We start from the raw sequence: 144179 nt of genomic DNA, 5'->3' as shown, positions 1-144179 counted from the left end.
GGTAGTTAATTTTATAAACCGAATAAAAGTTTTGACAAAATACTATTTAGACAAGATCAAGAAAAAAGCTTCGCAACACAAGAGTGCTGACGAACGTATTTGATAAACTTGATAAGTGATGACATGACAAGATACAGTTTAACCAATTAATGTTTGCGTTTTATCTCTTTTAACCATTACAATATTTTTTATTTTCTAATTGGACGTTATAACTGATACCAGGTGAAAATTAATTTTATTTCCATTTTAATAGGTGAATTGTGCATTGTGTTTGGGGTTTAGCTGTGTTGTTTTTTTTCTTTTCTTTTTTTTTACTCTTGAAGATGACAAAAAGACTAAATATCAAGGGTGCAAAACTCTGTTTTCATCTTACTTTTATCGCCAAAGTTAATGGAAAATTTACAAGTTTCATAAGAACGTGAAATTATAAAGGAATGGTGATTTGTCATAACACAATCATTGAATATAAGCTCGTTGACTTTAAAACTGATATCAATTGATTATTTTCGACTTTAACCACTTGAGTCTTTTTTTTTGGGGGGGGGGGAGGGGGTTCTCGGTTCTTTTGAGACGTGGAAATGTAAACACGGAAGAAGAGTGTCCACAAGTTATGGATAAAGTTGCTCTGGCCTTCAAAGCTAAGCAAATATTTAAACTTCTTCCTGTCGACTTCCTTGAAGAGACAATCAGAATGGCATCAATTCTCGTCTAACCTTTGTTTCTCTTGTTGTAACGCATTGTCATTTTGGTGAAGGGATTGTGACACCTACAGGTAATGAGAGAGCACGCTGGACCAGTAACGGACATCCGAAGGTCAACCCCCTCAAATCTGACCCTCAGAATCACATCGTCAATCCGTCCATCATCAAAAGACTAAGGTTGTCAGGACCAGGAAATGATGAGCAGAGCCGCCACTGCTGTGAGCCCTCCCTCCCTCAGGATCAAATACGCGCAAACTTTCTACGACTGACCCAGGGACCTGTAAAGGTGCTACCTACACTCTCTTTCCCCCCACCTCCCCCCGTCCTCCGTCAGTCCGTCTGTCTGTTTTCTATTCGTCTGACCATGTCTGTCTCTCCTTCTCACTCTCATCCACTCGATCTTTCTTCTTTTTTCTCTCTCTCTCTCTCTCTGCACAGTTTCCTGACATGACCAGCTGGAAAAAAAATGAACACCCTTTCCCCTTTTCTTGTTCTCCCCTTCATCGGACTTACTGAGGGATGGCGAGGGAATATATGGCAGACAGGTCCTCTCTGCACCTCGTTCCAGTTGAATTTGCTTAATTTCGTATTTGATGCATGCTTTGTATGCAAACGTGTGCTGTGCATGTTGCGTTGGTCATTTTGTTGTGCGCGCGCGGCCGTGCGGCTCGATGCGTGGGCGTAGCTCCATGTGTATTCGCGTAGACCAGCGCGCAAGTACTCGGTACTTATGCAATTCCACAGGCGCCACTCTATTACCAATCTCCGTTGTCATGGCTCATTAAGTATTATCCTTTCATATGGATTCAGGCCAAATTGATCGCGGAATACAAAACGACTATTTTCTCATACATGTTAGACCTACTGTTGCACGCAGACGAGAAGACTTCTAGTGATTTTCTTTTCAAAATATAACAGACAGAAACTGATTTGTTTAACCATTATTTATTTTGAATCATTTTAGCTTGCCTAGGAAGTCCTTTGATATGATGCGCAACCATCTCCCATGAGAAAAGAATCCGTATTAGCCTAACACACGACAAATACACGTAAAATACAAACTCACACGGACACACTAACTCACACACACTAACACGCACTCACACAAGTGATTGTTGTCAACTTTAAGTCGTTTCTAGTTTTGCGCATCGCCGGCACTGTATTTTGTCTTTAACAACAGCTTATGCAGACAAATGTCAGAATACTTCAGTGAGCTACAGTGACGTCTATTGTAAATCTATAAGACTGGCGAAACAACAACAACAATGATACCAGTCGTCTTATTATAAAACGTGACAAATCTATCCATTTGTATTTACCCTAGTATTTTGTGCCTTTTACGTTTTCCACAGCTTTTTGAATACCGTATTGTCGATTAAAGAGCTAATGCATTATCTTATATGTTATTGGGGGATTTAATGTTAGAGATCAATTGCATTCATAAATATAACTCCTGGTTTACGTTGCGATGTTGTCACGTTCAGCCTGTTATGACAGCAGAGAACTTTCAAAGATCACAAAGATCATTAAAGGAATACAGTCTTTGATCTTTGATTTTGTTGTTGTTCAGACTAAAAACGACATTGGTTTCTTTCCAGGAAGAAACAAACAAACAAATATAAACCAACAACAAGCACAACACAGAAAACATCACTGGTAAGATCAAATAATCAATCTAGGCCAAGGAAATCTAGTCAGACTGCTTTGTATGAGCATATCTTTTTTTGGTAGTATAAAAAGTTTTTATTACTCCTTCTTCTTCTTTTAGCAGAAGAAGTGAAAATGCCAGCGCCTTTACTATCGCAATGTAATCAGCACTTATGTGGAAACAATTTCTGTTTTACTGTGACCCTTTTGCACAGTGATTACCCGAGGAAAGAATGTGTGTTGACTATGAAGAGATGCCGTAGAACCATTAACCAGTAATGCACAATTTTAGCATTATACGTGAAGAGCTCGAATCGAATGTTCAACGTCAGAGATATTTTTGAGTGAAAAGCACAAAAACTTTCATCGTCAAGTTTCGATTAACTCACATTTAATGGCATTCCGTTCTTTACTAGATATCTCATATCACTTATTTGATATAATTACGTAATAGTTTGTTACGTAACCACTTAATGGGCATTAATTGAACGTGATTATGCATATGGTATGGCAAAGTACTAACACGTAGTTTCTCCAAACATAACGATCGTGTTGAAAAATTAGCTTTTTCAATTTTGAAAGTATGAACTGATGATTTTGTGCAATGCGTTATTTCGCTTCTTGTTCCTTCATGGTAGCTTATTGATATATCAGAAGCTTAATATTACGTAATAAGTCGCGGGGCTGATATGCCCGTAGAGTCATGTTTTCCCCTTTTTAATGTGGATCGTATTTAACTCTCCTTGATAAAAGACGCCGTTTGATATTCAAAGCCAGACACTGCTGCCGCAAAATGTCGATTCTTGCCACAAAGATTGAATGCAAACCGGTATCTTTCGTCACCCTCACTACAAGATAGGAAATTACGTAATACAACAAAATGTATAGAGCAATTATGCTAATTAGATTAACAAAGGATGGTAATATACCCATGTCGTTTACAAGCAAAAGGGATCACATATTGGCGATGAGGTTGACAGGATCTTACAAAGATTACTAGGATATTTTGTCAAAATTTTCGTAAAGTCTCTGATTTTACCGGATTTCGTCACCCTCAATGTTTTGGGAACACTATTATGATATTACGTAATGTTACATAATAAAGTGGTGAATTATGTGAAAGAAATTCTCTTTCACAGCTTACCTATTACTGTCTTGTGCAAATCGAGTTCAAAAGAGATTATTTTCCGCTATGATACTGAATGCTAAACATTTATTTCATCGTCACTAAAATCTCGTCAACCACATTTTCAGCAATTTGTGGAACTTTCGTCACCCACTTGTTAATTAGGCTTGTAATTGGCCTGTGACGTCACAGTACCCTTACACATTATTCACTTTACTTCCTGCTGGTGTTCGTTAGTGCAGACAACGCCACCTACGATAGCAGCGCCTAATGCCGACAATTTTCCCCGCGATTTAATCCAAAATCTGCGAAAAAGATCGGAAATGTTCTTTCGATTTTCGAAATTCTGGAAAAGTCGTCATCCATATAATTGATGAACTACCCATCCACTTTAGTGAGCTGTCCTGTCAACTCTATTACTATGATAGCAATTGAAAAACCATTTCACGAATGTGCCTGCAGTTTTGTGAGGTCGCACTGTTGTGCAGATACAGCTAAACATTTTCAAGATTTCTTTCTTCTTCTTTTTTACTTCGCCTTTTCCAACTTTGACTTCGTCATCACGAACACGGAGCGTGTGTCTCCAGAAGTATGTACTCATCCATTGTTCTCTCTATGATTACGTAACATTAGCTAACTCGTGGCGACCCTATGCAGTTCTTCGTTGCAATTGCAGTTGCCAATCATCAACGTGCTTTTGGGTTGATGATGTATTTTTACCTAAAGAATTCGAAAATTAGTAAGAAAAAAGAATCGTTTTGAAGCCTCCTGTAGTATTCGCGTATTGTATTTGGCACTGTCGTCAACAATAGATCAAAGGAGTGACTTTCATATAGATTACACCTTCAACCATTGTGACGTCATCACCTTAGACTTTGATAAGGCCAAAGTTAATAGTAATTTTGTGATTATTCTGTAAAATAATATTACTCGAACTCAATGCAAAATGAAAAATTGAACAAAAATTAAGCAAAGAGGCAGCATCGTGATTAAGCATATAACAACCCATTTCTTCCAATACAGATACCGTTGATCAGAGGAATGTATTGAATTGGATGACGTAATGCATCATTTGCATATGAATAGACTATAACAAACGACCCACAACTTGTCCCATAGATGGAATTATCTCATAATTTTCAGAAAATTTTGTTTGAATTAGACATTAATTTAATTAAAACCATTTTGTCTATACTCAACTGGCAGGGTGACGAAATTTGATAAAACTCGTCACCCTCGCAGATAGTCTGCCGAATTCACAAAAAACAGTCAATATTTTGACCTGTGACCTCATAAAGACTAAAAAAGGACTTACAACATAGCTGTTATTTAAATCTTGACTTTGCATAAACTTTGCCTCTCCAAGCAATCTCTGTATTTCAAGATTAGATCAGAGAAGAAAATTTTAGTTGATGAAATTTGCACATTCTTGTTGACTTCGTCACCCCTTCATTCAATTGAATACGATTACGTCACACCCATGGTTACGTCATAATACATGATTACGTCATATCAATTTCGCGCGTATGGCGTAGCTATGATTATGAAGCATGTGGAAATATGTGATTTTTCCAAAATAAAGTGTAGGAAAATTGCAAGAAAAAATAAAACGTGATAGACAAATATCCTATTTAACTCTGTTTTGTACGATTTGCGCTATAATGTCTTCGGGGAAGTGATAATTAATTAGAAAGGGAAAGAGAGGGGCCCGGTGGGAGAGCGGCACATGTTCGTGGGGTAGGGGTAGGGAGGCTGTCAAGAGTTTCGGTGATTTCAAGAGCGGAGCAGCATGGCGGTTAGCGACTCGTGCGACGCTGAAAACACTTCAATAAGTCACATTACCAGAGAATCATGCCGGGCTTTCAGCCGGGTACCGCCCCGCGCCCCGTTGGCATACAAACAAGACGAGGCAACCTGCGTCCAAAATTAAGACTACCCCTATCCTCAGCAAGTATGAAAGGGAAGCATGCAACGAAGAGGCGATAAGAAGCCGGTTAAAATTACAAAGCTATTTTCAATGGCTCTGTCTGACAAAGCGAGGCGAGAACGCCGTCTCGCCGGCTTCTTGGCGTCGAGCGTCCTAAGCAGACACGTGGGTCCTGACCGGGCGTTTCAACACCACGTGGCCCTTGTTAGCTGCAGCTACCTGTTAAAAAATAGTCAGACTCTAATCAATGCAAATCACTCACATGAACACAGACTTGGGTCAATATTAGAAGACTCTTACTCTGTAATTTTAAGAATTTTTCCAATGAAATGATGGTAGGTTGCCGAAAGACGACGATAAAAACAAAATGCCGAAAAATTCTCACGGATGAATGTTCGGTATACTTCGACAACAGTCGTTGCGACATCCCCCCTATGCGCCTAGAATTTAGCCATCTGCTGTGCAAGGGAAGGCAACTTATTCATCGCTCTTTGTCATTTCGCTTTTAGTCTGCTTTTGCCGAAGAAACAAAGGATCTTGCGCTGATTTGAAATTTATTTGCAGCATCGTGCCAAAACCGATCTACATAAAATATGAGAGCAAGCGGCCAGATTGTGGCGAACGGCGCCCGCGCGATTGTGCTCGCACTACGCCAAATTAATTGTAGATCGGCTTCTTCGTCTCTTATACATTTGTCCTCAGACCTCGGGGCTATGCTTCAAGTCACACGAAATGTAGTAAAAAGTAATTATATTGCAAAAAGGTGTGGAAATAAGATTAATAATCTGATGGAGCGAAAGGCAAGTGGGTGAGGACGATATAATGGGCCCGATGCTCACGACTAGACGTTCACAAAAGCAAGGAGCATGCGGCTCTCTCGTCAAGAAGCAGAGAAGGGAAATCTGGGGGTAAGAGTTTGCACGGCTAGATTTCACTTTAATCAATGCTACAGAGCAAGATGTCAGCTTGAAATAGCTGTAAGAGAGAGGAAAGAAGACGAAGACAAAGAAAAAGTGGTTCGGCCGGATCACATCGAGACACTGCCGACACGCGCCCAGCCCCGTGCCGATTGCGAGGCTCAGACCCACCCTAGGCTAAGCGCGTTACCACCGTTCGTGCTCTTATCGCAAGCTTCGCGAGCTTGATGTTGTTTTGGGAAAGAAGCAGCGTCAATAGGTAGACGTTGCCAGGCCTTGAGGGCCCGGGGAGCGAGCGGGCGGGCGATGGGTGCCGCTTGGACGGCCTGCCCAAGCCTGCCCAGCCGAAAACAGATGAGCTGTGCCCTTATCACGCTCTACCGCGGCCAGTAATTTATGACTGCAGCTGCATCCAACTCGCGAGAGCCATTGTATTTTGGGGTAAACACATAGAGTAACAGAGGCTGAATTAGGTTTATATGTACAATTGAATGTTATTGAGTTAGAGCGCACCTGCAACCGACGCGACTCGGCCGCCTACTTGGACCAATTATTGGCGAATTAGTTTCATGTGTGGCCGATCATTAGAGCCAGTTTGATCAAGTGCCGATTGGCTGCAGCATGGACGGGTGGGCGGCCACTTCGTTTACTTTTCAATCGTGCTAGGTGCGTGTGACAGAGCGGGCACTATGAGCAAGAGAAGTGCGTTGGAAAGCAAAGCTTTTGTCAGGTGCGGCCTGGCAGCAGCGAAGCTTGAGAGAGTTCGTGCCCAGACCAGACATTTTGACGACAAAAGCCTGGCATATGGACATCCAACCCACATATGTTTCACTTGACAGTTATACCTAATATACGATCTTCATTCTCCTCCCACCCATCCCTCACCCGCTCCGCCATCTCCCTTCTTCCTCAGCCGTTCTGCTCCCTGTGAGCATTGGGACTCCGGTCAAGTCTCCACAAATCCGCCGCTGCCGGCTCTCCTCTTTGAATAAATAATGCCTGACTGATATCGCCGAATAGCCTTTCGATGTGCTTCATGAGCTTTTAAACCTGACACAATGGGCCAATTTGACAAGTAAACTGAGGCCCGGTCTCTCCCCAATGTTCTGATTTTATCATCATAATCAGACTGGACAGATGCCTGGCAGCTTCAAACGCTGTAAAATGTTTCAATTTTCTGCCTTTTGAGAACTGATTATTCAACGTGAAAAAACTCTCGCCTAATTGAGACCATTATCGACATGTTTCGCGTTTGACTTTTCAAAAGGCATGATAAGAGGGAGTGGGAGGCAGCTACGAGCGCCTTGTTTGTGCTTCGACGGGGTATCAGTCTGTTCCGCAGCCTTAAAGTGTCATTGCGAATAAGGTTTTGCCGTTACGACAGATGGCTGAAAAGATACGTGAAATCGTTTTGAATCAGGACTTAAAGACAAACGCTCAAGTTTATTAATTGTAAAATATTGAGTCACAAACGTTACCATGGCCACCGTCATTTATCACCGAGGGGTGCCATGCGTTCAAAGAGTTTTAATTGACGTTAATGTGAAAAGGCAAAACTTCCTTCAAACGTCAATTCAAACTTATGTACACTAAACTTTGTTTTTTTATCAATAGTTAGAATTAAACACTTGACACCAAAAGATGCTTAACACGATCATATTGCCTTCATAGCTCAAAATAATATATTAAAAAATCAAAACGCGCAAAACTGATCCACAATACCTAAATAAATGAAAGGATTTCATAAAACAAAAATATATTGTTTGTTTTAGTGAAGTTCTGCTAATATTAATCTATGAACCCCCCTCCCCCTTCCTTTCTCTCTCTCTCTGGCCAAACACACACATACACATAGACACATATATGCACACATCATGTCTGGTGTACGTGCATAATTATTAATTGACTTGTTTGGAGCACATCTTATACACTGTCTCCCCTCGTCCATTTTCAAGAAAGTTTTGTTTTGAATGAATCTCGTTGCTTTCTGATGGCAGAGGGGTCAAGATCTAAATCAAGTATTTCTGTAATGCATTACGGCGCAACTATATATTTTATTAGGACAGTGATTCATTGAAATTATTGATCTTCACCTGCGCATAAAACGTAAGCAAACGAAAATGGTTGTTTCGAAACAAAGAAGCGGTGGTCTTCTTCGGTAGGTGAGCAGAATATCACATGATAATAAGTTTAGAAATGGAGCCACCGCTTCCTTTTCTGTCGCATTCTTTTAGGTCATGCGATACGTGCATGTGCACTATCTATGTCAATTGTAAGACACAAATACGCCGAACTTTGGCAAAGCGCGAGAGGTTAAAACGTCGGAAGACGAAACAATGGGAAGGAGGAATGAAGAGGCCAATCTACAAAGAACGAGCTTGAAGAAAGTGCGTTATCATTGTCCGACGATAGTCAGTGATCGCATAACGGATCGCTCTTGTTTTGTTGTCATTATCCCTCTAATATTTCATTTTCCGTCGATTTTCTCGCCATCTGTGTGCGATTTTTCGCATCATTACGCCCATCAGTCGAGCCCCGCGCGGTTTATGTGCACACATCCTCCTCTCGCATTTCAGCCCCCTCATCACGTTCAGCCGTGTCTTTCGAGGCGTCTGCAGCTCTCGTGGTGTGGAATTCGGAGACCCTTCGAGTCATAAACCGTATTGTAGCCATCGGGACCACCAGGCCTCCTGACAGCATACAGATAAATCCCACTCGAATTTGAGCACGATAAGTTTGGCAGAACAATGGCGATCATCTGGTCATATTTAGGTAATTTGCACGTACTCTTCCAGTATTATTTTTCTGTCAAATTTCGCCTCAGAAATTTGAGCTTAAATGATGAAAGAGAGTGATCAAGGTGCACATATATACACTCTCTATATCATGCACACAGATGTAGATGTAGCCCAAATAAACATGACATCGAGAAATTTCAATGTAAAAAAAAAAAACATATATATCATAAAACATGTTCACATAGTTGATATAATCATCAGACATGTTTGAGATAATGAAATGATCAGACGATATACTAACTTTCATAAAACATTGCATTAGTTGAATTTACAACATGGAAGTAGAGGATTATGCCCAAAAAATCCTTTTCTGTTCAGTCAAATAAGGACGACATCAAATTTGCTCGCCGGAAAGGTGAAGACGAGAAAACTCTTAAAAGCCGTGTTTTTAGGACAGTGTGTTCCAATAACAATGAGGAAAATAAAAACAAATCGAACAAACAAACTGTTATTCGCACTTCACTGTCCTGGATGCCTATATCAATGTTAAGGATTTGTTTTTCTTCTTTATTTCGGAGCATAGTCTCGGGTACGTCTAATAAACTATTTAGTCTTACTCGTCCTTATATTCAATGAGAATTTGTGATAACCACAGGTCAAAATCTGCAACATATTTCTTGATACGCTGTCAGACTATAGACACTATGATATTCTTTCCATGTTCATTTTTTAGCACTTGACAGAGGGGTAAGCTCTACCTATTAGTATCTGTACTCGCTCACTCTGTTCATAAATTATATTTATTTAACATACATATTTATTTATAAATGTGTGTACCTGTTTCCCCATATACTGATTTACACAGATTGATCGATGAATTGTAGGCCTATGCGATGACAACTCATTCTGCTTCAAGTGATTCTGTGGGAGCCTATCAAGTTCATGCCCTCTTGCAAGTCCAGTCAAAGGAAATAAATGAATATCGGGGCATTATGCCTAAAGTTATAGGGACTACATATTTTAACGATAAGATTTTTTGGTGTCCTGTATTTCTGCAGCTGCAATTTCTAATGTTTTTCGGCACCTGCAGGTACAGACTGCTGCTTTGATAGTTGTTGAACTTTTAGTTAAAACAACAAATCAAAATCGTGAGATGATGTGAGATGATTATTATTTTGAAAAGATTATCACCGTTCTTTGGTCTCAGTGCACTTTTTTTTTTATAACTGACAAGCAATTAACCCGATATAGGAATGGAAGACATATGTTTGTATGTATGTGTCAGAAAGAGGATAGTCACAGAGTGAAGAGGTCTTGTGTTCCAGCGGTGACTTCGTCCGTACGTGCAGTTCCTGAAACAGGTGCTATTTACAACGTGACCCCTGCCCCCGCTGCGTGACCCTTGTAAACTGCAGGTTGTACTTCCGTTTCCGCTCTCATTGGCAATGCCACGCACAATGCGCGGCGCAGCGTGGGGCTACAGCACGGCGCGTTGTCCGGAGCGACGCTGTCCATTCACCAACTCATGAGCCAGTTTGATTTCATTGACGTTCTCAAAATTCATCACGCCTCGCGCGATGACTGACAGCCTTCAAACCGTGATTTAATCTCTCTAATTCATCGAAGTCACTGAAACTGAAACGGAAAGTGAGAGGGAGAGTATTAGAGCCGGATGTACAAAGAAAGAGGGGGGAGAGAGAGAGAGAGTTTGAGTAGGAGACCTCAAAATCAACATCGACATGAGCAACAGTTTCATACGTCGTATTTTACCCTTGCCAGTTAGTGTATGATTGAAACGTCATCTGTGCATGCATGTAAATCATGCTTGAAAGAGTTACCAACAATCTTTCGTCGTGACGTCATCACCAAGTTATAGGAGAACTTACAGGGAAAGTCATCTATGATTCAAAACGGTCTGCCTTCAACAAACGATATTATATGAACATGAATCAATCATACATCCTATTAACTGTATATCATACATATTACCAGTTTGTGTATAGAATTAAACGTCAAAGTTTCAGCAGCGGATGTGTCTGCCTTTATGTGGACATTATTTTAACGGTTTAGACATGATATCAAAATCTTGATATAATATTCAGTAGTTTGAATCACAACTATATTAATTTGATTTATAATTGTATTCATTCGCATTTCTTCACTTTCTAATAACTTCTTTGTCCGTTCCCAGTAATTGTTCATTACTGTCAATTTAAAAGAATAATACGCAGGCAAAATAAAACAATCTTACATGTACAGTTTGGAAAAAAAAGTAATATTCATGGAACTAATTGTTGAAACCGTTGACTAGGTCATAAAATCACACAAATGTGTTCGCCATTAGGAGACAAGTAGTATGTGACGTATGAATATCATAAACCAACTGTATATTTCAAAAGGAGTGGAATAAGCGTGGTGCCATTAACAGATATCACACAAAATGAAATGGGATGAACAGGTGAATATATAACTAAGATCAAGGGGATTTTTTTTTTTCGGTCACTGACATTTCAATGACAAGCTTTGAAGATAAAGAAGTCACACCAATGAACAGACAATGGGCCATGAGATAGCGACATAACAAAAGAAGATGAAGGATAGATGGACTTGATCAAGAAACATAGATAAGATTCTAGGTAAAAAGACGGAGGGAAAGGAGAAGCCATGCGTCTGGCAGCACGGCTGCCATCGCACTAAATGAAGGCTCCCGATTGTGAAGTCGGGGATCACGAGTTCTAATTTTGTTTAGGCAAGGATCCAATGTCTAATGCACGCTGTCCTTCATGACCACGGTACCTACACCAAAACTTGGTGACTACAGCAAGGCCCTGGATGTTGAGGAGAAATGCTAACAATGCAGGGCCTCGTTTTATCAAAAGATAAAATCGATTTTAAATTTCCTTACTACACAGGCTGCCAAAGACTTACAGTTGAAATCAACTATATAATCAATTTTAACTCTTCATAAAAAACAGGGCCAGAAGAAACAATGAATAAACAGCATAATTATATCACAATCGTTATTCTTGATCTTATTCTAATAGTTGTCTGTCTGTTGTCTTGGTGTCATGACAGCCTTTTCTCATATTGTCCTGTAGTTTTGTTATCGTGCCGGCCTTGCTTCATATTATTGTTATTTTTCTTCTTGTTGTTTCTGTTGTCATATACTCCGTGTCTCTTTAATGGGCTTCCGAAACTATATTTCTGTGCTGATTTTCATCTTCAGAGGGGCCCCGCATACGACAAGCATTGTCTTTTTAGAGGGTCCATCCGTTTTTCATACATTAGATATTGTTCGCTTTGATGATTGATGATGCGATCATATCATAATGTATCGTCTTCATTATTCCTTTGTCACAAAAGGAGTGAAGTGTATGTTGTTATGTTTTGTCGAAATATGAAAATAATTTTTTGAATTGAATTGAATTGAATAGTTCCTACAGTTTTTATCAACAAAGAATTTCACACCCAAATGCACACACATGCACAGATACATATTATATACTATACATAATATACGTAGATAGACAGATGAATAGACAGACAGACAGACAGACAGACAGATAGATAGAATCCGATAGAAACATTATGATTATCATGCGAGCGCGGACAAGGCAAAAACAGCGATAAAGTCTAGCAAATGTGTATTGTACGTCCCTTGTCTTACCAGGACCCCTGTGTCCCCATTGCTTCGTGAAACCCTGCCACCAATGTCAGCGAGTGTATTGTATGCCCTTTTTTCTAGGGTTCCGCCCCCTCCCTCCGATCTCTCCCCGATTTGTGAAATTGAGCGTAGCAGAGCGGCAAATCACCAGTCATGTTAATCTTAAGGTGATTGATACCTCATCACTGCCATTTGGCACTGCCCGTTTATCCGGAGATCAGTTGCCATTCACAGTTGTTCATTTCGGCGAATCTATATATATACTACATTTGGAGCACAGTTTTTTTTTTTTTTTTTTTTTTAGGTTAAGTGCAGTGTGCACTTTTGCGAGGCCATCTAGGTCTTGAAACAACCAGCCTTTCATGTCTCACTAACATGATCCTAACTAATATGCAAGACTTACACCTCGGCCTGAATCTCATGGTTCGCAACACGGTATCACTCTTTTAAGGGATGAAATACGTTATGTACAATAAGGATAAAAATTTACCCTCAATATATCATTGGTCACGAATTATCATTTCGACGACAATATTTTTGCTCGTCGAAGGTACGCAATTGGGAAAAAAATCCTGAAACTTGTGGACAGACAAGCGATATTTTTTCCAATCGTACGAAATCTTCAACGCCAAAATTTAAAGACATTCAAACAAGCGTAGTAAAGTTGGTCTCATTGTACAATGTGTTATTGCGGTATCGCATCTTATCACTGGTTTTTGTTTTAGGTGCTGTTTTTTTTTGTGTGTGTGTGTGTGTATGTGTGTGTGTGTGTGCGAGCAACGTCGATCTCGATCGCATTTCAAACGTGACACATCAGCTTTACACTGTAGCTGTTCAGTCGCTGAGGGCGTCAGTACAACCAATGGGGGAAAAAAAAAACCCAACTCAAAACCGTAGAGGTATTCTATATCAAGTTCTGGATCGTGGCCTAACTCTTCATTTCAAAGCTTCGGGATTTGAGTCAATTTTAACGAAAAACAACGTGAAATGGATTTATCGATGATATTTGTCAATAAAAAAAAATCTAAGAAGCAAAATGAGCAATGGCGTCAGTGTAGTAAAACATAAATTGTCATGCAAGGTCTTATTCGATGACGTAATTTTCGCATTGTTGCTATGTAATGCCACATTCCCACTATCACGATTCGAATCGTGGTGGTCTTATCAGATCTTCAGATCAGTCTTGGCAATCACGTTGATCGTAGAAAATAAAAATTGACGGTTCAAAAAGTGTTTACGACCAAGATGAAATTTATTGAAATTTATTCATATTCCACATAGTAGACATTATAATTATGTATACAAAGTATTATAAAAAAAAATCGTGATATTTTATAATTATATATATATATACATATTTCACAAACGTGGAGGGGACTACTAAGAAGCACTGCTTGTAAAATGTAGGCCCCTACGGAATACATACAAATGTAAAATTAAAGAAAAGGCAAAGTGTTATAACGAAAACATTTGTACAGGTCTTGATTGATTATGAACTCTGGTATGGAAATACATTTAAAGTGCATTACCGAGTGTCATTAGAATAAGAATGAAACAGAAAATATCCGTCCGAGTATACGAAATTTAAATACTTCTAGAAAACATTATACCATGAAATCAATTATTAATCCTTACCAAGATTTTTTTTTTTTGTGAGCTTACACTTAAAGCTATTAAAGCTTTTAGCTTATTTCAGTGAATAATCAAAGGAATTCCAAAGCTTAGGACCCGTGAACATGAAATTTCTGTTGCCAAAACTAGTTCTATTTTTAGGAAGATGATAATCATTCGATTGCCTTGTTGAGTAATCATGATTAATTGATTAATTAATCTTTGTTGTTAAATAAACAAGATTTATCATTAATCGTGATGATCGGAGCAAAACACGACAGATCGTATCTAATCGTGCTTCTTAATCGTGGTGTTCGGAATCGACCTTTTCATGTGTTTTGCATAGTTTTCATATTAGTCGAAGAGCGGTCATATTGTATTTCCCACCATCAAAATCAAGCAACTACTTCTGATGACTGTCTTTCCACAATTCCACAAAACTTCATATAGTTTTGATAAAAGTACCATACATCCCTTCATTTTGCTACTGAAATGTTAATCGTGATATTCCCCTTGCTTTCTGAAAAAAAAAATGCTAAACATGTGAAAAGGTGTTGAATTTTCTCCACATTTACTTTATATTGTTATCCATACTTGACGTCACAAAGTTTTGTAGTCTTCTCATCTATCTAGCGATAGTCGCGCCACAAATTTAAAAATCATAACTATTTAACGGATTGCTCAGTTTTCCCCAAACTTCGCTGATATTCTGCTAACATTGCTGCACCCCCTCAATTCACATAGGCCCTACTGTTTTATATTTGGGTTTCATTCTCCTTTAGTCTCTTCTGGAAACCTGTGGTGATCCGTCTGACTGGGGACTCATGGGGATTGTCACTATCCGTGTCAAATCAGCCATATGGAAGGGTATGATCTTTCTTTTTTTTTGGGGGGGGGTGGTCCCCTTCCTATTATCTTCCTGGTGGCATCTTCGCAAATGACACGAAATATCACGTGACGGGGTGAGAGCTGACAGGGACGAGCCGGTCTAGGAAACTCTTCTTCAGGCACGATTTGGTATCTCTTCCACCTCCCTGGTCTCGTCAAGGGGCCAAGCACTTGAGTATTCTAATTCATTTCAATCCTCTTCTAGGGAGAGTAGAAGTGGAATGGTACGCCTCTACTGAAAAAAAAACAAACAAAACAACAAAAACATTGACACCATAACATGCCACCTTCCACTTGAATAGCATGCAATGGCATGGCATAGCATGGCATAACAGTTTTCCACTCATCGATTCGTGCTTTATGAAGCATGGTGACCCTTTTCCATACTCAACAGTAAAATTGAGGTCAATACACAGTACGATTGCGATATAATTCACTAACACTGAACTATTTCCAAATGATGAGCTTGGAACTAAATGAAAGAACGTTGAAAGTTGGAAGTGAATGATGATAACAATGATGCTACTAATGCTGATCACAGCCATAACAATTGTAAGAATGAATACGATAACAAAAACAAAATAACGACAGCAATAATAGAAGTCGGTTCTTCTTACTTTATGTCTCTAGAATATTCATAATTTCACAGTTTCTGTCGCTGGCATTTTAATTGGGATAATTTTCATGTTATAATACAACAAGCCACTAGCATTGGTTCAACGTATTTGTAGCCTATTACTTGATTAGCAGTCATATTGGGGGAGAAATAGCCAAACAGGTAGTCACAGTTATATTACAAGAACCAGAATATCTTATGGACACTTCTACACTGCTACAGATACTGCAATTAATTCTCCGGAGGATTTATACGCGACGTACAATAATTGTACACGGTTTGCGTAAGTATAAGGTTAATTCAATTAGAAAAGACAACAGCAATAACAAAATGCTCAGACAAGTACCTTATTCATCGACCCTGTTATGAGCTTGCGTCCCATATTGCTTGAGGAGGGGAAGGGGAGGCGGTTGACTCAATTGCTGGTTGTAGATGAGACTGATGAAGACTAGTGGACTGAGGAAATGGAGGGGGGGGGGTGGTCGAAAGAGCATAGAATGGATGATATGATCGGAGGCGGGTTGACAAGTCTTAGCGCAAGTCTCCACCCCATGTTTGTGTTAAGAGGTCGGCTCTCCCCTCAACACTTTGGCGGTAAATTGATCACTCGGCGAGGCCCCTTGTTTTCGTACCATGAATCAATGTCATTGGCGAGCTATGTCTTATTACATCAATGCGTCCGCCCATCCGTCTGTCTCGCGCAATATACCACTCTGGTAATACGCGCGTATATAAACACACGCGACTTACAAACTGCAATTCGATGTATTAAAGGGGTCGATATTGTTGTTGATTTTTTTTTCCCTAATCTCTGCTTTTTTTTTTGGTCTTTTTTTACCGACCAGATCGTCTGGTTATGGAACTTTGATTGGTGGGGTAAATGGAACCGGCTAAATCGTTCGGTTTGCGGAGCTCCAAGCTCGCACAACATGTTGCCTGGCGTGATTATCTGGATTCTGACCTATTCCTTAACAGTAAGGAGTCAATATTGTAGGTTGGCACAGCGCTTCGGTAATTTCGAAATCTATATCATTTCGCTCTAGCCACAAAACTTCGTACTTCAAGAAAGAAAAATAAAACACACATTTTGATGTAAGATTGTCATATTGTGGAAAAAGAACGAATGCATACGATACACCTGATTGCTTGCAGGTAGAATATTCATTGCACATAATGTGTCTAATTTCATGCATATAGCATGGGTGTTAGAACCCATGGATGAAGTAGCTGAAATTGATTGTATAGCTACACGTCAAAAAAAAAAAAGAAGATAAAATGCATTTGAGTTAATGGAAATGCAAAACCCACAAAAACACACACGCACGCAAATAAACGAGAAACAGGCCTTCAAAGAAATTAATGTACATTTGTCAGTGCTTTAATGCGCATGATTCCTTCATTCATTCATTTTGACCATCTAACTGAAATACATTGTATACAAATAAGAAGTTTTACAGAAAAGTAGTATGTGAAGATGAAGTGGAAGAAAGTACTGAGTATGTGAAAATGCTGGAAATGGGGATGAATGCTGAAGAAGCAATGCTTGTAGGGTGCGTTCGCCAAACATAATAACACAAATTAAATGATTAATATGCTCTTACATAATGAAGAGCTTGCTTCCAAAAGGCGCTAAATCTATTGAAAAATAATGGATATAGCGCCTTTTGGAAGCAAGCTCTTCCAATTATACAATATTTACTGTGACGGCCCCTGCAACATGTTATGGAAGAGAAAATGCAGCGATTTCAATTTCAAATGCAAAACTCACTTACACAAACTACATAAGAATAGACAACTAACTAGCCCTTAAAAACACCCCTGACAAATCCCAACATGAAGTCGCTTTCATTCAGAAAAAGAACGAAATGAGAGAGAGAGAAAAAAATGATATCGTGATGTGAAAGTAAAAAGAAAATGCCTACGACAAAAAGTGACTGATGGTCGGTTCTATTGAGCAAACGTTTGATGTTAAAAGAAGATAAAAGTTTGATGTTCCGGTCCATTTGCAACTGTTAGCAAATCAGGAAGGTTTTACAATTTCATAGTCTAATCATACAAAGCGTTAGCTTTGATAATGAGACTTAGATGAATTCTTGTAGATAAAGTTAAAGGATTCTTTTCATGTTTCATTTATTTCATTTCCAACAAAAAAGCAATTGCAATATAATTAGCAATATGATACACATACACAAATTCAAGGAACATACTATGAATTGATATAAAATAAATGTTATGTCTTTTATGGCAAACGCCAATTCAAAATTGATTGGAAATGGAGGGAATGCTAAAAAGCAGAGTTTGCAGTTTGCAATCTCCTCAAAAATAATAATGATTAATTGCTGAACAAAATCTGACAAACTGCTTTGAAGACGTAAAAGAAAGACAAAAAAAGAAACACACACACACGCAAACAAGCAAAGACAGGGCAACTCCCTTGCAAAAAAAAAAAAGAGGGAAAATTTTAAATTCAATTCAATTCTATTTTATTGTCCAATTTTAAGGAAATTTGTTTTGTTTGCATGCATAAACATAGATACGTGTACATAGATATGATAGACATACTAAAATATGCAGCAATATAACATCAATATCAATATCAATATCAAAAGACACATATACATATACATAACATTAAAAGAAATTAATCTATCCCTATATGTATGAATCAACTTCTTGTTGAGTGTAATATACAAATATACAAATATACAAATATATAAACATAATTACGGCAAATTAATAACTATATGAACATTTTTAACAACATTCAAATAATATATTTATCACAAATGTATTGAATGCTCACTTTCTTTAAACTGAGTTTCATTTAGATAGATAACTAAATTATTTAATAGAACAACTATGGGGAAACTTGTGACATTTGAACATTTTCTCTTAACATTCGAAGAAATTGCATAAGAGATGATAAATGATTTAAAAAAAGAAGAAACTTGAAAATAGGGCTTACAAGAATATAACTCATTCTGCTATATACACTGTCCAGGAATTTCTGAAAACAATTATCTAACTTAAGAATGAAAGTATTAAAACACAAAGCTTCTTTTATACCGTTTATGTTGGGGTCAGAAAGAGAGAATATACATTTGGCAAACAAATAGTTCTAGTCAAAGGCAAGTGAAATTCATTGGATTCAAATTCTCCGAATTTGTTATGTGTTTGTAAATATCTGTAAATAAACTGTATTATAATGTAAACAGCACAGTCTGCAAGAATCTTCAGCCTATTGAAGGAAGCAGACTTAATCAGAAGAAGAAGAAGAAGAAAAAGGATTGCCGGGTAGGAAATATGAATAGACAGTTTTGTTTTTAACGAGTGTGGAATCGAATACAGCAAGAGGGATAGAATGGTTGGAAAATCTGTACATAGATTGGTAAAACAATAGAAATCATTGATCCTTGAAGTGTTACTTTTCAGGAAATAGATCATCAGTATGGCATCTCCATGATTCGATACAAATAATACGAAGGGTTTTTTTCGGTAGTAATGATATGGTTTCTGTATATGAGGAATAAGTGTTTCCCTAGAAGAGTGTGCCATGATATAAGTAAGGTAACAACAAAGTAAAGTATGACATTAAAAGAGCGTTTGTAGGAAAATAAAAATTTGACTTAATTTACAACACTCATATTTTTTGAGATGATGCGACATATAAATGTGTAGATTCCAAGAGTGAGTTTATTATCAAGAATCAATACATATTTCAGGATCGGAGTAGAATCATCAGCGAGAAAAAGAACGAATAAAAAAGACAAAAAGAAGGAATACTTGATAACTTTAATACTCATATTGTTGATATAAAGAACAGATAAAAGGGGTCCAAGCAAGCTTCCTTGAGGTACACTACAATTGACATTTTGCATAATAGATGTAATGACCAGTAATAAAAAACAAATTATTTGCGATTAGTAAGGCAACTCCTGAATCACTCCAAGGCCCTTCCTCGAATACTATAGTGGGATGATTTATGAAGAAGTACAGTTTGGTCGATGGTATCAAAAGCCTTGGAGAGGTCCAGGAAGACATCATACTATGACAGAATTTATCAACCGCTTTTGAGACTTTATCAAGTGAGGTAAAGATTGCATGCCATGTATTATGTTTAGCCGAAAAACAAATTGATAATCAGAAGTGATTTGATGAATATCTAAAAAAAAAAAAACTTCAGTGGTCTTGAGTTTATAAACAACTTCTTCTAACAGTTGCGGATCCGGGGGGAGCGCACCGGGTGCCCCCCCCCCTTTATTCTTTGCTAAAACAAAAGAAATAAAAAGAACAAAATTCTGAATTACATCTATTTGTTCGTTTTTGCGTAAGGTAACAAAAAAAAAACAACAACCCAAAGAGCTGGGATTGGGCATTTGTAGGAGATCAGAAAACATCTTACGGTTCTTGGGAATATTTTCAGAAAGATGGTTCCCTGTTTGTAAAAAAAAATAATAATAATAATAATAATAATGGTTGAAAATATTTGCTATTGATGTGAGGTTATCAATGATAGAATTATTACGTTTAAAGATAATATAATAATGGTAATAATAATGATGAAAATAATAACAACGATAATAATAATTGTAATGAAGGACATTAATTGCGCAACTACTATAATGATATACTCTATATACTGCGCGTTACAAAGTAGTAATCATAACATGCATAATTCAAACATAAGTAGCCTTATTCAAAAGATGGGTTTTTAAAGTTTAACATGCAGGGTGTCTCCTAGTTTCCTGTAATGGCTGTATTATAGTTTTCCTCATATAAGTTTTAAAGAATTTCTTTAGATTAGATTCAAAAGAATTTATACTTGAGACCGCTTTCGCTTTTAAACTATTACTGAGATTAATCTAGAACTTGGATCCAGGAGTCCAAGAATACGTAATGGTGTGAGATGATATTAAAATGATGGGGCACACTAGCGAGAACCTCACCCTCTCCGCTCGCTAAGCTCGGACCAAAAATGAAGTTTTCTCCCTTTAACGGTGGCAACCATTCCGCGAGGTCTTTGTCGACGAAGTTGAACGTTGATGATGCGGAGCATCGGCAAAAAGTAAAAGAAAAAGGAAGAAAAAAAGAAGAAGATAAAACAATAGGTGGCAACGACGTCGGCGGTGATGAGCGGAGCGAGCCGATTAAAGCGGTATCGCGGTTTCCATGGAAACGTCGATGCGGACCCAACGTGTCTCGACTGAAATGCTGCTCTGGATGGACTTTTCAGCCGTTGGTCCGCTGAAGCACAAGCGAACGCGCCGTCGCAGGTGTGACAGGAACCCAGAAACGCATTGGATCCGGGGTGCGCGCTCTTCCCGAGTACTGATTATGGCTCCAGAGTGTGTCTGAATAAGTTCCATGACATAAGTGTATGCTCCGCCGACAATTGCTCCGAATATTGCAACAAATGCTCCGCGACATTAATGCTCCGCCGACATTTGCTCCGCGACATTTGCTCCGGCGACAATTGCTCCACCGACAGTTGCTCCGCCGACAATTGCTCCTCCGACAATAATCCGCCGACATTTCCTTCGAGGATACGGCATTTGCTCCCCTGGCAAGTACTGTATTTATGCTCTAACGAAGATCAAATTCTCAAGTGAATTTCAAGCGATATTGATTTAAGGATCTTCGCTTTTTATGAATGTTGTGTGAAACTATGTTAGTCTTGCGACATCTAAATGTTAATTATTTAGTTATCATTTTGCACAAATATTGTTTCTTTTTAAAAGGATGGTGTAGTTTCGGTTGAGATGGGACTTCGGGTTACCAGTGTTTGTTTGTTTGTTTGTTTTTTTATAATGATAAACCTCTTATCAAATATGAAAGAGCATAAAATTCTAAAAGGAATTCAACGTGATACTGGATAAAAATTGGCTGGGATAGCCACAACAAAGCGATCCTGATAAAAGGTGGGACCCACCTTTTATTAGGATTGCTTTATTTTTCTTTCTTTTGGGACATCTCAGCCATTTTAAGACCGATTTTCATCAAAAATAAGCTTTTAATTCCTCAAAGAATTGTATTCTTTTTAAAATTTCATAGAGTGATTTTTTTAAGTATCTCGCAAAGAGTTGAGAGCTGAATCTTCATCTCCAAACAATACTTTACCCTCCCTTTAATCAATACTTCGAAAGAGATGAAATTGGAGTACATCTGAATTAGTAACCATCACTTCATTCATATGTTTCATTGGTTGTAGAATTAGAAAATGTTGTGATAAATAAAAGTTAGTGGTTCCAGTAATTATCAGGTCAAGGGCACGACACAGTTATTTAGATCGATCCTGAGTTTAAAAAAAAAAAGGCCAAAAAAGGGGTTCTTTTTTGTCCCCAAATAATTTTGATGATATAAAGTGATCATTGATATCATTGTTATTATTTTCTTTCGTTTATAATAATAATAATACTAATAATAGTATGAAAAAAATTATCATTATTATTTCCATTATCATTATTATCATCAGTATTATTATCATCATTTCTTTATTGCTTGTCAGTTGAGCCGGGAGATCGAGTTACGTCTGATCGGGCAACATGTTATTTGAACGAAACAAATCAAAACAAATGTCGTCCCCTAGAAGAACCTCAGTATTGTTTTGCTGGCTCGGAATGATACCCATGATGTTCCCCTGCGTGCATACTCCTTTTTATCATCTTTTGGTACAACTTCTCTCATTTGAAATTACTTCATCCTTTCCCTTTCATTTTGAAGTAAAGTCATCCTTTTTAAGTGATGCGTTGTGTTTATTTTTGTACAATTTCATGTATCAGCATTGTACAATTTCATGTATCAGCAATTTGTGTTGTAGTGTTGTAGTATCTACGAAGAAGTTTTGCTGTTTCGCTTTGAGCTATTACTTCTATACGTGTGCATCTCATATCCATTGGAGTGTGTGATTTTGGTACTGAGTTATGATATATACTGAGTTAATGATGACAGTGTTTGTGAATGCTTAGCAAAGGACGCAATGATTATTTTGATTAGCGATAGCATTCATAATTGTTGTAATGCTGTCAAAGATGGTTTGCTTAACATGCGTTTCCTTCTTTTCTTTTCTACTCTTGACTGTCATTCATTTTTTTCCTGCTCGTGTATGATGGAAAATAGCAACAACAACAAAAACCCTATATGCCACCAACCAAGACTTAGTGCTATATAGCAACCAATATAATGTACGTCTCTTGAGGCAAAATGCTTACGACTACGAAAGAAAAAATACTGATAGTGAACACCTGGTAATAATTTTCAAGAAACACAAAGAGTTAGACTTAGGACGGGAGAGAGGGAGTTAATTAAAAGAATGCACCTCACGCAGATGCTCGTTCTTCTATTTTAAATTCAAGATTGGTAGGGAGTATTACAGACGTAACGAAAAACTTATAAAAAAAAAAAAATCAGAATCGATTTTAACACCCGTGTCGTGCCCATGGCTTGATAATTAATCGAACTAGTAACTATGATAATCATAGCATTTTCGGATACTGTGACCAATGAAAGATTCGAATGAATCGATGGTTATTGACTCGACCACAACCATTCGACTCTCTCAAAGCATCAACTAATGAAAGAAACTACAAGTGTGTAAAATAATTTTGAATGATATCTAAATATCGCCAGACTATCATAGTTTCGCACTGAATTCATGACAAGCAAACATATCATTAAATGTACTTGAGAATTCAATCGTCAGCAGAGTCGGTGGAGCACTTTGCGGCAGAGGATACACGTCGTATCTTCGAAGAAAATGTCGGCGGAGCAACCGTTGGCGGAGCAAATGTCGGCGGAGCAATTGTCGGCGGAACAATTGTCGGCGGAGCAAATGTCGGAGGAACGATTGTCGGCTGAGCACTATGTCGGCGGAGCGCCTGAGACCGATTACATGGGGACTAATTATAGGGAAGAGTTAAAAGAAAGAGATAAGTGAATAGAAAAGGCCAACGTTTGGATGAAAAGACTGTTAGATAAGAGGAATGCAATGGTGAATTGTTGTACGTGTTCAAAGTGAAAATGAAGTACATGAAAAGGATGTGGAATATTATCATGGTACCGAAAACTTGATTTAGGTCATATTGCTGCAACCTATTTGACGATGAGTTGTTTGCTAAAAGGCCGCTTTGCTAATGCATTAAGTTTCATGTGTGCTATGTTCTGTAGTCAGTACCACTATTCTGCACTAGCACAATTCCATGTATTGTCTATTCGAATGTCACGGCCAGACTGGGATGTGTTTCTGACCGAAATGATTGTCTACTGCTGACAGTTGCGGCTGAGATTCAAGGAATATCGAAGAGTTCTGAGCTCCAAACTGTACCAAACTGTGTTTGCACCTTGTGCTCATGCCGACCGTATCCCGCTTGCATGTATTTGTGTGTGTCCGTCAGATTGAATGACATTGGGGGCATTTCAAAGAAAAGTAATGGTAGGCCTATATTATGGCGGTTACTTGCCTGTGTTTGAAGAGAAGAATCTGTCAAACAATGCAGTATCGACTGCGGCCTGTGGGAGGTGTGAAATCATGTCATGTTAACTGTTCTTCCTATTTGCTTTAAAGAAAGAAAGATTGACCTAGACAAGCAAATGCATGCGAATTATGTTATGTCTATATATATATGTATATATATATATATATATATATATACATATATATATATATATATATCTTTAGACTGCCTTTTAAAAAAAAAAGCAAAAATGAACCAGCGCGTATAGATTATAATTAGTTATTTTGAAAAAAAATAACAAGCGAGAATTTTGTATAAAATAATATTGATGCCATAGCTTACAAAGAGGGAAAAATAAACAAGCAATCAATGTGAGCAAGGTATGAGGTGCGTCCAAACGAGTTAGTCAAATCCCGAAGGGAATTTTACGTTTTAGGAAAGGATACGTAGCTTGCGGGAACAATAGTATGTTGCTAAAGGTATTATTTTTGAAGAAACCGTTCATGCCGTATAATCTCCGCTCGATTTTGCTTTGCGGGCGACCTGTAAAGCCAAAACACTCAACGGTGTATAATAACCTCCGCCATAATCATTGGCAACCTGCTTGCTAAGCTTGTCATTGTCATATTTTGAATGCGGCTTTAGGAGGGTTAATATGGCGAGCAGCAGTTGGCGGGCGGACTGTTTAAGCCCGCCAGAAAATGATACATGCGTGTATAACTGTCTCTTCGGCCGGGGCCTTCCATCAGAGAGGCGGGAAGCATCTGGCTTGTCCTCCTCGTCTCATGGCAGGTTTTTTTCACACACAGAAGGTGGCAGAGGAACATATGACTGATGAATTGGGGGGAATGGGAAGAAGAAAGAGAAGGAGAAGGAAAAGGAGAAGGAAAGGAAGAAGGAGAAAAAACTTTTACGCGGGTGATAAGGTTATCCGAATCAGCCTCCTGATCGCCCCGCAAATGTTGCAATAAAACATGAGTGATTATTATATGGAAGCTCATTTAGCTTGCGAGCTATCGCTATCTCCACATCAGATCTGACGTTTTAAACTGGGTCGGGTGGGGGCGTAGATGATGGAGGGGGATGGGGGGTTCGGTTGGAAGAAGGATAATACATTCATAGGTGACGTTTTAACCCTTGTCGTGATCTAGCGATCATCTGTGAGTGGCCATCACAGAAGGTGACTGTGTGGGACTACGGTAAGTTTGATAGCGCTTGAGGATATTGTTTGGCTTGCGCGTCATAATCTTGTTGCGATACGTCTATAACTCCCGGCAAAGCTTCTTGCAAAGAAAGAAGAGGGTAAAAGTGTGTTTGGGTGTGTCTGCGTTTATGTGTTTGTGCGTGTATATTTGTGTATGTGCGTGTGTCATAGAGAGGGAAATAGAGAGAGAGAGAGAGAGAGGGGGGGGGGGGAGAGAAGAAAGGAAGACTGAATAGGGAAGGAGGGAGGAAGAATTGTGGTTCTTATTACTGGATGACGATATGAACCGGTATCGTACTGGACCGAGCCACGTCATTTGGCGGCTGCCTGGCAATCACTCATGCTACTCTTATCTACGGACGATCGAAACTGTCCCCGTTACACGATGCCGCTCTGGTCCGCCAGAGCTGGGCCATCGGGAGGCGCTAAACCGGAGCTGCATACTTCGCATATGGGCTTTTACATGGCTACAATATCGGTATCACTATAAAAGTGAATATTATTGTGAGGCCAGAATGGCTCTGGGATATGAAATGAACTTGAGAAGAGGACGGATAAAGCGCCTTAAAAAGGACAGCCGTGAAGTTCGATAAATCTTTATGGTAGATGATACCGGCCCGTAGTTATGACACGGAAGTTGGAAAACAATTTGTAAAACCGAGACGACGACACGAAACGGACGGAGTTGAATTTCATGGGTAATTGAGACCCGGGTGTTACAGATAACCGAAGAAAGGTATTTTTATCATTCGATCCGTGTGATGCACGGGCGTCTGCCCTTTCTTCAGTCTCGTCACTTTCGGCTGCTGCGTGGGTCCTCGTGGGTCCTCGCAGCTCATTTGGCCTTCTTGTTTTCTTTTTCTCTAAAGTCCCGTCTTTTGTTTTGTCTTATTTCTGTCTCTCTGATTCCAAAAGCGTAAATCGAATTTTCATCAAAACGTACCCTTTTCCAAGACATGTCGGATGTGTTGAGGATGTGCTGTAGAAAAGAGGGCGATAAAGTTAAGTTTAATTTATCGGAAGAAAAGTATTATTTGGTGACGTTGGTGGCAGTAAATTACATGACTGTAGCAAAGACGTCGAATGAAGCCCATTTGACCATGGAAGGCAGGTAGATCACAAGGTTTAAAGTGGGTAGAACTGAATGCTAATCATTTCGACGAGGTTGTCATGTCCTGCGGTACACTGTTCAGGAGTCGCGCGTAAGATGGCTGTTCGCCCTGCGACCCACAGTGATCACAAGCATTCAGAACGCACGTCGTCTCAGATATTGAAACAAAGCAAGACAATGAAAACAAAAAAAAAAAACACCCACTCACAACATACCCTCTTTATCAAAATTATTTCTACTATCCAACGAAAATGGAAGGTTAGACTGCGGTAATTATATAAGATAAGTTTTGAACTAAATATGATTTTTTTTTCCCCAAGTATTTATCATAGTACTGTTACCATGTCTTCAATGTCAGCAAACAAAACGTCACTTTCTAAATCGTCCTTAAGGTATTCTGATGTGATGACCCAACTTACAAATCAGTCGAAGGCAGACTTTAGACAAAGATGCAAACTCGTATGGCGATAGGGTGCATCCCCGCTTCACACGTACATTGCAAATAATTGCACAATCTTTGCTAACTCTGTCGCTCCGCACTAACGCTCCCAAAGGCAACGACAAACCTTATACTGTTTTGCGACACCGCTGAAGTGACAATTTATATATATATATATATATATATATATATATATATATATATATATATGTATAATATATTGTATAATATATATATGTATATATCTATATATAATATATATATATAATATATATATATATAATATATATATAATATATAATATATATATATATATATATATATATATATATATATATATATATATATATATATATATATCTCATGTGTGTGTGTGTGTGTGTCCTGACACATAAAGACACAAGAAATAAGAATGCAGACTGAATCTTCTTTCAAAGTCAGTGTGATATATTATTTCAAAGTTCGTGATATCAGTCAACTTTGATACAAATTTTAGCCATCAGTTACGAGAAATTGGAATGTAAAGTGGTGCAGAGCAATGTACGCGTCATTTCAAAAAAACATTCAAAATATTCAAAGCGCACCAAGAGAACGGTGACATCAGATTCTGTCGTCCATATAATGATAAACTGTAAGTATATAGGATTGCATGTTGTCGTTAAGGAATAGAGTTTTTTTAGTTATCGTCTGGGTACAGGAAACGGTACAAAATCAATTGTAATGCAACCCCTCAAAATGAGCAGAAGGATCAAGAATTGATGAAGCGTATGTCTCTACAATATTCTCTTTACTATGAATTGTAATGATCATATTTGTTATCAAAATTCATAGTATTATTTCACTGTGATCCTCTGCATTTGTACAACTACTTCATTGAAAACGGTACATGTATTTTTTTCACATTTTTATTCGTTTCATTGTAAATTAATCGAAGGAATATGCAGTGCAAGTAATAAACTTTCCTTTTAAAGTGTGTTTCTTTGTCACAAAACTGCTAATGAGTTTGTTGACGCAAATAAAACCAATAGTTAATTCACTGCTGTGAACGAATGAAATGAAATCAACTATGGATAGAAGTTTGGGGGAAATCTGTCTTTGATGTACTCCGAGAAGGGGAAAATTGAGACAAGAATTTTGCTCGGGAAACAAAATGAATTAATAGGTATTTTGTGGATAAAGCAAATAAGGCATGATTTCAAAAGTAGATCACGGTCAGATTTACATTGATATGACTCTAGAGTTACCCAGATAACGTTAGTGGCACCCTTACAGAATTTTTCTCAATGGTTATGATTTACCTAGCTCTTTTCCAACCTCTTCCAAATCACCATCGATCCGTTTATTCTTTTTTGTCTTTCTCCGTTTCATTCAAAGTGGATAACTACTTCTTCAAGGTTGGTCAGTTCAAGAACACTGCATGTAAGTGGAAGAGAAATTGTGACAAGCACAATACTGCTTAATCTGACAACATTAACATAACAACAAACATTAAACACATTTCGAATAAGTTTATCGTATTAAGTAGGCCAATTATGGTAATAGTAGGCAGCGCTTTTTGTTTCAGTACCATTACATTTCAAGACACCGCTGAGATATCTCATCATCAGATGTGATTATAACGATCGTTGATTTTCAGTTTATTATGAGTGATAAAATACAAATGAACATGAATGATGTATAGTTTCTTCATCGACAACCACAGTGTACTATCCAATATCAAAATATAAAGCTTTATTCCAGTTTCAAACATAGGCAATGAGATGGCAATCATGGAATGAATTAAACACAAACTGAAGTATTGCTGGATGAAGAGTGTTCGTCCTTCCTTGTCCTTTTTCCCCCGGCATGCATTATCTAGCACACTGAACACAGAGTATTAAATGAGGCAGTACCTGCTGGTGTTGGAATATAACTTGACAATCTGCGACGGAGCCGCGATTTGACTCACAAAATATCATCATTTTTCCCTCCTTATCATGCATGTTGTCATCATCAGCATCGTCGACTAGAAATGTTCAAGTCACCGAAAGCGATTGCCCAATATATCTGTGAATGTTTTTGTCTGTTTGTTCTTGTCTTTGAGTCTGTGTGTTGCCTTTGCAAAGTAAAAAAAAAAAAGTAACTCACAGGACAGTCAATGTAGTGTAACTAAACATTTCGCGTGACTCGCCGCATGATTTCACTGAACGGGTTGAGGTCGTGCCGCAGGTTTTAAACATTGTCAAAAGAACGAGGCGACCGGGCGAATTTCGATCAATTGTCTGTCGTTTCCTCGGACGACAGCTTCCCTTCCTCGTCGCTCTGCGACATCGTCGTTGAAGTCTCAACGATGGACGTCGACGAGGAGTGATGTCGCCCATGGCCGTTGCTACGCGAAGACGTCACCTGATGATGGCACTGGCAGTCGTGAGATTGGGGTGACCCCGGGTGACCTTTGCCCTCTTTCTTGTACTTGACCCGCCGATTCTGGAACCAAATCTTTACCTGCTTCTCCGACAGGTTGAGGTAGGTGGCGATCTCGATGCGGCGCAATCGCGAGAGGTACATATTGGAAGCGAACTCGCGCTCGAGCTCGAGGAGCTGCGTACTGGTGAACGCTGTCCGGATCCTCTTGCTGCTCTCGCGGATCTGATCATCGGGTGTCCTGTCCGAGCCTGGAGGAAATTTCAAACAGTTATCAACGTTACGAAATGGATGGGACGAATATATTATTCACTGAACTAGTTCACTCATGATTTCACTATACGATAGGGAAAACCGTGAGACAACAAGATCGAAAAGAACTACGTAAGGGTCACCAGCTTTTCCATACTACATGCAGCGTAAGGGTAATAATATTGTGATATTTGTATCTCATGATACAGTAAAGTAGCTTAGATGGATTTTTTTGCACGCAAGTCATTTTTTTCTTCTTCACAAAGCTTGTTAACAGTTGCGACTGACATGGTAATGATTGTGAGTGTCATTGCAACAGCAAGTAAAGAGAAATATCATAGGTTGTCTCATTTGTGGGTTGACAAGAACACTGAAATCTTTTTTTTCCAAGCTGCTGTATAAAAGAAAAATAAAAGAAAACAAACCTATTTTTTTTTTTTTCATTCGTGACCAACTTCTTTAACTAATCTCTCCAAAAGAAGAAAAAGAAAATCTTAAGATTCAATTCTTTTCTGGTGTTAGTTGCCAGAGCGAAAAACAAAAGGAAAAAAGGAGGGAAGGGCCACGAGCAACAAGACGTGTCTCTATAGTGGAGAAACACTTGTACAATGTACTCGCAAACTCATGCCACCTAGGATAGCAAAAATGATGGTTGATACTGATGCGCGGAGAATGTAATTCCGAGCAAGGGGTGAATAGTAGTGTAAAGTTTTTCCATCTCCCTGCTTTCTATTGACTTGATAAGAAACTGAAGCAAGCTTAGGGACAATATTATAAAAGGTTGCTCTTCCTAACGGTGCTAAAGTTGGTTTGCGTGTTTTTTTTTTACGTCATGATCAACTACCGGCGATTGGAAAGGCCACAGTATTTATTGTCAATTCACAGTATTTTTCTTTGTTGCAACGTTGTACTGATTTTTGTTATTATTATTATTATTATTATTATTATTATTATCATTATTACCATTATTATTATTACTCATTATTTATTTATTTATTTATTTATTTATTTATTTATCTATTTATCTATCTATTTATCTATCTATCTATCTATTCATTCATTTATTTCGCAATTAAACATAATACAAACAGAAAATTACATCACATGATAAAAGATTGTGGTGATTCTAGGTACATGTTCTACTACGTGTATGTAAATGTTTTGTATTGTTGGACATGAAATAAAATGAGATGAAATGAAATTAAGGCGTTGAGGCAAAAGTAATTTGTATCTATTCTGCATCTCAAGTCAAAACAACGTAAATTCATATCGTAAAGAATTGAATATTGAGTAATTAGATTACAAAGAAGCAAAAGAAAATCATAAGCTCACGTAACAGTACAGCCTAGTTATTTTAAAATCTATAATATGGTTGTACAAATCATAAAAGGCGGTATATTTGATTCAACAAGGAAGCAGGAGACAGTCAGCATTAGCATGGCTTGACTGGGCTGGCGGCCTCATGGTACAGCTTGAAGTATAATACTAACAAACTCAATGGTGCTTTCATGAGCAATATTTTGATTTTGCATTACATTTAGAAAGTACCGAAATCCGTTGTTAGAAAACTTAAGATATTTACATTTTGCAACATTTAAAAAGGTAGTATACTTTTATGTGTGTGAAATAATATTTTAATTTCGTGATTGTCATAATTCACTGCGCAGTCAGGAAGGTCAACCCTGGTGTGTTTGGACAGAACGAGAACAGTTTTCACAAAGCATTTGTTATTATCATTCCATAAATAATACAAAAAATTGACATTCATTAATACCTCTCATGATCATTAAAAAAAAATCCTTAAAAAAAAAAATCTTTCAACATAGTATGTGAAAACGTAGAGAATGGTCAAAGTGCTTGCCATTATACATGACAGTCTTCTTTTAGTGTGACGTGTGTACAAAAGTTTTTGGAAATGGGGAACCAGTAGTGGCAATGAGACTAAAGAAAAACGGAGTGTCTCAAGGAGAATGTTTAAACCAGTTTATTCTTGTCCGAATAAGGCCCCTGATTATAAGTATCTAGTTTGCCCACAAGTCCATGGCCTTTCTGCGCTAAAAATGCACCCACTCCTCTCATCAAAATGCCTGCTCCTGTCCGTCGCGATCGTTTACATTTGGTAGAGGAAAAAGAAAATAAACAACTATCAGTTTTGTGCGGCTTGATTTGGATTTGGATCATGCGATTCCCAACAAAGAGCGCGACTTTGACATCTTTCAGAAATGTCGCTCAAGCTTCTCCGAGCGGGCGTGAAACCATTCAAGGCGGATCGTCCTAAACTTCACCCGCCCTTGAGTAAGTTCGCTGAAAATTATCGACTTATATGAATACATCAAAGTTGCCCAGCCGGAAAATTTGATAGCGCTAAGGTGGTGAAGCGAGGAGGAACTCGCATAGAATCTGGCTGGGTATTGTGCTTCTTCCCCACTCGTGCGACGATTGTACCTCTCTCCTCTTCTTTTTGGGCTCTCTCAAACCTGAGATTAATATTATGATAATGACAAAAATCACTTCGACAAATTCTTCCTTGTCGGATTTGCAACTAATTCAGACACAACCTGCCAGGAAAGAGGAACAACGAAAACGGATAAAAGACGACGTGCGGAGCGCTGTTTCGGTGTCCACTCAGAAAAAAAAAAACCCACTCAAGAGTGTCCTGCACATCCTCGCCCTATGAATTATGTAAATACTTTCTGATTCTCGACGCTCATTGGCTCTGGAGTCTTTTGACGGAGAAAGTTGGGAGTGGTCCATTTTCGGACGTTGGTGGCAGACTTTCACCCACAACAGGGGAAAGTGGAGTAGCTTTATCTCGGGGATCTGGTTTTCCTGGTTTATCTATCACCATCGTTATCTTCCCTCCCTTCGCATCCCTGCCCCATGCGTGATAGTCAGAAATTATTATTTTTCTTTTTTTATTTTGCTTTCTCTCTTTCCCTTTGACCAATTCTCTAGAATTGGTGATTATCACTTTTCTTCACCCTTTCCCCAACATTAGGAAAACCTTAAATTATCGGTCATGTTTTTGTTTTCTTTTGTTTGACGACATGAATAGGTAAAGGTCTTACCGTGGTCATTTCCTGTCTTTCTGTTTCCGACCAAGTTCACAGGGTTGAGAGATAGACAAATAACTTCGCGTAATCAAAATCTAAGGTATCCGTCCATTCTCTTTGATTTTTTTTACGCTTTTCTTCCCCAAACTCCCAAAATACATGTTTATCAACCTCGACGTGGAAGGACATAAAGAACTAAGCATTTATATGATACACATACCCTGTTAAAGCTTATAATCAGCAATAACGTTGAAAGCTGCAAAGCTTACACGGGAAGCTTATCTCTGATCCGCTTCAAAAATAATTTTGTTTGTAAAGGAATCAAGTGATAAACACACGCACTTGAGCAAACAAAATGTCATCGTCACTAACAAACCAAACCACTAATGTGGCAAACTTTCACAATAATTCATGGTTATATGTATGCTATGTGGCTATCTTGTTTGTATATTTTTCCGTCTTTTTTTTTCTTTTCTTTTTGTTCTTAATTAACTTATTATCTTGCCTTCTCTAATCTTTTTTTCATTTTCATTTTAGCTCAGAAATGTCTTCCTCGCCCCCACCCGCCTGCTCCATCGGGCGCATAGAGTGAGCTCACTTCTTTCCTATCGTGTCTCAGTACGGAATGATACGAATATCTCATACGACTGGTTACCCATGACCGCCTCTGCTTGCATTGACAGCCCAGGGGACCAGCTCACGCCCAAGGCAAAGCTGTGCTCTCGAATTTGCCACCAACCTTGAAGCGGAAACCGCCAAACTTGAACACTACATATAATTCTCATCACTTTCCTATATAATTATGGTAGATTGAAAACGGACATTTAGACCTGAAAAGGCAAAGCCGTTCTTGTTCTGAGAATATAAAAGAGGAGTGTTTTAATTCTACAACAAAATGCGCGAAGCTGATGCTTTTTAGGTCACTCCGTTTGATTCCAGCTTGTAATTTTTGCATCCCTCTTATTTTTGATAACTTTGTTGACATTTAAACTCCGCGTTGGAAGCTCTTTGTCGACATTATTCTCTGTTTTTGGTTCTATAAACGTTTTGAGATTACCAATTACAGACAGCTCGCCAATTGACGACGAACTATCGAACTCACTTGTGATCATTTAGATAGTCAAATTATGGAGATTGATTTTCTTTGTTTCAGTTTACCAGTAGAAGGAATCAGGAATAGTGCGCGTCAACTCGCATTGACTCTTCCAGTGCTAGAGCCATTTTGATTACATTGATTAAATGAGATAATTCATGAAATATAGACTCTTAATAGATATAAAAACCTCATAAATGCGTTAATATTTCTGATGCCCACTGCTCAGTCACGAGGAACCATGCAAAAGTGTTTTCCTTAGCTTTCTTCACCGCATCGCTTTCTATACTGTTGGTTGGCCATTGTTTGCATTCTTCTCATTATTTCCGAGATAACAGTCATGTTTGCTACTTAATGCTTGCGAGAGGATGATTTCGTAACCCGGGTCAACCTTAAACCCACTCTTGACCGAATTCGGAGGCATGGTATCTCATCAGTTTCTTCTTCAGTGTTAGATGACCCTAATCAATCATATCAAGTTTTTTTTTTCATCATTTTGAAAAAAACAACAACAACAAAGCTCCTCAAATTTTTCTCAGGATACTGGAAAGAACTAAACCACAAACACTGGTTATTCTTCAAACTTGTTGCCATGCAGAGGAATTACTTACGTTAACCTCAATATCTTTACAATCCCAATAATGTACATCTTTATCGAATTAGAAGATCGAGAAATCTTCCAGAACTCACCAACAGGTAAAAAATGGATTCTTCTCGGGTCAGATGCAGGTCTGAAGGGTTCATGGTGTGATGACACAGGTGTGTGGTGAGGGGAGAGGCGTGCCGGTGAGAGGGGAAGAGATCCCTGCCTCAGATGAGCCTCCTGGTACGCCTCCAAGAACGAACGGGTGGCGCTGGAGTGGTGGTGATGGTGGTGGTGGTGGTGGTGGGGGTGCCCCGAGGTAGGGTGTGGTCCCGGAAGGGGAAGCGGCGACTTAAACAGTGTCGGTAGAGAGTTGGCGGAGAGGGGAGGTAGCCGGGTGTGGCAGGGGTGTGCGGCGGCGACATGGTCGCGCACACAGAGCGGACAGGAGGATAAAGAGTCAGTGTGAGGTCTGAAGCAAGAGAGGCTGCTGGACTTGGTGTCGGGGGACTGCCGGGCCGGGTGGTGGATAGCAACCGGTGGTCGGGGATGCTCGCTGCCGTTCGTTTGAGACAGAGGCGGGGTGCGGTTGAGGATCAGAGAGTCAACATAGAACGAACGTGACATGGTGACAAATCAGGCTAGTCCGAGGAGATGAGAAAGAATAATCCCCCTGATCAGATTGGGAACAAAAATAACTTTGCGGTAAAATCGACCAGTATTGCACGTAATCCCAGTGTCCTTTCTTCCTTACAGGCGTTTTCACAACATATCTACAGTTCGCTTTCTGGCCACAAGAAATGAAGCAAAACAAAATAAACACTCGGAAAATGAACTGAAAATTCGCATTGAAGTCTTTAGCCCTATTTTTGGCAAAACTTCAGTAAGACCAAATGAAAACAACCTCTAAATGTATCTTTTTGGAAACCTAAACGGAGACTTAAGCACGTGACATGAACAATTTATTGCACTTGGTTCCTCTTCCAGACGACAAATTAATGTCCGAGGGGTAAAGCTACATCTGGCTCGGTCGAAATTTCGCTGCAATGACCGCGATCGGTAGTGATACCCAGTTTGATGACTATCGTTGAGCACTTGCTAAGCATTGGCTGCAAGTCTGTGTATCGGTGTGAGCGCGCGAATCAACACCCGCGTTATGCCCGCTCAACGTGGTTTCCTGCCAGTTATACCCACCAATAACCTACCCCCTTCTAATACCTGTACTTCTCGCCTCTTCTGCCGGTGATTCGGCGCTTTTCACCCCTCTACCCACATTCTTTTTTGTTTTCCTCTTGTCCTTTGAGTTTGGATACCGTGTGACATTGTACTCAGTTTTGTTTGGTCTACACTAACCGTGCTGTGATGTCACCAGGGCTATCAGTGGTGATTGGCTCAGCGAAAAGCAAGCGCGTGGCTGACACGCGAGCCAGCCCTGCCAGCCCGGCTATCTCACTTGGCCAATCTCGCTCGCGTGGAGTCAAGGCAGAGGGGTTACGTGGTTGAAGGAGGTGTGTACTTGAAGCCACCTCTCCCCTCTCTCCTCCTCCTCCCCTACCGCCTTATTTCTCTGTTATTTTACTCTCTTTCATCTCTCGCCTTTTCTCCTACCTTCTCCTCTCTTCCCCCCCCCCCTCTCTCTCTTCTCTTCAAAATGGTCTCTCTACCTTTCCTTCGACCTTTGGATTTTTTTTTTTTTTTGGCCACGCCCACTTTTGTTCGGCTTCCCTCCGATTGGCCCCAGGGTCAATGAACACCTTGAATTAGCCGAAACAGACAGTCACACAGTTTGATGTCAGATTTTGTGGTGTGATATGTTTGTCTAGTTCTTCTCCCTCCCTTCCTCACGTTTAGACTACGGGAGAAAAAGAGGAAACTGAAGGTAAAGAAAAGCAACAAGTGGCACGTCCCTTTGAAAAAAAAAAGGAACAAAAAAGGACGGGTGATATAAAGACAATGGCACTGCAGTGGGGAAGAGAAAATATGTCAGATACTTGCAAAATTGATTTTGGTTTTAAAAAACAATATACATCACTAATTTTCGACTCTAATCGATTGGTTTATTTCTTTTAAGCTTTTTTTTAATCCATTTCATTCATTCTTATATTTCATTACAAACACAAGCAAAATGATATATGCAAGCAACCCAAATTGCCACTTTTACACTTGGTAGTAGCTGTTCGTTCGTAGCATGAACCAATACAAACAAAATGTAATAAAAGAAGAAAATGATAAGCAAATCATTGTTAAACAATTTCATATTCATGACCGTTATAAAGCGTCTGGATGAAACAAAGATAACGCGTTTGAAGCAAAATTCGAAATGCTGAATCATCAAATTGTCAATATAACCACTTTTATTTTCACTACCTATCAAAATTTTACAGCTCTATATTAGTTGTCTAAATTTGGCCCTATTATCATTACGTTTTCAGGTCAATTCAGTTTTTATTTTAACTTGTATCCTTGACAAGTCTAACAAAGCGACAATAATGATGATTTCTGTACAGTAACTTCACTATCATTTTATAGACTCATGTATATAGAATATTGCAAATGTCACCAAAATAACTGTCACATTCACCCTTAGCCAGAACATTACTATCTTGTCATTTTCGTTATCATTGTTTTTACGGTTATCATCACATTTTATCATTATCATTACTATTACATTTGATATCAATATTATTGAACTTGTTATCATGAATCATCATCGAAATCAGATTCATCATTAATGTTATTGATGTCAATTTCATCATGATCACGAATGATCTGCATACTGCAGCGATGCGCTCATATATTATATACATGTATATATATATATATATATATATATATATACATATATGCCTATACAATATGCATATGCCTATTCATATACATTATATATGTATACATAATATATGTAATCTTTGTATTTTATATATTTATATAAGTATATATAATCTTTGAATATAGCACCGTCAAACTCTTCGATTTCAAATGGGGATGTGCAACTCGTACTTTTTAAGGGAAATGTCAGTTATGCCCTTTCCATACTCGAACTTCCGTTTCAGAATCATTGGCTCATCCACTTGTCTCCCTAACCACTTCCACAGGTCACTTTATTGATTTCTGTAATGAAATAAAAATACGGAGTCGATTGGGCACGAATTTTACGCCCAGTCGCTCAGTGAAATATGCAATTGAAGACCAATTCGGTTAGGAAATAGCTGGTACATTCAGCAGTTAATCGGGAAAAAGAGGAAAATGGGGAAAAGACGGAACCAGAACGAACGTGCACGCGTTTGGCCTGCTATCCCCCCTACGACGCGCTCAGCCCCTGCTTCTTGTAAGCTTTTCCACGCCCGAGAGGAGCGCCGAAGCGTTGCGGACACACGGCCTGGGGTCCGTGGGACGTCATGGAAAGTGCGCTCGAATAGAAGGGACGAAAAACCGCAGACGACGGGAGCAACGACGTAGGACGAGCCGAGAGCGAATTGAGACAATTCGACCCGACCTGAAAGAGATTCGCTGGTGATTATGCAAATAGTCCTGTTTAACCATGACCCGAAAACGTCAAATCAAAGATCTCACCTGCACTTCACGCCGAACTGCTCTCGTTCATCAGTCCGCTGACGGTAGCCCAGAGGATACCGCGCACGCAGCCTTTAAGCGACAGACACTTGTCGACAGATACAAACGGGTGGGGTAGCGGTGACGGTCAAAGGATTTACGGCTAATTGATCATGTACTTCACGTCCTACCCTTCACCGGTACCATAAATTTTATCATCAATCAATCTGCAGTTAATTGTTAATTATATGATTCCGTGTATTAGTACTCGGGCTATTTTTTTTTTTCTTCTCGCTCTCCTATTCCCTCTCTTCTCCCTCTCTTGTCTCTCTCTCTCTTCTTCTTTTTTTTTTAACCATATCGTGCACAAGGTCGATACAGGTCTATTTGGTTATGCCCCGTTGCGTTGAAATGAACCGTATCTTGACGAAGAATAGGACAATAAAGATAGCTATTCATATCTAGTTAGAGAGCATTCTGTGTGAGGGAGAAATTTAAATTTCAGTAGGGAAGAGCATCAGCAAATCTGATAAATCAAGATAAAAAATTAAGGGAATTATGATATAAATTCAACTCTTCTTTGTTGGCTTGAACACAGATCAACAGTGTCAAATACATTTCCCACCCCACCCCTTTAAATAGTAATAAAATGGAAAAATATTCAATAAAACAAATTAAAGAAATCTTACACTTTGGTGTTTTTGTGGTATACGCTCCAACATTAAGGGAAGCTCCCCGTCATCGCGAGTTTTTTTTCTTTGATAGATATGATTAATTGATCAATTAATTGACTAATACAATAGAACAGTGAAACTTTCGTTACAATCAGATTGTACAGTCATGAAACATTCAAGTCGCACTTGCTTACACAAAGGAATAATGTGGACTTGATAAATCAGGGCACAAATTTGAATATAATATTGTCATTTTCACCGTTTGTGTCATGTACAACTATAAAATTTCATGAAATTGTTTCATTTCGTCTCACAATATTGCAATGGAACTTTCGGTGATTATTTGGCTTTGTTTTCTATAGCACAATTTTTTTTTAATATTTAAATCATCATAAGCTGAAGAGGGGCTTCTTTTAAGGAATTCTTCTCGATCGATGTATACTGGTAATACCGTGAATATGATTTATTTTGCAATCACCACAGGAGACCGAAGCCGCTGACTCTTCTTTTCAATTTTCCAGAGGTGTCGCAGAGGAGCGTACAGTCGGATTTTGCGAAGTTAAGTGATTGTTATGTTGTAGCTGTCTTGCTAGAAGGGAAAGACGCTGTGAGAACTTATACTTTTCGATCGGCATACATTTACACATGCTTGCCACACTTATACTTGGATTGTAACATACTGATAGAAACGAAAAATTGTATTAATTCTGCCCTTTCCTTGTGGCGAACTTGTGATTCTTTGAAAATGAGGGTTTAGAGCTTCTTAAAGCATTATCCCCACATGAAAGTTAATAGAAGTATTAAAGTTTTGAAAAAAGAGTTACAATTCATTATGGTTGGGGAGGAAGAGAGAAGAGAGCAAAGAAAATATATATAAATGCATACGTTCAAGCACACACACACACACACAAACATAATCATATATTACATACAAAAATAGATTATTCTTACTATACTGAGCTATTCAAATTCATGAAATTCATGAATTTGAATAATTACGCAGTACCCACTGCATGCTACACTTGCTGTCGGGCGAAAGCTCGGTGGTCTAGTGGAGAAGACGCCTGTCCGGTGATCAGGAGGTCGTAGGTTCGAATCCTGCTCGAGTATACGCCCATGATTTTTTTTTATCATGACTACTACTAAAACACTGATCAATTCAGTGCTTATTTACGTCGATGTAGGGCAATTTGTCAATCAGTTGCAATATATTGAGCTATCTTTGCAAAGCCATAAGCGATGTTTAGTCGAAATTTGATAGATTGTGAGAACATCTCATTCATTCCTCAGTTTTGCTCTTTTTAAAGTTTCATTTCATTGCTTTAATTCGGATTCATTTTTCTGTTCGTCGCTGAACTCATATTATCAGAGTTGAAAGAGGTGTTCTGCTTTTCAGACATCCCTGGTTTTGAAGCCCAGAGAAACCGGCTGCTCAGCCAATGTTGTGTACCATGGCCTACCCTCCACAACAGCTTTCTATACATCCCAAGAACAGAGCTTGGGTGAGGGAGTCACAGTTTGTGAAGAGGGGGAAAAAAACTTTCTTCACTTCTCCTCATAGAAAGGAGGGTTCAAACCATAAAGCACTTGTCGCAGCGACAAATGGTCATTTCAACGACAAATCAGAGTTTCAGCGACAAATCTCAAGTTGTCACAAGTGTTATGAAACGGAAATTTGTCACGAGTGACAACTTGTCACTGATAACAACGAAACTCTGTCACAGGCACGATTTGTCACGATTACAAATAATTTCTTTATGAAACACCCCCAAGTGTAATGGTCCATCTCACTATACACGCACACACACTGGAAATACGGGCGAACGATACACTTATCTCCTTCTGCCCTACAGTCATTAGCAACACTCGGTGAGAGACATTAATTGGGCCGGCAGAGCTAAGCATGACAAGAATATATCCGAGATCTGAAAGATTATATCCTGAGGAAAATCGTCGCTGCACTCGTAAGTCATCGCTGCACATTGAATAAGAATGATGTAGGCCCTACACGCAATTTTCCACGGCCCAAGAGCAAATTATGGGCGGAGAATAATAATAAAAAAAGAGATAAACGATAAAAATCACAATGTTGCTGCCAGGGACTAGAGATTTGATTGACAACTTCAGAGAAATCAACCCCTGACTGACTGAGTATAAAAAAGACAAGAAGACTGTAATTCAAATAGAAGAATGATTGCGAAAAAAAAATACATTTTTTTTTTCTCCATTGGTAACACACCATTAAAACAGTACGGCACGTTAATGCAACCTGTGGGCCAGACGCTCATTTCCAACTAGATAAAGCCTTCGACGTATTCTATTTCTTGACAGGATTTGAAAAGACTGACCTGCAGTTAGGTTAGATTCCTGAAGGTGAATGATAGGAAAGTACGTATATAATAGTTACACCACATCTCAGACCTGTCGTTTCGAAATAGGGGTTGTGTGTGGATGAAGAGACAGAGAAAAAAAAATATAATGAAGGTATGTTTTATTGTCAGATGTCATGGTCATATGGCACAGAATTGAAGGTAGTTTAGCTTAAAATGACACCAAAAAATGACAAAAGGAATCGTCAAGAAAAGCAAGGAAGAGATAGAAAGGACAAACTACAAACAGCGTGCCCTAGCTTTGACAGCTCGTAGTTGATTTGGAGTTCGTTTTGTTCATTACTATTTTTCAGCTTTCAAAGCTACATAGCAGATAGATTACATTCTTTTTGTCTGTGTGTGTGTGTTTTTAGATCAAGAAGAGTCATCAATATTTTTCAAAACTGAAATATCTAATTTCTGAAAATTATCTTTTATACCATCAGTTGAAAGATCTGCATCCAGAGCCAGTGGAACATACAACCCTTTAAGAGAGAGAGAAAGAGACGGGGGAGGAGACATCAAGAAAAAACATCTCCTGTTCATCATTACAAGAAATGTTGGATAAATCCTTGAAAAATAATTGAAACAACACTGTCGAATCAAAACAAAAATGAAAAATAGATAATGCCAAGTAGCCCTATATACATGATATAGGGGCTTACTGGTCACGATTTGCTCAAATTATTTAAATCATGAAGGGTTTGGTGAAAAGCAACAATTTGGGGGATATTTTAGAGGGCGAAATTTGGTGGTCTATTAAATGGACTCGGGTGATATGCCTACTCGTGCCCACTCCCGCCGCCCCACTGGTCGGCCGGGACATTAGCTCGGACACCGTGCTGCCTTTTCCAACATCAAGCCTGCACGCTCCGCACTATCCTCTACTATTTGAATACAATGGTCGACGTTTCTCCCCCAGTATTATTATTTTTTTCTTTCTGCGGCTGGCCTATTCGTGTAATTGTATACAATGACAGTTGGAAAGAAAAAGAGAGGAGGACAGAGAAACTGAAGAGAATTTTGACTAGCATCTATAGCATGGATGCGATAGTGCCTGTATTTGTTTACTGGCAGCCGTATTTGTGTATGATAAAATCATTTCTGCAGGAAAGAAAGAAAGAGGAGGAAAAAAAGAGCAATGTCATCTCCTTGACTTCTCCGCCTATGCTGCTTTCATAACATGCTCCCTGCTCAGCAAAGTGCGCTCACCCGTCGCATCAACCCATGCACTTCTGGAGGGAAAGAAGGAGGGGAAAAAGAAAAAAACAAGGACAACAGGAGAGGAAAAAAGCGAAAAGAAAATAGAAGTAAACCTGCTTTTGTTCAATTGTGGAAATTCGTTTGATGCCGGCTGGTTGAGGCGTGCATTTATTCAGTGTGCATCGGACAAACGTGCGCGAGAGGTTGAGCTCGCGGCCTTTAGTGAATGGTGAGACTTTGAAGGCGACTTCTGCCCACCCTCAAGACTAAATAAACCCCTCTAACCATGGACAGAAAAAAGTGTTCAAAATTTGCACCAAATGTGCGGACAATTCATTCTCAATTGTCATAATATGTATTATCCTTTCTCTCCCCACAGGGTTTATGTGAGGGCTAGAGAGTTCTCTTTCCCAAAATGAGATCTATTTTTTTTTCTTCTTCTTCATCATGCTTTTGTTACCGTTTGCCCGGGGCTGAATATCAGGACAAATACTAGTACAAACACAAATCGGAACAGCGAGTAAGAATTAGGCCGTCCTTACGTGAGCGGCCCGATAGCCTAGTAGTGCTCCTCTCCGCACGCCAGGCCAGGCTGACCCCATCCCCACCCCTCCACCTTCACCTCACATCTGAACACCTTTTACTCAGTGGCTCTGCCTTTCTCTCCACGTATTGCCCCACCCTTCTCCTTATCTGGCCCAGTCTACATCTCGAAGGAGCCGAGTTGCACATAGAAAGCATAATGAAAAAAGAGAAAAGGAAGGAGGGGAGCGGGGAGAGGAGGAGGGGGAGGGGAGAGGTGGAAAGGAGAGAGCAGGAGGAATGAAAGAGATGACCTTTTGTCAAGTTCATGGGGGTCTATTTCTGGTTCTCCATTCTTTACCACGATTTAATGCGTTTTAAATTGTTCGTAAATTGGGCTGGCGTGTGGCGGAGAGGCTTAGTCCGAGATCGAATTCAGATCGAAGAATCAAGATGAACGAGACGGTCTCGTGATGTTAACAAACCGGTCAACCACAGCACCTGTCTCAGCGTAAATCATACTTTTTTGTGAGTGTGTCCCTTTCTCAATCCTTTCCTTTTCTCTTTTCATGTTAAAATATATTATTCCCTGCCTCCCTGCCTCCCTTCTTATCTCTACCCCCATTCCCCCCTTTTCCCTCTCCCTTTTCCCCTCTGTCAATTTTTAGATGTGCTCGATCAAGGTCCGATTTTCTGTGGTTCTTGAGATCATGATAACGAGGAAATAATTGTAACAGATTTTGGTAGAGAGAGAAAGTGGGGGAGGGAGAATTTATTAGAGAAAGACAGCAATAGAGATGGAAAGCAGCCTTAGAGGAAAGACGATAAGTAAAGAGCATTCAGTAACCATCTCGAGCGGACATTTCGACAAAGTTTCTAGTCAAAGGATTTGCAAGGACCTGGTAACTTGCGCTTGTGTTTTAATCACCACTCTGACGTCATCATCTGGACCAAAGAATTCTTCGTCGGAATGCAAAGCTAAGGTTACAGCAAACTTCGCTAAAATGAACCAGATAATTTCAGTCAAGAACGCTCAATGATGACTGCTACCATCGAAAATCAAACTTTGACCCATCAGTTCCGGGAAACCACATTCCTGTAGTTTGGTGCTATACACATTTTTTTAAACCATTGATGTTAGTGATTCATAAGCTTAGGAAGAAAAAAATCTCTGAATTGCGCTTTTTGTTATTCATAATTAGATCATTGTTCGTTTCGGCTGCAGATTTTTTTAACAGCCTTCTAGTTGCTAAAAGAAATACAACTAAATCTTGAATTTACGACGTATCAAATAATATAAAAGTCCTGTTTCTCATATTGGCAATTTAAAATATCTGTTTGAATTTGAGCAGATCTAGTAACTTATCGCAGCAATTTCATCTAGTCTTTCTCAAATAAAGGATTCGTAGTGGAATTCAGAGGTGTTCATTCAGGGATGTAAAGATGATAGTTTGTCCCGTAAAATTCCCCGAGACTGGCTAACGGATTAAGGAATGACTCTGAAATTTTATGTTCTTCAACAGACCAAAATTTAATAAAGACCTTCAAAGATTCTGGCAGAAGAAGATGTCATGATACACACTCTGGCATGCATGTGATTTCAAGTTTGATTTGATTTGGTTTGTTTTCATCATGGCCCTTCACGGCGTGACTATATTAATGGCAGTACTGTAGAAGCGATATGAATCAAATCAGAGATTTTCACTCCACATAGAGTTGCTTAGCTTGGAGGAGTTGTAACTGATGCAGATTTCAGCACTCTCGCTATATTTTACAAACGTAACCCTCTAGTGGAGAGAACAGTGTCCCACAGTGTGTTCACAGTGTCTTCACATAGTCGACTATGTGAAAACACTCGAATTTAACCGTGTGAAGATGATTTCACACTGTGGTGTGGTTTTGACAGAGCGTTCACATAGTAATGCTTTGTCTCACACTGTGAATTTATGACTCAGATTGTGTTCACACTGTTAAACGCTCGAATTTAACAGTGTGAAGAGATTTCACACTGTGTTTCTCACACTGTGGGACACTGTGTTCTTTCCAGCAGGGAACATCCTCTCAGAACACTGACAAGCATTTCACTTTCCGCAAAAATAAGATTGTGTCCTTGAGAAAAAGTCTTTAATTGAAAGTCTTAAAACTTGACAAATTTTTCCATGAATGCCATTCCTAAGTTGTTAGATTGCTCCAATTGGGTAGGATTGGGAAAGGATCGGGAACGGATCGGGAACGGATCGGGAACATAATCATCCTGGATCACTGAGCAGAGCATGAGATGCCAGGAAGCGAGAACAAAGGATGTACTTAAGAAATTATGCGACAAGGAGAGAGAAGGAAAGAAATAGAGAGAAAGAAGGGAGGGAGAGAAAAAAAGGTCATTCATTCTATTCAAAACGGATTACAGATAAAAGGGGCAGATGTGGAAAAACACAGGAATTGCTGAAGGAAACCATGAGAAGAAAACAGGAATGAACAAGACAATGTCGAAACGGAGAATCGAAGCAAGTAGCCCTCTGGCGTGTTTCGGGCATTACGGGCCAAACTGCATCCCTCCTCAAAATTGCCTGTCCAAACCTTCCACCAAATCACTTATCAGGTGACTTAAGTTGTTTTGACACGACCATAACACGACGGGCTGACAGACCCGCCGCTATTACGTGGACGTTAACTCGTTCGAGAATCGTTTAATGCTCACAAGTCTCGCCGGATTTTTCTAGACGTCATTATTATTCCAGGCTAAATCTTGCGTCGTGAGAAATCCCGTCTCCCGGCCGGCGCGCCGAGGCGAGCCTGCCGCTCGAGCAATGCTTGGAATCCAGCCACTGTCCGTAGATCTGTTGGAGTCAACGACTTTCTGGCTTTTACGTGCCCCGCTTTTTACACGTTCAAACTGTCTGGATCGAAGACGTATAAGAGACGGACAAACAGTAAAAGAACACCCACTATCCTCTTTCAGCTGTTGAAATATTTGGAAAGCTGACCACAGTTCCCCTTCTTGTTCTAGAATATCCATTTATCATCACTTCTCCATCTTCCTTTACCCTACTCAAACGTGTCGGTTTGATCACCCATCATATCTGCCCTTTGTTATTAGATTGGAGATTGAAAAATACCACAGCCATGATGTGTAAAAAGTTATATCGCACCGTATAGACGTGTAGGCCTATTATGCTCTCGGTATCATACCCTGAAAAGACAGAATAAAATTGGTATGCTAATTTCAATGTTTTACCTCGGATTTATATGAGTAATTTTGCCTTTGTACTAGTATAGATTTAACCGTATGTCCTTCATATCCGTAAATTTGAGACAAATTCTGTGTGTCGTGAGAATTTCACGTTCAAAGTCCTAAATTTCTACCTCAGATTTAGAAATTATTTACCACTAGTTACTGTAACCGTTGCCGTCTACCTTGTTGTTCCTTTTCGTTTTTCACTTTTTTGTGTTATGGTCTAGTTTTATTTGATTTCTCCCATTCTCGAAGGAGCTACAGGTAAATGTATACAACACAAAGCTTTTACTTGGTTCACACCACTTCACACACACACACACAACATTGGAATGGATTCAATCAAAGAATAGAGAAACTAAATTATAGCTTCCACCCCCGCTAACTTCATGATATCTGTTAAGGACTAACTGATAAAGTGAAGAAAAGTTGAAACCAAAAACAATAAAATCGCATTAAGTGACACAAAATGAAATGAGACGAAACAAAATGACATAGAATTGTAACGAAATTATACAATGTAGTTAAATGAAGTATAAGAATGAAATAAAACGAAACGAAACAAATTCAAGTGAAACAATGCGAAATGTCCCGAAGACAGGAATGAGCACATTGATTTAAACCGACGTTGACTGCATTGGTGATTTACATTCTCCAGTGGAATTTACACGAGGAAGAAGAAGATTTTTGAAAAAGAGATGCATTTTCATGAGCAAGCATTACTGGAATATGTTTCCATTTGCTGGTTTGTTTGTGCGCATGAGCGTGTGTATCTGCGTGTGTGTGTTATGTGTGTGTGTGTGTGTGTGTGTGTGTGTGCGTGTGCGTGTGATACCACCCATTTTGAAAAACCCAAATTGTGTAAGATGACAGAATGGTAACATCAAGTAGAGAAAATAGATTAGTTGGATTGTTATAGAAACTGTTGTTTGCGGGTGAAATGATGCTTTTGTCACAATTAGCCAATAACAAGTAAGATATGTTACCTGGTAACATATAAGGCTTTTCTAATTTCATCCAATGTCTATTCCTCATGGGTATCCACACGAGTAATGGAATCTGTTGATAAAAAAGTTTAAATGAAAACTCAACTTTACTCTGTTGACTGATGAAATATCATAAAATGCTAACAAAATGTAAGAAACGGAGGTTATGATTTTACTACAAAATGTATCAAGGAAATATCAAGATAAGTCGTCCCTCGTGACTCACCCTCTGGGGAATCTAAAACTTTTTACCTCATGCTCGTCTTTCTAGGATTAAAGTCATAATTTACCATTTGCAGATGAAACAAAAACCCAGCATTAGTGCCTTAGAATAGTTCTAAAATGTGAGTTAGGGATAGAAACAACCAATGTAAAAATTTGATTCAGTATAATTGATGTTAAGTAATGTTAAATATACAAAATGTGAACAACAGTTATAATAAAATATTTCCAGACTAAACCGTCTACAGTTATGGTTTATTGAGAAAAACAGTGGTATCTCCTTATATTTTAGGCTTTATTGCGAAATCTTTATATGGTAAGATGTTTTGTGATACAACTGACCACACATATGCATCAAATGTGATATCTTAAACATTGTTTAAATCACTGCTCCAAAAGGTAAACAGGACCGTTAAGACAAAGGTCGCATGTTTTGTTTATTTTTTTTCTATTGTAATTTCAATTTATTGAGAGGCCCACATCTCTACAAGCTTGTCTTTTACGTGGACCTCTCTTTTCCAATACTCTTTTCCAATAATACAATTGTTTCGAACAAATAGTTTCATACACTGCATGTATGTTTATATTGTATACATTGTTCGTTTGTTTTCCTTGAAATGGCATCGAAAACACAAATGTGATATTGGAAATAAAAAAAATGAATTGAATTGAAAATGATTTGGGGGAAATAAAATCATTCTTTTAGACGAGATGAGTTTGGAACGTATTTTATAAACGCCCGCTGTGAAGGTTTTGCCCCTTCACAGAGGGAATGCGCACGCTTTAGCTATTCAATTCAATTCAGTTCAAGCGTTTATTTCCACATAAAGTAATAAAAAGCAATATACATGACACTTACACGAGTACATAATATTTTAAGGAACTTTGAATCACATAAGTTTCAACAAAACATGGATACATGTTTTGCTTTTAGATAAATAAACAAGTAAGCAATACAATTTTATTTTGTAACTCTAAATGGAAAAGAGGAATTCACAAGAGAAATATAGCTTGTAAATTTTGTGAATTACTTTAGGAGATGAGGGAATCTCAAGATCCGTCAAAAAGGACTCCATGTATGAAATTTTTTTAAATCATGACGTCAGGCGAAACAAACAGAAAGAAAGGACTTTGGCAAGGACAAGAGCGAAAGTAGGAACGGAACAGGCAGGAAAACAACTAAAGATAGGATAACAAAGAAAGGAAGAGAAACAAAAACGAGTGGTCTACGATTCAGTTTTCAGGAAAGGTCGCCTAGGCATGGGTAGAAACTTGAAATTCAATAAAAAAATTGCCAAATAATGAAACACAACTTTTTATATAAAAAAAAAATACTCATCATTTCTTTATTTGAGCTTTAGCTATTAAGCTATTATTTTGATTATTTAGCTTTAGCTATTAAAAGCTACCAGGAGCTGAGGTTGAGTAGAGTGCTTATGAGTCAAAAATCCTGATTGGAAGCTGTAACAATAGAAAAGAAGAAGCAAACAAACAAATATACCAGCATCAAACGGACAGACAAACTACCAAGCAAGCAAGCAAACAAAAGCTGTTGAGGGACAGAAATGGGTCATGTTCTTTGTAATCCGTGTAGTTAGAGGCCAAGCTATGGAGAGCCACGCGAACGGTAAAGTGCGGGACCTGATGTATCAATCCAGGCAGTTGAGTCCATCTCGCTTTTGTGCAGGCCAAATAGCTTATCTTCAGCGCTGCTTCTCATCATGATTCTTTGCGAAGATTTATCTCTCGCGTGCGCCGTGGAAGGGGACCTTGACTCCGTTGAGAGATGGCGTCTCATCGGGGCAGAGAACGAGAACAGTGCAAAGCCAAAGTGATGCCATCGGACATGATGCTACCTCGTGCTGTCAACTATTTATAATTGGACTTTTTGTCTTTTCCGTTTTCCTCATTTACTATCATTTGTTGTTGTTGTTGTTGTTATTGTTGTTGATGAAAGGGAGGAGTTTTCTATCAGGACGATTTGCTACTCTTTTTTTTTTTCAGTGGTTCGGAAGCTTCGCCAGGCAGATAGCTATTATTTTGTTACTCTTGCATGGTCAGTCGGTCAACATGCGTATTAGCATGTAGGCGCCAAACAGCTCCCTAACAAGACACCAAGGAGGTACTGCGTAGTACCTCTTTGAAAATATCATCTTCGACTTTTTGCTTGAAACATATCTCACTGATTGACTGATTAACTCCTTTCTTTTCATTTTTTTCATTACTTTATATATTGACAGCAGAAACCCGTGCAGAGATCTTCGAGATCCAACATTTGAGAGTGTCGGACTTACTAGTGATTCTATCGTGCAGAGATGGACATGTACTTTTTTGTTTTCTTGTTGGATGTACATTTGATCTCGATTCTGGTTGATAAAATTCGACTTGAGTAAGCATGGGAAAGTGGAAATAATCATTACGATGAAGACGCTCCTACCTCTCTTTGTTGAAATACTTTTAGCGTTATCAAAAAGTCTTCACAAACCTTTGAGGGTAGCAAGTGGTATGTATGATTTCTACAACACGTTGGCCCATCAGGATAGTTTACCACAACTAGATTTGAATGAATAAATCTGTACCAAATGGAATGCCGGTTCGAGCTTTTCTCTGGTGTAATATAGTTTTTCTCCCTTGTATTGCAGTCATCACCACCAATAAATCTCTACCGCTTCATCGTTTCGCCAAGAGGCTTTCTAATGCGACAAGGGTCACCGAATCGAGGTCGAGGGTCACCGAGTGGGGGTCGAGTCTTTGCAGTTGTGTCGTATGGTTGGTCACACTCTGGCGGAGACGTCGGGCGGCGTCTTGATTTGCGAGCTCGGCCACCCCGACGGAAGCGGTTTGTAGTCGCTCGCGAGTTTGATCGCGTGGGGTATTCGGCCACCGCTCGTCGTAACTCATCCTCTATGAGCTCGGGAGAACTCGTGCCAGGTGAGGGCACTGGTGAACAAGGCGCATTCGGAACTCGGTTTTTTTTTATTTTTTTTTTTTTAGTCAATACTAATCTGTTAATTGCTTTACATTTTGGAAAATGCTTCAATGAACTACTGGCTGAAAGTCTCATATCTGAGTTCAAAGTCTGGCTCAAAGTCTCATATCTCATGAGTTGAAGTTGAACTCATATAAATGTTTCCTGATGCAGATATTTCGATGTAAATCGCCTCTCCTCTTCTTCCCCCCCCCCCACCATTTATCCCCTTTTTTATTCTCCTTCCTCTTCATTCATCAGCCATGCAGCGGCCGTCCTCTTTTAGTCGATGATTTGGCCTATTTTCCTTTCCCTGTCCTATTTCCAGATTGACGCTCACGTTTTATTTTTCACACTTCAAGTTCGCGATCCGTTACCCTGAAATTCTACAACAGGACATTTCGTTATCATCATAGGAGATCCATATCCTTTTTTTGTGTGTGTCTTCATAATCACCATCATTATTGTCAAGAGTATCACGGTAGTCATTATCAGTGTAGTTGTCAATTATTATCATCAACATCGCCAGATTTATAGCCATCATCTTCATCATAATTAGCAGCAGCATCAACAGCAGCAGCAGCAGCAGCATAAGCATTTACACCAACATTATATTACCATCACCAGCCAAGAACTTTATCTCATCTGCCTATCTTATATGTTTGTTCTTAATCTTTCACTTCCTCTTCTTTCTTTCTTTTTCGTTTGTGTTTGCCTTTATATTGCTTGTTGCTGTATAACATTTCTATTTCTACCTTTCTAATCCATCATCCCCGCCCAAAATGATGTACAGCTCGGGTTAGTCGTTGTACAAAGATTCATTAATCCGAAAATGGAAAAAACCTTCAGAATTATACGAACCTTATTTCGTTTTCGGATTGATGAACCTTTGGCATAAGGAACCCTTTTTTCTCTCTCTCTATTTTCGGATTAAAGAACCTTCGGAAAACAAACCCTACCTCATTTTCGGAATAACGATCTCAGTTCATATTCGAAATTACGAACCTTCGAAATAATGAACTGCAACCGTAGAGCGCTCCCATCTCTCTGGTCAGTAACATGATGAGTTCACACGTCATCATCGTAGTCAGCATCAGAGTCAGAGTCATCGTAGTCAGAGTCAGTATCATCATTGTCATAAATCATCACACATCATTAAAAACAACAAGAACAACAAGAACAACAACAACAACAATAATAGTAATAATAACAATAATAGTAATAATGATAATGATAATAATAATAATAATGGCTATTTATTTAGCGCACAGGTCCACCTTTCCTCTCACTCACTCCCTCTAATACTCCATTCTCTTCCCCTCTTGCTTTCATCTTTTCCTGCTATTTCTATGTTATTCTTTGCTTTTGTAACTTTCTTTACATGCAACACTGTTCATGTCCCGCGATCTCAGCTAAAGTACTGCCTTGATGATCAACATCGTCCATATCTCTCTGTTTTCTTTATCATTTGCTTCTTCTTTGTTTATTTTGCTCGGCTCTGATTTCTCTCCCCTCAAAGATTCGTCACCACAATCATTATGGATATAATTCTCAGTAGAATCGTCTTTGAGAGATTTTCAAATACATGCGTGTGTGGTTCTCAGGACCTCTGGTCAATGATTACAATGTGGAATGAGGATTAAATGCCAAATATTGGGGAGCACGAGATAATGATGGCTTAAGAGGTAATTAAAGAAAGCAGGTCGGAGCGGCTGGATCTTGAGTGAAATGAGACACTAAGCCTATTATCGCAATCTGCTCACTTCTTATTGAAATTAAGATCAGAAACTGTCTGTTCGCATCACGGCCTGCACACGTCTGTAGATACAGCTCACATCGGCGCTCACCAATGGTTCCATCAAGAAACTGTCTCCAAATAAAGGGATATTCTCATTATCTTGTTAAGCCATTTAATGGGCAGAATCTGGGACTCCCTAATAGGATTCTATTTCTTATGATCAGAGATAACAATGTAAACGATGATGAGGAAATCTTCATTCCCAGTTTCAAGAGGGAAACAAACGACGTTATTCAAATTTGAATAGTTCGATCTTTGTTGGGTCGCGGTGGGTCGTCTTTCAGTGATGTCTTGATACAGCAATGACACAGTCATCTGAACTAACCAGCCGTCAAAAACTACTTAAATTTTGTTACGATTATACGTGTTTAGATTAGTGCATGACGCTTTATTGATGGAGAGGTGATGTTTGTTTTGCCGTGTTTTAGAGTTCTGTAACCCAAATTCGATCTAAATAATTGAATTAGCTTATCTTTTCACCGAGTAATTAACAGATACCCAATCCTTTTTCTCTCTCTTAAAACGTTGTTAACAGGGATTAATCCTCTATCTGACGAATCCCACTGACTTTGCTGGGAATGGGGTATAGATGTGTTTGGCGACTTATAACTGTTACTGCTTTAATTTTGTACAGGACTAGAAACAGTTTCATGTTCAAGCATCTTTTCTTTTCTTTTCTTTTTTTTTTCTCTTCTTTTGTTTTTGATGATGGAAATAAATAAACTATTAAATTGAATTAAATTGAATTGAAATAAAAGTGCGCGTAAAAAGAGGACCGCTCTGGGAATGGTGCCCCTATCAGGTGCAATTCTCAGATTTATAGTACATGTGCTAGATACTAGATGAGGTTACACATGGTGCACTTTTGATCTTTAATAACTCAAAATGTATTAATCAGATAATACTGAAATTGGTGTGGGTTACAATCAATTGATAATTTGACTGTTTTGAGGGGAATTGATTTTACAAGCTCTGCTTTGTAGCTTCCCTCCATTTTCAACATTGTCAACATTATTCAGTAAATGGCATGCATCTAGGCTTCACAATTTGTGTTTATTTCATATTTCGATATACGTATATAGAGAATGTATATTACTTGTTTTTGCATATGTTTTGTACACGGTATAGTCTTTGTTGAAATGGAACAAAAATCAATAAAAAATAAACGAATACCTGCAGCTGAATAGTGATCGTGTTTGTTGAAGTTGGTAATTGAACATGGCATATGAATCAGCTTTATGAAATTCATGTGTATTTTCTAAGTAAAAATTTAGATTCTGTTCATTTTCAACTCGCTGTATTTAAGAAATCTTAGTGTTGGTGTAAATAATGTTGTGGGTGCTAATCATGAATAAACAAATCTCTTTGTCATGAGATACTCAGGCCACTGCTAGTCTCAAGCCGAGATAAAATCCATGATCATATTTACGTCTTGTGAGCATACTCTAGATTTTTAATTCAAATAAAAATTTCTTCTTCTGTCTTACACGGAACGAATTCACGATCATCATTATGGTCTTCATCATCGTCATCATCATCATCATAATCATCAACAACATTGTTATTTGATTTATTGAAATTACGTCTCAGCACTTTGGTTGCTTCAAATCCGCTGAAAACATCTTAAGGGCATTGGTTTACATGTGCTGTTATGTGATTTTTAACAGAGGATGAATAAAGACTAGCAGTGACAGGAAAATTACTCGTGACGTAATGATGAGAAAGCGTTCGTCTACTTTAGATCTGGACGAGAAATGCATAATATCAGAGCTTCCAAAGTGTGGATTTCCCATCCATTGTCTGTTGCTGTGCGGAGATTGGCACACACAGACATCTACACACACATGTATTTTGAGAACAGGGAGTTGGAAAATAAGCAAAATCTGAAACCTAACTTCAAAGTTTAACATGAGTGTCATAAAGTTAATTCCTGTCATGTCCAAATCATCTTCAACAAACTTCTACACCTTTCAGTTACAAGCCACATCAATTTCAGCATCATCTGATGTATGCGATTGGAAAGATAAAAATGATGATGTGTCATATCTTTAACACGTAATATATTTACAGGTCACTGTTCGTAATTGTGATGGGCATAATGTCTGTAATACTTGAAGTCAACTGAGTTGAATCTAATCAGTTTTTCTTTCGCTTCTTTTCTTTGCATATCAAAACACGCTAAAGAGTGTCTATTTGTGAGTGATTGAACATAATCAAGGGCAAACGAAGATCCTGCGGTTGCTTTCTGCAGAAAACAAAAACTATTTAAAAAGCTGGCGTGTTTCGCATAGCCTCATAGCTAGTTTCTTTGTTATCACTTACACTTAATGAGATTCTAATATTTTAGAACAGTAGAATTCTTGCATTTGGCAAGTTTCCTCCCGTGAGACTCGATCAATCTATTGTTATTTTTGTTTCTTTTGTGTTTCCATGAAAGTCCCAGAAAGTCCCTGAATCGGTTAACACAGTAATAATTGGACGGCATGCAGAGTACATCTCAATCAGACATTTTACAGTTATGTACGTGCGAGGGAGACGTGGATGGACTAGAGGTTAAACCTTTGGAAAATTGAGGGATTTATCGTTCGTTTGCGTCTTTTGTTGAGGTTGAGGATGTGTGTTTATCGAGAGGAGAAAAGGGAATCTTTCGATTGAAAAAAAGGGAAGAGCGAGGGATATATGGAAAGCAATCAGTGCGCAACTGTCATGATATGATTGAGAGTAAATAGTCCGCGACGAACGTGACACAAAGAGAAAGAAATTATCCTACCGACTATGTTAACTCTGTGTTCAATGCTTGTCCAGCTTACCACTCGAAGGGGGAATTACCGGGAAATGAAAAGGTGGTGGTGATGGTGGTGGTGGTGGTGGTAGTGGTGTGTGTGTGTGTGCGTGTGCGTATGTGTGTGTGTGGGGGGGGGGGGGGGGGAGTTGATGGCGGGGAGAAACCATGTAAAAAGTGATTCTAGAAACTTAGCAAAAGCCAGAGTGTGTTGAGGTCAAACAGCAAAGTCGTGATATTGATATCTACGATGATTGGATATTCAATGGGGTGATCGCACAAATTGAGCGAAAATTGTGAATTATGAATCGAAGAAGAGTACGTGGAGAAAGAGACGGCGATGGTTGAAGAGGGAATGGAAGAGAAGGAAGGGGAAGTGATGGAGGAGGAGGAGGAGGAGGAGGTATATAGTGGTGGAGGAGGCGGAGGAGGAGGTGGCGGATGAGGAGGAAGAGGAGGAGAAGGGAATGGAGGAGAGGAAGGCGATATAGTATCGGAAAAGGGGGCGCGAAGGAAATGGAACTCATACGAAGTCTTATCCTGCTATCTCTGCTCTGTTCTATATTAATGTTAATGTTACGTCCATGTCATCCTTTTCTAATTCTACAATTGCATAATTTGTCAGTTAAACTGCATTTTAAAGCTTTCTTCCTAATTCGGCTTTGGTTACAACTATATAAAAATTGAAGTGTCGCTTTTATAGCGTGTGCAGATTGTCACTTAAGAAACTTTACTTTAAACAATAACAATGGCAGTTCGTCATAGGATATTTCAGTTAACGCAGTTGCTCCACAACGCTACTCAGGGTTTCAACTTTCCCGCTTCGACCTACATTCACTGCTGTACCACGCACAATTAGCACAGTTCAACTATTTTTTTTTTCTAAATAACAGAAACAACAACGGATTCTGAATAAAGCACAGCCGATCCATCTTCCGGGAACAAAGTGAAGATGATGTTAGAAAGTTAAAGTTTCATCAGCAAGAGAAAAGGAAATGACGAATCACTATATCTAATTGCGGATGACTGACTCCATCGGAACACGCGCCATTCTGTCCATCAAACAACTCCAAAAAAAGAAACGACGTGGGACTGATGTATATTGATTGCATTACATATTATCAAGAATGTTTAACTCCTCAGGCAACCTAAATGTGTACGTTGAATATAGGACAAAAGAAACAAGAATAAACCGTGCATTTTAAACAAGCTCGTTGCACGTGACTTTGTTGTTGTGATTCTTGTTTTCCTTGTTCAGCCTTTCTTTCACCGATTTATCTTGCAAGTCGTGTTGTTTTGTTATTTTCTTTCCAAACCGAATTGCGAGACAGTTTCCTGAACACGCAGCGAAATCTCTGAAGACGGGAAATTTTGAAAATAAGAATTTGATAGAAAAAAAAAACGAAAAAGGAAAAAAGGGTTTTATTAATTTCTGTTGTTCATGAAGATAGATTATGACAAGAGCCGCAGGGTCGCCAGAGCAAGTGGGCGATAGCTAAATGACACGGTGGCGCCCCTGATCATCCCTCAATCACAAAACCCTGTCTATTCAAACGCTAATAGCTTGTATCATGCTATCACCAGTTCTCTCGTGACCGGTGCTGGTTTATAATGCATTTGTAGCTCATTCAAAGTAAAGCTTCGTTTCCATCTTTAAACTCTGCCTAAAAGCACAATATTCTTCGCTCTATTGGCGACTACGCTATGTATACACGTCACAAATCACTGGCGGAACTTTGCACGTCGTGTACACATTCACCACCAAACTTTGGTCTACCAGAAGAGAGAAAGTGAAATACCCGATTCAACCACAGAAACCGACAGAAGATATCCTAATTGCAAAATCGACGATGAAAGGAGGATGCAGTGCTATCGCCTGACTCCTGAACTGAGAAAGGAATAAGCTTCTATAGACAAAAGTTAAAGATACGACAAATACTTCAAAGTTCCCTCAAATCCCTCAAATGCAAATGTATATTTACACATCATCTGGCAAAGGGTAGAATTTGCAGAGCAAAGTTCATCATATTGCGTTTCTAAATTTCGAGGTTTTAATCTAAAAAGTGTTTACAATCAAATTAGCAGATTTCATGAACACTACATAATAGATATGCGCTTGTACATGGGTGTGATCTCGTTTTCTGTTGGTAACTTCAAAAGATCATGTGCTGAAATCATATGTAACCTTTTTTCTTCTAGTCTAGATTCTGCGAAACGTGTTTAGTCCGCTGTGCTTAGCAGATTATTAACTAGTCTTCTCTCATGTTCTAGAACAGGTGTAGGTCTACATGCTGTACCTTTCTTGACCACCAGCTAAGTGGACTCCTGTATAGTGATTACAACTGTCCACATAGGTCATCGCACTCCTATAAATTTCTGTACCCTGAAGCCTTGTTTGGTCTGGTCACTGATTAACGTCTGACCGTCATGCGACGGACATGGTCAATCCAAACAACATTTTTTTTTTTCAAAGTCAAAGTATTGAAGAAAACAAGAACAAAAATCACAATATGCATTCACCCATATAAGCGTTTGGTTCGCTTAACCCTTTGCTTGGTTCCCTTTTCTTGTTTGCGTTTCCTCAAAAACCCTCTCATCCATGCACACTTCTCATCGTAATCATAAACTCTACTATTCTTCAATTCCTTTCCTTTTGTCTATTTTACTCTCTCCTTCTACAATTTTCTCTGTCACTTTTTCCCCATTGTTTTTCTCTCTCGTATCTTCTTTAATGTGCAGTCTCTGGATTCCCTATGTGTTATGACTCCTTTTCACCTGCCGCTCCTTGCTATTCCTGTTCTTACCTTCCATATTGCTATGAAATTTCTTTCAAAACTGTGATTTTGTTGGTGGAAGGGGTAGGAAGGGAGAGGAGGTTTCGGATGATTTTATGACTGTTCTTGTTTGTTTGTTCCTTTATCTTAGTCAAAGTCAATCACAGGGCCTACTGCAAATGGTTTGGTCAACTATACCTTTGACATATCCTGTTTGAAATTGACATGTGAATAAGGAGCGTAAGCCAAGACAGAAAAAAATAACAACAAACGCCAAGCATGGCTTAACAAAAGAAAGTCACTTCGTCATCATACTATGCTAACAGACAAGCCTATAATGCTTGGTGCTGAATGGTCGAGTGGGCAGTAAGAACAAACTTGACCCAGAATCCATCTCGATAAGGGTCACTCTTGGACACAATGACCACCGATTGATTGTGCCGTGACACAATGTTTGTATAAAGTGGACTTCCGCTGGCGAGGCAGCCCATAAAAGATAGTCTTAGAAAAAAAATATCGAAACGATATCGCCGTATGAATTTGAATGACAGGTGACTTTACGTCAAGCAGAAAAAAAAAAGTAAACCAAAACACCGCACACATACGTGAAAGAGAAAACCCCCATGGCGACTTAAATCCGCAGAGATAATAAATAAGCAAACTCTTTTCGTGCTACAACATCATGAAAATACAGATCTTTCGATAACTAGTGACATATAGCAATTATGATATCATTATTGCCTACCATTCATTTAATTTAAACATAATCATTGTGGTTTCAATTTAAACTGTTTCATCAAACAAAGATGTTTGATATCATGAATCTGACTCTCACATTACGGAAATTTGGGTAATCATGCACAAAGTATTCTTGTGACGTCTGATGTCCTATAGTTCTTTGAACGAAATGATGTCTATTAAGAATGGCCATCGTACATTAAAGAAACTATGCAATGCAATGCGTGTTGACTTGTGTCGATTCACGATACCCTCAATATCTCTTATGTGGCAAAATGAATATCTAAATACGTGCCATATTTTATGTTAAATATCACTACAATATCACTTACATGATTAACAAAAGACATTTCAAGGAAACGTGCAAATTATGCTTGGTCTAGGGGAAGGTGCATTCCAATGTCTTCTGTTAATTATTTCAGTACTTTAGCAATGATTGACAAAAATGATGTCACTGGCAGAATTTTGGTTTGGATTTTCCTGGCCTGGGGGGATGTGATCCAAGTAATTTGAAGAAAAGCAGTAGAAACATTATTATGAAATATGTGGCACGTAAATTAGGCCTTTGTAGATATATCTTTTAGCCGCATGATTAGGGTATTATGAATTAATACAAGCCAACATGCATTTGCAATGTATGGTTCCTTTAAAGGCATACTTCTATCTGCCGTGGTGTTTCAACTTCAAACGACTTCCTTTCATTGGCATTCTCATCTGAATTCATTATCTTCATATCCTACTCCAGCAACCTAATAACTGAAAGCTCTACATCCAAAAGAGCAAGGCACTGAAATCATTATTCCTGATCCGTCAGTGTTCCGTAAAGTTTGCTTAATGGGCAAGTTGAGACTTGGAGGAAAGAAAGACAAGTAAGTCGCATCACCCACGTTTCGTCGTGAGCCTGCTCTGTACTCGAGCGCCGCGGACGTATTATGTCATTAGGCTTTGATTTCAGCATCATGTTGAGTATTAGACAGACGCATTGTCAAGGACGCTCAACTGGGAAAGAATACGCATAATGCCGAAGCAATTGACTGGTTAAGTAGACTCGTTTACTTCGATGTTGACGCACGTAATTCGGGGAGCGACTTGATCTTATCTGAAATGACATCTCGACTCTGATCATTCTGTATTATGGCTTATAATCTACGCCTCCGACCAAAGCTGTGAGCAAGGTCAATTTAGCACCTCAATAATGTAGCCTCGTCGTTCTCCTCCCATGCATTGACAATGAATCCTTTCTAATGAATAAAACATAACCATTTAACCGGCAACGGCCCCTTTCTTTGATACTTATAATTTGCTGGAAAACATCTTTCACAAAAAATGAAATCTTAAAAAAAAAGTCTCGTTAAGTCAACAAACGACCGTGACAAGCCTATCATAAGATTCTCAAAGACGGTAGTGTATTGTTGACGAGCACACGATGAATTGCCGCTAAGCGTGTTCACTCACCCGTTATCATGTGATGAGGACTCGGAATGGGCGAAGATCTCCCGCGCCCATTTTGTTACGTCCCTTTCACCCTTAATCAGGCATCCATTCGTGCTAGCTATATTATTTGATTCCACCTTCTTTACTGGAACTGTACTTATGAGAATTTCCCCGTTTCGTTTCGGAACAATCTCCTTCTAATGAACAGGAAGGAAAAGAAGAAGAAGAAGAAACAACAAATATATCTGAAAATTAATCTGCACAGCTTTTGTGTCAAAGACAAGCTAAAATAACAAACTTGTATCTTTTTGTTTGTCCGTAGTTGCTTGCAATCACAGACCGCTGACAACTGCAGTCGGTTGGGGTCATTGTTATGGTTAGAAAACGGATGTTCTGGTGCCCGCTGCACTCGCTAGTACACATCTAAGATCGTGACACGTGGACTACCACCCGCGAATGCGCTCTTTTCACCACAGGGCTACAAAGCTGGGCGATTTGCAATCAATACCCTTCCACTTCCCATCATTAGTCAATTTTAATTCAGTTTTTGTCACTGCACCGTATTCCTTCTCTTTCGTTCATTCTTCCCTTCTTTTTTTGTATATACTTCCCAAGGACAGCAACGATATGATATTGGAGTCGTTGCCTGGCGCTTTATGCTTCCATTTCAAACATTCTTCCCTGCCATAAAACGGACCTTCGCTCGTGCTTGCGCCATCAACCGCACTTAAGTCATGCGCAAAACCGCTGCAGTTTTGGAAATAGGCTACATTAGGCATGAACAGAGACCCGTACCTTACACGAAAAAAAAAAAAAAAAAATGAGAGAAAATGTTTCGCAGTTAACAGACATTCATTTCTCAATTGAATTATATTTTGTAACAATAGATATGCAATAATGACCATTATTTACTGTATCGAAGTTAATGTTAAGTAAAAGGTTAAGCAATGGCATATATATATATACACGAAGGGGGAGGCCCCCGAAAATTCGGATTTTGTATTAAAATCAAGACAATTGGCATTTAATGCATTCCTCTATTGTGACATTATTATTGCTATTTCTAGTACTGCCAATACGCGGAGCAACTACAATGTTTATATATATATATATATATATATATATATATATATATACATATGGAAAAACAATACTTTCATTAATACATTCAGGCAGCATTGTTATACAATGTACATTATGGGTACCTGTCATGTCCATTTCAGTGATGTGTAGGATGGCGTAAACAAGTGCATGCTCGAAAAGAGTGCCATGTTTTGATTTTTATGCTATACGTCCACACTACTTTATCGTAACATTTTGACAGAAAAAGATTATCCTTGTTGTTGTTGTTGTTGTTTTTACTTGTCTTACACACCCCAGGACTAATAATGTATGATAATGGAAATTTAAGATAAGGGCCCCTGTTCGCAATGATGTATGTCATAAGACCATGATGGAACATTCTGAAGTCTTCAGTTGACAACTTTGAACATTCTCGTACTTTTGACTTCCCAGAAAGTGTGAAGATATCGAACATGCGATCACGCCAATGACTGAGAGCAAGAAATGAATGTAGGCACCCTATACCACGTCACTCCGGAGTGATGGGATCCAATTAGCTCATTGCCTGGTTACCGTGTGTCGGGGTTAACACGGACAAACCACACTTTACCACGCTGAGTTTACTTAAAACCTAAACAAGGGTTTCCCCCAGGGAAATCGAGTCTACATAATAGCCGATCCACACCCCGATCTTGCTGCTCTCTCCCCGCCGAATATCAATGGTTCTCTTTCCCTCTCCCTTAGGGAGCGAGGGGCTTACAACCCGCTCTCTGGTGACGCGTTGTCACCACACTGGGGGACTATCCAGTCTCTCTTGAAGTTTGGATGCTGTCACCTCGAGGAAACTGTAACGCAGCGCGACGAGAAGCCCTCCAGAGTCAACTAGGTCTGTTTAATTACCAATTTGTTCATATTTTTGCGCGCTTCAGCTCCGCCTGCCGCGGTTGTTTCAGTTTCCCTCGGGTCGTCGGCGGCAAAGAAAAATAAACTCGTCCATTGTGGCGTGCCAGTGAAAACAGTTTAACATGACTCTTAAGTATGGGATGGGTCTTTTCTTTCACTCTTTTCCTTTTGTTAAAGAGTGAGCATTCTGTGGTTGTCGATCGAGCCCGCTCGTAAGGAGCCGTCGAGATCGACTGGTTCACTTCTCTGGACGTTTCGAAAGCCAGTGTGCGTCGAGCTGCCTAATGGGTCGGGAGATAGCATCTTTGACGGGGAAGCTCAGGGCACATTGTTTACTCACCACGTGTGCTACGAGAATCGAGCCGGAGTAAGAATCACACATCTCTTTCTCTCCAAAGATATTTTGGAATCAGACCCCTGCAACAACGGAGTTTCTAGTCACGATACAGTACTTTAACGATACGCAGAGAGCCAGAAAAGCCACCGCCTGTCTTTCGTAATCTATACAGACACAAACATACATTCAAATATAGATTTAATGTGTGTACAATGGGGCCAAGATCTATAAAAGGCCTAAATGAACGAAGGCAGGTTTGAAGTAAAATGTCCACATCTCTTCAAGCATGTCCTTATTTGGTTTGGTTTTATTTCTCCCCTGTAGATACATAAGGTTGTAATCATAATGCGAGATATAAGATTTTCGGATAATCATACAGGGGCATCCACTGTTAAAAAAGAAGAAGAAATAACTAACAAGTCAAAGTAATATGTCATGAACAATATTGCATAAGACGAAACAAAATATCGATAGTATTTATCACAGTAGTAGGAAACTAATCGTTTCGATTTAAATTGTCAGTAGGTATACGCCTATTAGTAAAAACGTAGTGCAGGTGATGTCATAATTGAATTATACAGTACAGATATAAGCTCTCGGTGTCAGTCAATCAATCGCCAAGTTGCTAGATGACGTCAGACAAAAAAAAAATGACGTAGACAATGGGAGAGGTCAAAGCGTTCAAGGACTATTTGGATATTTGATTTGCACCTTGTTCTTGACTGACGCAGAAAAAAAAAAAACAACCATTATCCCTCGGAACTCTAAAGCTAATTTCTGTATCACTAATCCGGGTTACCTATACTACTACTGCTATCAATATTACGATTGCTATTATGACATAATCTAAGCAAGGAGGTTAAAAGATGGCATTCAACTGGCTGGAATTATCCAAACAGCAGTCAGTTTATATTGATAAAAAAAAAAAAAAATCCACCGGTGCATTTGTGATGATTGGGGTTCAATGTCGCCGTCTTTCTGAGCAATCTGAAGATTCATTTTGAACGCTAGCATAATAATGTCGGCTTTATTTTGCTTGTATATTTATTGAAAAAAAAATGAAATTTTATTTAATGATAAAGCATATAAACAGAAGTAAATCCCATCCAGAAATATGCGTAAAAGTATAAATCTGAGCTGTATGTCATGACAATATTTTGAAACTCCACCCTCACTGGAAAGCCGATTTTATCATATTCCCGATCACTTCCGACAAATGAAACTATTTAGGTATAATCTTCAACTGTAATTCTTTATTCATTTAGATGTTAGAGTAGTGTAAAGTCATGTTAAGTGATCAGTCTGCGCAACTTTTATTCGCACATTCCCATGTCTTTAACAGTATGTACCGCTCATGTTTTATAAGAAGGGACGGCGAAATGTAACTTTACCATCATAAAGACATATCTTCCTTAGAGAGTGACTAGCCATGATGCAACGACATATGAATCAATTGTCTCCCTATCTGTGGGGCAGTTCGAGTTTGGCACTTACTTCATATATTTCTGAGTGGTGGCATGAAACAATCTATGTGATCAAAGGGATTAAGTCTGTTGTTACTCCATCTCTCGAACCTAAGATGCCATGAATTTGTTACCTGGATCATGCTCCTCCAACTCCCTCAAGTCAACGTCGATATATATATATATATATATATATATATATATATATATATATATATATATTTATATATATATTATATGTATATAATAAAAACCTAAAATAGTATTAAAACGATTTATCTTGGCGAGGAAAGTGCATGTTTTAGATAAAGCGTTTTAATACTAATTAAGGTTTTTAGTCATTATTAATCATATAATCGTTTCTAAACATTTACAGTCTTATCTTGATAGTAATGTCCAGCAAGTTGTTTTTTTTTTTCATATCCCCTCCAAACAAAAAGGAATTTCACTCTTTATTTTTGTGTGTATAGGGCAAGTAGCTTTTGAGAATCTCCTGTCCAAACTTCGGTCTGACTCAATTTGCAGGCATAAGTTGTTATTGCTTGGTAGAGCACAGCTTGGCATGCTTTCTGATTGCAAAGGACAATCTTTTGTCCTCAAGTGGTGCATATAATTTGAATACATTTTACCACATCCCTTATTTCCTTGAAACGCACGCAATGGTTCACAGAAAAGGACAGATATAAACAAAACCAATATCCCGGAGCACAAAGTACATTAGGGGTTTAAAAAAAAGTGAAAACCATGCCAGCCAATGCTTTTTCGCCAATCAAATATTAACTGCTCCTCTGAAATTGTAGAAACCACAGACATAAGACGGCGCACATGAGGCCAATTTGTGATCAAACATACCACATCCACACGCACGTGTGCTGATAATACACATGAGGGAGTGCCGATGTCGTAACGGTGCAATCTCTTGTCCTTCCCGTACAGTTCCGCCGAGTTGGAGGTGGCGCGCCCTTGTTGCGCACCCGGTCGGTGCGACACTTACCGCGTGTATTCGGTGGACAGGGATGTTTCGTTTCACACGTGAAGTGCAAACACTCCACAAGCTATCGACCGCGGCGACCCAGGGAATTCCACTGCCTTTATGACGTAAGAGAAAAAAAAAATAACGAGATATGAAAATGCATCAAGGAAATGGTGAGTGACTCTGGCCACGACTTCTCGATTTGTGTACGATCGTGCCAGCATCGTTGCACTATTGATCGTGAAAATATATTCTGTATTGGAAATCGGAATTATGGTCTGAAGAGGGGGAAGGTAGGCACCATCCCATACCCCTTTGCTCTGCCTTATTTTAATGAAGGAACATTTTCTTTTTGTTCAAGAGAACATATATGTCATATATTTCTCCCATCTTTTTAAACGAGTATAGGATGATACCCCGTTAAATAAAAATTAATGTACTCTGAAAATGTCTACTGGAGCCCCCCCCCCCCCCTTGTACACGACCCTTTCGGGACGGAAAGCATGAAAATGCAGTGAATGGTTTAGTGTCTCTGTACTAGTGAGCATGCTAATAACGTGTGATCAATTCATGAGTTTGTTCGTTTGTTGTTGTTGTTTTGTAACAGTGTAAAGACGCATGATGGGAATTGTATTCAATCTTATACTATGAAATAAACTTAAGGAGTTTCAAAATATCAAAAGAGAATAAAGTGGTGATGTCATCGTCTCATGGGTCACCCTAAGATTTTCATATAAATCATGATTGCATTTTATAAACACGTGTGTGTACGTGTATGTGTGTGTGTGTGTGTGTGTGTGTGTTGTTGTTGTTGTTGTTTTTGATCAGAGAGAATAAATCCTGTCTTTGGCGTCGAATCCTTGATGAGTTGAAATAACTTACTTATTTCGATCTTCAAGGGGTAAGGAAATACATTGTACCTGAAAACATGATTTTTATACGATAAAATTACTATGTACAAATCATTTTCTCAGCTAGAGTTAATACATGATTATTATTATCTGGTTGTAACCGGTGTCACTGTTTTGTAAGAATGTGTGAAAGTTCGTCTCTATGGACTTTTTTTTTTTTAATTCGTTTGTTAGATTTTACTCTACTTTTGTCCACTCAACCTGAACTTTTAATGGTGTTTCACTTCAAAGGTGCCCAAGTTTTCCAGCATCGACCAACACGGGAGTTTGAATTTGTTTAATGTTGTGTTTATGTGCGTGTGTCCCTTATGAACAGGACATACAGTCCCGTGTGTATGTGTGAAAGAGTCACAACCCACGGACGTAAAAGATCCCGCTTCACTTATTCCTCGAAAAGAGCATAATTGCTGACCCAGTGAAGTGGCCCACATACCTATACCCACAGAGAATCATCTTTGTGATAGGCTATATTACTTAGTCCTTTGGAGATTAAAAACAGAAGAAAATGTGTGTATGTGTGTGTGTGTGTGTGTGTGTGTGTGTGTGTGTGTGTGTGTGTTTCAAAGGCAAGCGTGGTATGGTGGTGGCGTCCAGAAAAGTGGCGTTCAAAGGGTAAAGTGGCGGTCAGAACATAATACAGCTTGAGCATGCTTTTCATAAATGGCGCTCCATTTGACGGGGTCGGCGCCGCGCGTTTTTAAAAGTTTGGGGACCAGTTTATATTTCTGGTGCCATTTCTGGGGTTTCATCAGCTCAAAAAAACAACAACAACAACAACAACAAAAAAAAAAAACCAAACACCAACAACAACAACAACGAGGGGAAAAAAAGGCTTCAGCGCAATTTTCTAATGCCACTTCCGGGTTTCATCAGCTACCAATTTTCTCATACAACTTTCGAGGGCGCAACCCTACGGTCTGGTTTCACAGTATACTAGAGTGTATAATGTTGAATAAAAGTAGCAAGCTGAAACATTCCAAACTGGAAAAGTGTTTGTAGGTTATACATAAAAAGAGAGAGCATTGATTGATATTTCTTTTTGAGATGTCATCTTGTATGGAGTACGTTTGTCCCTTTCCAGAAAGTCAAAATGAAGCGCGTCTTTGCTCCATCTACGTGCAAAGCGATTGAAGATTTGTATTTATATCAATCAAAATGTCATGGCCACTTCAAGCTTCCTTCAATAGATGATTTATTGCTATTTTAGCAGCCACTGATAATTTATCTTGTCCAAGTTAGTTAAAACTTCATCTGTATTTTGCGGCTCATTTCACACCTTTTCCCGAAAACGAAAAAAAAAAACAACAACAACAAACAAACAACAAAACATTTTTTTTTTTTGGACGGGCAGACGCACAAAAAAAGGCACATCTCTTTTGAAAATAATATTTTCAATATATGCCTAGTTCGTCTATTAGTAAAGAATAGGGATGCATGTCAAGATACGTTACAATATGACTTTAATGCAGCATTTAAAACACATTGTGCACACAATGCAATTAATTTCTTATGATAGGCAGTTAAATGCACACATATAAATACATGTACAGATACATATTCGAATACGTAATTGAAAAGGAGGAGTGTCCCATTTATCTACTAACACTGAATTGAATTCAGCATTATTAAAAAAAAAAAAAAAACTTTTTCTTTTCTTTTAGCAACGCTCTTCAAGCGACATCTTCATTAGACCCACACTAAGCTCTGGCTGATTGACATCTATTGATCATATTTCACCGGATCTGAAGGAATCGCGAGAGATAGCGGTGAGAAAAAAACAAACACACAGCCCTGAAATAATTAAGACACAAGGAAGACGATTGTATTGATCTCGACCTCTTGACAGCCTATTCATTATGATTATATTCTATCAATTTATGTTGTCTTTCCTTTTCCCCTCATGCCTTGATCTTGATACGAGCCCTTTTCGTCGCATATCATATCGCACAAAGAATGACAGAAATTGCCACGGATGAATGAGATGGGGGAGAAATCGGCGTGTGAGTGATGAAAAGGAAGGGAAGATTAGATAAGTAAGCAGAGGGGGTGAGATAAGGAATGAAAGAACAAGAGGAGCACGAACTGGTAGGATGCGGTGGTTAGCAACCATGCAACGCGCCCGTGACCCTAACTTAACTGCATCCCTCCTTCCATACACAGTCGTGTAATCATTCGTCATAAGTCGTGATGAGCTCGTCAGGATGACACCGGGGAAAGAAAAGAAAGCAAAGAAAAAGGTCACTGTCCCTTCATCAGATCTGGAAGTATCACTGCGGATGGCACAATGCCAACGAGGATTTTGTAAGGAGGGCACTGTCGAACAATAGGAGAGCGAGAGAAGCCGAGAGCCGAGTGTCCATTGAACAAAGGCAGGCGGGCAGAATGAGACCAATTACCCACGGACCGTTTTGATTCGGACAAATTAATACGCCATTGACAATTTCCGAGCAAAACAAAGACGACATGGAGGGGGGGGGGGGGGAGCTAAGAGGGATTGGATCAGGAGGTCAAAGCAGAAAGAAAAATCGATTGGGGAAAATGGCTTACACTTTTAGCTCATATCACTGCAAGAATGATTCATTATTTCAGTGATTTGAAACAGCGGAACAGGGCAGAGACAAATTGTCTGAGAAAAGTGGCTTTTTTTTTTGGGGGGGGGGGCTTGTTTTCTTTAGGAGGAATAGAAGCAGCGCCATCCTACGCATTATCGTGGTCATATAGGTCAGTATTGCAACGTGCTATTGCTTTTTAATTTTGAAAGTGACAATTCGTCTCGTTGATAGTATTATGATTAATGTTTATATTTCATAGACGCTTGAAACGGGAAATAAATGAGGAGGGGGGAAGGGAATTAGGAAGAAAGAGAAAATATAAAGGTTGATAATGCGAATTACTGATGGAAAAATACAGAAATACAACTGGGCACGATTCTGTCTTTCAACTGTTGCATCAGTCACCATCATCAAACAATTGGCACCATTCTTTTTTTTTTTTTTTTATAGAACACCCAATTTGAAATTTACATTCAATTTGACATTGTTTATTTGTTTCTATACGTTTTCTTTATACAATCGTGTCCCACAATCTGTATTAATGCATTGGAACAATTCATATGATTTATGCCAAATTTTGTTTTAAATTGTAATGAAAATGGAATGCAGAAATAAACTGAACTGAACTTCACGTTTTGATAAGTGGGTATTTTTTCTGCAAGATTTTACGGCCTCGTTGTTATGAGCTGGTGCACGAGCATTTACTGCTACCCACCATTATCCCGATGTATGTGAAAGCTATTCGAAACGAAATAATTTTCATTCTATGTGACTGCAACAGTATAAGTCTTCATAGTTATCTATCATTATAAATCTTGTCAACATTGACACTTTTTAGTACAATTAGATTCTTTGAAAATACTATTTGACATTGATAAATAAATAGAAGCAGTCTGCGCAAGTTCGATTTCCATAGCCTTAATAAAAAGAATAAAATCAAAATACAAACTCCCTCTTTTTCGATTTTAATTGAAAAGCCGATCTAGGCCCGAGTTGACTGAGGTATATGGAGTAAAATCAAATGTTTAGAAAGTTAGAAATGTTTCCATTCAACGTGAACATGATTTCGCTACTCAGTGACATCGTTCACAGGGGCGGATCCAGGAATTCTGTAAAGAAGGTGGGAGGGGGCGCAACTAATATTTCTGGTGCCACTTCCAGGTTTTATTTGTTTTTCTTTTTTATTTCTTTTGTTTTTAACGAAAAAATAAGGGGGGGGGGCGTGCGCCGGTTGCGCCCCTTCTGGATCCGCCACTGGTTCAAGCGACCAAGTGATGCTAATTATGCCATCCATGGTTTGCACAAGTAGGCATACGAAATCATTCTATTAGTCAATACCACTCCTCAAGTTTCATTGCCTAGATCGTTACAATCTCCAGAAAAAAAAAGTTAAAAGTTTCATCCTCTCCAGTTCATGTCACAAACGGAACTGATAGATGTATTTTTGAAGGCGAATTGCACAAGAACAGATATCATTACCTCTCTATGATGGGTTATTTTTTTTTTCTTTACTACGAGCAATACCGTGATTTCTATACTTCTACCTGTTCGACTTCCACTAATTATTCACTGTTTTTCGAATGAGATGTAAATCCTTTCATCATATTTAACCTGAACACGGAGTGGATTTTACCCGTAAGCTATAGGAAATGTACAGGATGTCGTCGAATATCTAAAACCCCAGCCATCAAAAGGTTGTTTATTATTTGTACATCTCCCATATGACTTACTGGCTCATCATTTAAATATCCTATACACTTTCCGCAGACTCTTTGTTATTTCTTAATTGACGCTATGTAATTTGCTCCAACTATAGAATAATGATTTCTTTCAATGTTGAAAAGATATTAAGAAATACAATTTTTGACATAAAAGAATCAACTGACTTTGAAGAACAAAGAAGTAAGCACACTCGCTACACTCGAATATTCTGTTAGAGCGACAATTCATATTTTACAGTCCTTATTTCTCTATTTATAAGAGAATGTCCACCATCGCTCGTATTGTGATAAGCTACACGCTCATATAGGTATGTTGTTATATCGATGCTCCCGATGATGAACAAAAAAAAAGGTAATTGTGAGAGCATTAAATCATAATGAAGTGGCAATGAAATGCAATATCCCTCATCATAAATAGATCTCCCATCCAGCAGAGTCACGTTTGACATAATTCTTGTCTGATCAACATTAATTGAAACAACATTCGCAGCAATCACATAAATCTTTGCAGCGAGCGAGACACGTTTCTAAAAGCTGGTTTGATCCATCTTTTCCCTTGTCGTCACACTCTGCTTCTTTTAATCCCGGTTTCTGACGGAGAAAACGTAGACCCTCATCGAAGACGAAAAAGACAAAGGTTCCAGACAAAGACGTGGTAAGATTGCTGAGATTGGTGTGCACATGTTATATACATATTCTCCGGCCTGGTGACAGAATAACCTGTTTTAATGTGTTTGGAATTATCCCCAGAAATCTATGAGTTCTTAAATTAATTCGACGACTGTTATGGACGACTGCAGAGTGAGGCGGGGAGACCCGGGGAGAGTTAAGCTCTTCGGGGCCTTGGAAAAGTCGGACAAAACTGAACGTTTGGAAATGGGCTTTGGTATGGGCCATTTCCAACGGATTCCGGACTGACCTTTCTGTACTGCTACGCTGTTTTACCCACGTGGGAGTAAGTTTTGCTACGGTATTAATCTCTGACACGTTTGTCATGGGCAAGTATTTCCAGACTTCGAACACATGTGTTCACGCTCCGGAGATGTGTATGTGTGTTTGTGTGTGTGTGTGCGCGCGCACACACACACACACTTTGATTTGGGGTAAGAATTTTGCTCGATATGAATCTTGCTTAATACTGGAGTTTTTGGAAGTGAGTAGTCAAAGTATCAGGTGTAGGTCTACTGTTATAATTAAAATTTTCAAACAATTATGGGCGCTACTACGTGTGCTATAAATATAAAGTCATTCACCATTGTTTCACCTGAGCAATTCTGTTCAGAGAACATTATGGTAATATCAAGGCCCAGCGACGGAAATCCCGAGCTCTTGAAAGGGCTTACTTGCCCAAGCAATGTATAGTGAAGGGTTACAGTCTTGGATAAGATTTATGTAATGTAAAGTTTCACTTTTTTCAAGAAGCAGTGACATTGGTCAATATATGCAAATCAATATGCAAATCAGAATCAAACTAAGGTGATGAAGTCATGGCCTCATAAATCTTTCATTGCTCTGTGTACATCACACATATCTTCAGCTTATTTTTGTGCCATGAAAGAGGAAATCCATTTCAAAAATAAGTAAACTTCGAAAGAAAGAGAAAAATATTCCATACAGAACGATAAAAAAATGACAAAAATTGGATAAGAAATAAGGAAGAAATGACATGTTGAAATTTTACATTTTTTCGGAAAACATTTCTTGACAAGTCTTTCTGAATATTCAATTGTTCAATTTTCCATGTATATTGTACATGAAATTCGAAAAAATTGTTATTTTTAGCTAATACAAGTAAAAGCATGTTCCCATATCAAGATATATCAGAGTTAACATTTGTTCTTTTTTGTTTTGTGTGGTTTTAAGACAAGTCTTTTTTTTTAAATTTATACAGCTAAAATATGAGATTTGTCGTTATTTCTGTTTATGAAACGAATAAAAAAATTGTGAGAGCATAATGATATCGCCAACTTGCTAATTTGAATATTCATAAGGACTGGTCAAGATTTTTTTTTTTTTTTTTTTTTTTGGGGGGGGGGGGCAGCTTGTCAGCTGATTAAACCAGGAAGGGGCACTTGAATTTTTGTTTTTTGCGTCCCCCCCCCCCCGCCTCTTTAGGGGATTCCTGGATCAGCCCCTGTGAATTGTATTTTCTGATCCCTTAAAAAAATACACTATTACTTATGGTTTTATTACATAAAAAAGGTAACCACCTCATTAGACAAGTTTTCACTAACAACAGGCATATTCGGAGACTTCTCCAAGGCCTTTAACACTATCAACCAAGAAATTTTACTCCACAAGTTGCATCATTATGGCTTTCGTGGAAAGGCCTTGGGTGGTTCAGGAGATACCTATCTAATAGACAATAGTTTATTTCTGTTACGAGTACGACAATGATATATCTACGATGCGTGTCATTCTTGTCGTGTACCCCAATGCAAATTAGGCCCTGTTTTACAATATTTGATATCAACCACTTGTAACAGTTCTTTCGATTCTCTTTCATCTTGTTTTCCGATGACTGTAATCTCATTTATTCTCGTAGAGAACCCCATATTATTTTGCAAACGATAAAAAATGACATGCTGTGGATATGAGGCAACAAATCATCTGTAAACCTTCAAAAGACAAAATACAGGCGTTCTAGCAGTTTACCTAAAACCTGCCAGGCAATGTTGTGTTTGCTCCTTACATTACCGGTTACCGTTCGATTTATGTACTACATGATGTAAATTATGGAAATCGCCTGGACTTCCCCTTTTTGAAGAAATTGCCAAAAAAAAAAGTTGGTGGTATAGTTCCTTTTAAACAAAACAGCCTCCTTTGAAAGATCCTTGACGTCATCCATGAACAATATGAAAATGATCTTAGCCGATTTCACAGTGAAAGTACTTAAAGGTGAAGGGTTCTCCGTACTCTTCAAGCGATTCTGTAAGTTTGATTCCTGCCCGCCTCTGTTGACCCAGGTGTACAAATTGCACTTGACAAAAGGCTGGGGTGATGATAGTGGCAAGGCCCCTAGGAAGAACAGTGTTAACACTGATTAGGCCACCCTGGAAAATGTAGTACTTTGTGGTTGCTTTGGGCTTCTGAAAACTTGTTTCCTTCAGTAAATAACTTTTGCAAATTAGATACGTTTTGTTGTTTAAAAGGGGTGTAAAGTACTACTTGCATCTGAAGAGCGCGATATCATGAGAAGTGTTGAGGCTGTATATGTCACAAAATTTGAATAAACGTATGATAAAAGTGAACAAAAATGAAAAAAAGGTGCAAAGTGAAGTCCAGCAGCCTTCGGCTTTCTGGAAAGGATTATCTTGTCCATGTTCATGCTGCATTGGTATCACCGTGCACTTCAAATCAGAATGATTCCAACCCGAGAGAGGAGACTAACTATGGACAGGTGGCGGTCTGTGATTTAGAGTGGTTTCGTGTTTGATAATAATCTCCGATCTCTGGTCAACGGCAAATGAAAAGAAAAAGAGCACAAAACAATACCTCTATACAATTTTGCTTGTTCCATACATCCCGCAGTATTGGCCGAAGATATCAACTTTCGTGGCTATTGAACCAGCAGAGAAACAACTAATACTCGCGTGAGCGGTACAGGGACGACATCGTATCAAGGGTAAACTCTTGTAAGCTTTGTACCCCGTGTTCTCCACCTTATGTCCGGGGACTTTGTAACTCGACGACTTCGCAAGCGCGAGAAAGGCAAACGCAAAGGGGGTAAGGGTGGACAGGGATTTGAGTTTCTTAGGGGCGAACGTTAAGTTTGTTGCAGTCCGACAAGGCGAGAATAAACCCGATCGGTCAATATTATCGTATCCTTCAAAAATATGTACTTTTCCTCGTGTGCCAACGGCGGCTCTCAGGCCTTACGGAATGCGAGCCGCCCGCTCGTCCACACACAGGGGAATGACGAGAAACTGGGGGAAGGGACAATTTTTCTTCACAATTTGGTAAATATTGCCGACAAAAGATGAACCAATTAGTGATGAGAGAGGCTGGAATGACCCTATAATTACAATTTGTATGCCGTTTCAGGAAAGCTCTCTTAATCTCCTTAACAGATGGCTGCTTCGAAGAGAGGGAGGGAAAGAGACTCTCAAACACATACATAAAGTTTACTTCTACTATGAGAAGATACGGGAAACACTAAGATAATACTCTTTCATAATCATGCTTCTGCCCTGTTTTTTTTTTTCTTCTTCTTCGTTTACAGTTACATTCTTGTAGCATCTCGGCAGATGTGATCATTCGAACTGTCCTGGTTGAGTAAACAAATTAAGACTCCAGTCGAAGCATATACTTTCCATTCTTATAACATCCAAACGTCAGTATTTTACACTGCGTGAAACAAACGATCCCGACCAGACAAGATCCGTGCACGCTCCTCAGGACGAGGGAAATAAGGGTTGCGTGGTGACCTTCGCTCCCGTCAAAAGCGGCCATCTAAACAGTCGAAGAGGTTTCCAACGTGTGGCGCTGCCTAATACAGCGCGAAAAATATGCCGATTATTGAAAGGAACCGCTCGAGTTTACCTTAATGCACGCGAGAATGAAGATCCGTACGGATTCAAACGCGCAACATTAAGCGCAAAAAGAAAAGAAAAGAGGACAGGGGGGGGGGGGGAGGACATGTTATTTTCGTAAGCCAGGCGTGCATTTGTTGGAAGGGGAAAGGAGGAAATGGAGAAGAGCAATGCCAAGAACATACAATTTTAAAACAGGCCAACCATAGACGAATTAGAAACTGATATGCTACCCTTCGCCCCTTAAAGGCCCACTGACGTCCATTCCATGTTGCCTTTTACTGATGTGAATAGATTTATGACTGACAAATTCTAGATTTTTTTTTTTAATTCAATCTTTTCAAAGAATAGTAATCATTTTATTTTTTCATTTTTTTCTCTGCACCCAAGCAGCTCATCCCCTAAAAATGACACTCCACTTTCTCGCTTATCGTGATGTCAGCATTAGTAAAGTCAGGTGAAATGAGCATTGCACTGCCTGATGTTTTACGTCTCACCAGGGAGGTGTTACAGAGATGGAGTGGCAACTCTTCGTAATTCATGCAAACACATGTTTGGGTTCAAGGCGTTACAATGGGATGTCTAGCATTCCATTACGCTTTGAAGTCATGCTCGGTACCGCTCTAGTTGCAAGACGAAGTTCGGAGACGAAGAACGCATTTCAACTTTCGTTGAATTACAAGCTTTATTTCACCGCAAAAATTTTATATGAAATACTCGAATTGATTTAGAATAGTTTAGGAAAGAATTCAATATTATTAAGATGTATTTCTAGTTTCTTCGTAATTCGCAAATCGAAAGGAAATGAAAATTAGGCCCTCTTAAAAACCTAATTTTTTCTATAATGCGCACATATCCACATGTTAATTTTCTATCTTTTAATAAGGGATATTTTGATCTTTCAAATAAAGTACTCCGTTAAAGCGTGTTCCAGCGTGTTTTAAAACTATTTGCTGTTAAAATTGTGAGTTTTACACTGCATTTTGATTTGCTGCTCCAATTCAAGGTATACAAATTCATTGTTGCCATCACATTGAAAGAGAGAGCGAATTGCAGTAGGAGCAAATATTTCTAGATGTGAGAGCGCTAGTCCCGATTATTGATGCTCTCTTTTGTCAAAGCATATGGGTAACACCTGTAGTTGAACGTATAACTTCTCGGCGGTGCCGCGCATGACTTCAAAGGAGAGCTTTAGTTGCCTCTCCTTCTCTAGCACCTCCCTGGTCTCACCTTGACTAATGCACAAATCCACATTATGTAGTCTACATAATGGTAGATAGATGGTAAGGACAATGGGATGCGCGTGTAGAAATTGCGCAAAGATTGCTGAAATAAAAATCAAATTTATTGACTTTGCATGTCGTGGCACTAATCTGACAAATTAATGTATTAAAAACTATACCTGAAGGCCGTTATACCGTATCAGTTTCGTCTGTCGGGAGTTGACTGAATGAAACAAACAAACGATAAAGTTTCATTTTCAGTGACGTTAGGTCTACATTTTCAATACTTTCACAAAATACTGCTCAGATTTACACTTTCACATATATTTCTGGACGGGAATGACTTTTGTTTTGTATGCTTTTTATTGAGGTGAAATTTCATTTCATTTGATAAATTAATAAACAAGCAAAAACATACCCAACATTATACTAGCGCTCAAAATCAATCTTCATATTGCTCAGAAAAGACGGCAGCATCAAAACCGATCATCAAAGGCACAAATGAATGCACCTGTGGAATTATTTTGTGCATTCATAGAATAGAATATTAAGACAGATGTTTGAATAGCCAGCTGTTGAACCTCCTTGGTATTTGGCAATATCAATAGAAAGTTCCTGAATTAATTCAATGCACAATAATGAAGTGGATGCTTTGAATTCCCTAAGTGTTAATGGCGGACATTTAGGCATTAGTCTGCGCAAGTTCATTATTCTATGGAGCAATAGAACTCTACAATGGCACGCCTATGCATCATGTCGCTTTGAAAACGAGTGGAAGCGCGTAACCATGGACGTACTACACTTCAGTGGACTATAAACGGAGGTCTTTCTTTGATGCCGCCTGACTATGTGCATCTTAATGAAAACATTCAGATGTTTGGACTATGACGGTTGCATAATAATCTTGGATCGTCACTGACAAAAAAAAAAAAAAAATCCCTCCTTTCGGTCTTATTTGGTCGAGGTGCCTTTCAGATTCAACTGCCATTGAATAAACACCAATGGTGGGGAACAGCAAACCTCAAAACATGACAAACTGATGTTGGTAAAGTGGACACCTGTAGAAGCATGTGCACTAAGTGCATGTCCTCTGAAACGATGTGCAAAAATATGGAAAATTAGATTACAAATTAAATGTACACGTACAATCAACATGCCAAAATACTTGCTTTTTCTTGTAAAGAATGTGCATTTTGCAAGTCGCTGCAGCGATGATTTCCCAATATGATATGCCTATGCTGCAACTAGGGTGACACGACATTGTTCCTGCAACATTTTATTGCTCCGGTCTTTTCCTAAGGACTTAGGATTGTGTTTAGGGTTGATAGGGTTTTAGGTTTAGTTTGATGCGAGGATTAGGATTATAGGGTTATATCTGTAGGTAGAATTTATGTGTGGCTTAGCGTTCAGATATTTCATGAATTTTTTTTTTCTCAAGTGAGTCTAACTAAGCGCATGTAGCTTTTAGATTTCGCAAAGCGCCGTCTTACATACTTAGGGGTTGACCGTATTTGGGTGTAAAGACGTTAAGCATCTGCTGCTTACGTGCCCCTCGTCACGGGTGTTCTTCTCGGGTACGGCATGAATTTTAGCGGATGGTTTCTCCGGTGCCGTTCGCGTATAAGCTTGAGCTGATTAACGCTGGTGGCTGTGACTGCTTCTTCTGGCAGAGCGTTGCAGTTGTGAATGCTTCGTAGCTGCAGTCTGATCTCAGTTTCTTCAGTTTCAAGTCGTGGTTTCGGGTCTTGCTGCTTTCAACCATTCAATCATCTCGAAGAATAAGCCAGTTCGTAATTAGCTCACATGCACATTAGTACAAAATAATGACCTTTTTTTTTCTCTCGGTTGGCAAGGCACTTCACTCGTTTCGAAATTAAGTGACAAAATGCATACCGTAAGCTTGCCTGACATAAAAAATTATGGAATCCATGTTCAAAGAAAGAATGAATTTGCGTAGACCAGGGCAGGACCAGGGGTGACCAGAATGATCCGTCAACTTGGGGAAGCATCAATTTCTTTGTTTTGCATTTACATGCTTTGACAAACGTCCTGTTAATCTTGCCAAAAATACGAGGCCTGCTCTCAGGTGGATGTGCTGGCAAGCATCATTTGTAAGGATAACATGAATAATCATCGCATCACAAACGCCTATCTCAGTGAATTAAAAAAACCATCATTCTTGCTGTTTGTACAAATAACCTTTTTCTTCTCATGCGCAAACTGACTAAGAACTGGCTTATCAAGTACTGTTACGACGATCTATTCCCTTTATCACTTTGAAGATATGAATGAGCTCAGCTCGATGCCTTCTGTATGCAAGGGCGGGCAACTTGAGGATTTTCAGTCGCTTTGTATATTCAAGATGACGAAGGTGGGGGAGCAGTCTTGTTGCCCTCTGTTGTACCAACGTTTTCAAGTAGATGCTTCCTCCTTTTTGAAAGTAGGAGTCCACACCATACGTATTGTACTTGCAATATTCAAGTGACAATCCTATTAAAGCTTTGTACAATTTGAGCCATCCCTTCTCACTCAACGCCGACAAAGATCTCTTGATGATGATGCCTTGGTTTTATCACGGCCGGCTGTCGGCGGTGATGATGAGATCAAAGCAGACAAAATGTTTAAAATGTTTTTGTTAACATCTTTGACATAAACAAGTACATTAATTGATTGACAAGCCATGGATGTCCATGTGTAGCAGGTCCTGGTGTGCACATGAGCTAACTCAGAAATGGTTTTTTTTTTTTTTTTTTCCCAAACAGCTGTTAGTTTTCTAAGGATGCACAATATACTTCATCCATGAGTATTTGTGCCTTTGATGATCGCGGTGTCCGATACCGCCATCCTTCTGAGCAATCAGAATTCTTGACACTAAGTAATATCGGGTATATTGTTTGCTTGTTTTCACATCAAATCAAATGAAACTTCATCTAATGGTAACGTATTTAAAACAGACTCAATCCAGTCCAAAAATATGTGCCAAAGTGTAAATCTGAGCTGTATGAAGTGAACCTGTTTGAAATTGTACCCTCCTGGAAAGCTGATTTTATCACTTTTCCTATTACATATTGTACATGTATCTATGACAAATGAGAATGATATGGTATAATCTTCAATTACACAAATACATGTAGTTCTTTATAAACTGATGCTTGATTAGTGTCCAGACATGCCACAGACAAGCAATTTTGATTTTGATTTCAGTAATATTTCTGCAATTTCCATTCGCACCCCCTTAATCATTATCTACATGTACTGCTCAACTTTTATAAGGAGGGATGGCGAAAAATAATCATCATCATTAAGACATGTATCTTTCTTAGAGAGTGGCTAGTCATTATGCAATAAGATGTGAATCCATTGTCTTCCTATCTGTGGGGGCAGATCCAGTTGGGCGCAAGTTTGTACTTCAAATATTTTCGAGTGGCGGCATCATCTACATGGAATCAAAGGGTATTTTTACGAATGAGTGAGCACATTCGTTTATCTCTTCCAAGGCACAAAAGTAAAAATGGCAAAAATGGACAAGTTGTCATTCATGTGTACAAAGATCCTATGTTAGTAGTGTGTAGAAGCTTTGATGCGTATCTTCAATATAACGATGAGAGCAAGACAATGCAACACAATAAGAAACACAAATTAGTTTGCAAAAATCATCCTTGTATGATCTCTTATGTGTTTGTAGCCCAAAAGATAAAGAAAGGTGAAAAATAATGGAAAAAATGAAGAATCTTCTGTTAGTTCCAAATTCAAATGGCATTAAAGAGGTAATAAATGTAGAAATTGTATTAACAAAATATTAGAAATTAGAAAATTTAAAATATTTGGTTCTAGAACTAGTCTCATGAATTCTTAACTTCCTAAATGAAATAAAGAAATTCTGTCCATGTTATCCCCTTTGCTGCTTACTCCCCGTCTCATTTGAAGTGTGATTCAACAGAAAATTCTTATTTTCCCCCTTCAGTTTCCCACTTTGTTTTTGTTTGAAGAGATAGAAAATATATATATATATTTTTTTGTTGGTTCATTCATGTCTCTCATTATGTTAAATTGGTCTTTTGTTTTCATTGTTATCTTGAAGGACATTTGCAAATGAATGGCAAAACGTCAATTTCTGCAATTTTTACTTGGAGGACAAAAAAAAAAAAGTGTTTACTCGCGAGTAAAATTTCCCTTTGTATTAACCTACAAGGTTGATGGTTCATTAAATAACTTTTTTTTTTTAATAACCAATTTTCATCCAAATCTTCTATGAAAAAATATGTACATGTACTAGAAAAAGATTTTACTTTCTTTCTCTCTCTTTTTTTTTTTTTTTTTTTTTTTGCCGAGTGTACATTCTGTTTAGTCATGGTGCTGAACTAGGAATTGCAATCATTCCAAGCTTATTCTTTTCACAAATACACTGTATTGGTCACTAGGCCATCAATTATGAGGAGTTGCAGTCGATTTTTAAGTGTGTACTTCACAGTCAATCAGTAGGTAACGTTTGGATAATTAATACATAATATCAAGCATAACATCCTGAATGGTTCCACCTGTTATGCCTGCATCCTTCACTCACATTTTATAGCACAGGACAACACAGAAAAGACTAGAATATAGGAAATTTTGGATGATTCTGATTAATCAAAAATCAAGGTGTCAGTTTTCTCACCAACTTTAATACGTATATCATGCATATCAACACGAAGGATACTTTCTGCAATTTTATGACATGACATAAACTTAAGCTTAGGACTCAGTAACCAGCTTTGTGGCTTAGCACCGGTACTGTCAAGTAATCCAGCAACATACAACAGGCAACATTTAGAGGTGTAATAGCCTACTGTAACACTATAGTCTGTCATAAGGCAACCTGCAATACAGTATTGTACTCAGCATATCTTAGCTATAGACTACAACCTAGTATGCATGTAGCTCTTCACCACGTCTTATTATCATCATGACAATGTCGTGCAAGGCTGGTGTTATAAATTAATGTTAACATTGGACACATTAAATGGTGTGTACAGTTCTGGTCGAGGTGAGGATTTAGCTTTTAACATTTTGCGATATTCAGAAAACACTCTATGAGATGTCAAAGAGCATGCAATTCTAAGGGGTATCAAAAGTTTATTAGATGAAAATCGGTTTTGAAATGGCTGAGATATCCAAAAACAAGGCGAAACAAAGAGATCCTAATAAAAGCGTGGCCTGTCGCCTTTTATTATTATCACTTTTTGGGATATCTCAGTCATTTGAAAACCAATTTTCATCAAATAAATGTTGAATCCTTCTTAAATTGTATGCTCTTTCATATTTCATATGAGGTTTCTCATTATCTCGCTTAGGAATGTTCAAAACATGAATCCCCACCTCAACCAATACTGTACAGTCCCTTTAAGGTGAAAGAATTTTCTTGTCTGTCGAATGTAATATTCCGTTCACATTTAACACAATGTAGAACAGTGTAAATAAGAAACGTAAGAAAAGAAATCCTTTTTGAGTAAAGTACTCCTGTTACCATATCATACTCAACTTACGTAACAGTTCTATTGAGTTCCTTGGAGTAGATGGACCTACAGCATATGTTTCTGTGGTGATATCTCTCATACCACTGAACTCCGACATGGATGACTGTTAATTACTACATGTATATAAAGTGTGTTAAACACCAATACTACTACAGCATGAGGTTAGCTAATCAGGACAAACCCGAGCTTTAAACTTTTACCCTAATACACTGGTGCGATGGGTACATTTCAGTTATATTAGTGAATAGATAGATAGTGAATATAAGTGAATATATGGTTACATGTACATTATAAACACCAAATAAATGTCATTAGGATCTACATTAAGTGATTACACATTTAACAATGACTAAAAAATGCACATCATATTTCTCTATTCATATGGGTAATGAAAGGACAATGAAGTAAGTGCAAGTACATTGTAAAACTAAATACTGTATTTGGCACTGAAAGTAATATGGGGTTTATCATTGATGTAATCAATGATGATCATGACTGGATGGAATAAGCTTTTTTTTTTAAACATAGTCTCACTTTGTCAACAAAATGAACATATTTACATGGAGTTAGAAAAACCAAAAACAAACAAACATGACATTTTAAGTTATTTAACTTTAACTGTAATTGCACCTCACCATCATTCATTTGGCACATTAAATAGTCCCTAGGAGTAACACCAATTTCCAACTTAGTGTATACTTTTATCTGCACAGCAATCATGCAAGTTTGAATTCTGTTTGAAGATGCAAATCATAAATAGCAAATTGAATGCAAATACAGTCAAACCTGTCTATAGCATCACCCAAGGGAGATGAAAAAGTGGCTTTTACAGACAGATGGCTGTTATAGCTACATGTAGGTTTTTAAACATGTTTTTTCTCTAAGAGGGAAGTGTTTTTATAGTGGCCGTATACAGAAGGTGGCTGCTCTATACTGGTGGTCGCTAAGGCAGGCTTAACTGTACTTTTGAAAAAAAAAAACAACTTTATAATGGTAACTGCATCTTTGGACATTTTCATTCAACTTGAATAAACTTTTAACAATTAATTTGTCATTCCTTCCAACATGAAACTCAGATAAAAGCATTCTCACATTTAGTGCTGTAGGGTTTTCATACACATCTTCTGCATACAACTGAGCTTATAAAACTGACTCATAACAAACATGTCCTTACAAAAACTTATAGTAATGATTTGTACTTTTGCAAATTTTATATGCATGTACATTATCATAAACATTGAAGCCTAAAATCACACTTCTTTTCTTCTTCAGCTAGTCATTTAAGACTCAATAAAGTTAATTCACTACATGTTGCAGTAGAATGAGTTAGGAATGTTTGCAGACAAGTGATCTCATACTCTTCACTAAAAGGCCATTTTTCAAAGTACACAACATTTTGGTGCTCTCAAAATTTCAACACCTTGGTGCTCAAACAATTCGAGGTGAAAGTAATATGCAATAATTGTTGAAATATATGATGTCATTCTACAGAACATCAGCTTATATAAATGACAGACTTGCTTGAATGTACTCACAGTCATTAACCCTTTGAGGACCGTGTTGATTTTGCTACAACATGCATTTCCCACACACACCTACCTGAGTATACTCGGGACTCGTCCTCAACAGGTTAACATCAACAATAATCTCCATAAAAGAATACATTAAAATTTACTGCAGACTGAAGCAAATTGCATTTGCTAAGATATAAAGCTCACAAAAAACGTACATTAGTACTGAAGTAAATGATAAGTCTTGTACGTGTATCACAAGCTAATGAGTTGTGTTTTAAGAAGCAAATGTTACATGACGATTGCTAGGGTCATGTGCCAGCTCAAATAGAAGTGTTCCTCTCGAGTGCTCAGCAATTCACATCACTTCTGAAGCATTGACTACAACTTCTTGAATAAACAGCATGATGAACTGGTAAAGTGTGACATAATACTATCTTGCCAAACTGATAACTGACCTGTCACACACTTTTCTAAATTTTTATTTCCTAATGGCCAGTGCCTTTGAGTCACTTTTTTTTTAATAACCTCCGATGTTTGAAAAGAGTTACCGCAAAAAGGTGTGTATGAGCAATGAAGAAAAGACAGTAACAAAATATTGACATAGTAAACAATATTTCATCATGATCATTCTACAAAACACATACTTGATAATGGAGGATCTAACTAAGTAAAACCCTTCTGTCCTACAAAGCCCAAAATCCAAAATCAATTCAGTGAAAATATATTTCATCACGGAAGTAGAACATATTCAAACAGGTCTAATGTTTCTTTGGTGAAACAGCCTCGTCGCACAGCTTGCAGCACAGCAACGATCAGCAGCAGACTGACATCTGAGAAAGCACCATACATAATACATGTGTATATGAACCGCACCATGCAGCTCATCTCACTATCTAGACTTTATAATTCTTCTTGAGCTGACCTCGCAGCCTGGAAGACCGCTTTGGTTGGGAGGATGGGCTCTCTTCATCCGGAATCACGATCAACTCCACAGGGAGTAGGCTCTTTCTACTGCGACGGCTCAGGGCTCTCCTTCTGGTTGGCTTGGAGACAGAAGTTTGTGCACTGCCACTAGGCACAGTCATCTTTTGTTGCTCATCTGCAGTTGTAATGGTATTGCAGCTATCTGATCGGTCGGTGAAAGGGTTGGGGGCTGCTGCCTCTTTGTCTTGTAGTGAATGAGCTACAGTCACATGTTCACCAACTGACTGGCCAGTGAGGAGTTTTGGATCAGTTGGGTTAGCTAACTGATCCATCCCATCAGATTGGACTAGACTGGTGTGATCAGAGGGATCGACATCAGCACGAGAGGGGAGGGTGCATTGAGATTGCTCCTGAATAGTATATGGCAAACCATCTTGGTGGGTAATGTCTTTTGCAGATGTGTTTTCAAGGCCATCAGTTACCTCAGCATCTTCATGGATGACATCTAGTTGTTCAGAGTTTTTCTCACAATGGGTGGCTACGTTCGTACAGTGCGTACTTGCCTCATCTGCTTCTAGACGAGCAGGTTCAGATGCCACCTGCGACTGGGACCAGCTCATCTCCAGCTCCCTGATGCCTGATGCAGACAGATCAAGCATTTCATCTAGTGGAGACACCCCCTGTCCAGACGCCAAGTCTCGGTGGTTGTCAAACGCATCAACTTCTTTGGTGATGCCTTTGGTCTCCTCCTCACTTCTTCGGGATGACTCAGTGTCTGGGTTTCGTGGCCTGCATTCACCATCTTCCATTCTCTGCTTTTTGGTTTCAGTGCTTCCATCTCCGACAAGCTTGGTTTCTTCCATTGTGCAAGGCTGAGAGGAATCTTCCGCATCATCTCCCAGTTCATCCCGGAGCCGCTTCCTCAGTGTGCCTGCTGGCCCGGCTTTTGTTGCTGCGCTGGTGCGGTGCCTCAGAGGAGTCTTGAAACCTTGCCTCACTGCAGAGGATTTGCTGGGGCACGGAAGTGGAGTGAGGGGAGGAGGGGACGGGATGCGAGAGAGGAGCTGGGACCGCCTGGCTGCCTCCACCTGCTGGGCAGCTACCTTCGGGGAGACTTCCACTTCTGCTACTGCTGACCTAGGTACAGCAGTTCCGACTCCAGAAACCCTTCCCGCTGCACCAGAGAGGACTTGCTGCTCTGCCTCTGGGGCCGGGCGAGACCAGTGACCCTGTGGGAAGTTCTTCGGACAAGAACGGGCCACCATTGTCTGGTAACCTTGCCCCTGAGGTGTCTGAAATCTAGCTGCAAGGCTGTTTGGGGTGACAGACTGGTTCCTGGTCACCCTGGCCTGGGTGACTTGTCTGGCAAGTGGAGTAGCCATTCTGCTCCTCATCAGGGTCGATGAAGGGTACCTACTGGCAGGATTTGGTTGACTTGTGTAGTTGGAAGAGACAGTTTTCAGACTCTCAAGCTTCCTTCTCATTGCTTCCAGAAATGCGGATACACCCTATTTAAAAAGACACAGAGGAGCATACACATAACTACATTAATATCCATGTATGATGGAATCCTTCTAATCCTAATGAGAACACAGATAATGATTCCATTCTTGCCTAGCTTTCGCATGTTCACTATCAACCTCTTGAGCACAAATTATGTGGAATGGTAAAGCTCATAAGTATGAAGACAGTCAGGGACGTTTTCCCTTTTATCATCATTTATGGTGGCAAATCTGACCAAATTTCTTTGTTTCTAACATAAAATCTCATAAACATTGACCTTGAACCTTACACCTCTTTAAAACCACAATTATTTCATTTATGGCTGAGGACATATTACATAATTGTACTGGTTTTCTGTAATATCTTTATAATGCTGTTTGAAAATTATACAGTAATTGGTTACAGGAAATAATTGCCTACTAACAACTAGACAGCACGAAAAGATACATACTGTATAATTATGGTTGTTAAGCTATAGGGGTTAAGAGTATTGACCTGTATACCAAAAAAAAAAAAAACAAACATACAAAGTAGTCAAAAAGTGAGATCAGCAGAGTGTATACAATTCAGCAACCTTAACATGAACGTTGACATAACAGACAGTACACTGAGGGTAGCATAAAAACAACAGGAGTCTATATTTTGATCATCATACACCCAAGTACAAAACTTGAACAATATCCATCATGAAACGCCACCTGCATGGAGTACACTAGACAACCATCAAACTATGACCATTAACTCTATTAAAGATGGAACACTTAGAGTAGCATTAGCAGAAACATTAGGGTTCTAAATTTCACCATGGTGAAGTTCCATATGAACTTTGAAAAAAAAAAAAAAAATCAACCATAAACTGTGGATGGCAGAACACACACAAGAAATACAACATTGTGGCGATCCTTGAACAAATAACAGTTGGAACATTGAGGGCAGCATAACAAAAACTAGTACAGGTCAAGATTTGACAATGATACAGAAATGTGGCCAGTAGTGAGCAAACAAGAAGACCCTTAAAAATCCACCATTTTCTGTATAAAGATGGAACAAGCAAGGGTGCTACCACCAGAACTTACATTTGACTAAATTTTTACAAAATGCATTTCCACACAAAATTTGAACAAGATCCATATAGAAACATAGCTGACAGGCCACACAAAAGACGTTAACCAATTTATCACCTTTGACTCTATCAATGGAGAAACACTGGGGGCAGCATCACGAAAACAATACGGGGTCTGAGTTTCACATGATACATCTCCATTTGAGTTTATTAAAAAAGAAAAAAATAATAATTTGGGAATGTGTCCAGTAGAGCACACATAAGAAAAACACAACACGGTGACTGCCATTGACCCTTTCAAAAGGCAAACCACTGAGTGCAGCATCATTGGGGTTCAGATTTTCAGATTTGACTAAGTTATATCTCCGAACAAAATTGGAAGAAACTCTGCCAAGAAAAGTGGCTAGTACAGTGCACATTAGCAGACCCTAAAAAATCAACCTTTTTTTGTGAACAAAGATGGAACAAGCAAAGGCACTACAACCAAAAGTTATAGATGACTAGCAATGATACACCTCCACACTGAATTTGAGTAAAATCCGTAAAGAAACTTGGCCAGCATCTTACACACAAATGTGACAAGAAAAAAAAAAAATCAACCTTTTTTTGTGAACAAAGATGGAACAAGCAAAGGCACTACAACCAAAAGTTATAGATGACTAGCAATGATACACCTCCACACTGAATTTGAATAAAATCCGTAAAGAAACTTGGCCAGCATCTTACACGCAAATGTGACAAGGCAGTGGCAGCAGTGTAGCACTGCTATATCACAAGTACCCTTCAGTACACGTAACGAGGGATACATTGAAAAGATTATATCCAAACCTTGATAAGCCTCCTCGTCTGGTTAAGAGCCGACTGAAGGTGGGGCGCTCTTGGATTGAGTGTGAATGATGAGTAGTCTGAGGCAGTGGCAAGGGGTAGGGGAACTCTGGCCGCACCTTGTGAGGAAGTCTGGCGGTACTGGAGGTTACTGGCTGCAACAAAGGTTCCAGGCTTCAGGAGGTCTTCCAGATGGAGTGACTGGTCAAACACAGGCAAAACAAGAAAACGGACAAAGTTGATTTCACAGTGTTGGTAAAACACTTTTGGTACACCATGCTTTTCTCAATGAAGCCTTGCAGGCATACGCTGTTCTCAGCTGTCATCATGGTTAATCAAAATCAGATAATCAGTTGACTGCCCTTTAAAAATCTGCTTTTGGAACAGGTTTGCCCTGTTCTTTGCTTTTGTTTTGTTTCTGTGTATATATTTCGGTCATCACATCTATTTTTTTATTTATTTATTCAGTTTTCTTTACCCAGGGTAGCCCCATCAGTGGTTTAAACACTATTATCCTAGGGGGCCCTGCAACAGAATGACAAACTATAACAGTTCAACAAACACAAAATAACAAATCAGGGACATTCCTTTTTACATCATAACATCAAAACAATATCAATACTCTATATAAATGGAAAATTGTCAGACAGATAAACAGATAAACAGTTACAAAACATAGTGCATCCAGCATGCTTGACACAGAGGCATAAAATATCTAGTGGAAGTATATTCCATGATCTGTCACATCATTTATGGCTCTGCCTTCCTCCTTTGTAATGAGTTCTCAGCGTTTAATAGTGTATTTCGAATATGATGACAGGAAAACAGAAGTCAGGGCAAAAAGATATAATATAATGTACAGCCAAAATAAAGCATTGTGTGTGTGTGTGTGTGTGGGGGGGGGGGGGGGCACCTGAAGAGTTGAAAAAATTGAGATTGCTTTCCTACCTTGAGTCCTGCCCAGAATTTGATTGCCATGAGACAGCCATCCTCATCTGAAAGGTACACGATGTGACCATGAGCACCAATGGGCCTGTAAAAACAAAATAATGAACATTCGCTCTAAGTCCCTCTTCCTAATACAGGTACATATTTCCGCTATATCAATGATATTCTGATTGTTAGCTTAATCAATGCTAATAAAGTTCAAGTAACAGTCACTATTTGTCATATCATTATCATCAGTCACATAGTTTCTTATCAACCTCTTAAATAACATCTCCATTTTGCATTTGGTGACCTTTTTTCTCTGCGATTGAAACTCAGCCATTGGATCGTTATATCTTTACAGGCAATATCATCATCAAAATTATCACTGCTAGCAGCACTGCCTTTCCAATCATGTTACAATGATGGTCATCACTACCATCAACGTCAATAAAATTATTACTGTTGTGAGCACTCCCTTCGTTATTACCTCTACCATGGTCATCACTTAAATCATCATCACCACTTGCCTCAGTACGTTCATTATCACTATTGTCATTACAACCATCATTAACCCGAGCAGGATGGACTGATTCTGCTATACCACTTATCCTCAACGGGTTAAAATCATCACTGCCAGCACTGCCAGCTGCACCCAACAACCACCTCTACTGCCACCATCAACATCACTGCATGCACCATCACCTTCAAAATTACAAACACTATCATTGTCTTGCTGACCATCCCAACCTTACTCACCACCTTGATAACAATTATTTTCACCACCAAGTACCATCATCATCATTATCACAGTCAGAATCATCCCCTTCATAACTATTAAACATCTTCATTATCACTCCCATTGTTATCAATTAGCATCAGCATCATCAAAATCACTGCTATGAGCACCATCTTTACCATCACAGCCACTAATTTCATTAACATGAGCGTTATCATCATCCTTTTCATCACTTTTGTCATTAACACATATCATTTTCAGTAGGAACATCATCACCCTAAACACCATCATCACCTTCAACATCATCATCATCATCCTCAATATCATCATCATCACCATCATCACCCTTAACATCATTATCATCATCACCCTCATCATCATCATCATCACCATTTCATATTATCATCACACATCATTACTGTATCAAGGGATTGCATCATACTTTGCCTCCTCGACAGAGACCACCAGACCCACTACGTCCAGCTCTCCATAGGCTGCCTGCCAGTAGCCTCTTTCCAGCCACTGGAGAGATGCTGCTGCCCTGGGTGTGTAGATCTTCTGTAGGAGATGGCTCCCTAAGGGAAGCTCCTCATACCGTGTGGCTCTGGTCGAGGCTAGCTGCACAGGGGCCATGCCATGCAGGTTTCTGGGGGGGGGGGGGGGAGAGAAATGTATACATTTACATATGTGAATTTGCATTACAAAACCAACAAATTATCACTGGACAAGACTGGAGCAAAGGCCAGGTCTCAAACGAAGACTCTTAGCCTTAAAACCATTGAATACAAGATAGAAAAATCAAATAAATTTCTGATTCCAAGCTTCAGATATGAATGGAAGAAGGGGTACTCTGTCTGGAATGCCAAAAATATGAAGATCAACATTTTTACCTTTAATAAATTGATAAATTTTCAAGACTTGTAGAAAAATCGACCTGTGTACAACTTTGCATCAGTGATGCAGGGTCACATATTTAATACATTACAACAAAGAAAGATAGATAGCTAGCTAGAAAGATAGATAGCTAGATAGACAGATGGATAATCGGAGAGCACAGAAATAGAAGTAGAAAGATGGGTTGACAGAGAGATAGATGATTCATATTAAAATCGAAAGTAGATAGATGGCCTATAGATACATGTAGATTGATTGATAGATAGATAGATAGATAAGATGGGCAATAGCTTGCAAGAAAAGGTTCCTTTTTCTTTAATCCATTGATGACGACTTGAATTTGCTCTAACACATTTTCCACAGACAGCTGCCTGAGTATACTCGGGACTAGTCTTCAATGGGTTTAAAGAAGACAAGGTCCACTGGGATGACACAAAGGTTAACCCTTTGAGGATGAGTCCCAAGTATACTTGGGCAGACGTCTATGGGAAATGCGTGTTGTAGCAAAATCAAACTGTCCTCAACAGGTTAAGGTAGTGGGAAGGCGGACTGGAATGGATTGTCCTATTAGTGTTGTTTTTTTTTTTTTAATCAATACTGTAAAAAGAGGAATGTTGGCGTGCATTTTAATTTTGCAAATCTTCACAAGAGCCAAGATTCACATAATTAAAATAGATGCGAAAGTTCTTGTCTACCTTATATGTGTTGAATGCCAGGACAATTTGAAAAAAAAATTCATGCTGCCAAAATATCTTGCTTTACAGTAAATCAGTACCTTCCTGCTGATGCTGAGAGAGCCGAAACTCTGAATCGCTTTCCTTCCTTCAACTGGGAAACAAGGTCATCTGTGGGTCGCCAAATGGTCAAAAAAGTAGTCTGCTGCCATCTAGTGGCAGGCGAGGTTTTGTAGTCAGCAATGCGAAGCTTGAGGAGGGGGACAACTGATCTCTCAAAATTGCCCTGGAAAAACAATAAGGGAAAAAACTCATAAGGGGGACAATGAGTCGCTCACTGAAGCTGTCTATAGTAGGTTGTCCCTGTTGTCAAGCAAAGAAACATTTCAAACTGAGGGTGGCAATTACCATCACAGCAGCCTACAATGAATTTCACATATTATTTTGTTATTAGGTGGCTGCAGGGAAATGGAGATGCACACATACATATGTTGTTGTTGGTTCCTTTTTCCTTAAATTCTATGTCATTTCTTTTAATACTGTTTTCATTCCCCTGAAAACAATACTAAACCAATGCCCCCATTCAATGGTAAAGTTTGTAGGTTAATCTGTCACCATTTGGACATTTCTTGCAATGGGAACGACTACTCTCTGAAGGAAATGGAATATTCCATATCATGATTGAAGAATAGGATGATACTGACATGTTGTGGTATAGACAGATAACCATCTTTAAATTACTGTATACGCCATATATTTAGCAAGTCTCAGTTTTTCGCGAATCAGGACTTCCCGACAATTTCGCGAGTGGTGAAATTTGCAATCGTGGAGACCTGTACTGAACGGAGAAATTAGTATATGCATACCTCACATTCATATCAGCATTGGAGTCAATATTTTCGTGTGTTTTAAAAACCTCGCAAAATATTCAGCGTATGCAGTATACAAACCCAAGAGGAGCGAGCACACACACACATACATATACTCATGAGGGTAGTTAAGAGGTGATTAAATGATTTTTAACAATTGCAGCCAAATGCAGTTCAAGGCACCAAAATGGATACAAAATTCTCATTCTCAGATTTTTTACCTACCTCTCTGGCCTGTTCCTGCATTGCCTGATTGAAGGCTGCTTGGAGGTCGGCCTGCCTCCTGTCACACCTCAATCTCTGGTAGTCATGGAGACGGGACTGCTGATGCGCACTAAGCAGAGCCTACAAGAGAAATGACAGAGACAGGTCAATATCAAAATGTCATTAATATCATCTACGAGTATTGATGTGGCAGCATGTTGGAGCCATGTTCCCATAAGAAGTCCAGCACATTGCAGTATGCCAATGCCTCAACCCGACTAAGCTTCTTACAGTGGCCAAAGAGAGAGTGCTTCAATGTAGGTACAGTAAACGATGCCTTTCGACTCTGACTCAAAGAATTTCCTGAACAGGAGATTGTACAGAAAGCAATGAGCTCATGCCACAGTTTGGGACCTATCTAAACTTTGCAGGTTACCAAATGCACTGAACCATAAAATCAAGAAAATCAAACACGGTAATACTGTAGTCACTCTGGTAGTCCCAGCTTACCTGTCTTCAAAAATGCCAAAGTTTCAACAAAATTTCATGCATTGGTGGCAACTATTGCCAGAAGACATTTCATACTTTGCAGCTAGAAATGAAATGTTGCACAATCTTGGAATTTCAACATAACTTCTTTAGCAAGTTGCATATGGCCTTCAGTTTACAGACCACATTCTGTTCCATGCTGTAATGAACACACATATTATGGAGAACTTCGCACAGTGTCGTTTGAATGAGACTTACAACCTTCAAATGTGCAATCATTTGGGCTGCAATTATACTTTAGAATACTGGACATTTAATCAAGTCTGCCAACATTCACTCATAATAATCCAGGAGTTCTGAAGAGCAATCAGATGATTCCCAAAGGAGGGAGGCTTTTGCATTCTCTGGTCAGGACACAAAGAGAATCTTAGAAGAGCATCCTACAGAGCCTGGGAGACTATGCAGCTTTGATTTCACTTATGTGTATCGGTGTCAGCAAACACAGCACGCATAGAAGACCTACCTCAAAGGCAGCTGGATCTAGTGAACTCTCCATCGCCTCAAACAGCTCCTCCCCTGTTTGCAGTTTCTTCACATAAGACACGTTCATGCTCCTCCTCTGCGGCAGATTCCGGCGTTTGTTGCGAGATCCTATGATACGAAGCAAATTACAGTTTTTTACAATGGGACACAAACTGCTACGAAGTGATAAAGTTATGTCATTGTGCAATTGAATTTTCACTCTTTACTCTACACAAGCATGTTAGTGAGGGAAGACTGTTCGAGGAGGCCAAAAGATGCCAAACTTTGCTCTCTCTTTTGTCTTTTTGTCTTACATCAAAAGCTAATGCTATGGCAATAGATACGTGGGTGACATGGAAAAAGGAAGAGTTATGCCTGAACAACTATAACAATGCTATACAGCTGTTTATGCATTGGTAATAATCATGAAATGAGGTGTCTCTTGAATATAAATGTCATACAAACTGCCACTGGAATTTGGCTCTTTTTTTGTGAGGATCACTATTTTTTGTATGGATCACTATTTTTTGTATGCAAGGAATAGATAAAGCGGTCTCAAACGACTGTGTCTGGGCTGTATTATGTGCACATTAGCAAATCCAATACATGCAGGAAATTAACATAGCACGACAACATGCGAGTATACACTATTGTATGACACTTGTCATGACTTACCCTTTCCATTCTGGTTTGCCTCAAACTGTCTCTGGGTCTGAGCAAAGAGCTCCTCCATTCGGCTCTGTTTCTCCTTGGAGTGCATCGCTGCTGCCCTCTCCTCCTCTCGGCTGGAGCGGAAGATGCTTCCTCCACCAGACAGCTTCTCCATGAACTTGAGATGACATTAAAGAGCATGTGTTACATTTCAGTCTATGTGTGCCCATTGCACTGTCACTACATTTCAATATCATTATCATGATTATCATCATCACTATTTTCTTTATCATTTTTGATAATACTATTATCATCATCATCATCATCATCATCATTTTCAATACAATTATTATCATTAACATCATATCTACTTCCATTGCCAATATGAAGTACAATTCTAATGACTCTGTTTGTTGGAAGATATGCCTATCTCTCCATTGTCATCACTATTGTTTTCATTAATCTTTCTCATTCTTAGAGAAATCCATAATGGTTGACATTCTAAATGGCTAATTTAGATATTCAAGTTGAAGATGGCTAGTCTATTAGACCTAATAAAGCAACTGAATTAAAAAAACAAATGTTACATGGTTCTGACAGAAAAATATATGCACAAACTGCCTCTAACGGAACATTCACAACTTTCTGATCCTTCCTTCCACTTGAGGTAAACTCAACAAAAAAGAAAAACAAAGATTCGAAAGCATTAAACTGAGAACCTGACACCATCTCCTTAAAAATTATAAAATAATGAAAAATGTTAACAAAGGCAATCATACTCTATGACGCAAAGGTTAAAGCACACATAAAGATAGCCTTTGAAGATTAATCCAAAGCAATCATAAACGTGCCATTCTATCTTCGTTCATTTTTTTCATACCAGGAATCTTCAGGGAAAACAGGCCAAACCTCCCCAGTCTTGAAATTAAATTTCTACATGACAGGAGCAAGGCAGTGGGTTATACAGTAGGAGTTAAGGGCTGAGGTTGGTGTAACAGGTTGGGGGTAGAGAGATACCAACCTGCATGGGGTACACCCTGAGCACCACGATGTCCACACATCCAACCAGTCCTCCCTCAGGGTGGAGGGAAGAGACAAGGAGGGGGAAGGGCCGGGGATCAGGCTGGACACCTAGCCGGGCATCGAAACAGGCACGTCGCGTGGAGTTGGCTGTAACCTTCAGGGCGAGGCCGGCAGGTATCTGAAGATGTCAAAAGAATGACCAAGTTGACCAATAATGAAAAAAATGTCAGCTGATTATAGAAAGAAAAAGAGGATTTTCCTCATCATGTCCTATTCCCTCTAACCCTCCAACTGTTACGGTATACATCATATTTCATAGTGATTTTAATATTGTTTTGATATATCACCCTTGTTTATTGTAATTGTGAAAAGAAAATCATGTCGTCACTATTCTTTAACATTATTGCCTTTTTTCATTCATGAAATTTCAGGCTTAAACTTAATGAGCATATTAGGAATAAACTGAGTACAATTTACTATAAAGAAATGAATTTGATCCTAAAGGAAGGCAAAGATACAATATGAAACATGTTCGTGTATGTGTGCAGTTAGTACTGGATCTTTTTTTCTAATCCTTCTTAAAGGAAGGGACTTTCCTTGTATCAAATTCATCTTTTTCTTTTTGCTGTACATACACTTATGACGTTACTTTCACTGCCATCAGCTAGCACTTGAATTCAAAGATGGAGTTTGTATCTGGATACTGATGCTCACCAATGAGAATGAGTGATATAAAAAAGACCCTACAAACTTCTGAAAAAAAAAAATCAAAGCATAAGTGGAACAAACACCTGTTCATCACTTTAGGATTAAATTCAAATTTATGTGATTATCAGAGGGGTTTATAACAGAAATGTAGACAACACGCTCATGAGAAACGAGAAACAAAGATTTTTTTTTTTTAATGTACACAATCATTTGTAACTTCTTGTGATTTTCCCTGACTTCCCTCCATAAATCTACTAAAAACATACTGGAAATCATAACAGGATATTAAAAGAAGTACATAATAATGCATAATAATGCATCTAAGATATTTAAAAGTTGCACTACAGGATTTCCAGGGGCAAGAGCTTTCTCCTCATACATGGGATTAATAAATGGAAGAACATGTACTACCTCGAGAGGAGAGCAAGCGTCCTGGGAACCAATAATCTCAGCTCCGTAGACACACAGCTTGGTTCCACACTTGATGCGGCCAGACTTGACCAGTCCAGCCAAAGGGGTATCTATGACCGCGGGTACACTGTACCAGCCATCGGTAAGCTCAAGCGTGGGGTGACCTGTGCCTGGCAAGGACTGAACATAAAAAATGATAGACACATTGATATGGAGCTGTACAATAGCATGATAATGCTTTTGTGTGAAAAATTTACGTCTGCAATTTCTTTCTATGCTTTTTTGATATTTCAAAGTCGTCAAAGAAGTAATTTCTTTGTTACAATCCTTGGCATTTCCTTTCAGCATTTCAGATTTAAGGTTTGTACTGTGCTTTGTTTGCCAAATTGCACACAGGCTGGAGTGCTTTCTTCACTGATTGCCACAGATGTCTGAAAACTAATTGCCAAGAATAGGGATCACATACTGCAGCTCAGTAAGAAACAATTTTCAAGCCAACTCTGCCCTCCATCAATCTTGGTTAAAGTACCAGGGGCCCGTTTTATCAAAACTTATAATCGATTATAAGTCCCGGAAATCAATAACTCTCCCGAATCAGTCAAAAGTCCATAAAGCAATGATAACTTGCAATCAACTATATTTCCGTTTTATCAAGAGACCTATAGAACCTAATTGAAATCAATTATAACTTCCTCCCGAATCAACTTCAACTTTGCAAAATCAATCATAACTTATCATTGATCCAAAATCAACTAAAAATAGAGATCGTCTGGGTAAATTCAGTTGTAAGGCAATTTACAGAAGAAAGATTGCTGGGTGTTAAAGTGTAAGATTTTTGTAGTCTAACTGGGGTCTTGTCACAAATGTTAGTAGGTTTAACTGCTAATTTTCTCTAACATTTAGTTCCATTACTAGCAACTACGAAATGCGGCTGGTTCCTTGTACCTAATTCACCATCGACATGCATCGCTCATGTAACTGCTGTACGTAAACTGCTGTACTTGATAAAACGGGGCCTTGGTATACATATGACGAATGGAAGGTATCCATCATCACTACTGTTAAAGTAGATATTTTCATGAGTAATTTTGCACGCTCGGCCAGCCAGATAGGACAAATTTTGCATGTTTCAATTCTGCAGAATCATGACATCAACTGCACCATAATGGAATGCAAAATTATTTGTGTGCTTTCATTTTTCGCACTGGGTTCTGGTTGCATGAAATGCGCAAAAATTTCCACACTGCAAAAATTTCCACTTTTACTGTACTTCCCTTCTGCCCTCCTTCACATGGTAAACCTTGTTTGCAGGAATGCTAGTAAGAATGTAGGGGAGGGCGTAGAAGCCAGACAAACAGGGCCGGAGCCCAAACCTTTGCCTGAAAACTAATTGACATCCCTGCGTGTGGCATTCATTTTTTATTTTTTTTTTTTTTTGGGGGGGGGGAGGGAAGGGGGATGCTTGTTTATTTGTTGTTTTTGTTTTTTCTACTCGTGAGAGCTTTGTGGAGTTACCTTTCCAGTTGCTGCATCGTTGTCCCCGGAGACAGTTATGCCACTCCCATCCTTGATGGAAGCCACACACAGGACCAGTCTTCTGGAGGCCGTCTCGTCCCTTTCCAGGATCTTACGCAGGGCGGGGCGTTGGGCATGGTCGACCTCGCGGTCGTAGCGGTACTTCAGCTGCAGGAGCACCCAGTTTGGCGTCAAAAGTCTGCAGGGTGAGCAGATATATGTGCATGATATCAATGTAATATCTCTTACAACTGTATCTTGCCTAATTGTAATTTGTGGGTAGAAACCTTCTATAATACAATTTCTGACTTCAATCAAACTCTGTCCACACATGGCACTTAGTGTTAAAGTATCATGTCGACAATATCTACTCAAACTACAAGTGGTTTTCTGTGATATTTGTTTTAGTTTCCTTGAAATCTTGCAGCCTCTTCCAGTTGCAAGACGACAAAACGGATTTATTAATTCCACAAGTGTTACAGACCCTGTTCAACAATTTGATATTTTGAAAATTACTGGACTTTGCTACTGGGCATCATAATGATGTTCAAATAGTTCCCAAAAAAAAAAGAAGAAAATCCTCGTAAAGCATACAAAAGTTTTGAAATTTATGCTGTAACTATCAAGATATAAGCAAACAAATATCACCATGATGGTAAGCCATTTCAGAAATGGTATTTTAACATAAACACACACAAAAAGAAGAAGAAGAAGAAGAAATCAAAGACTTTTATACCTCCCACCAAAGTGTTGAGGGTAGGCTACCTCCATGGCTGCTAGCTTCCACACAATCCATCGGTAGTGGTTAAAGACCCAGTTCTCACTCAGGAGCTTGGGGTCCACTCCAGGGGTGTCCAGCAATGCACTAGGAGGAAGAGACATAAAACAAAAATGGTTCATTCCCTTTCAGCCCTATCAGTTTCATATAAAGAAACAATACAGAATTAGGCAAAACACAGTCTCTTTTTTTTTATTTCTTCTCTTCTAAAAAAACAGAAATAATCAATGACAGACAAACATGATCCAATAATCTTTTTACGGTAAAGATATCTGCTGTACAGGAAACACAAACACAGCACAAGCATATCTACACTTTGGGAAAGCAGAAATTTGCAGAGACATAAAATAATGGTTCATGCATTTTTAGCCCTATCAATTTCATATAAAGAAACAATACAGAATTAGGCAAAACACAGTCTCTTTTCTATTTCTTCTCTTCTAAAAAACAAAAATAATCAATGACAGACAAACATGAATAATCTTTTTATTGCAAAGAATATATCTGCTGTAAAGGAAACATAAACACAGCATAAGCATATCTACACTTTGGGAAAGTAGAAACTGGCACTCTGCATCCACCGTACAAAGCATGCAATCATGCAGCCCACCTGAAGAACTCTCTCTTGCCAGCCAGGCCCTCGGGGTTGAGAACCAGCCTCCCGCCATCCGCCAGGGGAACTCCCTCGCTGCTCTCCAGGCAGGACGGGCTGAAGTGGTCCTCCCCAGCAAAGTGGAAATCCTCGGCATTATCCGCGCGGACGGAGAGCGTGCTGGGAAGGATCCCATGACTGAAGAGCTGCAAAGAGAGAAAAGGAGAGAAAAAGTGGCAGCAGCATTTCAGAAGATATCGTTGGTCTGATTAGTGACAGGGAAGCCCAGTCCTTCAAAAGCTGCATGCACAAGCACTTTAATACTGCAGATGGGGTGTGGAGACAAGGGCTTAGCAAATTTGAAGTCAAATCAAAATGTTAACATACTGTATGAGCTGGAATTCAATTGTATAGATATTTTTGCAAACTGCTGCTTGTCTGACATTTTTGCTTGTTGTTAATTTTGCGGCTGCCATGATCTCTTAATTGTTACTTTGCCTTTCACAAAATAAATAAGAATGATTAACAGGTGACAATACTAAGTACTGAATGTTTTACTCTATATCCTGTCCATAAACAAGTCCTGTGTTCTGCATTTGAAGTACTGAAGTAGCTTGCTGTAATGCCCCAGGTACTATTATTTCACTACCAAAGTTACCCAGTTTTGCACAATCCAGCACTGGCATGGTTTGTTTTTGTTTTTGTTTTTCTTTATAAAAATGATACTTTTGCACATTGTTGTTTTCATATTCTTTTTATATTTGTGCATTTTTTTGTGTCCGTGTTTTGTTTTGCAGTTCAAAGAAAAATGAATATTTCATTTTCTGTAAATGCATACATTTTTAGCTTCCAATACCATCTCAATCTTAAAGTTGTATTTCATTGCTTTCAGGTCACATCTATTGAGCAGCCAGATGAAATTGACTTTTACTGGCAACAATGGACACCTGTCTTTCATGTGACCTTGTTTCAGTGGAGATCAGCAACCTAATTTAGCTTGAGAAACTACTTGATTAGATCCTAGACAAAAGCTACACACGTGTGCTGCCTGTAGGCACAAGTTTCTCATTTCAAGTGATAAGTACACCTTCACGCCTTATTAGAAAAGCAAGGATGAAATGAACACATCTGTAGTGCTTAGCCTGGATATCATTAGATATCATCAGCTGAGAACCCAGAAATAATTTCAAGAATGAAATAAGGGTGGAATTATTGTACATGCCATATATTTCACAAGTATGATATTACGCAAATTTGGACTTGGAAGGCAATTTCACATGTAGTTGAATAGGTGATCAAGAATTTCCTAAATGAGAAATATAAGTATATCCCTTTTTCACAACAAAAGTCAGTGATATTCCACCTTGGAGACAATGGCTGTCCCTTCATGTTACAAAGGCATCATATTAATGCTGAAAATTTTGCAAGTCCACTCACTAAATTTGCAAAAGAATAAGAGCTGCAAAATATATCACACATAAATTATTCCCTTCAGTTCTTCACATTGATATTAGCAGGGCTGTGAATGTCTGCATACCAAAAACAATGTCAATAAACAATAAAAAGACCTATTTTGAAGACAAAAATCATACTAATTCAAACATGTAAAAAATTGCACTGCTATGCATACTTAATCATATTTCAGACAGGAAAATATTTTGTGTAGAATTACAGCTTGACTTTAATTAAACTGATAAAAAGATTGATAACAGATCATGAAGATGAACTTTTTGCTGTGTCAGTTTTGTTTTATCTTCTTCTTTTTTTTTGTAAGTGACTCGGGAAATGCCATGGTAAGGGAAATAGCTGCAGCTATTTGTTTGGGTACCTCAGAGCTAGATACAGCTGCTGGGTGCTGGCCCTCCACAAACCCTCGGAGAGTGATGCGCTCATTCTGCTTCCTTGATCTCCACAGGCTACCAATCTCCGGCTTGGTAACTCCACCCTGTTGATAAAACATTTTAAAAGGAGCTCGGTTTCACGCAAGACTCACTGCAATACAATTGCTCCTGCTCTTATTGAAACACTGGGGATGTTCTTATCATGTGGGAAGAGTTGGCAGATGTGCACCCGCAATACTTGCTCATTCATGGCTATGTAAACATGCAAGGCTAAAACATTCAGATTTAATATCATTTTTGCAGATTTATGCAGACAATGAGCTATGGCCAGCGTGAATGAAGCCCTAAGGTCACAGCAGATCAAAGGAAGAGACAATGCAACACAAATCATTATTAATAGTGCAGGCATGTTTACGGAAAAACCAAAACAAAAGAGAGAGAGATGAAAAACTCAATACAGTAAATGCAGAAATTTTCATGGTACATTAAATTTCAAGTATTTTACACTAATTTTGGCTCGTGAAAATTTTAAAACCCGCAAAAAATATCTTCACAATTGTATCTACAAATTTTAAATGGGTTAACACTTGCACAGCGTGAATTCAAGAATCTGCGAATATGTTTTTTGAGCTGTTGGTGCGAAAAATTAATCATTATTCATGCTAAAATATCAATGTTTACAGTTGCTGACTGATACATAAAATCCCCAAATGTATGATATACAGTAGTGTAGTATTACAAATGTAATGACCCCATCACTGCTCACGGTTCTCATCTATCTCTCCTTTACCAGTTTTGTTTGTTGCCATTGTGTTAACATCAACACCGTCCCACTTTGGTTGACAATCTCTTTGATACTCTTGGGAGTTAAACAGAGAAAAATTCAAAGAAACAACATATCTTGGCATATGAAGGAACTCTGAATGGATGACAAAACACACACTGGAAACAATCAAATCAGTTTGAGGCCCTCAGGCAAAAGGGGATGGCTCTCACTAATTAGTGAGATGACTGAATGGGGAATTAATTTGTCTTCTTGCTGCTGGCATTTATCTTTTCATAATCACAATCCCTCATGAAGGTCTTTTTATCAATATTCTTTCCTCCTCTTTTTCTTTTTTTTTTCCCCCTTCCTTTCGCCATCGGTCTTCAAATTATCTCTGTAGTAGCTCCATGTAAAATTATTTGGAAAAATTGTTGATTAGGTTTTCGGGAAGCTCTATGAAAATACTTTTAATCTCATTACTTTGTGCGATCAACATCTCATTCAAGATCACATCACGCAAAGTGACAGATAACAAAATGTAACTTATAAAGGCACACAAGCTTGCCCCCCACTCTACACACAAACCAGCTTTTATGGACTTGCTGGCAGACTTGACATTAGGTAGCTTTAGATTTTAGACGCGCGGACGTTCAGAAGGAAAAAACATGTTCTGAGCGTGCGCAGAAACGCGCATCAAGTCGATCTATTTTTAGCTTGCGTTGCCTGAGTTTTTCACTACACGTACTGGGCTATTTTTACGTCCGCACAGTTTGCAACGTAGAGAACTACTTCATGCACTGATCATATGGGGGCGCGATTTTATTTTTCATACGTTGCGTCCCAGCGTAATCTAAAGCTACTTTTCAGCACGACGCAGGTAAGAGGAGAACGTCCAGCGCACTCGTCGTCTCAAACATCCGCGCGTCAAAATCTAAAGCTCCCTAATGTATAATTGTGACAGCAACACCCATGCCTTCTGCTAGTTCTCACTTCCTCTGTGATTTCACAATCATGAAAAGATATCTCTCTCTGTTGTAATCAGACTGGTAAGGGATCACAAGACAGAGTCTGCCTGCTTTATGAATAAAAAAAGAAGAAGATTTGACTATACCATGAAGATTGTTGATAGCATGATTATGTCCTTGATGGGCACAGTTTCATCTGCCTAGACTGGATAAACTAACAGTCTGGGTAAAACTAATCAGTATCACAATGCTTTGATGCAAAAAGACAGACACTTGCAATACGGTTAATTAATTTGGTCACAACATCGTCATATGCAGGCGGACAAGGTTTCTTTTTTGTTTCTATGTACACACAAACATGCACACAAACAAACACACATGTATGCATGCAAACAAAAAAGAAGGTCTGTTCTTTAATTTCACATCGTTGGAAGCTAAAAGAAGGACACAAGGATATGTACAGGCTTTCTCTATTTTTTCATGTTCCTCATCATGCTTTGCCTTCTCTGCATATCAGAAGAAATGTGAGGGACACAGTAGTGAAGATAGCTGATGGGTGTCATCCAGATTTAATTTGGTCTTTCTCAATCAAATATAAAAACAGCTACTCTTTGCATCCTGCATAAACACAAACCCACAAACTTATTAAATCATCAACTGTGGCAATCATGATGGTATTACAATACGTAAATAATAGCCAGAGTAAAGGAGGTGGGATGAATTGCTTGAAAGACAGACAGACAGACAGACAAACAAACAAACTGTAAACAGACATTAAATATCATTCCCCATATCATATAATTCATGTTCATGGGAGGGAAGTGAATTAAATGCAAGCCACAAGGTACCTGCTTCGCTTGAATTCTCCGTTTCTGCAATTCCCTCGCCATCTGCCATCTTGCTGGCAGAGATGGCTCATCACAGGGGGTGTGTCCAGGCTGATGGTCAGCTTGTGATTGGTCAGTTGATTTGACATCGTTGAAGGGCTTTGCAAAAGGTCCCCCATTTGACAGGCTGTGTGAAGTTAGAGGAAGAGGGAGAGAGAAAGAATGCTTAAAGACAGTTCACCTGCAAATGCGACCACAACGGCTCAACAAATAGGACATATTTAACACGACCAATGGGTATGACAAAGTTTCTGTCAGTATTTGTTTGTCATGCAATTTCACCTGTAACATGTTTACTCTTTAATATGTAACATAGCCAACCAAAAGTATTGTTATTTTGGTTGATATACACACCTATACAAAACAGAATTATAAGAAATGAACTGAAACCAAATGAAGCAAATAAAGCAGACACATATAAAGAAAGGGATATCTTCACAATTAAACTAGTTGTAGTACTGGTAGTTGCCAAGTTGCAAGAGAGCATACACAGACAAATGTCTAAATTTCCATATAGTTCAAGGCAAAAGCAAAAATTTTGTACTGAGCAATGTCAATGAAAACAAATTAAATATCCTAAAAATAGCATGATATATATCACAACTTGACCTTTTGCAGACTGAGATATCACTCTGTGGTGGGAATTTTTATTGGAATGGGACTTAGAGAGTTAAAGGACAAGTCCACCTTCATATACATAAGGATTGAGAGAATGCAGCAATATTAGTAGAACACATCAGTGCAAGTTTGAGGAATATTGGACAATCCGTTCAAAAGTTACGAATGTTTTAAGTATCTGCGCAGTCACTGCTGGAAGAGAAGACTACTACAGTGTATGATGTCACATGCGTACAACTATATAAGGAAAATAAAAAGGGAATTTCACAAAACTTTACTTTTTTAATAAAGTGCACATTTCTCCGACTTGCTACAGACGTATGTTAAGGGTAATGTTATTCCCCCTGCCTTCTAAAAGAGAGAAGTGAAGTGTTCTTTTTTTATGCGAGAAAAATGGAAATATGTTGAATTTTCTTTATTCTTTCTTTACATCGTTGTACTCATGTGACATAGCTATAATAGTCTTTTCATCCAGCCGTGACTGAGCGAAACTTCAAAAATTCATAACTTTTTGACAGATTGTTTGTAGGTTGAACTGGCCATGCTAGCATCCTAGTTGTATTGTTAAAGATCTTGCTCCAATCCTCACCCTGCAGCCGTGCCTTCAGGCCTGGCTGGTGGAGTAGTGTGCAAGGACCGCAGCTGGTTGGTTCGATCACTTAGGACAGCTTCATGTAGAAATGCCGGGAGTCACAAATGAAAGGGAAATGGACAAACAGATTGATAGAAAATACAGCACAAACATACATGACTGACATTTATATTTTGAAGGATACAAATGCACATAAAAAACAAAAGCAAATAGCAAACACAAACAGCAAAACTGATAAAGGCTTGCAACTAAACTACATCAGGTTTACATGTAAGCTTCGCTAAATCATATCATAAGTCATTATGCATTTGTTTCCATATGTATGTGGATGTGACTGCTAGCATCATACCTTTGATTTTTTGCTTTTGTTTTTACTATGATACCTTTGGTCTACAATTTGGATGTAAGCACATCTGACAAGAGTGATTAAACCATGACATTAAAGATAAACCGAACACGCACTAAATACTATAGTGGTTTCATGTGTATGAAGCAGTTATGACCGTCTAATGGGGTAGATTATTTTTTTCCCCACTTTTTAAGCCAAATTTTTGCACTTTCTCTTCTCTTTCACTCTAAGGAATTGATCAAGAATTGTCACATTGGAATAACTATATAGCAATGCATTACATGATAAGAAGCTGCTTAATCTATGCTCATAAGTACTGAATTGACTTCTAAAACTCACAGTAGCCTAGCAATGACAGCATAGTTGTGAATAGGGGAAAGGGCACAAAAAGGGCACTGGAAAATAGAGAGGGACGTTCACACTACCTGAAGGGTTGCTGTGTCTAGGTGAGATGTGTCTGTCTGCCACGGGTTGTCTCTTGTTAAGTCTTCTGGGTGCTGTGGGATCACATGGAATATTCATATTGAACTGATTTCGCTATAACACACATTTTCCATAGACACCTGCCTGAGTATACTCCAGACTAGTCTCTAACAAGTTAAGTACAGATATCTTTAAAAAATAATGACAGGGTACTGTACTTAGGGTACTGTACTAGGATACTAGGGTACTGTACTAGGGTACTGTACTAGGACATTATTTCCTTAAAACTTCATGACCCAAATATAATTTTTCTTTCATCCTGAAGCATTTCAAAACATCACATCAGTCCTGCAAAAATATAAGTACTCAATGCGTTGGACAAGCATTTCCAGTCTACTGTGGCCAAGAAACGAAGAGTTTGTTCGCAAAAACCGATAAGTCCATATTTGCCAAATGGAGATATTTGCGATTAAGGGTCAAGAAAAATACAGAGAATAATAAGAAAATTTTTGCTTCTTTTGACCATAACTTCAAAAATGTACCTTTATATGTAGTGACCAATATATCATTTAAAAGGTATTATTTTGTACTTTATGGCAGAGACCATACTTCAAAATCTTCAAAAATGGACTTATCAGGTTTTTTGCACACAAACTCTTCAAATGCATTCAGTGGCAAGTATAAAGTGCATTTGTCTCATCATACTCACGCTTGTAGGGCTTCTGGCCTGTTGGTAACTTGCGTTGCTGATTGTTCTGCCTCCTCCCCGACTCAGACGACCTTGAAAAGATCTTTGGTGTGTCTTGCTCTGCTGGTCCACTTTGACCCATCCCCCTGGACACACAATGAGGAAACTCTTTCTCATCTGATGCTGTGCCCTCTCTGCTTCTGTTGGATTGTTCACTTCCTGCATTGTCTCTGTCTACTGCACATTTGCTAGATGTCTTGTCGGATTCACGCTGCTTTGTCTCACATCTGGCATTACTTCTGAGATTTCTTTCCTCTTCTCCTATATTGGAAGCATCACTAAGAAACTGTTGCTTGGCGCGAAGCAAGGCCTCATCCGAGATATGGACCTTCTTTCCTCTTCCAGTTTGAAAACCTGCCACATCTCTGGGACCTGCAGATAAGCAACCTAAAGTTTCTTCTACTGGCATTGTGGGACTGCATATTGCCGGATCCACAGATGAATTATCAGCTTGTCTCACTCTTGTTGGATTCATCATACCCTTTAGGTCTCCTTGTTTTCCTTCAGCTCTGGCTGACAGCTTTAATGCTGCTTGAACATCAGCCGGCTTGACAGCAACAACACCAGAGGAGTCTGCTACATTTGATGGATGCTCCCTTTCTTCACTTTCATCAGAAAACATCCGTTTCACCTTCAGTAAGGCAGATGCAGATACTTCGATCTTCTTGCCCCCACCAGTCTGAAATCCCACTGTTACCCCATGACAATCTCTTGACTTCACGTCTGTCGTTGGTTGGGTATCCTTGACTGTCGATGGATAATCCACATCATGTTCATCACAGAGCATCTGCCTGGCCTTTTGCAGAGATGATGCAGATACCTGGATCTGTTTGCCTCCTCCTGTTTGAAAACCAACTATCTCCCCTGGTCTGCTCTGTGATTTCATATGGGTGGTTTGTTGAATATCCTCATGAGTTGAGGGATAGTCTCTGTCCCACTCATCAGACAGTATTTCCTTGGCCTTTTGCAAAGATGATGCAGACACTTGAATCCTTTTGCCTCCTCCCGTTTGAAATCCAACAATCTCTCCTGATCCACCATGTAATTTCATGTGGGTGTTTTCTAGTGTACCTCTACTATGTGACCATTCATTATTGTCATCATTTTCTGACAGCAACTTTCTTGCCTTCTGTAAAGATGATGCAGAGACTTCAACCTTTTTGCCTCTGCCAGTCTGAAAACCTACAGTTTTCCCGTAAGAACTTACTGAATTAATCTGTGCAGATCGTTGGATAGTTTTGACTTCTGGTGGATGATCTGTGCCACATTCTTCAGAGAGTATCTGCTTGGCCTTTTGCAGAGCTGCAGCAGAAACATGAATCTCTCTGCCCCTTGCAGTTTGAAAACCCACTGTCCCTTCGGGAGCATTTACTGACTCAATTTGATCAGACTGCTTGATATCCTGATAATTTTTGTCACATTCTTCGGAGAGCATTTGCCTCGCTTTTTGTAGTGATGATGCAGACACCTGAATTTGTTTGCCTCTTCCCGTTTGAAAAGCAGTTGTTCCTGAACTGTCACTTGATTTTATGAGATTACTTTGTTGGATATTTGTACCTTGTGATGGATCATTCTCAAGCTCTTCAGACAGCAGTTGTCTGGCCTTTTGCAAAGATGATTGACATATTTGAATCTTCTTGCCTCTACCGGTCTGAAAACCTATTGTTTCTCCAGGTACTCTTCTTGAATCTGCACAATCAGATTGTTTGCTATTCCCATCTTTTAATGGATAATCTTCGTCACGTTCTACACACAACATTTGCTTGGCCATTTGCAAAGACGATGATGACACGTGATTGCCCCTCCCTGTCTGGAAACCTACTGTTTCTCCTGGAACCATTGTTGAATCCAGTTCAGCAGACTGTTGGATGTTTTCAAGTTCCGATGGATAATCTTTGTCATGTTCATCAGAGAGCATCATCTTGGCCTTCTGCAAAGATGATGAGGACACCTGAATCGTCCTTCCCCTACCCGTCTGAAAACCTACCATCTCTCCACAAACCCCTGTTGACTCCTCATGAGGTGTGTGATACATGTTCCCAACTCGTGATGAATCCTCTCCATCATCACATTCAGAGAGCAGCTGTTTTGCCTTTTGTAATGATGAGGCAGACACTTGAATCATCTGGCCCCTACCAGTCTGAAAACCTACTGTTTTTCCTGCAAGATTGACTGGTTCAACATTGCTCGGTTGTTGAATATTGTTGCTAGTAGATCCAGATGGTTCAGCATCAGATGGAGCATCAGGAGTGACGGATGAATTGCCTATTTTGTCATGTTCATCAGACAGTAAGTTTCTGGTTTCAGTGCTAGTGTGAAATCCCACAGTGTCTCTTGGGACATCATCGTGCTTTGCATCTGAAATAACTGGACCATTCCTGGTGGGTGATCCACTTGACAGATAATTCAATTCATTGTCTACAGAGAGCAACTTCCTGGCCTTCTGAAGGGCATCCTCTGAAATTGTGATTTTATCCCCTCCAGCTGTCTGGAAACCAGCTACGTTTTGCTCAATGGATTCTGCATCATTGCCATCATTCATGAGGGACCTAGCCTTCTGCAATGATGCCTCTGAGATTTTTATAGCTCTTCCAGAAGCAGTTTGAAAGCCAATAATTCCTGATGCAGGTTTTACTGCAGATGTCTTGTCAGCCAAAGAATCTATCTCACTTGAAGTAGTCATGTTACCAATTGATTGTTCTGGTGTCACAAGCGTGGATTTGGAAGTTTCTCCATTTGTCTGAAAACTAGTATGACTGGAACACCCATCTCCTGTTTCTTCACGACCATCATGAATCGAGTTGGAAGCTACCATTCCACAACCTGATGATTTGTCAGTGCTTGAGGTACACATGGTATCAACATCCCCAATTTCCTGAATGCTAGAGATGCTGATGCTCTTTCCTTTCACTTGACATCCTGAGACACTTTGTATTGGCCTCAAGGATTGGCATGATGCATCTACAAACTCAGTATCACAGTTGCCATCAAATTTTCCATCATCACTAAGCAAAGTTCTTGCCTTTTGAAGTGCAGCATCAGATATCATAATGTTGCTTCCGGAAGCTGTTTGAAATCCACAAGGTAGGGGAGGAGTATTTGAAATGCTAGGAGAGTTCACCTGAGATGGGCCACGGGTTGGTGCATTGGTGGCTTGAATTTTGCTTCTGTAATCTCTTTCTTCTGCACAGCCTTGTCCTCTGGTACTGCAAGGTGATGATATGCAATCTCTGGCAGCTGCCTGAATTGGCACTGATTTCAACAGTTTTTGGGGAGGTAACATTTGAATTTCATTCCCACTGTTTAACTGCTTCCCTGTTTCTACAGCTGCCTGAGAATTTTCTACACAGTTTCCATCTTCTGTCTGAAATCCAACTGGTATTTTTGCCGATGTACACTCCACTTCCTGTCTTTGATGAGGTAGGATTAAAATGTTGTCAGTGCTCATGTGATAACTCAACGATTCTTCTTTTTCTATCTCTGCAGCAAGGATCTTGCTCTGCTGTACAGGGGTGTTGGAGTGTTCCTGTCCCTCTGGCATAACATGAGTGCTGCAATCTGCAAGCATGGAAGAAGTTCCTTCAGCTGGTCTACCATTTGTGTGTTGATATCCATGAACATGGATATCTCCTGGTTCCACTGATGTGAAACTCTCATCAGGCAGTTCTCTTATGGTACCAAGGGATATATCTGCCGTATGTCTACCAAACATGTTTTGGCCTGGAGATTCTACTTTAGCACTGTTTGTTTTCCCTTGATCCTCATTGTCCTCCTCCTGAGAGGCATCCTTGGACTTTTTATCAAGAAGCAAATGCTGCTTGGAAATGGCATGAATGCTTGACAGTTCTGATGACTGCACAACAGTCCCATCCAAGCTGCCTTCCTTCTCAACACTGCTCACAGAATTACTCTGTGCTACAATGTCTTTGTCTGAACCTTCACAAGCAATTGATTTTCTGTGCATCTTGGCATGCTGGCTGTCTTCAATATCTCCTTGTTTCCTGGATAAACTGCTAGAAAGAGTATCACCTTGCTTCCTCACCGGAGAGTAGTGGCCAAGTTGATGCTCTCTGCTGTGAGTGGCCAGCAGTATGGATGAAACATCCAGCTGAGAAAATCCAGCATCCTCTTCCTGCATGAAGTTATAAACAAGCTCCATTTCCTCCGCTGCCTTGATTTCTTGTTCAGTCTGAGTTGATGACAGGCAATCATCCATGGAGATGTCTTGGTTCTCACCAGCACCTTGCTTACAGTCACCTTTATGAACCCTACCCATCTCATCAGGAAGTAGATTGTTGCTATTTCTGAAGATTTGCTTCTCTTGCATAAAATATTCATGTGAGATGTTTGTACTTGTCTTAGCAACATGTGACATGGTCTCTCTATCCTGCTTATGGCCCTCTGCAGCTTCTTTTGAATTGCTAAAGCAAACTTTGGCCTCTGATCCAACCAGGAGTGATGTCATCGGTGGTTTGAAGGGGCGAAATCCTTTTGGTCGCTTGTTATAGTCCTTCCTCTCTTTCACTGTGTCCTCTTTGTCTCTTCCACACCATCCTTCCAGACAGAAATCCTCTTTTGCTTGAATACCACCAGCATCATCTGTCCCGCCATCTTTCAGTCTTGTCCCAGATGATGCCTGAGATATCAAAGGAGGTGGTCTTTCCAATTCACTGATCTCACTCATGAATTTCTCTGCTTTGGCTAATGCAGCTGCTGAAACACTGATGGTTTTACCACTGGCTGAGGAAAACCCAACATCTTTGGGCACAGTCTCAAGAGGCATGACATTCTCTTCCTGTGCTAACTCACCAATTAGCTGCTGTGCCCTAGACATAGCAGCATCTGATATTACTATAGATTTGCCACTTGCACTTTGAAATCCGCAACAAGCATCTCCCCCTGGGCCCATATGCTGATAATCCTCTGGTGATGGTAGTCTCTTAAGTTCTGGTAAAGTTTCTGAAGCCTTTGTATGTGCTTCTGCAGATGTAGCAGGAGGTTTTCTAATAGTATTCAGAGAATTATCCAGTTTATTGGATTGTACATCACATACTGTAGGACCTGCTCTGCAAGGAAGGTCTACCTCCTCTGCCCCAACCTTGGGATGGGAAGACCCAACCTCCACTGACACTGGTTCTACCAGATCCATGCATACAGAGACATCTCTTTGCTCGCCTTCCAGCTCTGTTGACTTGGATTCATCAATGGGATGGGAGTTGTGCTTCACCTCTGCTGACTTCCCCTCTTCATCCAGTCTGAGTCTCTTTGGAGAGGGCAAACTGTGGTAGATCTGCCTGCCTCTTGAAAGCATCCTGCAGTGTGGAGGGGCACTTAGTACACTAGGCCGTCTGGATGTAGGAGTGGTGCTCTGAGACTTAGTCTGATGGCAAGGAGTGGCCATTGGCTGAGAGGATGCATTTTTCCCAGAAGTCTTGCAGAAAGTTGAGAATGTTGTGAAAGCTGAAATAAGAGCATGGGGAAAATGATATTGGCTTTAAGTGACGAGGTGTCATGACTTTTCCTCTTTTGACTTTTCACAGAGAGTACAAGAGGACTGCTGAAAATTAAAGATGTCATAAAACTGACATTAGTTTGAAATATTTGTGAAACTGCAGGTAGCAAAAACATTGTCTCGCGTAATATATATGCATTTTACATATTTTTCGAAATGGGAAATTGCTAACTCTCCTCTTGAAAAAATCTTACAGAAAGATAATTCTTCTTTCTAATTCTGTCAATGCTGTTCTTGATCATGATTTCAACCAGTTATCAGATTGCTTGTGAAATACCATACTCACAAAATATATGGTATATACAGTATTCTCAAAGAAGTTTGCACTATTCTTATGCTGCAGTCATCTGGATAATAGCAGCACAAGAATAAAGCAGACAACTTTATTTCACATACATGTATATTTATGTTCTTTTATTAAATGATTTTGCCCTTATATTATCTGCATCCACAAACAGACTCCCACCCTCCAGTTCAGTAATCAGCAAATTTTCATCCAGAAGTAGATTGAAAATGTGTATGTCACCTCAACAACAACAAAAATAATGATATCAAGTAAATAGAATAGATACAAGAAATTGAAAAAAAATAATCACAGTTTGCACAGCAAATCCACCACACATTAAAACCCACCATAAACTACATTTTTTAGAAGACAGAGCTTCCACTTACATGCTCTGGTTCGGTGTGGCTTTCTCATGGGACTCTCTCTGTCTGAGGAGGCATTTATGGCTGCATCCACTTTTGCACTCCCGTCTCTTTCCATCTTTTTCTCCTCCTCATCCTCTTCCACATAAACAGCACGTGTCATCCACTGTGGAGTGCTGTTCAGTGATTTCGTGCCACTGCTCTCTTTGTATGATGAAGCTGAATACTGAAATCTGGATTTCACACCTTTTTGACTCTGAATTCTATCCCTAGATGGCGCTATTGCTGATGAAACAGTACAAAGAGAGTCGGGTAGGTTCTGGGCACCAAGAGACAGAGAAGCTGGTTGTTTTGTGAGGTCCACATGGTTTTCTGATCTATAATCAGGATGTGATTCATCACTCATCTCTGGTACAAGACCAAAGGAATCTGATCTTCCAGTTGTAGGGACTTTGCTGTCAGTTACTTGTCCATGTGATGACTGACCTGATGACTGGCTAGGCAACTGGGGTGTACTGACTCTATGGAAAACCTCTATAAGATTCCTCTCTGGACCAAGACTCTGCAAGGCAGCTCTCATGTGTGTTTGCTCTGCAGAAGCTCTGTCGGTCACCCTGCACAACGCCTCGGCAAAGTTTGGCGAGATTGGTGACAACAGTTCAGCTTCTCCCACGGGTCGCTTCGCTGCACTGCGTAACTGCTCCTGACTACACGTTGGAACACCTGAGCACACAACACAACAGGATATGGAGCTACTACCATGTGGACATTTGTCACCAGGATGAAGCAAGTCTTGGCTAACAAACACATCCCTGGGTTTGGTGGGAAACTCCCACGCTCCACACTCAATTCCATCCTTGGGAAGTGGATCGATGTGCCCCTCTGCTCGAAGGTGATTAGCATTACCATTTGATCCTTCTGCAAGTCTTGGATCAGGCAAAAACTGTCCAACACTGGTACTGGTGTCCCTGATGCCCAGTGCACAGACATCAGTCAGGCTCCTTGCCTTCCTACTTGGTGGTGTAGCCAACAAGAATGCCAGTGTCTCTCCTATCGCGGGTTTGTCTTCCCCATGGACAACATTCTGCGATCCTGGTGGTGTCACACCAGATTCTGCTTTTCTCTGACAGGGTCTCGATGAGCCAATTTGAGGTAAAATGGAATAGACATTGTGATTATCATCCATTCCCTTCCTCGTGACATACTCTTGAGCCGTGGTGACATGTTTGTGGAAACATCCTCCTGATTCTGACTTTTCCAATACTTTGGAGACAGGTGTGAGGTGCTCAAGTTCTTTCTCTTTCAGGACATTCCTGCCATGTTTCATTCTTTCTTCTGCAGGGCTAACCTCCATATGATTCATCTTCTTGTCTGAATTGACCATTGTAGAGGCTTCCTGCCCCACATGAGCACCAGCACTGCTTTTTGAAAGAGTAACTAAATCTTCTCTACCATGAGCTGTAACTTTGTCTAACGTTTCCATACTGCAATGGTTGTTATTGCTGGAACTTGTGTCATCTTCTTTAAATGTTGCTGTCTTAACCTCTGCTGCACAACCACCGCTATTCTCAGTGATGAAGTTAATCTTCTCTCCAGCTCTAGCCTGTGCAACCTCTGACTCCACAAGGCTTTCTGCCGAGTCTTCGGTCTCCATGGTGAAATCCTCCTGGCTCTCATCTGTGATGGATGGCAGTTTGACCACTGGTAGTGGTTGGGTTAAATTTTCTCCTTCAATGTCATATTCAACCCGAGGGCTTGCTTCCAGGAAAAGCACCTTGGCAACATCCTGTTCAAAAATGTAATATGAATTTGTGAAAGCTTTTAAAACAAAAAGTCGTGAACGACTTAAAATTTGACATGTAAGTTTTAATTTACTCTCAAGAAGATTGCCAAAAGTGGCATAAAGGTAAATGGAAAAAACACAGCATTGCAATTATTTCATGTCAGTCAATTTTTCATGTCTGTTGGGTTATCGAAATACAGATTCATGCTTGACATTCAACTTTGAACTCTTAATTAAGCTGCTATGCAATACAGCTGTAAAATTAAGGGTTAAACAACACTCACACATCAATTTTAAGGAGATTCCATAGAGCTACCAGAGAGATACTTTGATATGTTTCAATAATCCTAATAGGTAATAATTCCCAATTCAGAGAGGCTTACAGTGAGCTCAAAATTAGAACAGTCTGTAGACTCACATGTGTCTTCCAATACTCCTCTTCTGCTGCCTTCCTGGTTGAGCTGGTTGTCATCTTTGACCCTCTCGAAGAAATGGGAGGTGTAGCCAGTGAGCTTGTCCATGACAGATTACAGTCATCAGACTCGATACCTAGGCTTGTGGACAGACGCTTGGGCGTCGGCTTCAGTTTAGGAGCACAGTGGATACAAGATTAAACATACAAAACAAAGTCAACTGCTACCCACTAAAATAAATCAAGTGATAGAGAACAGACACATGCAGAAAAAGACATATTTTCAAATGATATTTCTATACCTTTGCTAGTATGACATTCGCTCCTCTGCTAGGTTTGCAATGGTAACAATAGTTTTTATTCTGCTACTTTGCATTTCCTTCAACGGAGCAAGTTGACTGTAAATTTGACTGTTTTTACAGAATTTCCAATTGATGTATGGGTATAAAATAATCATGAAGGATTAAAGGTCCTGTTTACCATTGGGAGCCGTGATTTAAAAAGATGTTCAAGATATCACATTTGATGCATATGTGTAGGTCAGTTATATCACAAAACATCCTACCATATTAAGAATTTTGCAATAAAACCTAAGATATAAGGAGATATCACCATTTTTCTCACTAAATCATAACTGTAGATGGTTTAGTCTGGAAACATTTTTATTATTACCATTGTTCACATTTTGTTTATTTCACAATATCTAACATTGATTATACTAATTCAGATTTTCACATTGGTTGTTTCTATCCCTAACTCACATTTTAGAACTTTTTTGAAGCACTAATGCTGGGTTTTTATTTCATCTGCAAATGGTAAATTATGCCTTTAAGTTGCAGCAAATATTGCGAATCTAAATGCCCATTGAGTGCTATTTGACTAGGAGGTAAGCCTTGATTGCATGGAAATCAACCCCCTTCCCTGTCCCCTAATAAGAAATGCAGTATAAAAAGATAAAGACTTACAATAGGTTCTCCAAGGTGAAGAGGAGTACTGGATGCCCTCTTTTCTACTCCCTCAAAGGGACTGGAAGGTGTCTTGAAGAGGTGTTTGGTGAAAATTGGCACAGCTCTGTGACTGGTTGGATTCCACGTTGTGAAGGGGCTGATTTGAAGACTCTGGAGCTGGTCCTGGGATTGCACTTGACCAACTTCCTCCTCCTCCTCCTCCTCCTCCTCCTCGTCCTCCTCATTCTTTGATGGGCTCGAAGCGGGCTGGTGTGATGTGATGACTTGAGACTGTGGAGTTGTTTGGATGTTGCTGGGAACTGAAAGACAATCATTTTCACATGGAAAGATATAAAAAAAAAAAAGGTCTCCTTTGTTCATGGGATGCTCCACACGCAAGAATTAAAGACATTGGCATCACAAGTAACATCATTGGTAGATAAGGCAGTATTTGCCACGTTCCTATTATGCCAGATTCAGGGGGAAAAGCAGCAGACAGCTAGTGAAGGGTTAACTTGAGGTACGAAAGAGATGACTGCTGCAGATTTCATTTATTTGTTCAGGGATAGAGGGATATTGTGCTATCAGTTGGATGGTGGTGAATGAAATAAAAATCCACACTTTACCAATGTTTTTATCTCTTTACTTTCAAAGTGCATTATGCTTTCAAGCTTTCAACAATTGGAAGTATAACTTACATTACAAGGTGAAAGCCTCATGCAATGAGTGTGCTTCATTCTTTAACCCCTTAACTGCCCAGACTCTTAGCCATAATTTACCATGCTTTTCATCAGCATTCAGTTAATTACTTCAAAGTTAATTTACTTTACCTACATTGGTCTACCTACTCAGGCATAACACTGTATGGGATTAATAATTTTAAGGGGGTTAGGTACTCTCAGTTCACTGGCAGTTACTTTCCAGACAACTGACAAAAGCATTCAAACAAACATCCCAATCAGTAAACAACGCACAGTAAGGTAATCCTGATAATAACTTTAAAAATCACTTCATTGCTGTTTCTGTTAATTCTAAACTTCTGTCTTGCTCCATCAAACACATTGCTTTGTCTTTTTTTGTCTTTTCATTCATCAGTATTCTAACACTTGAACAAAACCTATGACATTACCTAATGCTTAACACTGGCACCAGTCCGATGGTCCCAGACCAGTAAAAATCACTGTCGGGGCAGTAACATTTCAGGAATTGCCAGATTTACTGATCCGACGTGACCAGTAAAAAACAAAAAAGTAACATTGTCGGGGCAAGGAAAAAAAAAAAGATCAGGATGAGTAAATTCTTTATTGCAGATGATTGACAAATTGCCCTTAACTGACATAAATAAGCACCAAATTAATCAGTGTTAGTCAACTTGATGCAAGAATATCATAAATTTACGGGACCAGTAAATTTTAGGTTCAGACCAGTGAAAAATTGAAATTGGGTATGTACTGGTCTGACAGATATACGTCGGACAAGTGGAAAAATGTTAACTGTGCAGCCCTGCATTACCTCTATGCATCCTACTGGGTTGAGCACATGTTTGAGAACTACATGGTGACTGAGCATGCTCCTCATCCACCTTGGGTATCCGTCTAGCAGGACGAGGGGCATCAGGTGTAAAAAGACCTGGTGTGGAGTGGGCCTGAACTCTTCCATTCAAAATTAGGGGTGTCTTTGGGATACCCTGAGAGAATGAAAGAAAAGGAATCATAGTAAATACATAATTTTCATCCCCTTCAGACAATCAAATCAAAACCCTTATATATGAACATGAATTGAATGCCTCCATATCACAAGGACATGTTATAAAATCAGCTACCAGGTATTCAAAGTATCAAAGTAAATTGTTCTGCCATGCAAAATGGAATAACATGTACCCTCACAAACTCATTTTAAACTCTGTACATATGTACACAAGCTGCTAAATAAAATGAAAAAAGAATGAATAAAAAGATTTTACAATTATTTTTTAGGACCTACAGGAAATCATATAATGTAAAAAATGTTTGGTAACTTTTTCCTTCTCAAATCTCTCATACATAAGAAGCTAAAAGCATACATCCTGAGATAGCCATGTACTTTTGGCAAGAACTCACTCCAGTGAAAGCTTCAGGTATTCCGTGCATTGGGAGTTCATCTTTCTCATCACCACTCCACCTCTGTTCACTGAACCAGTCAACATCTATGTCCCCAAGCTGACTGGCAGCAAAGCTCCTTTCAAGTAAGGCTGCAAAATGCATCTGACTTTCATCTGGCCATTCTACAATGTACATGAAGGTGACAGAAAAATATTCAGTATCAAACAGAGAATTTACACAGAACTTGCCTCATTAGGGTTAATCAAGTACAGTCACAAGGTTCCCACAGAAATTTGAAAACAGAATTCCATGACTTTTCCATGACTAAATTGCTGCTTTCCATGACTTCCTTTCTGGCACGGTTTCCAAAATCAGACACGTTATGATTGTCTCCACCTCCCCTCACAGCCATCCGTTCCACCCACTATCTTATTCATGACATGTACATCTATTATCATTAGTATATGTCCCGGAGTTATGTAGAATTGGGGATGTCACAAAACTGGGAAAAATGGAAATCATGAACACCAATTATAATAGCAGAGTAACTGGATCACTGATCACTGAGTATGAGAGATGCGAGACACGACAAACTATAGAAAGCTGCCATAGCCAAGAGGTAAATGCAATTCCATGACTTTTCACAAATTTTCCAAATTCCCTGACTTTTCCCTGACTTTCCATTACCACAAATTTTTCCAGGATTTTCCAGGATTTTCCATGACTCTGGGAACCCTGAGTCAAATGGTGAACCTGTTCTAATGACCACCTGTCTATAACAACCACCTGCCTCAATGACCACATGAAAATAACCTGCAAAGGAAACATGCCATTAAGAACATGTCTGTGCATAGTGGCTACCTGCCTAAAGCCACCAGTTACAATCAGATATGTTTCCACTGGACGAGCAAGAAGTGTGCATAATGAATGCCTAATACATGTAGTACACATCAGATATGTTTCCACTGGACGAGCAAAAAGTGTGCATAATGAATGCCTAATACATGTAGTACACATCAGATATGTTTCCACTGGACGAGCAAAAAGTGTGCATAATGAATGCCTAATAGATGTAGTACACAGTGGTTGAGCTGTTACATCAAACAAACACCACTGAAACTTGTCTACAGCAAAGGCATCTGGTAATTGCTTGAAAGTGCAGGATGGTTAATAGTCAACACAAATTTTGTTTGTGGTGTACATGTAAACATAATGGGACATTGATTATATCTATATCATGATGGCTACCCTACAAGACCACCTACTTTTTAATAACGACCATATTTCACCTTTCTCTTGAGCCGTTGCTGTAGACAGGTTTGCCTACATTGTTTTGACTATAAAATCTCATTAAATGGTTTTTACATTAGAGGTGTTTTTAAGCCTTTTTACTTAAAAACAAAAAACAAAAACATTCAGTACTTTTCATTTTCCAGTTACCCAAAGATGAAAGGACCTTCATTTTCATAATTATGTTATCTAATGCTGACAATGTGTCTGGTTGATGGATTTTTATACTAATTCATCCACGACCATCTCCTTCAGAGGCTCCCACATGTAGCTATGCTAGGTCATTTCTTTATTGACAAATGCCTGTTTTACTGACAGTTACCCTACATTTCAAAATAAACAAGGACTTGCCATGTGATCACAAGGTTTCACTTAATACATATCTATACTGACAATCTACATAATACCTACATGCTATCTGAAAGATGGTGATGTGATAAGACACAATTCAGAGTTAATAATATACAGGATCAATACTGATCTGCTACTGTACATGTTATGTACCTTCTGAGCATGGAAGAGGCTGAAACTGCAGTTTACAGTGCCTTTGGCAACCGTGATGCAGGGCTGATGCACAACATGTCCTTTGATCACCCTCCATGATGAGCGTAGCCACCATCTCATAACTGGGGAGAAACTCCTGGAAGAATCACATTTTACCTATCCAGTTAAGGCTTGGTGTTAGATCCTGTTCTGGGAATCTGTTTGCAACCGAGATAAAGATTTGTACACGTCAAGTTTTGCTTTTAATCACTTTGGTCAAGATATGGAGGCTTGTTGATGAAGTGGTTGGACTATACAGGGGAAAAAATAGTTGAAAAGTCACACGGATCTCCTGTGTAAGAATTCCTCCAGGTACACAACCATAAGCTCCTGTTTACCCGTTGACGGGGACACGTAGACACTTGCCCAGGTATACTCAGGACTCGTCTTCAATGGGTTGATAGATAACTTACTCATTTTGCCTCTGACGAAGATTCTGCTAGGATCAAAAGCTCAGGCCCCTTTTGACTCCAACTTACTCTAGAATTAGAGGAACCTTTTCTTATAAAAGCCATTATGTACAAATAACACATTGGTGAAAATGTGACAATATGCAACAAATTTGACAGCTTGTGACTGTCCCTTTGTCAGCATGCACGGATCCCTAAAGGCCTTTTGACCTATCTTGTTTAGCCGTGTGATTCGACTTGTGTGTAGTACATGTACCACCATTTGATTTATACACACATACACTGTAAAGACATGATTTCTGTAGAATTTGTGTGAAGGTAAAAGGTCTTGAGTTTGTCTACCCTCTGAATACACTCCTCATCCCCATCCCCATACATTTATATGGAAAATGTGGGGTACATGGAACAAATGCAATGGGCCTTTATTCTTCAATAAAAATGGTAGCACTATTTTGCTATGTTTTTACTTTTCAATGTTGTTTACTTTTTCATATCAGTCACAAATATACAGTTTGAACTCACATGACATGATGACAGTAGACCCACATGGAATCTATTATCAATATTATCAGTGTCTGACATTTAAGTTTTATGAAACAAGATAATGCTTGCAGTCCGATTGTTACGTCTGACATCAAAAATTGTGCAATACTTGGGTCTGTCTTGTGAAGTTCCAAATACAATATGCAGGGCTGCCAACCTCAGGTGAAAGTTTGGAGCGAGACACTGTGAGCAAGTGACCAAACCCAAGGGGTCAAAGCAACATTGGTGGGGGAGGGGGGCTGGGGTGGAAGGGGAGAGTCCCCCCCCCCCCCCCCCCCTCCACTGGAGGGAGCTTTGACAATTCTGCATTTTAAATGGTGCATTCTTGTGCATAATTCAGTAAAGATTTCAACACATGCATTATGTTAGAAAGAGTGTGTGTGTGGGAAAATCTCCGAAGTAAAGTTTGGGCTTGGGTATAGTTATTGAGGTAGATATGGGGAATGTGCAGATTATCAATATCAGGGATGGGGAGGGGGCATTTCTTTTATTACTGGTAGGCCTACTTTCTGTTTTTCAGGTTCAGTGTGAGAATTCTTTTATCACTCCAGAGTGAGACAATCAAAATTGGGTGAATAGTTGGCAGCCCTGCAATATGCATTCACAGGAGGTAGTACTTTAGTAGGTCTACAGGAATAGGCTACCTCCTTGCGACTTCTGTACAGTCAGTGACAGGGCTGCCTGTGTATTCTTATTATGTTAGGTCTCCAGGTGTTGTAACTGCCACCAGCCTCAACGCGAAGGTTCCACAGTTCTACAACTGTACAAAAGGGAGCACCCCGGGGTCACACTACAGGTGTTGCAGCTTATGGACGTTTTTTACTCAACATTGACTTCGACAAATACACATCACATTGAACTTTCCAAGCTCAGGACTGGATTTGTTGAATGACCTTCTAACATTACTATTGGTATATACAGCTGTACGTTCACCCTGTAGGCCCTTCTGGGCATACCAATAATGTTAGAGGTATAGGGCAAAAGGCAATTACAACCCTTGACGAAAAGATCGGTCTGTATCTCGTTGTAGGGGCGGGGACATGTTTCGCTGAGACTACGTCTGGCTTCGAGGAACCCTCTGTCTACTACGGAGAGCCATAAATGTCAAAAAATGATTTTAAAAAACTCCTCCAGACAGACAGATTTCTGTCTGACCCCAAAACACACAATACTCTTTCTGAGTCTTTATATCCAATCATTCAAATGATATAACAGGGCCTCAGGGGGTTGTTTCACATAGAATTAAAGTCGAACTTCAAATTTAAGATTGACTAAAATTTATGGTACCGGGTATGCTGTGTGTGTCTTCAATGTTGCTCAACTTTCTAATGAAAATGAAGATTTTGGAGACTTTTTTCATGTAGGCCTAGCCATTGTCATTCAATTGTACAAGTACAAGATAAAATAAATCCCAATATAGGCCTAGGCCTACTGGAATTATTCTGTAAACATTAATGATATTGATAATTTGAAGTGGGTGGTGTGATTGGGCTAAAAATGAAATTGAATAAGGAAACCGGTGGCATAGACCCTACCATAAAAAAATTAAGTTCGACTAGCCTAACTGTTAGTGTTACGTGAAAAACACCCCCTCTAAACCGACCCTGCCGCCTAGCTCCCACAGTTTCCCACAGTCTCCCACAGTTTTACTGTGTAGGAAGCCTACGTGTACGGAAGGAGCGCCCCGGGGTTACCTGCCGCCCTGCCGTGGCTGGCCGACATGTTTCAGCTTCTCAGTGCCGTCATTTATAACTCTAGAGTGTCTAGACCTATAGGTCTAACTACAGTACATTGAGCAGTCGATAAATTTAGAGATCCATAGCCATTACATTAATAAGCTTCACGCTTTTACGCTGAACGTTACAGTAACAGAACTTACACACTTCGAAAGTCGTGCCAGGTCAAGCTCACATACAATGCTCACATACGTATGGTACACACATAGTTACAATGTAGCTTTTAATTAGCATGCAGAAAATATCATATCGAGTTCTTGCGGTTAAAACATCTTGAAACGACATTATCTACATGTATTACCTTCCGAGTGCATACATGTCTTGCCCTTATAGTAATACACACATTAGACTGAACGCTATGCTCCATCAAAATATCGCAAAAATATTCGACTTGAAAATGCCGCCATTTGTCCGTGCAAGCGCGTGTGTGTAGGGAATATTACTAGCGGAGCCTAGCCAGCCTATGGCCTAGCAAGCAGCCGCATCGAGAGCCGCCACCACCAACCACCGCACCGTAGATTTCTCGCATTTCTGCATTCACGTTGTGTTGTGTTTTGTAATTTTTGGCTACAAGGTCCGCGCGCACGCATGAGCCACTGCAAGCGTGCACTGCACATTGAGTGCGAGGGCTATTGTATTGAGGGCCACGATGTCGTGAACGTAAGAATAGAGATTAGGGACTTTTCGATTTGCACGTTGAGCCAGGCGTCACCCTGTTATGACGTAGTTTTTACGTACTGCGCATGCGCGAGTGTCGACCCTCGGCTCATCGCACAAATTTCGAACGCGTTAACCCCGGTTATCACCGTCCACCCAAATCGGTTGCGCCGCGCTCAACCCACCTTGCTATGACGTCACACTCCTCTCGGGTATCGTGCGGAAGAGCACGATGACTCTCGGGGAAATCCGTGCTCAGTTCACCTGTTTTCCTTTTTCTTTCGAGAGAATATTTACATTCTAATTACATGAAAGCTTATGATCTTGATACGTCACAGCAGCAGCGCTGACATACAAACTACAGCCTCTGGTACCTACTTTATTTGTCCGTTTTCACTGTTTCGCAGTTTGCAACTGCCTACCGTAGTCCCACACATGCATTTACACGTAATGCTTTACGCAAACAGATCTTGGTGCTTTTGGCCTAGCTAGTGCAGCAGTGCATTTGCCTAGTAGTCTTACCATGCATCATGTTTTAAAATCCACATAATTCCTCCCAGGATACGCATCTAGTCAAAGACAAACTAAATATTACAAGTACAGAAACGAGTCACAAATTCCGCATACTAGTATATGCACGCAAAGGCACGGGTTGCCTCCTGCACACGCCACGCACGAGACGTGACGCCGGCGCTCGAAATCGAAATGTGTTTTAGCAGCGGGTCAACGTACAGACGTGACGCCTTGACGTACGGTTGCGCTCGGCGGCACGTCCTTCTCGTTCACCCAATCGAAAACTCCCTATTGATTCGGACCAACATCGCAACTTTGCCATTGATCTGAAATCCACCCAGTGAAAAAGTGCAATGGATATCAACTGCAACTTTTGGGACTGAATAGATAAAAATGTTGCGATTGATCCTAAATCAACAACAAGAAATCAAGAATAAATCGCAAATTTAGGATACAATGGAGTTTGTTATCAATCGCCAGTGCTTCTTGACACCAGTTTAATTATTGAATAGGGTCGGCTCCTATATAATTATCAGAAAGAGGAGATGATCTAATACCACTATCAAGGGCGCCGGAAGCGGGGGGGGGGGGGGGGGGGAAACGATTTTTCTTGCCCCCCCCCCCAAGTGTCCCCTGTATTAATCAATTATTTAAAGACCAAAATGAACAATAAAGGCATTTTTCTTGTCTAAAAGTTGTCAATTTCATAACTGAAAATGCGAAATTTTCGCCCCTAACGGAGCGGAAATTATAATACACCGTATAACAATAAACATTACTTTGGTCATACACTAATATTCACTGAGTAGATTCAGTGCATTGATGGGAGCCTCGCTTGCTCGAGTGTGCCCGCTGAAACATACCTTTAGTAGGCCTAAACCTTACATTTTTCCTTTTCTTCTCTGCATTCTACCATTATAAGAATATTTTTATCGCTCGAACAATTCGATCACGTTTAAGCTTTTAATTCAGACGAACGACAAAGTGAAAGTGGCCCACTCGCTCCCCACCACTTATGTTAAAATGAATAGTTTTCATAAGTTATGATCATAGTCCTTCGCAGTGATTTCTTCTACTATGTTTAATTCCCTAGACATTTACTTTAAAATGTGAATAAACGTGACTTTTATACTCTGTTTTTACAAAAGGTCCCTACCGTGGGAGGGGGTATCCCCCTCCACATCCTCCCCCCGCTTGGTCGCTTCGCTCCTTCGTCGGGGATCTCACACCGTCACATTAATATACCCCCCTCCCTATGTAATGATCATAGTCCTTTGCACTGATTTTTTTTTTCTCACTATGTTTAATTCCTTAGAAATTTGCTTTTAAATGGTCTGTAAACGCGACTTTTACACTTTTTTTTTTTTTACAAAAGGTCCCTACACTGCAAAAAGTCCGGTGTTAAATAGTGAACACCGAGCTGGTGTTAAATTTTCGGTGCTCATTTATGGTGTTAAATTAACACCCCCGGGTGTCATTTCCAAATTTTAAACTGTTTTTTGAAGAGTTTCTTAGTAACTGCACTTCTTGTTGATTTTTAATTTAAACAAGACGATCAAGAATTTTACGTTGAAATACTAGATTTTTGAAAAAATGTGAAAATAATTTTACACCAAAGTAACACCAGCTGGTGTGGTCCCTTATTGAAGCTGGACGGGTGTTAAACCATTGATATTAACACCAACAAGTATCAAATCAACACCATGTGGTGTCATTTTTTAATTAACACCAGTACAGTGTCAAAATAACACATGGTACAGTGTCAAATTAACACCACGAAGTGTCAGGTGAACACTTTTCAACACCATCACAGTGCATTTTTAACACCTGTGGGTGTGGTCCTTTATTGAAGTTTGATCGGTGTTAGATTTAACACCCGTGGTGTTAAATCTAACACCCATGTTTTTACAGTGTACTGTAGGGTATCTCCCCTCCCACCCCCCTCGGTCGCTTCGCTCCCTCTCGCACAGTCCCATATTAATGTACCTCCCCCCCCCCCATGTAATAACTATAGTCCTTTGCACGGATTTTTCATTATGTTTAATTCCTTAAAATTTTGCTTTAAATGGTCTATAAACGCGACTTTTGTACTCTGTTTTACAAAACGTCCCTACCGTGGGGGGGGGGGGGATCTCCCCTTCCACCCACACCCCTCGCTCCCTCGCCTAGGATCTCACATCGTCACATAAACTAATGTGCCCCCGTTGAGATTTTGCCCCCCCCCCCCCAAAAAAAAACAAAAACAACAAACAAACAAACAAACCCAAAACAAACAAACAAACACCCCCCCAAAAAAAGAACAAGACAAAACAAAACAAAACAAAACAAAAAACAAAAAACAAAAAACAAAAAACAAAGAACATAAGTGTTCCGGCGCGCTTGACCACTAAAGTTTACATATTCAGGGGATATTATGTAAATGTTACTGGGAATCTATAAGATACCATAGCCAGTTAAAGGCCTGTATACTTTCTGTGTCAGTGAAGATGAACAGGAGAGATTGATCGCAATTTGAGTCTGATCATTTTAATAAAGGTGAGTAGGCCCCGTATGTTGTAGGCCTATTTGCATACTATATCGAGAAAAAAATGAAACTTAGTCGCAAGTTTTATAGATACGTATAGATAGATAGATAGATAAATGATATTTCATTAAAGTATTCATGTCTCGCAGTCATACGACTGAATTGCACATAGAATTACATCGTAAAAGAGATAACAGATATTACAAAAAGAAAAGGTATTCATACAAATGAAACACGTAAAATACTGACATTAAGAAACGAGGTCATACGACAGGACATGTAGACCTACAAACTGAGCAAGCCGTAAACATAACATCATAACAAACACACAGATGATCAGGGTTCGGTATTCACACACTCTTTCGACACCTGCCTCACACACTATCACACGCCCTTTCGCTCTTTGTCACTTTCACTCGCTCTTTCTCTCATGTTTTTGCATACGCACCACTACACTCGAACAATATATTAGTATATTATTAGACCTGCTGATTTCCTATTCTCGTTGCACCCCTTTGATCACTCTCGTGCACCTGATCATCAAAGCCTATACTGATCAATGAGATTCTTCTCGGGAGATATCCACAATGAATGCCTATTGAAATATATTGCACTGAATTGATTACGGGAGATTCTAAAATGTGCAAAGTATATATAATTCCACTCCCCCCCCCCCAAAAAAAAAAAAAAAAAAATAGGGTGAAAACAGCAAAACATGTTCCAGACAATGAATTGGTGTAGTTGAGTAGAGATAAATAGAAGAATGAGGAAAGAGGGGCATGGGTTGGAAGGAGAGATAGAGACAAAACCGGGTAAGCGGAAGAAACAGAGAGGATAAAAAAGAAGGAAATAAGAAGAAGGTGTATACCAACAGGGAGGTGAGAGGAAACAAAGCGCCTATACGATATTGAGTGGGATATACATGCATGCGAGAACCAAGGGAGGTCAAGAGAGAAATAGGAATCGAAATGTCGGCTGCAGCAAGTATTACACAGTTCTGCGCGGCACGTGACACCTGTACATTGTGCATCTTAACAAACAAATTATTCAATAATTAAAATAACACGCAAAATTAACGCTTTCATAAGTGTAAGCCACAGACCCTATCACACGCTTACATTATACCTCTTTACACAAAATATCATCATTGTGGTGTAAATAGGAAGAAATAAGAGGGATCAAATCAATGAACATAAAAATTGATCAAAGTGACACGAAACTCATTATCCGAATACGACATGCGACATAATGTTGGGTAAACTAGTTCTTCTTCTCGTAAAATCAGTGTATACAGTTAAATATGATTATCATTGCATTAAAAAAATACAAATGTATTATAATCATACAGTACAAAAAGCACTGCTTAAAGCCGAATATGAGAGAAGCCGGAAAGGCCAAGAGAAGACGGGAAATAGGAGTATTGATCGCAACATACACACAACGGGAAATAAAAACCTACCCATTGCAAATCAAAAGCTACAAAATGAAATGTCATATATAAACCCCGCATCATTGTATAAACAAATCATCGATGTAGTGTAGACATGTAGATAAAAGGGGGACAACCATTCAATGGTCATGAAACTTGATCAAAATATTGTTGGTTCGTCATCCAAATACACGTGCATCAAAAATTGTTTTGCGTGAGATTATTATACTTCTCGTGACATGAAAATGCTGTATACAGTATCGTACAAAGAAAGCAATGATACGGTTAAACACAAAGGGCTGCATAAAATACCGTCATGAGTAAAGGTACAATTATGATAACAATTTCCAAGCAATTTTACGAAAATTGGCAAAACAATGCTCACAATACAAGGAAATATTACAAGGAAGTAATATTTGCCGATGAACATGATGCAAAACAAACGTAAGACCTGTATAACATCGTTTTGAATTCAATAGTGTAGTCATGAATGGTACTGGGCTATTTTTGTAACGGTTGGTGCGGCACCTAGGTTCTTTGTACAACTTTGTATGTCTTGAAGATCTTGCGCAATCGTTATGCATGAACCAGTTTTTTCCAATCTCTAGTTGAGTGGAAGACTTGGCAAAGGAGAGGCAGAGTTTGACACACCTTGAGGCTAAGTCCTGAATACCCGCTAGCTCGAGTGAAGTGCAATTGGAATTTCCAGGGAAGATAATTCTCAGTGCTTGTTTCTGGATACGTTCGATGGCGGATGACTGAGCGACAGTAAGCCCGGAGTGCCAGACAGGGCAAGCATATTCCAGGAGGGGTCTGATGTATCCAGTGTATACTGTCACAAGGTCAGCAGGAGGAAGTCGGAATTGTTTCAGTCTGCGGAGCATGTACAGGCGAGAGGCTGCGCGTGACGTAATGGAGGACACATGGTGATTCCATGTAAGGTCGCTTTGGATAGCCACACCAAGCAGTCATGACTGACACTTCCTTAATGAACATCGTTGCACAGAATGAGATCAAGATCAGGGGGTGGCGTTTTGCGGAAACTGACACGCATAATATGGCACTTGTGTGGATTTAGCATGACATTATTGTGACCACACCAAACTTCCAGGTCACACAAAACAGATTGCAGGGACACACTGGGCGTAGCACCACTGATTTCAACAGCGCCAACGGACATATCGTCTACATACTTCCACCGACGAATTGAGGAATCACGCAGTGCATCATCAATGAGAACTAGGAACAGGAGGGGACCAAGACGGATGCCTTGAGGGACACCAGCCGACATCGCTCTTGGAGGTGAGAGGACGCCACGGTAACGAACTTGATTCTGTCTGTCCGTCAGGAAACTGCCCGTCCATTCAATCAACCATGGAGCCACGCGGGAAGCGAACAGTTTCTGCATCACGACTGAGTGGTCTACCCGGTCAAAAGCGCAAGTGAAGTCAGTAGAGACGATGGAAGTGATGGATCTAGGGCGATCCGCGTTTTCACACAGGAAGTTGTAGATGTCAACAAGACATTGCGCTGTAGAGCGACCTGCTCTAGCACCATATTGGTTCGGGTCTAACTGGTAATTGAGGTTACGCAACAGATGGCGATAAACAAAAATCTCAGCTATCTTCGCGAAGTGATCAGTCAGGGAGATCGGCCTATGTCTCTCAACCGAGGAGGAAGATTTCTCTTTAGGCACGGGAACAATGATTGCCTTTTTCCACTGCTTTGGGACAAGACCTGACTGGTAGGAAGAGTTTAGCACCTCACAGAGTGGTGTTGCCAACTCAATAGCAAATTCCTTGACAAGACGTGCAGGTATTCCATCAGGACCACTTGATTTCCCTGGTTTGATTCGTTTCAGCTCCTTGAACACCTCATACGGTTGAAGTAATGTTGGAGGTTGGGCGGGCAAGAATGCTGGTAAGCTCTCACGATCAAGTACAGGTATGTCGAGATTGATGCTTGCGAAGTGGTCATTGGCCGCTTCAGCGACAGCATAATCGTCCAAATCAGGAGTTTCCGGTATGGTGATGGTAGTTACGGGTTTCGCTGCAGATGACAAGAGTTTACCAGCTTGATGGGTTCTCTTGCTTCAGTTTGAGAATACGCTCTTTGTAGAAGTTGCGTTTCAGTTCTGCTTTCACCCTTTGAACTTTGTTACGCAATCGTTTCCACTCCCTCTCATCTGTTCGAAATGCTCGTTGTCTCTGACAGATCAGCGCTTTGAGGAAAGGCGTTACCCATGGTTGATCGTTTGAGTGCATTTTGGTTGATTTCAGCGGAAAAAACACATCAATTTTCTCTCGCAGGGTTTCATAGAAATTGTCACATTTTTCTTGGACAGAAAGCTGAGGGGATGTGACTTCAACCCAGTTGTGCTGTGAACACCAGTTACCAAACCCACGTATCGCAGAGTCTTTCATGGGACGAGTGATTTTACTGACCGATTTGTTGGGTTTCTCACCTTTACTGTTGGATGGTTTCCAAAGCACAGCATTGTGATCGCCACCAGTGCCTAGAGGTGAGAGGATGTCTGGTGCAGAGTACAATCTTTGCATATTTGTGATTATGAGGTCCAATATGGCAGATCCACGTGTGGGACTACTCACGACTTGAGCGAGACCACCCGTACATGTAAGCTGAGATATGTCGGCTCGGTTAAAGTCACCAAGAATCATGATACCAGCGTTTGTGTGCCTAGTGTTTATATCGTCGACACAGTTCATGAGGTACTGGATGAGATCGTCGGCGCCATCGTACGCGGGAGGGAAATACACAGCCGCTACGTAAATGCACGAAACGTCGCGGGTAGTCTTTTAGGCCTGATTTGAATCCAAAGAATCTCATAATCAGGATGTGGTGGGAGAAAACTGACAGTCTTAGGTGATAAATCAGGTCTAGCGTAAATCACCACTCCACCACCACGTCGAGAACTTCTCGATTTTGCGTAGGACAAGAAATCGTTCACTGCATAGTCACTATCGGGCTGGTCAGCTCGAAACCAACTTACTACACATAGGTCACACCCCAGTTGTTTGACGATCGATGATAGCAAATTCATCCAGTTTGTTATTCAGAGAGCGAGGGTTGCAGAGGTAAACAGTCGGGAATGTAAAATAGTGCAAGTTGGAGGAACTTACGCATTCAATTCTCTGTAACTGGGGGGTGCGGGGCCTGGTTTTTGTTCTTCTACTTCTGTTGCCAGTAATGACCTTAATAGCTCTCCTTTTGTGAGAACCAGCTCGGCATCCGCGTCGCCTATAGATGCCGAGTTCCTTTGCCCGGTTGAATACTTCAGTGGGCAGTCGTGAACGGGTGGCTATATTACGTAATGACGTGAGTTCCGATGGAGAATAGAAGAAACGTTTGCAATCTCGGTTTACACTTGACCCTTCAGATTTCTGCGGCTGGAAGGTCATGGCTTTGGTAGAGGTGGATGGCGGCAATCTGTCGGCTTGCAGGAGGGACAGTGGTCCGTACAATGCAAGATACCGCAAGAACCCAGTAGTAGACTGTCATCGTCACAGCAAAGGTTTTCCAAAATCTTCCCAAAACTAAGGTTCAAGTTTTAACCAAACATTGCCAGGTGATTCCACTGGGCTGCAATGACACACTAGTCAGAACATTATGAGTTCAACAGGCAAAATATAAGTCAAATCCAACAAAATTTAGAGAAAATATGAGGTTTGAAATCGGCGTCAGTGTTCAACGACAGCGCCCTCTATATATTATGGTATGCGAATTCGATTCGATGCACACCAATGTCACACTGGAATAATTAGGGCCTATAGCACCAAAGGTGAAACTTAGTACCTTTCTGACAAGTGGGGCTCCACTAATAATTGCACCTGTTTAAATGATGTTGAAGGTGCATTGATTTCAACCTTCAAGGTTAAAGATTATACACGTAAGCCGTTGCACGGTGAATTTTATTTACACTCACACGCACACACACACTCTTGCAAACACTTTAACGCGAGCTAAGGGTCTTTTCTTTTTTCTTTTTTGCCTACAGGCCTATATTAATAGTGTCAAGCTCGTGGGCCTTATCATTGTCTAGTGTCTGTATAAATTGTGTAGCTTGTGAACCGTTGACATCGAGCTCGCATCGTAGGCCTTGTTAAATTTATGTCTTGCTCATGGGCTGGTGAGCTGGAGAACTGTACCGTATGACTCGTGGACTGAATAATGAATGACTCGTGGACTGTAATACTCGAGGGTTGTAGCCCTTTGGCTGAATAACTACATGTATCTCCAAACAATGACTGCAGGATTCTTATAGTGCAGTGCCATCGCAAGACGAAACCCGAACGGCGGGGGGGGGGGGGGGGAGATTGATTCAACCCCCTAGACATTTTCCACGACCATTCCGCTGCGCGATTTTATTTTATTTTTTTTTTTGTTTTGACCACGCCGCTCGCTGACTTTTTACTTTCGAGTATCGCACATCTTATGACACTATTTTCGCAAAAATCGGGCATACCGTTACGACGCTGCACGACCGTTTATAGGCCTACAACATAATACATGCTTGTCAGACCGAAATGGAATGGCTCAAGAACGTGATTATGTGTACAAAGTCTAGGCCTATACCGAAAAAAAAAATGGAGTTTTAATTCAAAACGATATGATAATTTTCACTTTCATTGGCTGGAATCAATCTTGAAATAAGTTCCGTCATAAATTATGCGAAAAAATGACAAAAAACAAAAGGTCGAAAAGCAAGGAAATACATAAGAAATTCACAAATCAATACAATGTATAAGAAATTAATTTTGATACCAGTTTTTTTTTTTTTTTCAAGTAGGCCCTACATTGTTAGGAATGCTACATTTAGTATCACCAAAATTTAGGATTCTAGGAGCTTTATTTTCTAATTTAAAGGAAAATGTATGATTTCATGTATTTCCGTTTTTTTTTTCACAGTTTGGTAGATTACGCCACAGGTAATGTATGTGCCAATTTTCATGGCGGCGATTGCGCAATCGACGGCCGATATCGGGGGTGGGGGGGGGGGGGGGGGGGGTGGGGGGTTGATTCAACCCTTCCCCGGCTACAGAACAGCGAAAAAGCCCGGCCTGGTTAGGGTTAAGGTCAAAGGGGAACTAAGCCATAATATACACGTCGATTGAGTGAATGCAGTAATGTTTAGTAGAAAACATCAGCGAAGTTTTAGGAAAATCACACAATGCGTATGGTAGAAAGGTTATGATTTTTTTTCCCAGCCATCAGTGAAGACTACTGGAATAGTTCGTGACGTCAGGTATGGAACAATATAAGCCTGCGGATAAATTATCACAAAATCCTTCTTTTTTAAATAAAAGTAGACACACTCACTTGACTGACCCAATCTAGGTTACGGTACTGGCATATGGGTATAGTATCATTCCCCCTCTACCTTATACTTGTGAAAGAGCTATGTTTTTAGGCCTATAAGACAAGTACTCTAATATATGCTAGAAAAGTGAACATAATATGTTGAATTTTCTGTACACTTTATACATGACGTAACAAAGTGTTGCAGTCTTTTCATCCATAACGATGGCTAAAAAAAAAAAAAAAAAAAAATCATTTACAGTAATTTAGTCTATACTTTCCAACGGATTGAGGAGTGTGATTTTCCTAAAACTTCGCCGATTTTTTTTGAACAGATTGTCCCTTTTTTCTTCAAACTTCCCTGAAGTACAATTATACTTGTTGTATTCTCTTATTTCACATACCATATTTGGATCTTAGTCTCCATAAAATGCCAAAAATTTCTTCACGTTTCCAAAATTTCTAAGATCTATGTTGCCATGACTGTATAATGGAGTGTTACATGAACTATATATACGTTATATAATGGCAACTACTACATTGGCGTAGGTTATATTAAGTACTTTATGGTGAGTATAAGGACTATACTTTGCTAATGCTACGTGCATAACACTAACACCGAACTTGAAATGACAAATTAAATTAAAACTTTTAAGGGGTTAATGGTCCTAGGAAAATAGCATGTATGAATTGCCAACAGGAATAGTTGGGTTCGATTAAGCAGACAATAATTGCAACAACGGGCGTAACCCACCGAAACTTTTTTTTTTCTTCGTCAGAGATTTTAGATCAACCTGCTAACGGGTACACGTCACAAGTCCGACACCACGGGTCATACAGCCCACGAGTCCTACAGACGTAAGTCATACAGCCCACTATAGGCATACAGTCAATGAGTCACACAGCCCACGAGTCCGACACTTTGCAAATAATTCCCACGAGTTCGACACTACGCAAAAACGGCACACGAAGCCGACATAACACCACGGGGCTAAACTACATGACTTATGTGCCATTGCGCAGATTGTTTGTTTGTTTGTTTGTTTGTGTCCTAGTTCAAGTTCAAGTTCAAGTTCAAGTTTATTCAAAGTTTCCGCAATACAAAAATATACATAAAAACAATAATATGTAACAAGGAATACATTGTTGAATATATACAATTAAAACAATTTGCAGAATATTTGAATATAAATTGACAATGCATGTAGATGCATTATAGATGTAACGTGGAGGGGTCTTAGAAAAGCAAGCTTGTATAATAAGATCCCTGAAAGGCAAGTTAAGACATGTAATATAACAACTCACTAATATGTACAAACATATTAAAGCCACAGAATAATTTTAGTGGAATCCCTCAAGAAGCGCAGCAACCACACCCCAGAGACCAAAAAAAAAAAATTGACAACAAATTTATTGCCCCCCCCCCCCCTTCGAGTCAATTAAAAAATTTATTTTATCGGCTAGTGATATATGACCACAAGAGGGAGCAGTATTTTTTTATTTTTTTTTAACTATTGGTATGGTCTCAGAATCCTCACTTCTCCACAGGTAAGAACCCTTTCAAAAGGAGAGTTTCTAATTTTTACCATAAGCCAGAATTATACAGTGGCTTTAACATACATGGATGGATTCTAAGTGCACACACACACACACACACACACACACACTACCTATGGAATTTTAAAGCAAAACATAATTGGCATTTTGACTATGTTACTCAAATGGAAAGCGATGAGATGAAGTCATGTATCTAGAATTTAAAAGGAGCAGCATCAATGAGACTGAGAATATCGATGAAGCAAATACTTCCGAGTCAACACTTTAAATCTGGAAAAAGTGGTACTATCTTTAACATCTGAGGGTAACACGTTCCATTCTTTTATGCAAGACACATAAAAAGAATTTAGGGCAATACTGGTAGCTACATAAAGTAGATGCAGAAGGTTTTTCTGACGTGTATTATGGGAATGAACAACTGAGTTTTAGACAAACAAATCCAAAAATAAGGAGGGAGAACTGGACATGTGAAGCTTGTACATGAATGCCAATGAGTTAAAAGGCACTAACTCGTTTAGAGGTAAACAACGCAGCTGTAAGAACTGGGGGGGGGGGGCACTTGGCCTAGTAAAGTGTGAGCTTGTTATTAGCCTGATAGCTCTTTCTTGTACAATAAACAAGTTATGAAGATGGCTGTTATAAGTATTACCCCAAGCAACATTACAATACATCAAGTGAGGCGTTATGATGCTATTATACAGTGTAGTCAAGACACTTTTAGGAACAATAAATTTTAGCTTATGCATCACACCAACACCCCGAGAAGCTTTGGAACATACATTTAGAATGTGTTGCTTCCATGACAGAAATTCATTGATAGTAATACCAAGGAATAATACATTTTCGCTTGTAGCTACCTGATGTCCACCAATAATGAGAGAAGGGGTGTTTAAAGGTATCCTCTGATTCCTTGTTCTGAAAATAAGACATTGTGTCTTCTGAAGATTAAGTGACAATTTATTACAATAAAACCAACGATAAAGTTTATTAAGTTCATAATTTGCTGAAGATATTAAACTGCACACATCCTTGTGGGAGGACAGAAGACTTGTATCATCAGCAAACAGTGAGTAAGTAAACAATGATGTAGCACTGATGATATCATTGATATAGATAAGAAATAATAGTGGGCCTAACACTGAGCCTTGAGGCACTCCACAATCAATTTGGGTGGAAAGCGATTTGGTCCCATTGACAACCACAAACTGCATTCGGTTTTGCAAATAGCTTTTGAACCAGTCTGAAGGAACTCCACGAATACCATAAAATTTAAGTTTGCTTATAAGAATGTGGTGGTCAATGGTGTCAAATGCCTTGGACAAATCTAAGAAAATGCCCAGACAAAATTTCCCTTCATCAAGTGCATGAGCAATAATGTTAGTTAAATGCAATACACCCATACTGCAGGGCTCGACACTAACGGTGGCCCGGTGGCCCGGGGCCACCAAAAATGAAAGTCGGGCCACCAAATTTTTTTTGAAGAGTATGTCAGTAAATTCATAACTTTTTGCGCCGGAAATTAGCAGTTAAATTTGTTTAAAGGATGGATGAAAAAGACTGAATGAGTGCCTGAGAGTGAGTGTTGCAAGTTTGTTGAAGTTTATTTATGAGTAGATATGTCCAACTTCTAATTCTTACTATCATAAAACTTAAATATTTGACTTTTAATGTTTTTTATTGTTTTTTTTCGGGACACCAAATTTTTCTCTCGGGCCACCAAAACTTTGAAATTTAGGATTTTGGTGGCCCCATCGGGCAACCAAACAAAAAAGTTAGTGTCGAGCCATGCATACTGGTAGAAGAATTTTTGCGAAAACCAAATTGCTCGGGGATCAAAATGCCTTCTACAGATAAGTAATTATTTACTCTTGAGCATACAATCTTTTCTAACAATTTAGAAAATACAGGCAGCAAGGCAATGGGTCTGTAGTTTTCAATGTTTCTGTTATCACTTTTCTTATACACAGGAACTACTTTGGCAATTTTCATCTTGTCTGGAACTATTCCTTGCTACAGAGACGTATTAAATATGTCACACAATGGGACAGCAATGCTATGAATACACTCTTTGACAACCCTATGAGCTATATCATCAGAGCCTGATGACTTGGAGGATTTTAATGACAGAGCTAGCGTTATTATTTTAGATGCAGTAGTGGGCTTCAAAAATAAGGATTTGCTGTTTTTTGCAGGTTTCAAATAATCCTGAAAAGTATTTGATGTACTTGGGATCTTTTCACTTATCTTAGCAGCAATTCCTGCAAAATACTGATTGAAATGTTCTGCCTTTTGCGTATTTGTACTTAATGAAATATCACCATTATACATTTCTGAGGGAAGGCTTTGACATTTCCCCTTTCCGATCAGTTTGTTTATATGGAACCATGTTTTTTTGATATCCCTTTTATATCATGGAATAGATTTCTAAAATATTTTTGCTTTGAAATACGCACAACATTTGTCAATTCATTCTTATCAACATAATTCTTCTTATTTATCCAGGTTGGATGTTTAATGAATAATTCATAGAGCTTATGCTTCTTCCTAATGGAATTAAGCAAACTATGTGTGATCCAGGGTTTCTTACATCTCTTCTTGGCACATAATTCAACAACAGGAAAGCATTTGTCATACAAATCACCAAATACATTAATAAAATAATCATATTAATCATTTGCACTAGTTAACTTATATAGGTCATGCCAGTCAACTTCTAAAAGCTTCTGTTTGAAGATAGATATGTTCTCAGCACTGACTGCGCGCTTAGCTTTTATACTTCTTTCACCATTTGATATGCTTACTTTTCCTTTGTCTATACAATAAATAGGCAAATGATCAGATAGGTCTGAAAATATAAGACCACTCTCAACATTATTTTGAATACAAGTTGTAAAATAAATTATCAATCAGGGTAGCAGAGGTGTCAGTAATGCGAGTAGGTTTAGTGATGAGAGGGAACATATTATGTGAATACTAGATCCAAGAACCCCTTCACACTATCATCATAATCAGAATTTAACAGATTGATAATGAAGTCACCCATAACATAAACAATCTCGTTCTCCCTAGATAACGTTTGCATATGCTCTTCAAAATTATCACAAAATGATTCAACATCACTTCTTGGAGCCCTATAAATACACCCAACTACAATATGCTTTTCCTTATCATCAACTTCAATAAAAATTGACTCATAACCAGGTTTACTACCAGACAAATCGCACCGTAGCTTATAATCAATGGAGTATTTAATATATAAGGCAACACCAACACCAATGCTATCAGGTCTACAGATATTGATTAGGGAGTAACCTTGTAACTTGAATAAATTAGCATCAGTTGATGTCTTAAACCAAGTTTCAGAGACACCAATGAAAGAAAAATCATGGTGTAAACACTCAAGCAACACTTGCAAATTATCATGATTTTTAACAAGGCTGCTAGCATTTATATGAAGCATAGTAAAATTCTCATGTGGTTTGCAGCATGCAAGCTTTTCCTGAAAGTCATCACAACTTACATAATTACATTCCCTTACTGTGGAATTTAAGTCATCGTCAAGGTGAACACCCGGTTCAAAGTCATTGGGCAACATCTTTCATGTTATTTCAAAATCTAAACATGACAATCTACATGTAGGCACTTGAAAACAGCATAATGCTGCAAGAAAGGTAGACAGTATAAAAACGCTTGCATTAAAAGGTTCATAGGTACACATACACACATAAGAACATACACACATACACACTCAATAACACAAAATATTTGCAAAAACTTCAATGAACAAACACATTAAAGGTAAAAGAGGCAATGAATAAAAACCTGGGGGCTTTCTACCAGGAGAAATTGAATACTTACATGTACATGTATCCGCCCTGTATATACTTACTATAACTAATAAATGAACAAGACCCATTAGTACAATGTACCTATGCATGTAGGAGTGGCAAATAGTATTGAAACGTGAAGTACTAATAATACAGTACTAGGTAAAATTGTAATAGTGTCAAACTGATGAGCATATTCCTCAAAACTATAGCATCGCTCAGTGCCTTAGCAACGACAATTTTTTCAACTTTACAGTAAATGCATGTTCCGTGTTTTTGTGTCTATAATGGGTGTGTGTGCGCGCGTGTGTGCGTGTGTGTGTGAATGCGTGTCTGCAGTGCTGCTCTATTGACTTGAATAAACAGGATAATGGATAATATGCTTGGTTGCATTCATTCAATTCATTCAGGTCTGCTACCTGGTTTGATCAACAACCTCTCTGGATGGGTATCTGTTTCCTGTACAACACACAGGTACTTAGTACCGAGAGAAGAAGAGGAAATAGAAACAAGAAACACCAAGATGCAGAAAAAACCCCAAACACATTATACCGCTTTGAATAGTCAAGCATTATCGGGCATTCGTACCATTAAGATGGAAATAATGAAATGCCTAACCGGGAAGCTAGAATATCTAAAATCTACACTGATTATTGTAACAGTTGCAACATTGCCTGTCTTTTTGCGTAGGCTGCTACACGATTCATGAGATTTCAAAAATAGCTTGCAAAATGTGCAAATGTATACCTGTACATAATGGTCTGGTGTGATTTTAGAAAATGTAAACGCAAAAAGGATTCGAAAATTAAAGCTTGGAACCGAACTTTCACTTATACAATAAGAGTGCTGAAATCTTACAAACCCAGTTCTAAAGCGGGAAGTTAGACCATTGACGCACAAAAACAATTTAACTGTCTACCGGATCATCAATTTCTTGAACTCTTCGAATGATATCCTCAACAGACATACTTTGAAATCTGGGTAACAGACGAGGGGTTTGCAAAAATCAAAACGCTCATGATATTGATTGAAGGAGACTTCCGGATGATTTCCAGACTTTTACAATATAAATCAGTTATACTCAGTATGAGAGAGTTTCAAAATATATAACGATTGGGATGAGGAATAAAAATGTTTTCAAAATCTATTACAAATTGCAATGAACAAGGATGATGACATGGGTAGCCTCACCATAAGAATGCATGAGTTGGGGCTCAGAGAAGCAGAAAAAGGAAGGCATGTATAGATTCTACACAGGCGAACTTGTCTGCTGCGTTTAGTCAATAGTTTCGTATATTATGTTTGCTGTTGTGTGACGGTTATCTCTCTAGCTGCATTCCTGTTTCCTGTCATGGCTCAAGCTGTTCTTGGTTTGGGCTGCCTGCACATCAATTATCAATTATTAATTATTTGCATAGTCAGGCACTATCAGTCACACGCAATACACATGTCACAGTGTGGTAATGTTGGAACTATATAATTAAATCTCTAATCCGGAGGGCAGAATTGCTTAACATTGATCATTGTAGCTTGCATTCAGAATTCCCATAAATCCTGTTCACAAGCGAAATTCTGAAGAGTAAAACCGGCTAATTTGCATTTATATAAACTAATTGGCTTTCAGATTTTGACATTAAGATGATTTGTAAACTCTATACTATCGTATTCTGAGCACGCTTGCAAAATTATTAACGATAAAATATTATTACCCTACAGTTTGAAATCGGGGAAGGGGATGAGGTCACAAAAATATATGCAAATTCACAGGTTGTCAGGTATGCTGCACTGTGATTTATTGTTTTCACCTCTTTTTTTTGGGGGGGGAGTTATTACATAAAGCGAAGTGGTTTATAAAATAGTGGTTTCGTAGCAAGAGAAAATAGCACTAGGGTGAATAGAAGTCCCCTGGATAGAAGTCATTCAGATAGTACATCAAAAATGGCGGCTCCGTGCAGTGTGTGAGAGTCACAACTCATATCCCTCTGCATTCATTCATTCATTCATCGCAAAAGGCAGGACGCATAACCCGGTGAAGCGGTCGAGTGGAAGATCAGCTATCGTGCAGCTGAATACGGGGTATGGGCTGTATCTAGTCATCTTCTAAGATAGAAAATGAAAAAAAAATAGTGATAACATTAAACACATACAAAATTATGTCCATTTTGATCTAGGTGGATGCAACAGGTTCTACCCACACCCTTCAACTCTCATCAGGTCACTTCATGATTACACGGGTAGAAGTATTGGTCTCTTTACGGCCAATGTGACATTCTACACCTGTCCAAATTAATCGTCAAAAATGGAATTGCACTTTAGTAGATTATATAAACAAGTCCGGATAAGACGTATGTAGCCTGATGGAAAAAAAAAAAAAAGACAAACAACAAATCTAGTAATGGATACGAATGTTGATACATGGTGCGCACTTCGCAAGCAGTAAAAACGCCTGCTTCATGTACTTTGTCCCTCATATTGTCATGAAAGGTATACGTGAAATAGAAACAGATTTAATTGGAAACCGGGCGCTAAAAACTAAACTGCAAAAGATGCGAGAAAAAAAAAATCTGCTTGTTTTGCTTATGTACCCCTCTTTAGCTGACTGGCCCCCAATATTCATCCTCCCCGGAGATATAATTAATTTGATGTGACTTTTGCGTTTTCCTAACAACAAAAATCATCTCTATAAGTCTTATGCGTATAGGCCCTACTTTGTTAAACTAATCAAAGAAGAGTCATCAGTATTTTTTTTTCATTATATAACACTGTACACACTAATGAATCTCAGACCAAAGTATATCCTGTCTTCAAACTTATAAAAAGTAATTTTAATACAAAACAAGTTATATTATTAGATTTTTTCTACTCCCGAACTGAAACTGATTAAGAGAAACAAATTAGAAGCAGTCATAATATGGCTGCTCCTCGTAATGATATCGTTGCAAAGAAGATATTAAACCTTCAGGCTCTTACACAGCGTAATTGTAATCTCATGCGATGTAGCCAACCTATTATCTCATTTCATTTCATCCAGAAAATTGCGTTCGGCAGGCAGATACGTCTAGAAGAATTCAGGGAATGGCGTGATATGAAACCTTCCATTTGATTTGTTGTGGGTGTTTTTTACCAAGCGCTGGAAGGACACCTGATTTCACCAGAAACACTGACGGTATATTAAACGTGCAGAAGCCAAGTCCGAGAGTATAATCTGGAAAGGAATGCGCGCAGACATTCATTCACAGACTTAGCTCTTTGGAAACCGAGTCGAACCTTCTTCCACGGGCATATTCGTAGTGAAGGGGTAGGTATACGCTTATACATGTATCTGCTTTCGTTCACTTAACTGGAAAGTTTCAATTGGGGTGGGGGAGGGGGAGGGTGTCGCTGATCATGCCGCTATAGAAATAAGAGGAAATGAACCGAATACGGGCAAGCGAGGGAAGGAATACCAAGACTTCTTCTGCAATTCTTCTAGAATTTCACATACATGCGATTCCTCCGTGCGTAGTCAGTGAGATAAGATAATGATTGTATCATAATTAAATGCTAAGTGAGAAAATCAATTTGATTTGCGACCTATTGAAAATAATCAATAACTTAAAAGTACTAGGAAACATGATTGATCACACTTGATTTTAGAAAGTGATTCAAAAGATATAATGGTGCGTACTAACGAACCTCCGGAATGATACAAACCTTATTATATTTCGTTTTCGGATCAGCGAACCTACGGAAAGAGAGTGAGTTTTGCCTCTACTGGAGGGGACGGCATGATAACACACAACGTTGCTGAGCAAGACTCACTGAGCTTCTAATTCTAGTCCAAACCCGAGCCCGGCAGATACTCTATCGAATGAGCTACCTCCTATATTTTGATGTGCTGGACTGAAAGCGTCAATAACGGAAGTAACATTGTTTGGAGACTGACCTGATAATTATTATGTGAACGATGACTATTGACATTTATTACTCAATCGCTCGATCTATATTTTTTCCTGTATTTATAGCCAGTGTGACACTCTTTGATAGTAAATTTGCCATACCAAGTGACTCAAACAGTAATTCATTTCATAACTTTCATTCAGCAATAAATCATGTTTTTTTTACCACTTTACGAAGCCATCCATCTTTTCTATGCACTGTTGGATTACTGTGGTATAATTATTCTAACATAATATGTCTTCCTAGATGAGGCTTCGAATTTGAAAAATTTGTATTCTTTGTTCGATTTCACTCGAAGCGAGATATCTTAGCCAGTGTCTATCATGATCTGATATACCAACGCGTAGTAGGAGTAGGTGGGCTTTATGAGAACCTGAAAATACTGGGGTGAAACCCGTAATAATAACTGTTCTAAACTTCTTGAGGAACCAGTCCACTATGTGTTCGCCGAAAGATGTCATCTAAATTAGATGAATAACTGTTCTCATCATTTCATGTCTTATCATTACTATCATCATTCCCATCAAAACTTTTTTTTTTTCATGCTCCATCATGCCATATCTTGAAGATGGGCGTTCAAAATCAGGAGTTGCTAACATTCCTCTGATGACCTGGCCCCTACCTGTAACTTGCCAATCGGCTATTTGCGCTTCACCTCCGCAATAGCACCTGTCGGGAAGGACCGTAGAACTTTCCAATGGAGTGACTGTTCAGCGCATGCATCTTGGCGCCACAACCCGCACTAATTGATGCTGGATAGAATAGTTGTGAGTATGCTTGTATACTGGTTGTTGTCGACCACGCTGTCTATATAATACCTGTTTTATTTTGTTTTCTTACACTGCAAAAACTCGGGTGTTAAATGTAAAACACCAAGCTCGACTTAAATTTCCCGTGCTCATTCGTGGTGTCAAATTAACACCTCTGGGTGTCAATTCAAAATACAAAACTTTTTTTTTGATAGGTAATTATTCATTGTTTTCTTATTGATTTTGAAGTCAGCAAGACGGACACCAACTCTTCGATAAAGTAGGTATACTTGATTTTTGAAAAAAAAAGTTGTGAACACATTTACACCACAGTAACACCAGTTAGTGTGGTCTCCTATTGACACACTGCGAGTGTTATTCTACTGACATTAAGACCAGTAGTATCAAAAATTAACACCATGCAATGTCATTGTTGATTGAACACCAGCGCAGTGTTAAAAATATCACAAGCTACAGTGTCAAATCAAAATCACGAAGTGCCAGGTGAGCACTTTTCAAAATCATCACAACATACTTTGTATAATATACACCTTTTGGTGTGGTCTTTTATTGACACTTGATCGGTATTAGAATTGACACCCATAGTGTTAAATCTAATACCGATCTTTTTGTAGTGTAACAAGTGCGCCTTCGCGTGAGGACAACGCTGTTTTTCTCCTAAAAAGAGCAAGGATGATTATCTGTAGCTGCGGCAGGCTTGGCAACGGGAAAATTCTACCTTGATGATAATTATCATTAATTTTTCTTTCACGAGTCTGACATGAGTGCATTTTTTCAAAGTTGGAGTGATGAGCTAAAAACTAAGTGTCCACGGAATCTATGACCATTGCAACGTGTTAGGTTAAAGGTACTGTTTACCATTGGGAGCAGTGATTTAAATAAAAGATGTTCAAGATATCACATTTGATGCATGTGTGTATAGGTTAGTTGTATCACAAAACATCCTTCCATGTGAACTATTGTTCACATTTTGTATATTCAACAATACTTAAATTAACTATACTGATTCAAATATTTACATTGGTTGTTACTATCCCTAACTCGCATTTAAGAACTATTTTGAGCACTAAATCTGGGTTTTTGTTTCATCTGCAAATGTGTTATAATGCAGGGCCGGCGCAGTGTTTTCAAATGTGTAGGGGCCCACTTCCGGGTTTCATGAGCTAACAAGCAAAAAAAAAAAAAAAAAAAGGCTCATCTCTTCTCCCCGTCCACTTCCGGGTTTCTTCAGCTGACAAGCAAAAAAAAAAAAAAAAGTCTTCAGAGAAAACATAACCTTACCGCCGCCATACTTCAAGATCCCTATCTATTTCTATTTTAGTGCCACTTACGTATTTCCGGGTTAAAAAAAGTGTGGGGGCCCAAAATGATGACACCTTATGTATTCCTTTGTATGGTGCACAAAAAGTGTGGGGGCCCGAGCCCCCACGGCACCCACGGCTGCGCCGGCCATGTAATGTCTTTAACCGTGTCCAATCAGTTGCGTTTTACTTGTTGACTTTATTTTCTTAAGGAGGTCAAATGTCCTCTATGGAACTTTCATCTTGTGTACCATAAGATATTTTTTTTTTGAAATAACAATATTCAAAATCATAGGGACTTCAGCATGATAACACCACATACCTTGGAAGTGAGACTGAGACCAGAAAATCGCTTTTATTCTAATTTCATGACCGTCAAAATGATGATTATGATTCTTTGACATGTAAAAAAAAAGTAATCCTAATGATCCTTGAAACAAATACCTTTGCTTCCAAATTTTAAGTGGCATTTTTTTTTTTTGTAACTAACATATTTCTATTAGGAGAATAATCTAACGGAGAGAGAGAAAAAAGATATTACAATTTGAAGTTCTTTTTAACATTTTCTTTTTCATCTCTGTTGATATTAAAATCACGTTTCCTCGCCCCCCCCCCCCCCCCAAAAAAAAAAAATCTTCTTCAGCTTACGGTGACTGACTGAATGTCCATAATGGCTCTTACATCTCGACACCTCCTGGACCTTAAGTCTTGCTGCTTTATGCTGCTCCAATTGGCAGTTTTTGCTCATGGCTCCGGGCTGTCAGCCTGCCCCAACGTCTGCAAGTGCTACGCATTGCGCATGATTGATCCATGGGTACGCGTTGACTGCCGGCGTGCTCACTTGGACAAACTTCCAACATTGGGACCCAAAGTCACGATTTTATATTGTGCAGAGACACGGGTTGATCGCCTGCTGCGAGAAACATTCACTAACGCTTCTAACCTGGTCTACGTGTCAGTTGTCAACAACCCAATCGTGCATATTGAGGGCGGATTGTGGAGTGTTTTGCAAAGGCTCACCCACCTAGAACTTGTAAATGCTGTCCTGACAGACAGTCAGGTCGCTTTGCTACGTGATTCGCCTTCGGTTCGTATACTTCGTCTAAGCAGCAACCTCATAACGGAGATAACCAAAGAGCACTTTGAAGGTATGCCCTTCTTGGAAGAGCTCATACTTGACAACAACCGCATCAGTCGATTTGCATTTTCTCATGACTCTGTGAAATTGGTGAATCTCAGCGGAAATCTCATGTCAGAGGTCCAAGATGACTCTTTTGCTGAGATGAGTATGTTAGAAACTCTAGATCTATCGAAAAATCGACTGACTCATGTGAGCAGAATCGTATCCCCAACTCTAAAGACACTCATTTTATGTGGTAACCAACTTGGTTACATTGACAGTCTAATCTGGCTGCGCTGCCCACAGTTACTTTCAGTTAATGTCAATGATAATCGGCTGGAAGACTTTGGTAATCTTTCGAGGTTGTTACACCTCGAAAATTTCAGGGCGAACGGCAATATGGTAACTAGCATCGCCAACTTTAATGGACTGGGTAG

At 39.2% G+C, this 144179-nt stretch overlaps 3 protein-coding genes across 3 annotated transcripts in view; 1 reads left to right on the top strand and 2 right to left on the bottom strand.

Moving 5' to 3' along the window:
- Positions 1-29292: 29292 nt before the first annotated feature.
- Positions 29293-35050, bottom strand: LOC140235189 (GS homeobox 1-like). Its single transcript, XM_072315224.1, has 2 exons — positions 34531-35050; positions 29293-29693 (listed from the first exon to the last, which is right to left on the bottom strand). The coding sequence occupies exons 1-2, from the start codon at positions 35048-35050 to the stop codon at positions 29293-29295; spliced, it is 921 nt and encodes a 306-aa protein (XP_072171325.1).
- A 44913-nt stretch (positions 35051-79963) lies between these two features.
- On the bottom strand, positions 79964-118350 carry LOC140235321 (uncharacterized). The gene is made up of 24 exons (XM_072315346.1): positions 118062-118350; positions 116286-116449; positions 115699-115873; positions 114205-114506; positions 113246-113407; positions 111069-112830; positions 104846-110344; positions 104139-104210; positions 103362-103440; positions 102116-102281; positions 99524-99640; positions 97714-97901; positions 97062-97190; positions 96326-96524; positions 94811-94990; positions 93690-93869; positions 92693-92846; positions 92019-92146; positions 91028-91147; positions 90035-90219; positions 88808-89011; positions 87648-87732; positions 86703-86900; positions 79964-84816 (listed from the first exon to the last, which is right to left on the bottom strand). Exons 1-24 carry the CDS (start codon positions 118174-118176, stop codon positions 83278-83280), a joined length of 12102 nt encoding a protein of 4033 aa, XP_072171447.1. The 5' UTR covers positions 118177-118350; the 3' UTR covers positions 79964-83277.
- Positions 118351-143292: 24942 nt separating this feature from the next.
- LOC140235320 (leucine-rich repeat and fibronectin type III domain-containing protein 1-like protein) overlaps positions 143293-144179 on the top strand; it is a 3390-nt gene continuing 2503 nt past the window's right edge. The window contains exon 1 of the mRNA XM_072315345.1: positions 143293-143908. Within this exon, the coding sequence (XP_072171446.1) occupies positions 143293-143908 (616 nt within the window). The remainder of the gene's footprint in view (positions 143909-144179) is intronic.

Source organism: Diadema setosum, chromosome 11 (assembly GCF_964275005.1).
Source record: "Diadema setosum chromosome 11, eeDiaSeto1, whole genome shotgun sequence".
Taxonomy (NCBI): Eukaryota; Metazoa; Echinodermata; class Echinoidea; order Diadematoida; family Diadematidae; genus Diadema; species Diadema setosum.
Note: the sequence above shows the minus strand (reverse complement) of the source record. Positions and strands in the feature narration are given on the sequence as shown.

Coding starts and splice junctions, on each gene's coding strand:
- LOC140235189 (XM_072315224.1), bottom strand. CDS start 35,050: ATGTCACGTTCGTTCTATGTTGACTCTCTGATCCTCAACCGCACCCCG. Junction 29,694..34,530: donor AATCCATTTTTTACCTGTTG/GTGAGTTCTGGA, acceptor AATTTCCTCCAG/GCTCGGACAGGACACCCGAT.
- LOC140235321 (XM_072315346.1), bottom strand. CDS start 118,176: ATGGTGGCTACGCTCATCATGGAGGGTGATCAAAGGACATGTTGTGCA. Junction 102,282..103,361: donor CCTGAAGGCACGGCTGCAGG/GTGAGGATTGGA, acceptor AACTTCACACAG/CCTGTCAAATGGGGGACCTT. Junction 92,147..92,692: donor GGCAAACCAGAATGGAAAGG/GTAAGTCATGAC, acceptor TTCGTATCATAG/GATCTCGCAACAAACGCCGG.